Source organism: Phragmites australis, chromosome 15 (assembly GCF_958298935.1).
Source record: "Phragmites australis chromosome 15, lpPhrAust1.1, whole genome shotgun sequence".
In the NCBI taxonomy this organism is placed as follows: domain Eukaryota; kingdom Viridiplantae; phylum Streptophyta; class Magnoliopsida; order Poales; family Poaceae; genus Phragmites; species Phragmites australis.
This window is the reverse complement of record NC_084935.1, coordinates 21,730,907-21,875,085: the sequence shown is the minus strand read 5'-3', so window position 1 is coordinate 21,875,085 and position 144,179 is coordinate 21,730,907. Positions and strand designations below refer to the sequence as shown.

The 144,179-nt window shown below is 44.5% G+C and overlaps 4 protein-coding genes, 1 long non-coding RNA gene and 1 pseudogene across 5 annotated transcripts; 3 read left to right on the top strand and 3 right to left on the bottom strand.

The window, feature by feature from the left end:
- Positions 1-17,863: 17,863 nt before the first annotated feature.
- On the top strand, positions 17,864-22,019 carry LOC133892626 (calreticulin-like). Its single transcript, XM_062333514.1, has 14 exons — positions 17,864-18,060; positions 18,925-19,032; positions 19,111-19,303; positions 19,379-19,637; positions 19,725-19,781; positions 19,971-20,018; positions 20,354-20,440; positions 20,523-20,580; positions 20,669-20,736; positions 20,828-20,923; positions 21,002-21,049; positions 21,491-21,526; positions 21,605-21,685; positions 21,787-22,019. The coding sequence occupies exons 1-14, from the start codon at positions 17,958-17,960 to the stop codon at positions 21,796-21,798; spliced, it is 1,254 nt and encodes a 417-aa protein (XP_062189498.1). The 5' UTR covers positions 17,864-17,957; the 3' UTR covers positions 21,799-22,019.
- Positions 22,020-68,714: 46,695 nt separating this feature from the next.
- Positions 68,715-73,354, bottom strand: LOC133893639 (O-methyltransferase 1, chloroplastic). Its single transcript, XM_062334720.1, has 7 exons — positions 73,018-73,354; positions 71,453-71,625; positions 71,254-71,374; positions 70,655-70,779; positions 70,278-70,406; positions 70,026-70,196; positions 68,715-69,142 (listed from the first exon to the last, which is right to left on the bottom strand). The coding sequence occupies exons 1-7, from the start codon at positions 73,283-73,285 to the stop codon at positions 69,071-69,073; spliced, it is 1,059 nt and encodes a 352-aa protein (XP_062190704.1). The 5' UTR covers positions 73,286-73,354; the 3' UTR covers positions 68,715-69,070.
- A 3,687-nt stretch (positions 73,355-77,041) lies between these two features.
- Positions 77,042-78,464, bottom strand: LOC133893321 (uncharacterized). The gene is made up of 2 exons (XM_062334318.1): positions 77,726-78,464; positions 77,042-77,636 (listed from the first exon to the last, which is right to left on the bottom strand). Exons 1-2 carry the CDS (start codon positions 78,451-78,453, stop codon positions 77,390-77,392), a joined length of 975 nt encoding a protein of 324 aa, XP_062190302.1. The 5' UTR covers positions 78,454-78,464; the 3' UTR covers positions 77,042-77,389.
- Positions 78,465-87,758: 9,294 nt separating this feature from the next.
- On the top strand, positions 87,759-88,408 carry LOC133893134 (uncharacterized). The gene is made up of 3 exons (XR_009904451.1): positions 87,759-87,830; positions 87,897-88,011; positions 88,085-88,408. It is a non-coding gene; the product is annotated as an uncharacterized LOC133893134 (long non-coding RNA).
- Positions 88,409-93,475: 5,067 nt separating this feature from the next.
- On the bottom strand, positions 93,476-94,354 carry LOC133892202 (uncharacterized). Its single transcript, XM_062332909.1, has one exon. It carries the CDS (start codon positions 94,352-94,354, stop codon positions 93,476-93,478), a length of 879 nt encoding a protein of 292 aa, XP_062188893.1.
- Positions 94,355-99,779: 5,425 nt separating this feature from the next.
- LOC133892201 (uncharacterized) lies at positions 99,780-131,346 on the top strand (annotated as a pseudogene).
- The last annotated feature ends 12,833 nt before the right edge of the window (positions 131,347-144,179 follow it).

The window sequence follows — 144,179 nt, the reverse complement described above, 5'->3', positions numbered from 1 at the left end:
TAGAAGGAGATGAATACAAGCTCATGTGAGAAAATCAACTTCATTAAACACAGAGGTCAGCACTATTTTAGGCAGATTACAAAGTATATTCCTCTCACAAAAGCTCTAACTTATTACAAAGCTCTATCCTCTCCTCTACTCCAAAACCTATCACTAGGCTCTCAAATAATTGGCTCAAGGCTCCCCTACACCTCTACTTCTCTATTTATAGGCCTAGTGAGGTGCCTTAGCCCTTAAGTTTACTTGTTCCAAAAAACCTCTTGCTTACAATGGCCTCCTACCTACCACTGGAGCATTTTAGTCCATTTTCCACTCCGTTCATCGAACGATCGTGATACCTTTACGACTTAGCTTCGCCTTGACGCTTGCTTCATGATGATGCCACATGCACTCTATCCCTCCACAGTTTTGAGGCCAAACATGAAACCGCCTCGCACGCTTCTCAAAGTGTGACTCACTACTGCTTGCTTTGACCCCAAGCAAGTATCCTGATATCAACATGTCTACTCTGTCTTGCAATCTTTACCGTCAGTAAGTCTCTTCTGCTCTCAATCTCTCGGGCCACCTTGTCACTTGTACCGACATCCCTTTCGCTTGACTTTATCACCACATCTTCTTCCTTCCTTCCATTCTTTGCTTCACCTCCATGTACACAGCTAGAATGACCCTTTACTTCATCCGTCCTCCTTGATCATACCTTTCTAGAAAATACTCTGGTGTTCACATCCGCTGAACACCGGATCATCTGGTGCATAGTCTAAGTTTTACCTCTGTATAGAAAAAGCTCCGGTGTGCACTGCCTCTGATCACCGAACTATCCGGTGTATACAACTTCCTACACACATGATCATCCGGTGAGTACAATTTCCCCAGACTCAGAGACAAAACATAAACTCTATTTGCTTTTCACCTTTGGTCAGGCATGATTATATTTGCAATAAATAGACTTGCTCATACAACCCAAAATCATCAAACCAAGACTATCAACTTGTCAATCACTCATCACAAATAAATCAAAGCACATTCTCACTTGGTTTCTCATTAATTCACCCGAATCAAAAACTCAATTTAATCTCGTATTCAGTTCGGGACAATCTGCTATCACATTACTAAAAATGATGTATAGAAATATCCGTCATTCCGATTGCCCTTAAATTTTAACAATAGAAACTAGGCAGTGTTACGAAACTATCCTAATAAAAATCAAGTCAATCAGATCTATAGATCAAGAGTTACGACCTTTGCAAATAGACTATAATAGATGATGATAAAAATAGATTAAACTTTTCATAACTTTACCTTAATGCTTAGGAAGATTTTGTATAGATCAAATCAAGATAAATTGTGTTAACTGAAGAATCCACGAAAATCAACAACCAAGGACAAAACGAAAAGCACGAAGAAACAATGAAATTACTAACTCATCAAATTATAAAATTTAATCTTTATTATATGGATGAGTTTACCAGATACATCTTTGTAGCATCCCTAAAAAAATCTCCACGAAAATCTTACTCTATATGAGTTCTCTCCTTTTCTCTAAAAAGAAAAAATCTCGACTCTCGGTATTGTTCCTTTTTGTCTGGCGCACAATGCTTTTATCGGCACAGTAGCGATCTCGTCCGACAACCAATTCAATAAAAACGTCCCACTGGGCCACGACGTCCTGCGTCCGTCAGCCCACTCAGTCAAACAGCCACCAACACACTCCTCCCTGAGCTAGTGTCCCGTCTGGGCCGTCCAGATGCTGGGCCACCGAACGCAACTCCCACTCACATAGCTGGGATCGTGCCAAGCCGAATGGGCCGCACCTCACTGAGATCCCGAGCACACCGAGCCAAGCCTCCACACGTGCCACTGCCTGCCTGAGCTTGGGCTGCACTGCACCGAGTGCCCTCCGGTTGGGCCGACGCCAACAACCTCCTGTGGGCTGCCTACAATAGGACGCGCACCACTGAGCTTCCAACATGGGCCACCTTCATGCGACCACTTCTTGGACCAAGCACACAAAACCCTTCTTTTTATTTTTATTTTCTTTATTCTAATGCACACATCTGCATGCGTATAGAATAATTCTTTCGCAACATAAGCAACACGATCCTCCGCATCATAGGCCATACAACTCTTATGCACGCTCATGGTGCAATCCATCTTCATGTGCATCGTTCTCTAGTCTGAATGTCCCGTGTGACCTCAGTTCCTTCCTGAATCTAGTCCCGATTCCTGTCACCGATCATGTTCACCCTCAGGAAACATCTACATATGAATAAAGCCAACAACCAATTCTCAGCGCAAGTTACCACAAACTCAACTCACGTTAATCTGCACAACACAACTCGCATCTGTGTATTGTATATATCAAACCACACATGAACATCATCATATCATCAAAATGCCAAACATTTTGCTTTTGCCAATTTCACAATAAAGCCAATTTTTTAGCATTCATGATCTCACAAGATACTCAGTGTTTCATTCTAGTAGTAAAATCCTACCATGAAGCAGGGAATTTGGCAATAATGCCCTCTACCACAAACCTATTAGGCAAAGTGCAAACCAAACTTGCGGTCTCCCCAACCAGAAGATGCATCTCATGTGCATGTGCAAATATGGACAACATCTATGCTATAGTCATAGAACTGCTCACAGAACTAAAGCAAGCGACTAGATTTAGAAACCGCAAATTTGCACTCAAGGGCATCCCACAACTATGTAGGGTTTGTGTAGTTCAAGTAGACATCTTAGACTTGATCCGATAAAGCAGTTAAGATGCAATTGAGTGTAGTATCACATGCACCACCAAAGGCGACATTTTGATCAATCAGGAATGGCTGTTACGGATGGATCACCCACCACAGCCCCATAGACATGTGCCAAAACTAAACTCTTGTCTACCACCTACGGAAATTCTTCCCACCAGCAAATCTCTCAGGTTTCATTGCATCTGAAACACCAGCCATTGTTGAATTAGAATAAACTCAATAAGTTTTCAAGAATTTTGGAAATATATGCATTATTGTACTATCAGATTCTCCTAGGAGGAATATTACATTAATGATGTGTGGAACCGTCCAAACAGTATTCTAAATAATCACTAAGTCGATCACTGACACGATCATGACTTCAGCAATTAAACAGACTACCGCTCCAGTAGTCCCGGCACGTGTTTTGTGCCTAAGGATTGGAACACATGCATTCCAACATGTACATCACAACATAGCTTAATAAAGAGCGAGTAATAAATATTTATATTACAAGTATTAAGCATGCAACTAATTTTAATAATTTACAACAAAAGCGAGCTAGTAGGAGACAAAACCCCTCAACTCCTAACCACAAAAGAACTACCCAGCGGAAAGTTAAACTTATAACCCCAAAGAGAACAGCGCCACATGCTCGTAGGCACCGTCTCAACATGCTACCTTCAGAGTAAGATGCACTACTCTTTCTCGCCACTAAGATCGGAAGGCACGAAGTAGCCAAAAACAGTTTCTTCCCCAACAGCAGTAATACATGAAAGCGCAAGCATGAGTACAAAGGTACTCACAAGACTTAAACCATATAAAGCACATATACATAGCTTGACCCTAAGGATTATGCATTGATCATTAGCAAGGATGAGCCACAGGTTAGATAAACATATGCACTAAGAATCCTATACATATGTGTGAGCGACAGAAACTTAACCAAAAATATATGAAAACTACTCTGCAACTAACAACTAAACAAATGTAATTGTAACCAACATGTGTATCAATAAGTAACAAGAACCAACATCACCATCTCCCACATACCGAACCACAAACCATACTCGAAACTCTATGATAGATGCAGATGGAGAAAAGCATGCTCATGACCAGCACGAACTGAAGTAATCACCTTCGACATTATGGATGTACCTTACGCCTGCAATGTCATTCTAGGATGGGCAACTGTGAACAGATTTAGAGCTATACCCCATCACAATTACCTCTACTTGAAGATGCCCAGACCCCAGGGGTTGATAACCATCCACGATGACCCATACCTGGCAAGGTGCATCTAGTACGAGCACCCTACTCTGTTCCCTGGCCACCACATCCATGCTGTAACCCAACAGGGCTCTGAGGACCCTCCTTTAGCGCATCCCAGACACCATGGCCCTCCGAGGCCACAACCGGAGGGGGATATAAAGTATGTCCACAAACATCCAGACCAACCCGACCGGTCCTTCCAAATATGGACGGACCTTACCTCTAAGAAGGAAACCCAGCTTCTAGCCATCCTACAAGGTAACCTCGACACCTTGCATTGTCCCTGCAGGACCTCCGAGGAGTCGACTACTACATCATCGAACACTCTCTTCAAGTCAATCCGAAGGCCAAGCCTGTACGCCAGGGGTTTCGCAAGCTCTCCCCAGAGCGGGCAGAGGCTGCAAAGGAGGAGGTCTAGAAGCTACTAAAGGCTGGTGTTATCCGAGAGGTCATTCACTCCGATTGGCTCTCCAACACCGTCTTGGTCAAGAAACACAATGGGAAGTGGTGTATGTGCACCGATTTCACATCACTAAACAAAGTATGCCCTCGGAATCCATACCCCCTTCCTTGCATCGACCAGCTAGTGCACTCTACCGCCGGCTGCGAGTTGCTAAGCTTCCTGGACGCCTACTCTGGATGCCACCAAGTGTGGATGGCAAAATAGAGGATGAGAGCAAGTCCAGCTTCATTACCCCCTCCGGGGTATATTGATACGTCCGGATGCCCTTCGGTCTTTAGAATGCTAGGGCCACCTTCTCTTGCCTGGTAAACAAGGTACTAGAGCAACAACTAGGTCGCAATGTCGAAGCCTACGTGGATGATATCGTGGTAAAAAGCTAGCTCAAAACCAACCTACAAGAAACATTTGATAGTCTCTGGGCTACATGCATATGGCTCAACCCGGAGAAGTGCGTATTCGGCGCTAAGGCCGGAAAGATGCTGTGATATCTTGTCTCCCGAAGAGGCATTGAGGCCAACCCTAGCAAGATTTGTGCCATCACAGAGATGTCACTTCCCACCAATCCAAAGGAAGTACAACGCTTGGCTGGCCACCTCGCAGCCCTCAGCCGCTTTCTTGCCAAATCGGCTGAGCATAACCTTTCCTTCTTCAAAACACTGAGGGGCTCCAAACCATTCATCCGAGTTTGTAGCCATGGTCCTTGCATTCTCGGCTTCCGCATCGGGCCCTCTATGTCCGGGAAGCTATCCAAGTCGGCCATAGCTGTCATTGCAAGTACGACTACTCGGGTAGAAAAGGAAGAATCGAGAAGGTTTTTGTGGTACTTTCCGACATTATTCTTGCCTGAGCTTCGGGGTCCATCTCTAAGATGGGAGTCGGGACGTTCTTGTAGCTGGAAGAAGGGATGGCTTCAAAAAGAACCTTGACCTTCTTGTCGGCTGCCTCCAGTGAATACACTACGAGAAGGAATGATACAATGAGGGTAGATCTAATAGATTCCTTAAAATGTGGCTACTCGGGATCCGGAAGTATCTATCTCACCATTTTGGCCAAATCCAATCTTGCTGGAAATTGCCAAGCCCCAATAATCCTCAACTTCAGAGGACTAAGCCAATGCTTGATGAAATCCCTAGCGATATCATAATCCATCAGGTTCCTCTCCTTCAGGTGCAGGATCTCCCTAATAAGGTTCCAGCGAAGGGTGGTCATCACCGGCTCCTCGATCTAGGCAGGCCTTGACAATGGCAGCAAGCCCGATAAGGAAGCCCCTTCGGCCCAGGTTGGCAGTAGAACCAATGGTGCCAACCCGACCAGGGGGACTTGACGGTGAAGTCGATGTACTCCACTGTTTGCCTTCTCGAAGCTGGAATCTAGCACCACCAATGACCTTGTTTTGGAGCCTCTTCAGGACATAGAAGTACCTGAAGAGGTCAAGGCATGGACGAAACCGAGAAAGGCCTCACACAGGTGCACAAAGATGCTCAGCATGATGACTGAGTTGTGTTTCAGGTGGATGAGCTCCAGGCCATAGAAGGCCAGCACCTCGAGGAATAAGTTGGATGGAGTGAAGCCGAAGCCACAGTGGAAGAAGTCAAGGAAGACCACCGAGCTGTGGGTGTCCAGGCTTGGGATCGTCTGCCCAATTGCAGGTGTGTAGGGGATCTAAACCTAGGGTGGAATCAATTCCTCGCTCTTGTGTTTCTCCAAGGTCTCCTCCGTGATCTCGGATTCCTGCCATTCCAGGATCACGCTCGCCATCTCGTCAGTAGAGAAGTTCTATATCTCAATCTTCTTCGCGCCCATGGCCGTGGAGAGATTGGGAGAAGATGTTTTTTTGGGAGTTATTGGACCAGGAGCATAAGGAGAGCGAAGGGTGTGAGGAACAATGGACGTTGAAGCGAGTCTTCCATTTCCTTTATGCAAAGTGGTAGCATGGACGTTTGATTGATGATACGACTCGATGCCATGATCTCCCTCTTTACCATCACGCTGCATTTAATGCCAGACACATGCAGGACAATTGCTGCTGTACCCTGAGGAGTTTGGCTCCTTGTGCTACTACCATAATCATAACACTATGACACGAAAATATTCTCACCACAACCCAAAATCTTCACTGCGACATATCAATTTTCAAAATTCACCACTAACAAAAATTTTCCTTCCAAAGGGTAAAGCTAAAAAAACCTTACTCAAATGGAATACCTTTTCACAGACTCTCTTGAAGTCTCAGAGGTGCTCGAAAACCCGAGTAGAAGATCAAAAAACCCGGTTAGATGCTCCCCCCTAATCGAAGACCTGAGTCCTACTCAATAACATGGTGGGACAAAAACTTATCTTTGATGCTCACATACTTGTTCCGAAGAAGACTCATTTCATGTACTGATGGGGGGCTTGGCGATGAATAATTGATAGTTACCATACCTGGGTACGCCATGGTTTCCCGCAATTCTCGGGGCATATCTTCATCTCTGGGAAGGGGATCTCTACAAGAAAGGAAACTACTCGTAGATTCCCAAGGTGACCCGTTGTAATACCTTGATTTTCATAATTTATAAATTTTTAAATTTTTCAAGATTATCGAATAGCTTCACCAGTAGTATAGGTTTAAAACCTATTTTCTTAATCAATCAATCAATATAGATTATTATTTATTGTGCATTACATGCTGAGTTTTGCTAGGAGTCAGGTAAATGTATAAGAGTTCTTTTTCTTTTTCTTTCTCTTTGGTGTTTTGAGTGAAAAAGAGTTTGAAAAGGTTTTTACAAAACTCTGTAGTAAGCTAGTTAAGGATCTTAATGGTTGGAATTCAAAATCCTAGAATTCATCATCTATTCAATCATTGATTATACCTGATTCTTCTCTATTTCAAGTCAAATCTTATATAAATCCTTGTTTAAAGCCAATCTCTCCTCTTTGTCAAATTCTACCCAAATCTAAATTCAAATTCCTTATCTACTCCTATTCTTGTTCAACCTTATTTTTTGTTTCTCTTAAATTCAATCCAAGCTCAATTCAAATTCAAACTCTATTCAAATTTCTCTGCAAAATTTTCTTTTTCTAAACCCTAAATATACCTAAAATGTCTTTGGGCTCAATCTTGTTCAAGTCCAAACCCTTAGCCAAGTCTTCTAGATGGCCCAATAAAGGATCCATGAAATCTACAAATTTTCACGGAGTTCTGGGCAGTCTCATCTTCTCATGAAGTTTCGGAGTTCCAAACAGTCTCAAATGCAAATATTGACAATACCAAAGTTGTAGGTATCGTCGAGAGCTTCGATTTGAACCTATGGAAGTTCCCTTTTGGATAATGGAGCTAGGAGTTATGGCCACAAAATCAGTGCTACGCAGATAAGTCTAAGTTCAAATAGTTTATCTTGTGGTACATTTTTAAAAATCAAGATGTCATTTTCAGACATTCCAATGAATACCAAAGTTGTAGATGTTTCCGAGTACTACAATTTAGAGTCTAAAAATGTCCAATTTGAAGTCCGAACAATGGAGATATCATCCTTGGAATAGAGAGCTACGAAAAAAGAAACTGTAACCGACTCGAACTCGAATCCGATTCTTGTTCGGCTTAGAATCCACCTCAACCAGCCACCCCTAACCCTATAAATAAGAGTTTCATTCCCTCTCCTACCCTATTCCATACACCTAATTCCCAGACGTCACTGCTGCCCTGTCCGTGCACTGTCGTTCGCTGTTTACCGGAGCCGCCACCGCCGCTGCCCGTGATGCGCTAGCTTGTCGTCTTCTTCGCGAATCCTCCTTCCTCGACCATCAAAGCAAGATGAGGACTCCCTTATTCTCCTCTCTTACTACTATTTTATTATTATACTAAGTCCCTAGCCAAGCTCTAGCCCCGGCTAAAGCCCAATCTGCGTTGCCACGGTCGTTGTCGTCGCGGACAGCCCCGCTGTAGCCGATTGGCATCAACGTTCCCGGCCAACTAGTGCATTGTTCACCATGCCCTTTCACCAACGCATGTTCTGATGTTCCTCACACCCTCAACAACCAGGTCGGCCAGTAGAGCAGCCAAACCACCATAATCAAGGTCGACATACCCGCTGTCTGGTTTCTGGACACGTTCTGCATACGCATCGGATTTGCATTCGCATTCCCCGTTAATCCGAAAGTCATATGGATGCACAAACCATGTCATGGTGTGTCCCATCGAGTCTTCTAAGTGACCCTAGGAGCCCATCCTTGTTTGTGCAGCGACACGACCGGAACATGATTGCCAACCACAGCATGTCGCAACCGTCACCCATCTCATCTCCACTGATCATTCTTCCTCTTAATGGATGATCTACCAAAACCCATGCAGTAGCATTGTGTTCCCAGAATATATAAACGTCTATATTCAAATGGTTTCTCAAATTTCATAGACAATCTCCTGGAACGTGAGTTTCTTCATTGCTGCGTCTGTTCGCGATCACTACCAAACCTTGCAGCAGTCATCGTTGTTTTGCCGCTACCTCGGATAACCCCTTCCAAAACCAACCATACCTCTGAGTTATTGTTCCCATGTTCTACGCTTTGCTTCTCCCATTTCCCTAAAACACCATCAAAGCCCGACATCGATGTCAGTGGCCACGCGCCCAATCGCTGTCTTCGACGAAACCCAAACCACCACCGCTACATAGAGTCACCGATAGTATCTTTAACCTAGAAGCGTCACCTTTAGCCTTTTTGATCCATCATGGTGGTCAAGACTAGATCTTAGTGTATCCCTTCTTTAATCCAAGACGGTACTTGTATAGCATGCCAAGTCAGCGCTATATCATTCTCCTTAGCCTAGACAGCGAAGTTTGATCTACCCTACACTTCTTGAATCTTGCGCAATGATGTTGTTAAGCCTCACACAGTGATTGTGCAATAAAGCCTTTTCCTATAAGAAGATAGTTCCGGTAAATCAGCATTTCCTTTTCAGTCTAATCCATCTCCTGAGAGCTATTCTCCTTTCATCTTAACTTCAATTTAGGCGATTCTTGCGTCTAAATATTTCTAAAATCATACCTATCTAACTATAGGGTTTTTAAAATATTTTAATGATGTTTGGTATGTTGTTCTTAGTGTTTTTCTTTATGTTGTTTGTTGGTAGTTCTAGCAATTAGTCAATAACGTTCCCGAGTAGTTTGAGGGACTTCAAGATCAAGATTTCGCCAACACTGAGCAGCATTGTGTAAAAAGCAAGTGCCCTTGATCATCTTGAGCCTATGTTTTTAACTGTTTTGTTTTACAAAATTGCATTCAATGTCTGTCAATATGATGGATAGTTACCTATGTTAGGGTTTTCCCTAGATTTTCCCTTGTCATCCTTGTAACCTAGATGGTTTATGGTTAAATATCTTGGTGGGTAGATTGCTTAGCCATGCTTTTGGGATACTGGAAGTGTCATAATCTTGATTAATGAACTTATGCAACAATGGTCTTTAATGTGTTAACGGTCTAGCAACATGGAACCTTAGGCCTTGAGCAAAGTGGTTTTGGTGGTTGTTATGGTTATGTTGTCGGTTTAGTGTTTGCTTTAAGTCATCTAAGTAAGGACTGGTTCGTGGAGCGATAACCCAAGAAATATCGTACCAACCACGATACCTGGTATGGGACAGGTCTGGCCTATTAATTAGTGGATTCCAGTTTTGTACGTGCCAAACGGAAGAGTGGATATGTGGGGATGCAAAAGGCCAAAACTATTTGGTTAGTGGTATGAGATATGTAGTGGAAGGAAAGAATGGAATCTTTTTGGAGCTACAAGGCACAAAAGGGGGCTTCTGAGTGGTGTGGATACCACTTTGACGGTGGTGAAACCTAGAGGGCATGCACATACTGGATAAAACTTTGTAACAGCTTTGAAGTGACTTTTCGGGCGACACACCACTGGCGTGTAGTATAAAGCCACATACTTGATTTGACCTTGAAGTGGTGGATCACCCTCTTGAGGAGGATTGATCGGCGTAATGAGTCTGCGAGATGATAAACTTATTTTCATGTCCATTGCCCATGTTAGATAGTTTTTGCCATCTAACTTGAGTCTGTCGAACTCGATGGTGGACATTTTATCCTACAAATTAACCAATGATTGAATGAATTTACACTTTGGGTAAATTAAAGAATCATGGTAATATTGTAATAATGCAAAAATTGTAAAGTCAAGTTGAGATATGAATTACATAGTGTAGACCTCAAATTATGTTGCTAACATATTGAAGGTAGTCACCAAATGGTGTAGACCTATCAGTAGTGGGGGCATAATCTGTAACTAGCAGTAGATGCTTTGAATCTCACTACCTTGTGTTAACACTTTGAAGATAATCACCAAAGTGGTGTATACCTTTATTTAATTCATATTTAAATTGCGTACGCATGTTTAGGATAGTCACTATGTGCAAAACATAGTGTAGATCCCACAGTATTACTTAGATACTACCTTGTGTATGGCCAATATGCAAAGGTTTTGAACATTGTGTTATATCAAGTGGAAGAGGTAATCACTTAATTTACATTAATAAATATTTTTGCAAGAAATAGAATTTCAATTGCAAAAATAAAAGTTGTAAACATAATTGTATGTCATAGGGAATGCACAAGGGAAAACACATGGAACATAATAAATTTCCAGATAAAGACATGAAACAATATAGAACATAATTATAGTTAAAGACAAGGGCTAAAAGATAAATTGATAGTACTATAAATAGGTAATATTAGATATGGCTATAATTATGAAGAAACCTGAGGAGTTTTTCAAAAAATTAGACAGTACACAAGAGGTCTCGACCTGTGGGCGGAGGCAACTTGGGCTCTAGCCTTTGAGGCCTTTCGGCCCAAGGCCCAGCCGGGCATCATTCTCCCCACGCCATATAAAGGTGGTAGAGCTGGCGGTTAGGGTTCAACCCTAACTGCCCACCACTTTATAACCATTACCGCCGCCTGTGCCGGAGACAAGCTGGAGAGGGGGAGGGTTAATCCGAGCCAAGAAGGAGGGCGTGCCGCCGGAGAAGGGCCGGAACCGAGCTGATTGTCTGTGTGGTGGTCAGAGTGGTACACCATGGTGATGCCACCTCCGCAGATGGGCCGGAGCCGAGCCGGCGGGATGGAGGCCGCATCGCCGAAGATGGGCTGGAGCCGAGTCGCCTGTCAGCAGAGATGGACCGAAGCATGTTGGTCCGGTGCCGTGATGGTTACCATAGAGCCACTGGTTGATGGTTAATGGAGGGGCGGCGTCGCGCTAGAGATGAAGATGGCTGCACCGGGCTGTGCCACTGGAGCCAAGATGGCCGTGTGCATGGTGGTCACCATGGACTACCATGGTGCCGCCTGTGCCGCCATGGAACCGCTCGAAGCCGCTGGAGAGAGGCTAAACAAGGTGGAGGCCGAGGCAACCGAAGAGGGGCCAGATCCGATCCAGTCTAGATGGTGTCACGCCGGTGAGGATGGCGACATGTGGGTGTACCGCCCCTTCCCCCTCTCACACGCGCATGAAGGCCCGGATGACGATTGGCCACCGCCATGGCGAATCATCGAAGCATGTGGCGGGCCAAGGTAGCCACTGTTTATCCGACGATCGAGGTCGGGGAGCCGTGTCGTGTTGCCATCGAGCCTTTGGCTAAAGTGGATGGCACAGCGACCATGGAGGCAAATGTTGAAGACTCATCGAAAAACACCTTGTCAACCTCAAAGCTAGAGTCGATGAAGGCCGGTGCATGGAGGATGATTCAATCGGCGCGTTGAGGTCAATGCCTCGGGAAGAAGAGGTGGGACCGTAGTCCGCCATTACTCCAGGAAGACTCCTGCCACGGTGGACCCTAAAGATTCAGTTGCGGTGTGCGATCGTTGCATTGGAAGGCTCAGAAACCGGGTACGCCATTTCAGTGAAGGATCTAGTGGCTGGCACTGGATTGGAGCGAGCAGCATCGGCTATTCTAGGAGACAGCCAGTGTATTCAGAGGAGTACAACCAAATGTGCTCCCCTGGATCCTCCTCCTCCGAGGAAGACACCATCACCGCTGGAGCGTTGAAGAGAGGAGTAGCACCACAGTGTGCTGCCATCATTGACGGTGGTCCAGAGTCGATCATCGTCATGTTGGGAGCCACTGCCGTGAAGGGTCTTAAGCCGTTGGTTAGTGCTATAGACACCCGAACTCTAAAAGAGTAGGGCAGCATGGGCAGCGAGGCCAGTGGCGGTGAGAGTGGTGGCCAGAAGATAGGCGACGCTGTCGCATGTGTTGCGGCCCATGGAGGACTGCTGTGGCGGCCAAAACCACGAAGAGCAGCACCTCAGTGCGTATGATGGCATGGTCGAGGACGACGTGCGGAGATGTAGGTATGCCATGGATTGGGCCAAACGGATTCGCCATGGAGTGCTCACCATTTGGGAGAGGCCTTCGTGCCTCTCTATTGGTGTTTGTTGTCTGGCCAGATGGCCTCTTTCTTCTTGCGAATGCTCAGTGGTGAACTACGTGCTGATAATGTGTTTGAAATGATTGACAGTAGATCAAGAGAAATGTAATCCTTGTATTCATTGATAAATTGAGTTTACAATAATAGACATTGAACAGATGAGATTGCAACCGTTGGGATGTCGGTCACCCAATGGATGCCTTTCCAAGGTTAACTGCCTAATATAGTTATATCTCTAATTACATGATAATTGAGCATTTTATTTACAGCATTCATAAGCCTGCTCACTGCAAAAGCTAACGGAGACTACCAAAGGCCATCCAAAGCAGGAATTTGTGGGGTAATAGAGATTACTTTGCCACTCAAAAGATTGATATATTGATTATAATATTACTCATGTCAATATTGTAGTTTTCAAAAAACTAGAGTATTGAGAAACTACAGTTTTAAAAGCCAAAGCTATGCAATACCCCGGTTTAGAAAAAGATGCCTCGGGTGGAGTTTTTGAGACTCCAGAAAGACTACAATTTTAGCAATACTGTGGTTTCTGAAACTTAGATCCAAACACCTCATAGTTCTTTCAAAACCAAAGTATTTTGAAAAACGTAGTATTTCTCTAAAACTCAAAAAATACTTTGTATCAAATAGGGCCTTAGACTTACTATCAAAATCATGTAACCTAGGTAGCAAAATTGTTCTCTCATTTCGGTCCATCTCCTTTTCAATTGCCTGAGATATTACATTTGTCTTAATCAAAATTTTGGCACTATGGGATCTAGACCTAACCATCTAGATTGGCTCCTCCTTCTAACCTTATCCCATCCCCCACCTCTCTCTCTCTCTCCCATTCTCTCTTTCACTCGATTCTGGCCTGATGGCACCGCGACCATCGACTTCATTGCAAGTTGCCTCCAGCCACCTGCTATCGTCCCTTGGCACTAGCAAGGCCACCGAAGTCCTCATTCCTCTCCTAGCGTGCATCCTCTCTCTTTTTTCATAGGCACCCTATTCTTCTTCAACTATGGTGGGCCCTACTCCTATCTCTGGTGGCTCCTGCTGCCAAATCTACCACCATGTAGCTAACCACAGTGATGTGCAACTCACTCGCGACTTTCACCACCCACCGGCAGTCCTTCACCACCACGGCAAGAGGAAACCCCTCTCCCCTCGTCATCTCTCTTGCCACCACCGTCTACCGGCCTTCCTCCCCAGCAATCCCTCTAAAGTTGCCGACATGAAGTAAATCCCCACCCAAAACCCTAGCTAAATCCCTAACCTTAACCCCCAAATTTTTGTGAAATCCTATTCAAAATTTGGTGATTGAGATGTTTGCAAGAGAGAGCTAGCGAAATTGTTCTTATTTACCCCTGACAGTTCACTATTGCAGTTCTATTAATTCCCGTGTTGCCACGTCTTCAAATTGCAGAGGTTTCATCACCATCCCATGAAAAACCATCAACTGGTAGCATAATTGCACATTTGTGTTTTTTCAAGGGAATTTGTTCCATACTTTTGCAGTGCAAGGGCATATTTTTACAATTGCAGCTGAAGTTGAAATGAAATAGTTCAGTGGCTGCTTGCAGTGCAACTTTGCCATCTCATTAGATGTCATCAGGATCCTTATGTCCAGCCTGCCGGCATGAGGCAGCGTCTTGCAATGGCGTTGACAAGCACGAACCACCTTGATCGAAGACCAGCCACAACTCATGCTGATCCCCAGGGAGCAACTACCGTGATGCGACACGACCCGGAGCATCTCCTCCCGGGTAAGAAAGTTCAACAAGCCATAGTTGCGACGTTGAACCAAACAAACGTTTAAAAAATCGTGCCAAGGTTTGGCAAACAACCCAACCGACCCATACTCTTTTGGAACTGTATGACCGACCATGATGAACTCAGTTCTTTCTTCTTTGTTCCATTAGTCTACCCCAGACATATTATCTAACGCCTACACTCTAGCTAAATGGGGGTGACGAAAACATTGGACAAAGAAGATCCTTCCCTCCGGGAAGTAAATGAACCAAAAAATTAGGGGTCCTTAGCATAATTGACCTGGATAATTTGGTAGAGCTAGTGCTACACCTATATTGACCGCATTACAACATTTTTTGACAATAAGTTGTTTAACATTTTCACAAATAGTACGACTGGTATAGGGAAAATGGGCAAAGTTTTGGAACAATAGATGGCTTGAAGGAGACGCATGGAAACATTGTTTAAAAAATCGGCTGCCTAGGCACTACCATACCAACTAAACTTTTCGACAATTGGTATTTTAGTACTTATTACTATCATATATTTACAAAATAATCAAAAGACATGGAAAAGTAAAATGAAAAAGAGAGGCTGAGAGCTTGTCCAGTGAGGACGCTTAAGTTGTGACTAGTTGCTTGGCTAGACCCAGGACAGGCTTGTGCAATGCAGCCTCATGATGTTTGGATGTTTGGACAAGTCCCTAAGCCAGACCTGGCTAGTGCAAAAAGAAGCCCTAAAGCTGGCCACGCTACTACACCCAAATCCAAATCGAGTGTATTGGCTAGGCCAGGCTCTGTGGATGTGCCACCCCCCCCCCGGCACGTGAAAAGAAATCCCATCACCTCCCCGTGCTTTCCTCCCCTCGCAACACAAACCGCACCACATTGAGCATGCTCCTCCTCAGCGGCGCGCCGCGATAGACAGAAGCTACCGTTGTCACCACCGTAGCTCCCGCTGCTCGGCTGTTCCGAGAGGGAGGTGAGGAGGGAAGGATAGACGTCGCCTAGCCATAAAAAGGGAAGCTCAAGGGGGAGCACCAATCCCCCATAGCGACGATATGGGTCGGGTCCTGCCGCATGGCAGCGTCAAGACCAGTGTGCCTAAAAGTGAGCTTCAATGATCGCGGAGAAGAGCAGGTCGTCCCAAGAGTCGAAAGAGGAGGCACTACTACAAAAATTATTTTTAGAGGCGGGTGGTAACTCGTTTTTACAGGCGTTTAGTGTATCCGCCTGTGATCGAAGGCCTGTAGAAATGAATGATTTCTATAGGCGCAAAAGTGACCGCCTGTAAAAATCTATTATCACAGGCGGTTCACTTAAGAAACCACCTGTGAAAATAGGTTTCCACAGGCGGTTCCTTAAGCGGACCGCCTGCGATAGTCGGTCACTCAATCGATATTTTTTGAACCGAAAAAAGCAAAAAAAAAAAAAAATTGGACCGACCAGGAACCCCACGTGGTCGCGACGTCGCAAGTCACAAGTCACGCGTTTTTTCGCGTGAAATACGCACGCTACGCGGTTTTTGGCACTCAAACTCAAAATCATCGGGTCGCGCGATCCCTCCCCACCATCACACCAGAGAACGACAACTGAACAATGAGCATATGTAATTCTTTTGATATCTGCAATCCGAAACTTTAAATGATTATTTTGGCATCTAAATGACCTCAAATGAAAAACTTTTCAACTATAAAGTTGTAGATCTCGTCGAGGGCTACAATTTTTGTATAAACTTTATCCTCATCCGACTTCGTATGAAAAAATTATGAATTTTTGAAAATAAACTATCATCTATTTTCACAGTGATCATTTTTACATGCGGTTCACATAAGGAACCGCCTGTAAAAATATATGATAGTTTATTTTATAAAATTCATAACTTTTTTATACGAGATCGGATGAGGATAAAGTTTATACGAAAATTGTAGCCCTCGACGAGATCTACAACTTTCTAGTTGAAATTTTTTTTCATTTGAAGTCATTTAGATACCCAAATAATCATTTAAATTTGTCCTCCATTTGTGAGTAGTCATATGGTAGTGTGATGCTAGTTCAATTTTGGTCCCGTCAACGATCTTGGCCTTCAGGTTAGGCTTTCTGATGATGTTTAGCTCCCCGTTTCTATTCAATTCATAGGACTGCAGCTTTGTTATTAACGATCTTAGCTTTCAGAGATTAGAACATGCTTTTGGCGGTTTACTGCTGCTAGAAAGCAATCAGTTTGTGTCAAAGAATTTTGTGTTTAGTTCACACTTGCCTTTCACGTTTGTTAGGACTTAGCTAAAGTTTCAGCCCTATAAAGCAATCAGGTAACTCCACCTTTAACTAGAGAAGGTTAATATATCACGAGTATCCATCAACAAAATACCAACTTCGCATTACAAACTTAATCTAGTGTTACAACACATTTAGATGTTATTATGGTACTTGGGATGACAATAGACCTCATTCACTAGTGGAGAATTCCTCTATTAAATCACATCATACCAATATTATTAGGAATTTAAGTAATATCGAAATTATAGTAATATCAAAAACACACTTTACACAGATAAATCAAACACCATCGGATTGCATTGCACAAAACAGGCTTGGGTTGGCCTGGCTTAGCTGTAAGCCTGACTTGAACTATTCTACCCTTACATTAAAAACCTATTTATTTGTGACACGGCACATTAAAAACCGATTTATATGGAGCAAATGTGCTTGAGTTTGCTCCAAATGTTTAAGGTGTGCTGGGTAGTTGAACCTTTTTAATCACCCGTGAGAATAATTTTTTTACAAGTGCTTAATGACGTGACAATATCCACTTTTCTTAAGCACTCTGTCTAATCGCGTTGATGTACAGTAGTATATACAGCCTGTGGGTCGAGAGCAAAAACGGAAAAGATGCGAATGTAAAGATCCGCGAGAGCAAAAAAAAAAAAAAAAAGAACGTGACCCCCCTCCCCCTCCCCCTCACTTTACTATTTCCAGCACCGGACGCCACGCACGGGCGACCTACCCGCGCCTCCGAAAACCTCCCGAACACGTCGAAGCCTCCACGCGTCGCTCCCTTACTGGCTAACCCGCCAAATAGTTGCACCCCATTGGCTGGACGGCGTGGAACTCTCCCTTACGTTCACCTCTAACGGGCCCACGCGTCAGAGAGGTAAGCACGTGCGGTGAACCCACCGTGAGGGTGAGCGGAAACCCTAAACCCACCCGCTCCTGGCCGCGACTCCTATTAAGCAGCGCGCACGGCCGCTCCATTTCGCGCTTCGCTTGCGATCTCAGATCGAATCGGAAGCTTCTAGAAGTTTCCGGTGTTCGTCGCCGGAGATGGCGATCGGTAGGGGTTCTTCGTACGCCGTCGCGGCGGTGCTCGCGCTCGCCTCCGTCGCCACCGTCGCCGGCGAGGTCTTCTTCCAGGAGAAATTCGAAGGTGATTCCCTCGATCCCACCCCGTACCACGCGATCTGGTGTGTCGCGATGCGTCCCGTTGCTTGGCCTGGATCTAGTGGAGGAACGAACGGGTGGTGTGCGTGTGAAGCGGGTAGTGTTAGTTTGTTCGGATCTGTGGGGTTTTGGCGTTTTCGTGGGGGTTTAGCCGTATAGGAGTGTGGTGGTGTTTTGGGATCTGGTGGCATTTGCGTCGAATTATTTAGGGTTTATGATTTTCCTCGCCATTCGGGGATGATTGATACTGCGATCTAGGGGATCTGTTCGTGTTCTGTTGATCGGACCGCATTTGCTCGTTTGATCTAGTGGCGTCCACTGCCGGTGTTCAGTCACCTCTATATGCTTTATTACGTTATTTGCGGGTTTGGATTTCGTCTGGTCGTTGAATGTCATTGTAGTTGAGCTGGCACGGTTCGAAAATTTAGGGCTGTTTTGTTTACGACTGTGATGTTTAGGTGCGGACACTTGATCTCACGAATTTAGTTTTCGTATTTGGTTGTAAGTGGTGAATTTTTACAGCATTTCTGTTACCGGGGCTTATCAAATATACTGTTCCTCTGTTGGACCCAAACTTAGTTCGATTTTAGGACCTGCATATGGTAGTTTTTAGCGCATACAAGTAACAGTCTGGGCACCTTTCGTGGTTTACCAGTTTCAATTTCAATTATCAGGTGACCGTCAATAGGATGGGCTAGCGCATCCTTTGCTTTCTGTCAATGCTATAAACGTAAACGGATATCTCAGGACTGTTTAAGCAGCATCTGCTTGTCTTGATTTTACTGGTTCTGCACATCATACACTGTGCATGACATTGTGCGCTTTCTAAATGGATTCTGTGTATGCCCAGATGGTTGGGAAAATCGGTGGGTCAAGTCCGAGTGGAAGAAGGACGAGAACATGGCTGGTGAATGGAACCACACATCTGGGAAATGGAATGGAGATGCTGAGGACAAAGGTGAATTCAGTCCTTTGACACACGTCAGAGAGGAACCTTGGTGATTTATTATTTACCGAACCGTGTTACTTACTGCAGGTATTCAGACCTCTGAGGACTACAGGTTCTATGCCATTTCGGCAGAGTACCCTGAGTTCAGCAACAAGGATAAGACCCTGGTGCTGCAGTTCTCTGTGAAGCACGAGCAGAAGCTTGACTGTGGTGGTGGTTATGTCAAGTTGCTTGGTGGTGATGTTGAACAGAAGAAATTCGGTGGAGACACAGAATACAGGTAGCTTTTGACTAATATTCCTGCGCTGTTGCTCCTGTCTGATCATGTAGTTAACTTGGTACTTCTATGCTGCAGTATTATGTTTGGACCAGATATTTGTGGGTACAGCACCAAGAAGGTTCACACTATCCTGACTAAGAATGGCAAGAACCATTTGATCAAGAAGGATGTGCCTTGTGAGACTGATCAGCTTACTCATGTGTACACATTGATCATCCGCCCTGATGCTACCTACAGCATTTTAATTGACAACGAGGAGAAGCAAACTGGCAGCATCTATGAGCATTGGGATATTCTTCCTCCGAAGCAAATTAAGGACCCAGAAGCTAAGAAGGTGCAATTTAAATATTGTTTACTGTTTCCTTGAATTTCCTTGCTTAGGCTTGAAGCCTAAGCTGAGGTAATGTTTTCATGATTGCAGCCAGAAGACTGGGATGACAAGGAGTACATTCCCGACCCTGAGGATAAGAAGCCAGAGGTAGTATTTCATTTCTTTGTAACATGTTAATACTTCCATGTTTATGAGAGGTGGAAACCTTACCTGACTAGAATTAAGAGTTTTTAAAAATATTTTGCAAGCTGTTTGCTATTTTATCAACAAGCTATGGCTTTCCTTGAATTCTATCTCCTTAGTTGTGCAACATGACTCATAATTTGTTACTTCCAGGGCTATGATGATATTCCCAAGGAAATTCCTGATCCTGATGCTAAGAAGGTTTGTGATTTGATTATTCTGTATTTCATATGATGCATAAGAGTTTGGATTCTTAGGATAGCCCCAACAGCTTCCCTTCGGGACCAAAATCCCGTCGTGAAGGGATTTTCATTACCTTCAACGCTCCAACGGTTTTTCTTCACGACGGGATTTCCAGGATCATTCGCTTCAGGACGGGATTCTCTCTCCTTTCTCTTCGCGATTCCCCTCGAAGGGAAGCTATTGGAGATAAGAGAAAATAAAAGGAATGGGAACGGGAAGGGAATCGGGAAGGGAACGAAATGAAGGGAATATGGTTGGGGATGGTCTTACAATCTTAAATGTGCCTTTTGCAGCCAGAGGACTGGGATGATGAGGAAGATGGTGAATGGACTGCTCCGACCATTCCAAACCCAGAGTACAAGGGACCATGGAAGCAAAAGGTATGGCTGTTCTGTTGAACCTGTACAGGAACACAATCAGCTATGCATATTCTGATGCCTGACACCAAGTTTCAATTGTCAGAAAATCAAGAACCCCAACTACCAGGGTAAATGGAAGGCACCTATGATTGACAACCCAGGTATATTCCCCTCGAATTTGGGCCTGTTTTGCTCACTGTTCAGCTAGTGAAATATGACCACTGAATTTCATTCTGTTGTGCTTCACAGATTTCAAGGATGATCCATACATCTATGCTTTCGACAGATTGAAGTACATTGGCATTGAACTGTGGCAGGTAGGTGTTGAAAACTCATGAGCTCCTTGTCCTGTTTGGACTTTGGAATAACAAACACAGTTAGTTATGCCTACCTTTTTTCTCTCTACAGGTTAAATCAGGTACATTGTTTGACAACATTATCATCACCGATGACCCTGCGCTGGCCAAGACATTTGCTGAAGAGACCTGGGGCAAACAGAAGGAGGTATGTTTTCCTTGTCCTAACATTTATCACTAAATGATGGCTGATACAACATGTACTAATAATGACAAGTCTTAACAGGCTGAGAAGGCTGCTTTTGACGAGGCTGAGAAAAAGAAAGAAGAAGAGGTAACTTCCTAAACCATGTATGGTTGTTGCGTCGAGGGGCATCAAACCGTGCATGATTGTCTTTTTCATAGTACATTGGTTTTTGCTGCATGTTGTTGTCAGTGTCATGCATCCTAGTCTTTGTTCAAATGGGCACTAGTTTGCTGATGATTAGTTCACCTTTTCTGCTTTTCGTGGGTGTCAGTGCATCTGTCGTAGTTTCCTGAAGTCGAGCAGAATGACATGTGTAATTAAACCTAAACAAATGTTAGGAGGCCCTGTCACTACCATCATCCGAATGTCAACCTATAGCAAATTATACCACTATGTTAGCATATAAGTTTAACTGATTGTATCACCTGGATATGTTTTATGTATGTCTTCTGCATGTGCTTATTTTGGATGACTGAAGTCTCTTTTCTGAAGTTTACATGTCACTAATTATCAATCTCTTGGTAACAGGAAGTTGCCAAGGGTGATGAGGATGATGACCTAGACGTAAGCATCGCATCTATCTGTCCTTCGTTGGTCGTTTCAGTGGTCACTTGATCTGACTTATACATTTATTTTCATCAGGATGAGGAAGATGATAAGGCCGACGAAGATAAGGCTGACTCCGATGCAGAGGATGGCAAGGATTCTGATGATGAGAAGCACGTACGTTACACAATTCTTTTTTCTCGCATTTTCTCATATCCGATCAAGCATTCTTTTCCTTCTCCTGTGTCCTGATCCCTTGCTATGGATGACCTTTCTAGGATGAGCTCTAGATGGCGAGGATGAGGATGAGGCCAACGGGTTTCACGCCGTGGCCAGGATTTATCAGTTCTCCCATTATGTAGTTCCCTTTTCCTGATCAGAAACTTCTACAAGTACCGTGTAGAACATTGCTAAGAAGCTGAGCGACCCAATTTGGGTCTTTGTAGCGCTTTGTAGTGTCATTTCCCCCCAGAAAACTGATAGCATTGAAGAAGAAAAATCTTTTGGACGACCCATCATCCATTTACTGCTGATTCATCTGAATGCACTTTGCAAACCTGTGAAAGCAGCTTCTGTAGCGTAGGCACTCTGCTGAGATCATATACCGTGTGCGGTGTTGCAGGGATGTCTTCAGTTTCAACCGCCCCATTTCTCTTGACGACTCAGCCAGCCTGTGGCATCCGCATCCCCTTGTACGTTGTCCCAAAACTTATGTTGTCTGTCCTACAGCTGTCGTCGAATTCTCCAGGTCATCAAGCATATATCGAGGACTGATTTTGCCTCGTCGTCAACGATGTGTCGAATCGGGGCTCCGAATCAGCCCCAATCCATATCAGCTTATGAGCGCCACCAAATCAGGACCCCACTACCTTTGACCCTCTCCAGGCTCCACCCCTTTCCGCTGCTCCTCTCCTTCGGCTTCACTGCCAGAGAGGAAAGGAGATGCACAGGTCGGTGGATGAGGCTGGCCAGACACGACCATGGTTCAGCTTACATCGGAGTTCGGTTACTGAGCTTTGACGGTAACCGAAAATTCACGATTACCGTAGTAACTGGTCGAAATCTTGAGGTACACATGATCTCCAATTGCGAACTCGAGGTCTCGATGGCGACGATCCGCATAGCTCTTTTGCCGGGATTGAGCTATGAGAAGACTCTTGCGGATATTCAGAACATGATCTTCTGCCTCCTTGACCAAATCCGGACCTAGGAAAGCTCGTTCGCCGGATTCGGACCAATTTAGCGGCGTTCGGCACCTTCGGCCATATAGAGCTTCAAATGGTGACATCTCCATACTCGCTTGGAAGCTATTGTTGTATGAGAACTCTACGAAGGGCAAGCATATGTCTCACCTCTTCCCATAAGGGAGAACACAAGCTCGAAACATATCTTCCAAGATCTGATTTACCCTCTTGGTTTGGCCATCGGTCTGAGGATGGTATGCCGTGCTATGAAAGAGCTCGGTTTGCATAGCCTCTTGAAAGCTCCTCCAGAAATGAGAAGTGAATTGTGTGCCTCGATCAGAAATGATCTTCTTTGGAACCCCATGTAGCCACACAATCCATGTGAGATACAACTCCGCATACTGCTCTGCATTGTATTGGGTCTTCCAGGGAAGAAAATGTGCTGATTTCATGAGTCGGTCCACAATGACCCATATGGAGTTGTATCCATTCGAGTTCTTTGGCAAGCCAGTAATAAAATTCATTCCAATTTCCTTCCACTTCCAGGAAGGAATGGGCAAAGGCTAAAGTGTATCGGCTGGATTGAGGTGCTCGGCCTTCACTCTTCGGCAGACATCACACTCAGCTACATATCGAGCGATCTCTCGCTTCATGCGAGTCCACCAAAACCGTGACTTGAGGTCTTGATACATTTTCGTGCTCCCTGGATGAATGGACAGCAAAGAGTCATGAGCCTCATCAAGAATCTTCTTCCTCAGTGCTTCGACCCTTGGAACCACTAGTCGGTTCCCAAACCACAGAACGCCCTGATCATCTTCAGAAAAGCATATGGCCTTGCCGATCTTCATCTTCTCCCAGATTCGGGCCATGCCCCTATCATCCTTTTGAGCTGCTTTGATATCGTCCACGAGAGTGGATTTGATCTCCAAATTGGCAAGGAAACCATCCAGAACCATTTTGAGCCCAAGCCAGCGAAAATCATCACAAAGTGTGGCATTCCCGAGCTTGACTCTAAGGCAATGACAATGAGCCTTCTGGCTTAATGCATCAGCGACCACATTCTCTTTGCCTGGATGATAATAAACCTCAAGTTCGTAATCTTTGATCAACTTGAGCCATCTTCGCTGCCTCATGTTCAGATCGGCTTGAGTGAAAATGTACTTCAAACTCTTGTGATCCGTATAGATATGGCACAAGTTTCTCATCAGATAATGACACCAGATCTTCAGAGCGTGCACGACTGCAGCCAGCTCTAAGTCATGTGTTGGATAATTCTCCTCGTGGTGCTTCAACTGTCGTGAGGTATAAGTGACAACCTTGCCTTCTTGCATAAGGATACATCCGAGGCCCATGTGAGAAGCATCGCAATAGACATCGAAACCCTTGCTCATGTCTGGCTGAGCGAGAACTGGAGTGGTCGTGAGCAACTTCTTCAAAGTCTAGAAAGCGGACTCACACTCACTTGACCACTCAAACTTGTTGCCTTGCTTCACTAACTTGGTCATTGGCTTGGCAACCTTGGAGAAATTCTCAATGAACCGGTGGTAATATCTCGCAAGTCCGAGAAAACTCCGGATGGCCGTGACATTCTTAGGTTGTACCCATTTAAGCACATCTTGCACCTTGCTTGGGTCAACTGCAATACCGTTTTCTAATAGAATATGACCAGAAAGGCTACCTCCCTGAGCCAGAACCCACACTTGCCAAGAACAATACGGAGGTGCTCTACATGCTCTGCATTAGTCTTGGAGTATATGAGAATGTCATCGATGAAAACCACGACAAACTTATCCAATTCCTCCATTAACACTGTGTTCATCAAATACATGAAGAATGCCGGTGCATTTGTCAATCCGAAGGACATGACGGTGAATTCATATAGCCCGTAGCGGGTCAAGAAAGCCGTCTTTGGAATATCCTCCGGTCGGACCTTGATTTGATGATAGCCCAGTCTCAAGTCGATCTTCGAGAAGACTCGAGCTCCAGTCAGTTGATCAAACAGAATATCAATCCTAGGGAGAGGATATTTGTTCTTGATAGTGACCTCATTCAACGAACGGTAATCAACATACATCCACAAAGTGTTATCCTTCTTCTTCACAAAGAGTACCGAGCATCCCCAAAGTGAGGAGCTTCGGAGAATGAACCCCTTCTCTAGTAACTCCCTCAACTGCTTCTTCAGTTCTGCCAATTCATTTGGCAGCATCCTATAAGACCTTTTTGATATTGGGGCCGCTATGGGCATGAGATCAATAGAGAACTCCACTGCTCGGTCAGGTGGCATTCCTGGCTATTCATCCGGAAAGACATCCGAGAATTCCCACACCACAGGAATACTTAACAATTCTATGATGGGGACAGCCTTCACAGCAAAGAGACAAGACTCAACACCCTCAAGCTTCAATTGAGTACGGGTGTCGGACGGACCATTTAGAGTAACTGTCCGCTGAGCACAATCTAAGACCACCTTATTCTTGGTGAACTAGTTCATCCCTAATATGATGTATATCCCCTTTGAGTCCATCACTAACAAATTCACACCAAAAGACACCCCATTAATGATTACCGAGGCATTGGGCACGCATTGCTTAATAAGGACCTTGGCTCCAGGTGCATCTATAAGATAGGGCGTAGGGGTGGTGCTGACTGTCAACCCACGACACTGAGTATAACTTGCCGCTACGAAGCAGTGAGAAGCTCCAGAATCGAAAAGAACAACTTCTGGAGCTATGACAGAATATGAATGCACAAACAACATACCCATCAGAATGGTGTCACTCTCGTGAACGTCCTCAGCGGTGGTGTGGCGTGCTCGGACACGCTTAGGGATGTGGGTCGCCTGAGAGGACTGATGTGCAGACTGAGCCGGTGGTGGCCTTGGAGCGGTCACCATGGCTCTCGGCTTTGGATATGCGCAATCACGAGCATAGTGGCTGACATGGCCGCAGTTGTAGCACGGGCCGTCGGGGTCACTGGTCACGCTCACTTAAGAGCCAACGGGTTTTGTAAGCTGCCCTTGTGCGGAGAAAGACGAGCGCCGCACCATCCACATCGGTCATGGAGCTGTCGAAGCCGACAGGTGAGATGGTGGAGATGGATTCTCCGTGCGGGCACGTTGAGAACTCCTACCCACGAAAGGCAACGGACCCCTCTTGCGCTTCTTCTCCTCTTGGTGGTTCTTGAGCTTGAACTCCACCGTGAGGGATGTGCTCACCAACTTGTTGAAGTCGGTGAACTCGTGTGTGGATAGCCAGTCCCGCATCTTCAAGTTGAGGCCATTGACAAAGTGGTATTGCTTCCACTCATCGGTGTCGACCTCATCCTGAGCGTACGGCGCAAGGTGGTTCAACACCTGCACGTACTCCATGACGGTTCTGCCTCCATGCTTGAGGTCCATGAACTCTCGCCTCTTGATCTCCACGAGGCCCTTAGGAACCCTCAGGGAGATCTCCCAAACTGCTATGAGTTCTCATGCTGTTATGGCATGGAGAAGAAAGAGACATGAAAGGTTAAACTCCGAGATCGGTGAAAAATCAAACCCCAACTAATGCCACTTTACTATGTCAGACCTTGCTTACTTGGATCCATATAATATAAACTGATGAAAATGCATGTTCAAAGGCATGATGTAAAATGAGCAATGAAACATGAAGGCATACTCGCGTCTGGACTGCACGTATATTTCTCAAATGCATCTCACCCTAACAAGCCTCACAACTACAAACGTTATTCTTAGGGGCATAATATAGCAGTTTCATACATATTGATTATGCAAATGCATGAAGGAAATTTTAGTGAGTTGCTTAGTGAAGTTAACTACTTAACAACGTTTTAATTATGTTTAGGCTACTTCATTAAACCAAGCTTTGATACCACGCTATGAGTAACCATCCAAACAGTATTCTAATTAATCACTAAGTTGATCACTAACACGATCATGACTGCAGCGATTAAACAGAATACCGCTCCGGTAGTCCCGACACGTGTTTTGTGCCCAAGGATCGAAACACATGCCTTCCAACATGTACATCACAAAATAACTTAATAAAGAGCATGTAATAAACATTTATATTACAAGTATTAAGCATGCAACTGATTTCAATAATTTACAACAAAAGCGAACTTATAAACCCTAAAGAGAACGACGCCACATGACCTTAGGCACCGTCTCAACACGCCACCTTCAGAGTAGGATGCACTACTCTTGCCCGTCACCATGATTGGGAGGCACGAAGTAGCCAAAAATAGCCTCTTCCCCAGCAACAGGAGTACCTGAAAGCGCATGCATGAATACGAAGGTACTCGCAAGACTTAAACCATATAGAGCACATATACATAGCTCGACTCCAAGGACTATGCATTGATCATTAGCAAGGATGAGCCAAAGATTAGGCAAAACATATGCACTAAGCATCCTAGACATATGTGTGAGCGACAGAAACTTAAAGAAAAACATATGAAAACTACCATACAGCTAAGAACTGAACAAATGTAACTGTAACAACATGTGTATCAATAAGTAACAAGAACCAACATCACCATCTCCCACATACCGAACCATAAACTATACCCGAAACTCTACAACTGATGTAGATGGACTAGAGAATGTTCATGACTGAGAGCGCGGCAGTTCGAACTGTTTATACACCCTGCAGGGGGGATACTCATGGACCCACACGACACGATGACCATTCGGCTTGTGCCACTTGACAAAGTGCACACAAAGGGGTACTCGCGACAACCTTTCCCAACCAGCCCCAACCGTTTGAATCATGCATCGCTCGGCGCGGCGGTACTAGAATTACTCTCAGAGCAAACTAGTACCGCTACAAGCCCTCCTGCTCACACTGTCGATATTCACGCCCAAAAAGCCACAGCTACAAAGGTATTCGGTTCGCCTTGCCATTAGATCGGCATGTGGTGAGTAAAGTAAGTGCTAAAGCCAACAACACCGACGATCGGTGCTTAACCAACGCAAAGCGGTCTACGGTGTCCGGTTTCCTCTACCAACCTACCCAGGGGAACTCAACATCGGGGCAGGACAAAACACCTCCTAGCACCGCCCACATCTCATCTCATACTCACCACTCATATAACCATCTCAACCTCAACCAGTGTATGTAATCATAAGAAGGTCCTATGCTCGCGAACAACGGGATGCACCGTCTTTCAACTTCAACTGAATGACCTAAGCATGGCTAAGCATATAAGTCGAACTCATACCTAAACATTGACAATATCTCAAGGCTACAAGGAATGTAAATACACAAGTATTCAAAGTAGAAGAATGCAATCGGCATAGGTTCTACCCATTGGTACCCGACACTGACCCACTAAACATGCATACATACATAAGCATATTTCATCAATTTTAGACTTATCCAATTACACAAGATGTATGAATATGCTTAGTTGCTTGCCTTGATGCATTGGCTCAAATAGGTGGGGCACCTCGGGATTGCCCTCGGCCTTTGGGATCGATGGATCGGTGTTCTTTAAAAAGGATCAACACGTGAAATGGAATGAGTATGAATGAAGTGCAAAAAGGTATGCCACAAAGCATAACAACATGCTAGAAGTATAAGATATGCGAATCAACACAACACTGAACAATCCAAATGAAATCTGGAAAATAACAGCCATTCGGATTATCCGGATTGGTTCGGAGTATCCGGGTTTGGATCCTCTGGGTGAACTTCCGGAAGAGGCGCTCGGTTGCTATTTTTATTTGACTGGCCCGGAGTATCTAGGTGAATCCGGAATATCCGGGTTCCGGAGTATCTGGGCCATCCTCCAATGAAGGCTCTCGGTTAGCCACTACTCTAACTTAACCCAGAACCTCCGGGTTGGTCCGGACTATCTTGGATGTGCCGGACACTCCGAGTGAGACTCCTAACGAAGCTCTCGGCTACTCAATAACGTAACTACCTAGAGTCTCCAGGTTTGGCCGGATTATCCGAGTGATACAGACTTGGGTTCTTCACGATTTTTCCCTCGGGTGATTTGACTCACTTTACAAATCTGTGCTACACAAACGTGCATATGCCCCATCTAAAAGATTCTAAACCAATCCCGCACGCTAAACCCTAACCAATTTTGAACACAATTCAACGGACTATTTCTGCTGAACCCGGAGTCTCCGGGTGAGTCCGGAATATCCGGGTCAGCCCAGAAAAGCTGTTATCGAGTGGATTTTTGGTTGATTCGAGTTGTGATCTTTTCCAAGCCTAAAGGGAACATGTTAGGGGTATTCTAAGGGTCCTAGAACTTATTCATCAACTAGCTACCTAACTCTAGGGCTCATTTTTGACCAAAACTCCATTTTTGCTCCAAAAAGCTCAAGAACACCAAGAACTTCAAGAACTACTTGATTCCTCCACGAAAACGAAAATAGATTGGATAGATGAGTAGCTCATGAGCTAGAGAATGCAATGGTACCACATGTATACCTTGAATCCTCCACTTGAGCTCAAATTTTGGGAGAAAAGAGAGAGTGAGCTTGAGTGGGAGAGTGAGAGAGGGAGCTGCTCAGGTGGGGATGTGGGGAGTGAGGGGAGGAGAGAGAGAGAGAGGGCAGGTGGGGTGCTGCTCACTTGAGAGAGGGAGTGGGTGAGGTGTGAGGCCCACGTGTTAGAGAAAGCAGTTCGTTTAGACTGCGAATTCAACTCTTTTGTCTCCCGAATTTCCTTCTCTCATCCAAACGAAGTGCATTAGCATTCCGAATTACCATTACGCAAAATTAAATGTAATGCTTAATTGCGTGATTAAGGATTTAGGATGTGACAAATGATCGAGAATGCTATCAAACAAACACTAGTAATAGACAACCAATTTTAAACCATAAAGGCATCATGTAAACTATAGAAAATGCAGCAGATTCATTGTATACATAAACCATAGATGCTCTATGTAAATCAGAGCAGAAAACCACTTTACTGCTCCATACATGACTAGAACAAACAATATGTAATCCGTAGAAAAAGCTAGCAGATATGTAACCAGTCTAAGTGCTACATAAGTGGCACCAATGAGGCTACAAACACCCATCTATGGACTTACTGATTAGTGCTTCAAAGATGGCCGATGTCGCATAGATTCGATGTAGTGGGGACTCTCGGTCGTCTAGACCATTGAGGAAGTAGCGCAGAAACCTTATTGCTTCCACTCGTGCAGGCTTCACGATGGCAACGCTCAGAGATACCGCTCACCCTCTACCATGGTGTACGCCAAGGAGAAGGGCCACTGTAAGGATTAGTGACATCCTAAGAGGGGGTGAATTAGGGCACTTAAAAACCTAAACCAAATTGGTTCCAAAAACTTCATAAGATAAACCTATTTTAATTTTATCTACATGTGCTCTATGTTTATCTAGTGTGTCTACCGCTCAAGAGGATTGCAACCTACTCTTGCAAGGTAAATTGCAAGAATCTAAATGTGAAAATGTAAATAAGATAGAGAGACAAACTCAGCACAAGGGGTTTTTTATCCCGTGGTATTGATGACATGAATACCACCCCTAGTTCATGTTGGAGCTCTACCAAAGATATGCTCCTGGTCGCCACCCGGTCATGGCTCTTGAGCCACCAAGCCACCAAGGAAAGGCCTCAAGCCGGATGAGTCGCCAAGCCACAAATGCAAGGTCTCACCACTAGCCTCTATTCTGGTCATTTGCCGCCATGATCACTTCAAAGCTTGAGCCTACAAGGCAAGGGTCTCTACGTCCCTATACACGTGTCTTGTCGTTGCTCCATACCAAATCAGAGGGTCAACAAGCTTGAGAAACTTCGGCTCAAGTTGCCGACAAGTCGCCAAGACTCCAAGGCATCGGCATATCACTTGGTATAAGCTAGGATCACTGCTTGATCCACTCTCTAGGTAGCAATCACCTCAAGTTGCCGGCGAGTCACCGACTCCAAGGCACTGGTGTACCACTTGGTGCAAGCAAAGGAGGAGCACTGGATGGGTGGTGCCGAGGTGGGGAAAGAGGAGTTGTAAGAACTCATTCTCGAGATCTTCTATACCTCATATATCAGTCCATAGATCAAGTAGCTGATACGTATAGTATAACAATTGCGGCATCATAGTCATACAAAGTATATAAAAGTATTAAGGTTATAACAATACAAAGATCTTAAACCATAGAGTATTACAAGCCTGACCAACAAGCCAACAAAAGTACAGCGGAACAACAACCCAAAGCCATAGGCCGCTAGGGTACGAACGTGACTACTAAATCTACTTCTCATCTGCGCCTTCATCTCCAGTGAAGTTGGCATCCATGTCCTCATCTGAATGATAGCAAGAATGAGTACGGAAGGTACTCAACAAGTCTTAAACTATTGCAAAGGGTTGATAGATGCATAAAAGATGACTCAAGGACAAGGCTTTACGGTTTAGTTTTAAGCGCAAGACAGTATTCATGCAGATATCCAGTTATATTCTCTATTGTTAACTTTGAAATAGTGTAAACAAGGTAACAAACTATATCTGGGGGTTTTCGGTCCTGAGAAGGGCTACACCTCACTCCACAGTCACTATCATTGCATCTGGTGTACCTCTAGTACTACACAGCTCCTAGCAGATTAAGCCAATAATCTCATCACACAGATATATAGTCCACACACTCACTCATCAAAGATATACACACCCCTAAGTCTAATTAGTGAGGTCATTGTTTTGCATGTCTATAACTGTGGACACAGCTATTCGAATAGATTTATACTCTGCAATGGTTGTACAATGTACGCACACGATATGCTCAGTCTCAAACCATTGCAAGTAGAGGAGCGAATCATACTGAGATTTCGTATCTATCGAGCATGTTGCTACATGATCCACCCATGGGAAACACAGGGGTCTAGAGCATTGGATTAATCGCGGTTTGAGTCAACCATTGCAACGCCACCATCTAGCCCTCGTACTGCGCACAGTAACGAGTCTTTTTCTGAGTTCCCATTGTACCCCTACCTCTAGGGTGAGTACTGAGCTTAGCTAATGGGGTGTGAGATCAAGTCCTGCCCATACAGTATGCATGGTTGCATTGGGGTGGCTTAGCATGGCGGTGCAATGATTCAATACCTATACGGCTAGGGCAGGTATCTTTAGCTGGCAATGAATACCACAAAGGTAACTCAAGCCCCCAAGAACATCCTCCACCGGCGGACTACCTACTTGCGCCCACCAAAATAGTTTTCACCCATTTTACACATCACTCGTTTTATCTCACAATATATCAAGGATTCCACATTCACCAAAGATTTATGGCACATGAGTTGAATTGATTTAACAGTGAAACGACATCTCTGAAGAGTTGTATACCACTAGCGACATCTCCGAATAGATGTATTTCATCCTAAGCATGCTAGATATCATGGCGTCATCCCATGTTAATATAGATAACGAGAGGTAAATCTAGGGTGATATGTAATCTGGATAAGATATTTAAGGCATAGCAATTGTTTGACAAGATTTAACTACTGTAAGTAATTGAAAATATCACAATACATAGCACATGAGATAATAAGTTATGTTTTAAGTTGATCAATTTAGATTATTGAAAACATGGGTTCAAAATGATGAAGGAGATAGAACTTGCCTTCTTCAAATTCTTCTTCTAAACCTTGGTCGAAGTCGGGGTTCTCTGGTTCCTCAGTGAAATCCTCCGGTTATGCAAACGTGATTACAATCAACAATGACCTATACTAGAGAAGAAACAAATAAAAACAAATGAAGTACCAAATGATCCATAATGGATATCACACAGTGAAAGAAAGATAGATCTCGAATTTAGATGAATTTAAGCAAAAGAATCAACAAAATCAAAGTCAGAACGGAGAAGTTGTGACTCTCGAAAGATTTAATCTAACTACATCGAGAAATTATGAAATGACATTATTCATGGGTAAGGCCCATGGCTGGGACCTACTGAACAGTGATGTGGGGCCCACTGTACAATGCCCTATGGGACCACTACACAATGCTGGTGGGTCCCACTGGCTTAGGCTGGGCTAGGTTGGATTGGGCCTAGTTTGGGCTGGACATGGGCCTAGGCCCGCACAAAGGCTGGCCCATTGGACAACAGTCTAGCCTAGTTGTCACAGCGGCCCACGTGAGAGAGCAGGTCGGGGCTCAACTTGGGCCGAGAACACCAAGGAGCCCCATTGGGGAAAACAACAAGCCAAAGGCCCAGATGCGCGTGTGCTGGTGCATGGGCTCGTTGGTGGAGCATAGCAGTGAAGAGGAGATTGATGGTGAGAAATCGTGGTGGCTCCGCGCCGGAGTTGTGCTAGGGACTGTAGCTTGGGTCAAGGTTTAGGGGCAGATTGTCTACGTAGGCATGCGAACCCGTTTTGGAGGTCAAATACGGCAACCGGCGACTGGAGCGGGCCCAGATTGACACCGAAGAAAATGATGGCAGCGCAAAAGCTGGGCAGCAGCTCTGCGCTTTTCATGTGCAAGGGGGCCCTACAACCTACGGCCATGACTTGCTAGTTAGGACCACAGCACGAAGGCCGGCTCAACAGAGGGCAAGGCTATTGCTGACAGTGAACTAACATGAAGACGGGGATGAATCCCGCTGTCAAACATCGCCGCGCAAAGGGAGGACACCTGAGCCTCAAGGTGCTAGCTAGGATGTAGCAGGAGGTGATGGAGAAGCTCACCAAGCTTAGAGACGGTGAGGGAGAGGACGGCGGCTGATGACAAGAAGCTTTCGGCGGTAGCATCTGCTTGATCTCTAGCTCGCACACGCTCTCTTTGGGCACCTGGACGAGGAAGGGCGGCATAGGGAAGACGGCGATCTTTTGGTGGTTCTCAGTTGCTCCTGGGGAAGAGGTGGTCACGGCATTGCAACAATAATGGTGAAATGTGCAGCGATGGTGGAGATTATGGGGGGAAATGGGGAAAAAGGGGGTCGACTTCCCATTTTATAGGGTGAGGGAGAGCAAGAGGTGGCAGAGGTGAGGTGGCTTGGTGCGGATTCTTGGTGGCAACTCCTACTGGATTTTGAGCGGCAGCTACGGCTCTGTATCGACCAAGCGCGCATGCGGTCACCGAAGTTGAGAGCGGTGTCAGGGCTATCCTTGGGCGATGTGCACGCTAGCGATGAGAGAGGGAGAGAGCGAAGAGAGGAGTAGGCAGGCGAGAAAGTCACTAACACACTGAATGGACCGTCCGTGGCGGTGTTATGTGAATAGTGTGACAGCGTGGGCTAGAGGAAGCATGGGCTGGAGGGCGAGTGCGACGGTGGGGTCCGTGTGTCAGTGAGGATGAGGGTGAGCGAGCGGCTGCGGGCTGTCACATGCATGTGGGTGCTGGGCGGAGCGAGCGCAAGAGCTGGGCTGCGGGACGCATTGCGACCTGCGCACGCGGAGGGAGAATGGGCGCGCTGGGCCGCACAAGCGGGTCGCACATAGAGAAAAAGAGACAGGGCGTCCGGAGTAAAGTGATTTGGTTTTTTGATTGGGGGTAAAGTCAAATGAAATATTTGAATTTGGGGTTTTGATTTGGATTTGAGTTTGGCATAAATTCAAATAAAAGTATTTGAATTAGGGAGTTGGATTTGAAGCTCTGAATTCGGGAGGTGATTTGAATTCAATTTGAATTTCAGCTGAATTGAAACTAAGAATAGATTTGATTGGAGAGATATTCAAATTCAAATCTCCACTCAAAGAACCATAAAAACAAATAAACCAAAATGCGTATAATTCAAATTATTGCAGAGTTTAAATTAGAAATAAATTTATTGCTCTTTGAAATACTTAACCAAAATATTATATTTAAATATATACATACAAGAATATATATATATATACAAATATATATTTTTCTTGCTTTTATGTTATTTTGAATAATTAGTAATTTAAAAAAGTTGGTTAAAATCTAAATGCTAAAACTTGAGATGTTACATGAGCAACGGCCTCTTCTCCCACCGGCCACCGGCCTTTGCCTTTTCTCCCACCTGCCACCTCTAAAGAGCCAGCGTAGTCATAGGCGCCGCCACCCCTGACTTCTCCCCACCCACCGGGCGCCACCACCCCTGACTTCTCCCCACCCACCGAGCGCCGCTCCCCTCCCTCGACCTGTCGGCGGCCAAGCTTCCTCCCTTCACGCGTCATATCCCAGGGTTAAGAAACCGATGGTAACCGAGCAAAAATCGCGATAACCGGCCATCTCGGTCCGGCTCGGTTCCAGAAATCAAACGGTAACCGAATTTGAATTCAAAATTTCAAAAAAAAATAAAAAAATCAAAAAAAATCAAAAACAAAATATTATAAAAGACTAGACACAATTTTAAGACCTTCTGTGAAAAACATTTTCAAAAATAATATCGTTTGCATCATATTCTATAGGGAGGAAGTTTGAAAAAAATAAAAAAATTGAAGTGTGAGGCTCAGTTATTAACTCATGTCAAGAAAAAGTTTAACATGCAAACACATATTTTTCTTGTGTAGAACGTATCTTAAGAGGGTCTTTAAAATTGATTTCACTTTATTTAGAGTTTTATTAATTTCTCTATGATTTTTACAAAGTTCACAAGCATAAAGTGAATATGTTAAGAAAAAGCACTGTAATTAACTTTTTCATGTCTACTATTATTTTTCCTACGTAAATCATAGTATAAATAAACTAATAAAAGTAGTTTCACTAATTTTTGAGGTGTGATGGGTCAGTTATGAATTAATCTAGTCGCAACATATTTACATAATCCTGTATATGACAATAACTAATTCATGAGTTCATGTATTTTTAAAAGACATAGGATCATATAAGAAGACTAACAAAATTAGTTTCATGATTTTTGGATTAGCAAAGAGTAAACTATGCATTTAACTTGGTTTAACAAATACATTTTCTCACAGAAAATTTTGAACTTTTTTATGAGTATAAATAGTTTTACCATGTAGATCATGTTACAAGGAAACTAACAAAATTTGTTTCACTTTATGGAAGCTCAGATGAATTAGTTATTGATTTTACAAGATTGAGATAATTTTTGGATTTTTTGTTGAACTACACTGAAAATCGAGAAAACCGTTCGATAAATCAGAAAAACCGAGCGGTTATCGACAAAATCGAGCGGTTACGACAATACGGAAAATTCGAGAAAACCGCTCGATAAATTGCAAAAACCGAGCATCACAATTTTTTTCCTAAATTTCAAATTTTCCCAAATGAATTTTGTCCGATTTTTTGTGACAAGAGCGCGGCAGTTCGAATTGTTTATATACCCTGCAGGGGATACTCCTGGACCCACATGACACGAGGACCATTCGACTTGTGCTACTGACCAAAGTGCACACAAGGGGTACTCGTGACAACCTTTCCCAACCAGCCCCAACCGTTTGGATCATGCATCGCTCGACGTGGCGGTACTAGAACTACTCCCGGAGCAAACTAGTACCGCTACAAGCCCACCCGATCACATCGTCGATGTCCACGCCCAAAAAGCCACAGTTGCGAAGGTATTCGGCTCACCTTGCCATAAGATCGGCATGTGGGGAGTAAGGTAAGTGCTAAATCTAACAACACCGACGATCGGTGCTTAACTGGCGCAAAGCGGTCTATGGTGTCCAGTTTCCTCTAACGACCTTCCCAGGGGAACTTCACATCCGGGCAGGACAAAACACCTCCTAGCACCGCCCACATCTCATCTCATACTCACCACTCATACAACTATCTAAACCTCAACCAGTGTATGTAATCATAAGAAGGTCCTATGCTCATGAACAAAGGGATGTGCCACCGTTCGACTTCTACCGAATGACCTAAGCATGGCTAAGCATATAAGTCAAACTCATACCTAGACATTGACAACATCTCAAGGCTACAAGGAATGTAAATACGCAAGTATTCAAAGTGGAAGAATGCAATCGATATAGGTTCTACCCATTGGTACCTGACACTGACTCACTAAACATGCATAAATACATAAGCATATTTCATCAATTTTAGACTTATCCAATTACACAAGATGGATTAATATGCTTAGTTGCTTGCCTTGATGCACTGGCTCAAATAGGTGGGATGCCTCGGGATCGCCCTCGACCTCCGGGATCGACGGATCGGCGTTCTCTAAAAAGGATCAACGCGTGCAATGCAATGAGTATGAATGAAGTGGAAAAAGGTATGCCACAAAGCTTAACAACATGCTAGAAGTATAAGATATGTGAATCAACGCAATACTAAACGATCCGAACAAAATCCGGAAAATAACAGCCATCCGGAGTATCCGGATTGGTTCGGAGTATCCGGGTTCGGATCCTCTGGGTGAACTTCCGGAAGAGGCGCTCGGTTGCTGCTTTTTATTTGACTGGTCTGGAGTATCCGGGTGAATCCGGAATATCCGGGTTTCGGAGTATCCGGGCCATCCTCCGGTGAAGGCTCTCTGTTAGCCACTACTCTAACTTAACATGGAACCTCCGGGTTGGTCCGGACTATCCAGGATATGCCGAACACTCTGAGTGAGGCTTAGAACGAAGCTCTTGGCTACTCGATAATGTAATACCCGGAGTCTCCGAGTTTGACCGGATTATCCGAGTAATACAGTCTTGAGTTCTTCATGATTTTTTCCTCAGGTGATTTGACTCACTTTACAAATCTGTGCTACACAAACGTGCATATGCCCAATCTTAAAGATTCCAAACTAATCCCACACCCTAAACCCTAACCAATTTTGAACACAATTCAACAGACTATTTCTGCTAAACCTAGAGTCTCCGGGTGAGTCCAGAATATTTGGGTCAGCCCAGAAAAGCTGTTATCAAGTGGATTTTTGGTTGATTCGAGTTGCGATCTTTTCCAAGCCTAAAGGAAACATGTGAGGGGTAATCTAAGGGTCCTGGGACTTATTCATCAACTAGCTACATGACTCTAGAGCACATTTTCGACTAAAACTCTATTTTTGCTCCAAAAAGCTCAAGAATGCCAAGAACTTCAAGAACTACTCGATTCCTCCACAAAAATCAAAATGGATTGGATAGATGAGTAGCTTATGAGCTAGATAATGCAATGGTACCACATGCGTACCTTGAATCCACCACTTGAGCTCGGATTTTGGGAGAAAAGAGAGAGTGAACTTGAGTGGGAGAGTGAGAGAGGGAGCTGCTGCTACTGCAGCTCGGGTGGGGACGTGGGGAGTGAGGGAGGAGAGAGGGAGGGTAGGTGGGGTGCTACCCACTTGAGAGAGGGAGTGGGTGAGGTGTGGGGCCCACTTGTTAGAGAAAGGAGTCTGTTTAGACTACGAATTCAACTATTTTCTCTCCTGAATTTCCTTCTCTCATCCAATTGACTTTTAACGAAGTGCATTAGTGTTCTAAATTACCATTATGCAAAATTAAACATAATACTTAAGAAGCATGATTATGCTTAATTTCGTGATTAAGGATTTGGGATGTGACAAACCTCCCCCCCCCCCCCCCCTAAAAAGAATCTCGCGCTAAGATTCGGTACGAGTCGAGGAGAGGACGATGAGTCTAGGAACCACGCTGTGAGAGATATCCAGTGTGAAGTACGGAACCTAATGCAATGCTTTTATTCAATACAGTGATGAGCATAGACATGCAAGAGGTTCCAATTGTGCAAAATTTACACGATGTTTACATGCTCTCCAAAAGCTCAGGATACTCAGAGCGGATTTTATCCTTACTCTCCTAAGTTGCCTCATCCTCGGTGTGGTTGCTCCATTGGACTTCGATGAATTTTATGGAATGACGCTGAGTTTTGCATTCCGCTACATCCAATATTCGGATTGGTCGCTCACAATATGTAAGATCCGGCTGCAACTCTTGAGGTGCAACATCAATGACCTCGGTTGGAACTCGGAGGCATTTCCTCAGTTGTGACATGTGGAAGACGTTATGCACGGCGGAGAGAGACAGAGGCAAGTCCAGTTGATATGCCATCTCTCCACGTCGAGAAACAATCTAGAATGGTCCCACGTATCGAGGCGCTAATTTGCCTCAGGGCCCTCGCCGAAGATGGTTGGGAGTTATATGGCCTAGGGCCTCAAGAGGGCCTAATTGAACCCCTAGAGGGGTCTATGGCCGGGTGAGAGTCGGCTCTGCAGGATGCAAAGCTGGTCGAAGGCATGTACAAATAGGAGGTCTGCTGAGCTGCCTCTGTTGACCAATACTTTCTAGACCTCGAATTCGACGATGTTGGCTGAGATGACCAGGGCATCGGAGTGGGGAAACTTCACCCCATTGGAGTCATCAAAGGTAAATCTCAAGAGGGTGTTGGCCCATTCGGGGACCTACCGATGGATGCTAGTTGCTCTGATGTGATTTACCCCACGTGCGTAGTCTCACCGCCAGAGTTTCCTCCGCTGGTTATAGCGAGGACGACCTGTTTGCCCCAGGCCCTTTCACCGTTGTATCGCTCTGCAGGTGATTGAGTCGGAGGAGGTAAGGCCAGAGTTCTGTATGGCCAGATGATCAATTTGTCGGCCTGCTAATGGCCTGTGATCGTTGGATTGCTCGTTGATGGCCCCCTCAGCCATGGTGAAGGCTGCTTGCCTCCCAAGGTACTCCTCTCGGAAGGTTGTGAGGGCAGCAGTTGTCGGTGTTATGTCCTCGTCCCGCTCCATGGAGAGTGCACCAGGATTCCTCCTCGAGATATCAGCTCAGGGCGTGGTTTTGGTTCGTGAGAGCTCTAGAGCGTACTCGACCACACCCTCTGGGACGGTTTTGGTTCAAAGCCCCACGGCCTTGGTTGATGTTTTTGAAGTTTTGGCACTACTGTTGTCGCCCCGTTTTGGGCCCAGAGGTATGAGCCTCTTCAAAGCCCCTCTTCGCTGGGGGAGGGGATACATACAATGATCCCGCTTGCGAATGTGACTTCTCGGGGTTGATGTGGGAAGTATCGGTAGCTCGCGAGAGCCTCCGATGGAGTTTTTTCTCCTCTGCACATGCATATTCCTCGAACTTGCTCATGAGGACTTCCACAAGCGTATGGGATGCCGGTTCAGCCGATCATATAGGGGTCCTTCGGCCAGACCCTGGGTTGCGGCATCGCTAATCGAAGAGTCTGATATGCCCTAATCTAGGCCTTGGTTTGGGAAAACCTTTGGAAGTAATCCCATAGGGTTTCGTCTGGCTCCTTCCTGATAGTGAACAGGCTTTCGGAGGTCACCAGCTCGACAAAGGTGCCCTAGAAGTTGTTGCGGAAGAGGTCTCGGAGTTGGAACCAAGCGTGAATAGCACTAGGGTCCAATGCCTAGAACAACCGTATGACTACCCCTTCCAGGGTGAGAGGGAAGCATTTAGCCATGGTGGCCGATCCTTCTCTGCTGGCCTCTATGGCGAGGGCATAGGAATGGAAGAACTCATTAGGGTTCGAATCACACTTGAACTTAGGTAGCTTCAGGGTGCGAAAGCCCTCTGGGAAGGGTGTAGTCTGCAGGTCGGCTTGTAGGGGAGATTCATAATCTTGTAGAGGATCCTCGCAACGTCGGCTCTGGGACTCTGAAAGCTGAACATGATGGGTCCTAGTGTCAAAGAGGTCATCGGCCCTTAGGGCCAAGGCCGGAGCAGTGTCGATCATCACGGGGGCGGTTGTGGTCATGTGGGTAGCTTGCTGCTTGACTCGCAAGGCTGTTTGTAGCTCTTCCATATGGGCTAGGAGTGCTTCCAAGCATGATTGACGCTCGAGTGGAATGGTGTTTTCAGCGGTGGCACCGGCCGTAGCTCCTAGGGGCGCAGCGGGGGCCTTGCTATGCTGCTGGGTATCCGAGGAAGGGAGCCCTTTGGCACCGGCCATAGCTATGGTCGTAGCTAGGTCAGTGGTGACCGTAATGCCCTCGTTCCTCCCGAATGGGGGGCCACCGTCAGTACAGCCTGTGCTAAATCGCATAAACTTTCGCACTGGCATGATCGGGGGGTTGACCACCATCGTTGCAGCCGTGGTGGTCTTCTTCTTGGGTGGCATCCTGCCTCTCTTAGCACTTATGTGTCTGAGTCCCCATGGACGGCGCGCTGTTGGAGCAAGAGATCATCTTGCACGAACAAATGCTGTGAGAGTTTCTTGTAAGGAGGAGACTCAAGCTTGGAGATGAAATTTGAGAGGAAGGGACACCGATGATGTATTGATAGGAGAAAAGATTGGTCCTTGGCATGATGGCCATGGCCCTGTATTTATAGGGCTACTCCTGGTGTAGTGTACAAGTTATCGCTACTAACAAAGATCTAGGACAGGCTGAATTACATGGCGTAGGTCCAGGTAAAATTACTTTTTACCTTACTCAAGAGATAATATCTACCATGGTAAATAGAGGGGCTGAACCAACCTCGGGTCACTAAATGCGTCATCATGTCAGGATGGCATCCATTAGCCTTGGTACAGAATGCCGATCACATCCTTGGAGGGGAAGGATGACCTGCATTCCCCCTCTGGCAGATCTTTCTTGAGGCCTCATGACTCACCCCGCAGCCTTCGGGAAGCCTGCTCAAGCTCCAAAGGCTGGGACTCTAGGAGGTATGGCTCCGGGACGTTGAGACTTCTTCAAAGCCCGGAAGTCCGAAAGCGGCCTTCGGGGGCTTAGGTCCATAGGCATAGGCTAGCTGAGCCAAGGGGCTATGGGGTGTCCTTAACAACGACCCCCCAATAGTGTCTATTCACCCCCCTTTAGTCACCATTCTTGGTCCTACAATTGGTATCAGAGATGATTTGATGTCACACCCGGTTTTAACGAATAAAACTAAGTGTGGCTTATGTGTGCCTAGGAAGTTTAACACACATAAGGATGTCATAGGTAAAGTAACAAAAGCAATAATTAACTTATAATCATTCACTTCTTACAATAAAGACTTCACCTAAAAAACTTCAAAAGCTAAATGACAGCATCTAAACGACGGCAGCAGGATAAAAGCATTAGCGACTAAGCACTCCACAGGCACCAACCGAAAGACACGCTCCTAGAATGCCAGGTCGTCATCTTGAAAATCTCCAAAGTCTTCCACTGATGAGCATACATTTTGTAGGAGATAGCAAGGGTGAGCATATAAAGTACTCAACAAGTGTGGAAAAGTAATGATATGCAGGCTTGTATCAAGAATAGGCTAACTCATGGTTTATTTATGTAAATGCGAGTAACATAAACATATTTGAACTCAAAAGGTATTAAACAATTATTAAGTAAATGTAACCCATAAAGTCCAACATCCAGCATACAAGGCTCCCCACCTTGCATACCACAACCGTCTAGTACTCCCTGTACTATAACCAAAACCATGACCAAACCGGAACCACAACCCACTAATCATGTGAGGATCCAAGTCTCTCATAACCGTGAGCACGGTTGTTATAACAGCTTTACATTCTGCAAAGGTTGTCCAGCTTTCCCCACGAGTCAGTGAATTCCATGTTGCCGTGTTCGCGAAACACTTAACACACACCAGTGGTGTGCCGCCAAGAAATCACTGAATCACATTTTTCACTAACCAGAGACTAATCCAGTATGCGTCTGCCCACTTGGTTTCACCGCTAGGATTTATGCGAGTTAAACTCGTACCAAGAAGCCCCCTTTTGTGCTAACACAACACACACTGAATAGACTCTAACTAGTATGTCACGCCTTACCCATATCATCCTCGTGGTTGGTACGTTACTTCTTGGGTTGTCGCTCCACGAACAGGTCCTTACTTAGGTTACTTGAGCAAACACTAAACCAACATCATAACCATGAAAACCATCAAAACTACTTTGCTCAAGGCCTAAGGTTCCATGTTGATACACCATTAATAAGTTAACCACCATTGTTGCATATGTTCATTAGTCATGATTATGACACTACCCAGTATCCCAAAAGCATGGCTAAGCAATGTACCCAACAAAAATACCTAACCATAAACCCATCATATTGACAGACATTGCATGCAATTTTGTAAAATAAAACATTTAAAAACATAGGTTCAAGATGATCAAGGACACTTACCTTCACCTTACTGCTGCTCAGTGTATTCTTGCTCCTGGTCTTGATGTTCCTCAAATTGATCCGGGGTGTTGTCGACTAATTGCACAACTATCAACAAAGCACACAAACAAAATATACTAAGAACAAAATACAAAATAAAATAACAACAAGATAAAACCTATCTAGAAAGATAGAGCTCTGAAAAATGAATCTAACGACACAAGAATCGCTTAAAACGAAGCTACGACAAAAAAGATATGCTAAAAATAATATTAGAGTTTATCTTGAAAAAAAACTTATTTATAAATAAAAGAAAGTCTAGGGACCTTTTTATAAAATAGAAGGACCTATATGTAATTTTAAAAAAGTTTAGGGACCTAAGTGTAAAGAGATAGGGCTCTTTTGTAATTATAGAAAAGTACATGGGCTAGATTGCAAAGTTACCAATTTCTGGGAATTCTGGAATTATTTTTATACTAAAAAACCTTGAGTTAATGCGTAGGCGCTGATTGGGCTTGACTAGGCATGACACATCAACAATGAGGGCTAGGTGGCAGCTGAGGTGGCTAGGTGACATGGCGTGGCTGCTAACTGGTTTAAGGCAGACACGTGGCAACTCGCTATTGGCTACTAAAGGGGTATCCTCTAATCTAATCTGGGCCACTGGTTTCTAATTCGATGGCTCAGAGGAGATCGGGCGGCCAAAGGGGAACTTGTCAGCGACGCCTGGGGGAAACACAATGGCGCACGACCAGAGAACATGCCAGACAGTGTTCCAGCTAGTTGTCGGTGACGGTGAGCGGCGGATCTCGAAGAGGAGAACACAACAAGTCCGATTTGGGGCTTACCTTGAACAGGGCGGCACTAGAAGGGGCTCGGCGATGAAAGGGGCGGCGGTGAACTCAGGATCTCATCGGAAAGGGGTCTCTGGCGGCCGAGTAACCAAGGCGACGACGGGAGGAGCTTCGGCGGGTGGTGGTGGTTCTGTTAGGCGGTTGGGCGAAGCTCAATGACGCTAGGATGGCTCAGCGGCAAGGGCAACCGAGTAGCGGCGCTAATGGCGATGGGAAGCTCGAACTCGGCGAGATTGGAATCGGGACTCGATGGGTTGGCTTGATGAGGAAACCGAGGGGTGGAGCCATACCTATATAGGCAGGCGAAGGCACTCGGGACTCCGGGGCGACGCTGTCCAACTCGAATACGGTGGTGCGGTTCAGCTTGGAGTCAGAGAAGACGGCTCTAATGAGCAGGCCCCACACGGCTGTGATGCTCGGTGAAAACAGCAAAGCGTTGGGTGTCTTTGGAAGTGGGTGCGCTCGGCTGGGCTAGCTCGACGCGTGGGCGTGGCCCAACAGAGCGGTGGGAGCGGGAATGCGTGATGGCATAGGTGGGCTGGTGTAGGGAAATGGGCCGAAAGGGAGAGAGGGACAGCCCGAAGGGGTTTTAATCTTTTTCCTTTTTGATTTGATTTTCTAAATTCATTTGAAGTTTGGATTTGAAGCAAATTCAACTCAAACAAGGACTACACTACACAAAGAAAAACCCTAGATGCCTAAGGACAACATGGATGCACATATTCAAATATTTCCTATGTCAAAATTAGATTATCTTTTTATGAAAATAGCATTTTCTCTTTTGAAATCATGTAAGCTCAAAAGTAAATTCTAGCAAATTTATTAACTTGGCAAAATTGAAAAATTAGGGTGTTACATTTGATCACTTGTTAACCTTAACTGGCTTTGTGATCTGTAGGCGACAATGGAGAGACATGGAAAGGTTCTGCTCTTTGAAGGTTGTGACTTTTCTTATTGTAAGGTGTGCATGAAAGCTTATCTGTTGAGCCAAGGACGTCCAATGTGGGAGATTATGAAACATTGACTTGCGATGAACTCTTCAGCAAGCTCAAATCCACCGAGATAGCTAAGGTAGCTAGGATAAGCCTAGGAAACCTCCTATCTTAGAACATGGCGTTGGTTTCAGAACCTAGTGGTGGTATTCAAGCTGGAGTTGGCTTGTCTTGCGCTAACCTTTCACCCAGTTGCTTTGCTTTGTCCTCTTGGTTTCTATCATAGAGGAGCAAGTGGACACACTTGATGATGAGGATCTTGCCTTGATTATGAAGAAGTTCACCCACTTCTATAACAATAGAAGACACTGGAGGAGGTGGCTTCCGGGCTTGTTATGAGTGTGGTGATACCACCCATTTCAAGGTTGATTGCCCAAAGCTCTAGAAGAAGGAAGATCGAGGCCACGACCATGACAAGCACAAAAAGAACAAGAAGCCCTTCTTCAAAAACCGCGACAAGCTGGCCAAGAAGGTGGACAAGGAAGCATCTCGAGCTTTCATGTCGGTGCTCAGTGACGTCGACACTTCCTCAAGCTCGGAGGAGTGCTCGAAGGAGGAGGAGCTTCCCATGAAGAACAAGAAGAAGAACAAGGACTTCACGGGCCTCTGCTTCATGGTGGACGACAATGACAATGACCTCGAACTTGATTATTCTAAGGTATCACCTTACTACGACCAGCTTCCTATTTAGATCGATACCTTGATTGATGCGCTTGCTAGCCAGGATAGGTTGCTTAAGAAAGTGGTTCATGAAGTAAAGGAACTTAAGTATAGACTAGAATGTTCATCTTCTGAGCTCGAGTCAAGATTGGAGAATGCTGAGAGTTCTAAGGATGTGCAGCCAAACTGTTCCACGTGCATCATCCTGAAGGACAATCTCAACTAGGTTAGAGGGCAAGTTGAGAAGCTCATGGCCGAGAATGAGTATCTCCTTTCTCTCATGGAGAAATGCTTAGAAGGTAGGGGCAAAATGAAATTGATTTTGATCAAGACCAAAATGTACGCAGATAAGGTGATTTTAGCTTTGGGTTGGGTTTTGAGAGGGTGGCTTACAATGGGGTTGGTAAGACTGTCTTCACCTCACCTACTACCCTAGAAGTGGAGAAATCCAAAATCAATGGCACACTACAACCCATCAAGAAACCCACTCCACAACCCACAAAAAAGAAAGCCACACCACAATGAAAGAGAGCTCCATAGTCTATGATGACAACCCATGTGAGAGAGCCTAGAGTGACCGGTAGTCAATTTCTTGAGAGACGCTACCATTGCACCTACTACCAGAGAGAGGGTCACCTTGTTGGGTTTTGCTTTCGTTGTAGGAGAGATGAGTGGTGTGAGTGGGAGTGGAGTACTTAGGACATGTACCGCCCCTTGTTTGGTGCACATGAGCCTTTTTCTCATTCTCTCCCATGAGTTTATGATGCTCTTAAATTCTCCTCTAGAGGTGTTGCCTGGTAAAGAATTTATTATGATTCATATGGTTTTGGTTCACGTGTAAGAGGCTTTGAGTTGCAATGCTTTTGAGGATCACATTTTCCCTATCATGGCACTTGCCCTCAGCGCACTAGTGTTAATTTGCATGCACCTACCTTTACTGCTTCAGGGCAGATGACCCAGTACTGGATTCCGAAGAGGTTTTTGTCTAACCCCAATATTGAGCCATCGACTTATTCTTCTTCTCATATGTAGGTGGTAGGCGGAGACCTAAAGAACAAGTGGCTCATCGACTCTAGTTATTCAAACCATATGACCGAAGATGCACCATGGTTCTCCAGCTTCACCTCGACGAAGTGACATGAGTACATCACTTTCGGGGATGATCACAAAGGAAGGGTGAAAGTCAAAGGTATGATAGGGTAGGATTAGAGTATCACTCTCAAAGATGTGGCTTTGGTGGAGCATCTAAAATACAACTTGCTTTCTGTATCCCAGTTGCTAGATGAGAACTTGGAAGTGCGCTTCAAGCACGATACTTCGAGATTTCTTGATCCCTTGGGCACTTTGATTTGCTAAATTTCTCGAGTAGGAAGAGTATTTGGAGCTGATTTTTCTAAGTCTTTTGGTTCTTCTCGATGCTTAATTGTCAACCCTCTTCTGAGCTTTGGATGTGGCATCGGAGACTAGGGCACATGAGTTTTGATTTTCTTTCTCGTTTGAGTGCCCTAGGCTTGATCCAAGGATTGCCCAAGCTCAAATTTAAGAAAAACCTAGTTTGTGCTCCTTGTTGGCATGGCAAGACGGTTGTCGCTTCTCACCCACCAGTTAATCTAGTGATGACTGAACAACCAGGAGAACTTCTCCATGTGGACAAGCTATTCGTAGTGACAATGGCATCAAGTTCAAGCACTATCTCTTTGATGCTTTCTGCCTTGAACATGGCATTGAACATGAATTTTTTGGCCCACACGTTCCTCGGTAGAATGGTGTGGTTGAGAGGAAGAATTGCACTTTGGTGGAGATAGCTAGGACAATGCTCGATCAACATAGGACTCGTAGAAAGTTTTGGGCTGAGGCCATTAGCACCGCTTACTATATGTCCAATCAGATTTTCTTGTGCTTGATCTTGAATTTGACAACTTATGAGTTGCGTTTTGGGAGTAAGCCGAAGGTTTCTCACGTGAGAGTTTTTGGCTATCGGTGCTTCATCCTAAAGCATGATAATCTTGACAAGTTCAAGTCATGCTCTTATGATGGAATTTTCTTGGGGTATTCTCTTCATGGTCATTCTTACAAGGTTTACAATCTTGACACCAACACCATCATGGAATCATGTTATGTGACTTCTGATGAATCAACCCCATGTGTTAATTCTGCTTTCGAGTGTACAGTGACAAAGAGATTGGCGAAAGCATCTTCGTAGATGGCAATCTTTTAGCCCTCGGTGATGATGAGGATGATCCATTACTTCCTTCCATCATACCTACTCCCGAGCTTGCGGATGACATCATTTTTGGTGGCTCTTCTCATGCACTTGTGGCTAAGTTTACAGATACTATGAGCAGGAAATTTGAAATGTCGATGTTGGACGAGCTCAAATTCTTCTTTGGGTTGCAAATCAAGCAAAGCGAGCATGTACATTCGTCCACCAGATGAAGTACACCATGGATTTGCTGAAAGAAGTTTTACATGAGTGATGCAAAGCCTCTGGTGACACCAATGGCTACCTTGACCATTCTTGATCTGGATGAAGATGGCGAGGAGGTAGACCAGCAGGAGTATAGAAGCACAGTTGGCTCCCTTCTTTACCTGACGGCAACAAGACCCAACATCCACTTCACCGTCTGCTTGTGTGCCCACTTTCAAGCTTCACCAAGGACGTCTCACCACCAAGTGGTGAAGCGCATACTCAGGTACCTCAAGCACACCCTTGAGTACGGCCTTTGGTTTTCTGCATCTTCTTCTTCTTCTTCTTCTTCTCTCTCTCTCTCTCTCTCTCTTTGTGGTTTTTCGGATGTGGATTCTGCTAATTGTAGAATTGATAGGAAGATTACCTCCGATACCTATCATTTTTTGGGTACTTCTCTTATGTGTTGGTCTTCTCACAAATAGTCTAGTGTTGCATAATCAACTGCTGAAGTTGAATATGTTGCTACCACTAGCAGTTGTTCTTAGATTTTATGGATGGTTGCTACCTTGAGGGATTTTGGGTTGCACTATGAGTGCTCCCTTCAAGAGTGTGCCACTTTTGTATGACAACACCAGTGCCATCAGCTTAGCCAATAACCTAGCTCAATACTCCAGAACCAAACGCATAGATGTGAGATTTCACTTCTTGGGAGACCATAATGAGAAGGGAGATATTGACTTTATGATGAGCCCATGGCTCCTTCGGATACGATCAATACCGCCAATAATCCTCAAATCATACAAGATCCAATTACAAGAGCACATGCATAATAATTAGACCACACCAAGTGAACTCATTTCTCGTTATTCATACTTTCTTGGATGAATTACTACTAAATTCTTGTGATGTTTTATTCTTACCCAGACGTCACCCCTCAAAGGCCAAGTCTACTCGGACTCAAGACTGAGCTCTAGTCATGGTCGTGGTCGAAGTCATGGTTGTGGTCGAGTCTCGGAATAGCATGTCAGTAAAACAGGCATAACTCTCTCATACGAAGTCCGTTTTAGATGATCTTGGACATTCTGGAAAGCTTACGATAAGACCTTTCCATGGGTATGAGCTTGACAAAATATTCCTTATAGTTTAGTTAGAGTCAAAGAAATAAGGTGTTACACCACCATTTTGGACCTAGTTGGGTCTTGTAATCATGTTGGGATTGGAGTTCAAGTTGTGTATGCCTCTTTACATGGCTGCATAATCCTACATTGACCTCCTCATGTCTCCTTATAAATATAAAGTAGTCTTCTTAGTTCAGGCTCAAGTTTAGCTTAGATTATTCTGTTTTAGACAATTTTGCCATTTATCAGTTTATTGAACCCCAACTCGAGTACTTTATTGGTAATCAGCAATATTCAGATTGCATCTACCTGTTCTTGCATCTTTGCATGATTGATAACCACAAAGTAGTGTTGTAGTTGTTGCAAGGGTTCTTGATCTGTTCTGATCGGAGCCTTTAGATCATCAATGTCGAAGCTCTACCAAATCGACTTATCATATTACCTATGGAAGATCGAGCATTTCTGCATCACTTTAGATACATAGATACCTAGCACTAGCTTGCTGACATCTTTACCAAGCCACTAGATGCAACAAGATTTGCCTATTTGAGGGGAGAGCTTGGAGTATGCTGTCCCTATGGCATTGTGTGAGGGGAAGTTGCAGATGTGCATACTCTATCTTACTTTTGTTGCGTTTACATTGCATCTCATCTTGTAATATAATCTGTGTAGTTGAGCTTTGACCGGTATGTCTTTAGCATTTTTAGTTGCTAGACTTAAAATTGGACTAAGTTGAGTAGTTATGCGGAGCAATATTTTAAACTTAGGCTCCTCTTAATGCTTTGACATGAATAATTTCAAGCAAGCTAGCTTTCCTAAAGACAATACTTAGCAATTTTATGAATCATGTAGACTATAAAAGCTACATTCTTGATCACCATGTTCGAATTGCTTTGGCTTAATCAATGCTTGTCTTAAGGCTAGTTTGATAGATATCTAGTTCTAGACTTCTTGATTCAAGATAATGGATTGGGGAACATTACACTATATTTTTTATCTTTGTCAAATGTTTAGCTCATGATAGAATCTTACGGGAACATGTATTCCTTATATCGTAAAGACACTACTTGACTTGATCTAAGTGAAAACTTGATAACTTGAGTAATTTGAATATTTTTCACGAATCAAATCTCTTGTGCTAAAATATGATCCGATACAGTTGTCTTGATGCTTATGTGGTTTGCCAAAGAATTAAGCCCATGGTTGCTAAAGTCAACCTAAGGATAACATGAATCACAAAGAAATGTGCCCAAATGATGAATTTTGTTTTAATCACTTGATCCAACGAAGTTTTGGTTTCATATGTGAGTGTTTGTAAAGCCTACTGTCTTGAATACTTACTTGCCTAGTTTAGGATTGAAGTTTTCTAGTTCTTAATGCTTGTATTGCCTTGGAATGAGTGGATGCTTATGTGGTGGTCACTTTTAACATGATTCGGCTACTTGAACTTAAATGTGCCAATAATTCTTCAGGATTAGCTTGTAAAGCTTCATACTCTTATGTCAATATCTCTTTCTGAGCCTTTACGCGATTGTAGGCTCCATATTCTACTCTCCATAGCACTTTGATATTTCTAGCTTGTTAAAATGCTTTGTGGTATACTTCTGAAAGCTCATTAGGTTTGCATATTCATGCTCTTCATGGTGTTTTGTCCTTGATGTTTGCATTGCCAAAGGGGGAGAAAATATACACTAAGCCACAAAGAAGATTCTTGCATGATGAAAGGATAAAATATGAAAAATGTGCATTCATCAAGGGAGAGCTTTTGCATATTTGGCTTGTCTCTGCCTCTCTTTGAGCTTTTGTGATTCTTCTTATGCCAAGTGATATTTTCTACTCTTTCTTGTGTTTTTGCTCACTAGGATGAGCTTCTCTTGTTGGATTGCTTCAAACCAAAATATTTGTGCTTTAAGGGTTGTCAATGAACTCATCAAGGCAGAGATTGAGAAACCAAGTTGAAATGTACTTTTATTTATATGTGATGAGTGATTGACAAGGTTATGGATTTGGTTTGATGATTGTTGGATTGCATAAGCATGTATATGTACTGCAATTATGATCATAACTAACCAAAGTTGCAGAAGAAATGGAGTTGGTGTTTTTGTCTGTGAGTCCAAGAAAAATTGTATACGTCGGATGATCTGACGCTAGTAATTTTGTACATGCCGGATGATTCGGTGCCTAGGAAGACTACACGTTGGAGCATTTCAACTTAGAGAAGTACACGTCGGATAGTCCGGTGATGGGAACAGTGAACGCCAGAGCATTTCTTGCAGATATGTTACAAATCAGCTCTGGTGGAATTCCATGCGCCGGATGGTCTAGCGATGGAAGATGTGAACGTTAGAGAATACACCAGACCATTTGTTGCAGAGAGATTGCAAAATGGTTGTCTGGTGGAGATGAACTCGCCGAATGGTCCGGTGATGAGAAATTGTGTATGCCGGACTATTTCTTGCAAAGAGAATTTCAGATGGCAAGTCTAGGGAGTTGAACACGCCGGATGGTCCGGCGCTCAGGCGGTGTGGACGCCAGATTATCCAACATTTATGGTTTTTTCTAGGATGTTTCTTAAGTTGAGGATTTTGATTTGGAACTAACTGGAGATGGTTTGGAGATAAGTTTTTGCTTGTATTGTGTTGTGCAGGTGATGGATGCAACATGGCAGCTGATGGCGGGATGATCAGGGCCAAGCAAGGTGCTTGGTGTCGAATGATCAAGGAGACAGGGCAGAGTCAAGGGTGATCCTAGCTATGCATATCGAGGTCAAGCAAAGTATGAAAGGAAGGATAAAGATGGCGTGTTGACACAAGTGAATGGGATGTCGGTGCATGTGACAAGGTGGCCCGGAGGGATTGAGAGTGGGAGAGACTTGCTGGCGGTCAAGATCACAACACAGAGTACACACGTCGATATCAGGATGCTTGCTTGGGGTCAAAGCAAACGATAGTGGGTCACGCTTTGAGGAACATGCAAGGCGGTTCTGAGGTTTGGCCTTAAAACTGTGGAAGGATGAAGTGCACGTGGCATCATCACGAAGCTTGTGTCGAGGCAAAGCTAAGTCATGAAGAAGCCACGGCCGTTCGATGGATGGAGCAAAAAATGAACCAAAATACCCTAGTAGTAGGTAGGAGGCCATTGGAAGAGAGGGGTATTTTGAGAATAAGGAAGCTTAATGGTTAAGCTACCTCCCTGGGTCTATAAATGGAGGGGTAGGACTATGTGAGAGGTATGATCCAGACATTTAAGCTTTTGTAATAGTGAGAGCTTTTTTTTGAGAAAAACATCTTGTAATCTGCCGAAAAGAGGTCTATCCTCCACATGAAATGAAAAGATTTTTTGTTCTGATGCTTGTGTTCATCTCCTTCTAGTCTCTTTCTATTGGCTCCCTTGCTTTGTTGTAAGTTTTTCCTTTTTGGTTCTGATTTTCATTTTTGGTTGGAGGCTGAAATTTTTCCACCTTGAGAAGTTGTTCTTCTTGTTGGAAGAGGGTGAATCTTCTCATATGAGTTGATCTTGAACCATGCCAACCCTCTGAATCCATCAACTTGGAGAATCTCTTCTTCTTGTGACCAGTTCTCAAGAGTGTTTCTTCAAGTTGATTTCTTTCTTGCGATATGACTCTTGATATGGCCTTAAACGTAATCTATAGTTCTCATGCATCAAAGAGGAGCATTTGTTGTAGAAGTCTTGCAATCTATTTTTGTCTCTTTTTGCTTCTACATGTGGTTTTGAGGTGTGTTGGGTTCAAGAATAGGAGAATGTCATCAATTTCATAAGAAACTTGTTTAGATGCCTATTCACCCCCGCTCTAGTCACCATTCTCTGTCCTACATTTTGCTCTTTCTACTCCCACCAACCCAGTGCTGACCCCGACTATGGCCTTGACCTTGGTAAGTTGAGCATTTATCCGTATAGCCATGCATGTTCTTTAATCTATTAGGTATGTTTTAGCCTTTGACCTAAGAGCGCAGGAAGGTAGCAGTCTCTGTGAGTCCGTTCAAGCGGTGTTCCCTTAACCTAGCTGGCATCGGGAAGCAAGAGACTAGCGCCCCTTCTGGTCCTGGTCAAGCCTTCGATGACCAGGAAATGGCTCAGGTATGCTGAGAATTATTTCTTATGCTTGATGGAATGCATGATTTGAATTTCTCTCTCTCAAAGGCTAGTCAGAATACCGCCAATAGTACGCAAGCCCCGACTTCCCCAACCTCCAACCCCTTGCTCCTCTGAAGGAGATGGCAGCAATCCTGGCAAGCGCCCGGTATCAATAGCTCCTAGTTAGGAACTAGAGGTAGCAAGCACTGTGGTCGCCACTACCTTTCCACAGAAGAAGTATGGGATTCCGCTAGATGCCTCTTGGGGGAAAATGCTTGAAGTGTGGGTAGGCCATCAACACGATTCAGTGTTCAATGCCTTCTTCGTGTTAAGAATCTACCTGCAGGTTAGAAACCTGACTAGCAAAAATGATTGGTACTTACCTTATCGTTCTTTAAAGTTTGCCTTGCACCACTTGGACAAGACCCGCTGCGATGCCCAAAAGGCTATCATCCGAGTTGCTGAGCTTGAAAAGGAGGCTTTCGAGCTATGCCAATAGCTCATTCAGGTGATGGGCAAGAATGTGGATGTCGTGCTAGAGGACAAGATGAAGGGTGAGCCTCCAATATCCTAACAAGCTGCTTATTCTCTTCTATCTTCCTAATATATCACCCTGCAGGACTCTCCACAGCCCGTGAAGTTATCACCCAAGAAGGGGCCCAAATGTGAGTCGCCCGCCAACAACTTGTCGTAGCACTTGACATCTTCTAGGAAGCACTTGCCGGGGTTGGGATCCAGACAGAGGCTACTCATGAAGAGGATGGTCTCGGGCTCGCTCTCCGGGTCACCAAGCCTGCCGAGGCGTTCGGTGGGTTTCAAGAGACGATCACCAAACACCTCTTAAGCCAATCCCGACAGAGTGCTGAGCTGACACTCGCCTACACGATAACTATCCTGAAGACCCATCAACTGGAGTTGAACGCAAACATCCTCCTAGAAGGTTTGTTAGCTGACAAGGTTGACGTGGCAACTGGTGTAGCCAAGGTCTTCGAGGTTTTGCAATTCGAGGCTACACATGCTCATTAACATCAAGTTGGGCTAAACTGACAACAAATAAGGGCTTAATCAGCTTGATTTACATCAAGAGAGACATAAAAAATCAATTTGATGGCTAATCCGAGACAAATCAAGGGAATTTTATGCTTTAGTGGTTCAAGATTAGGCTAGGGTGGTGCAGAGGCCAAATGGTGATCTTAATTTGAACTAACCCAACAATAAACCTTAGCCTAATTGTATGAACACATCTATTAGAGCTGAATTAGATGAGCTAACCTTGATTTGGGGACACCATTAGTGATAATTTCAGCCACTTTGGGAGGAACAGCAATATGGATCAATACTTCAATGAAGCCAATGTAGATGTTGTCGGTGCTCGCTGGAGAGGTCAATGGTGCAGCCGCTGGCGATGTGTTTGCGTAATGGGCATATTCTGGCTATGTGCCGGTGTCGATGATAGCCTTCAGCCACTTGAGCGCTACTAAGTCGATCAGAATTGTTGGGGGGTTTTTTAAGCATGGGTAAGAAAGTCCCCAATCCACTAGCTCTACTCCTTTTATATAGTGATGGTGGACAGGACCGTAACCAATAGGTTGGTTAGGCCACCGATCATGGTGCATAGTTAGTTAGGTCTTGAGTAGGTTAATTAGTGCGTGATCGTCCTAAGATCAAAACCAACAGTTGAATTATAGATTCATCTCATATACCTTATTACAAGTCGAGCAATAACATAAGCTAGTTTTCCCGTAATGCATAACTTGAATCCAAATGTTACCTAAAGGGTTGATGAGATGCTAGGGGAGTTCTACTTATACATTTCTCGAGCTAAATAAACATATAAGGTCATAAAATTAATTCAAACTATTGGATAGAGTTTGATGTGAAATGTGATGTTTGATATTTTGATTGCACCAAGTGTCTTGAGATTGTAATTATGTTAAATAGCATGGCACACTGGATATACACTGAGATAGCATGGAGCTTTAATGTTTATTGTATCAATACTCTCCACTATTTTCTTTGGTGATAACTTTATGTAAGAGTATCCCATCAAGTTCATCTTTTATTTAAATGCAACTTTGTCCTGAAGCCACTTATAGATGTTTTGGGGATGGTGATTTAGAAGCTTTCTTACCAATAGCCAAAAGAATGCAATTTCAAAGTAGTAATAATTAAGTAAATAGCTGTAACTAAACAACCTCCTCAAGACTCCAACCATCTTGACTTAACCAATCTTTCAAAACCTCAACCAAGGTTCCCATCACCAAGGTTGACCAACACCTCAATCATAGTTCCCACCACCATGATTGATCAAACCATCAAGTTCTAATCATGTGAGCTTTCATTGCCACTTGTAACCATGAGTACGACTAATTAACCAGTTTTACACTCTGCAAAGGTCCTACACTTTACCCACAAGTCTTGATTATCCATTGTGCCCGTGTTCGCAAAATACTTACACACTTCCGAGGTGCGCGGTCAGGAAATCATTACAAAGCCTTTACAATGCCCCTCTCAACATGTGCATACCCACTAAGGTTTCACTGCCGCACGAATAAATCTCAACAACGGAAGCCTCCTCTTCAACACCCTGGAACTACACCCTTCTATTTCATAAAACTAGATGGTCTACACAATGCTGAGAGTATGCAAATTAATTAGATAGGTTCGTCCCATTCCAGGCTTGTGGTTGTACTATTTACATGAAAAGATCACTCTATGAACCGGTACTTAGTTTTGAGAAAGCTATCAGATCCCAACCGTACAACTTGTATCGGTCTCATTAACACTATTTCTCAAATCCATATACCATGGTGCTACAAAAATTATGCCACCATTTTTTATAATTGTTGCATATGACCATTATCAAGTTTCCAAGAGTAATTATCATGATCACCACCACAAAGCAAGGCTAATTATCATCTACCCTTCCATAATCAAAACCATAACCTTGGTGGTAAGGATGACAAGGGAAAACTAGGGTAAAGCCTAACTCTTTGGATTACTAACAAATTATTAGCATGAATGTTTATAAAATAAAACATCTTAAATTGGGATAAGTATGTTCAAGAACACAACTTACCTTCACTGTACTCAGTTGGGTCTTTGAAGTCTTGATCCTGTAGTCCTTCTAGTTCCTCCGAAATGTTGGCGTCTGCTCGAAAACATAAGTAAAAAGGCAACATATAAACACCAAGATCAAAAAGAACCAAACATCACATAACAAACATCATCACACACAAGATCACGTCTTTCAGGACAATCTAGTGAAAGAACAACTCAAATTGGAGATACTATTAACAAGTTACTCCTTATGAAAGATTAAAACAAGACAAAAAAGATTTTCAACAGATGAAATTATGTTGCTCGGAATTTTCTTTAATTTTTCCTAAGTTATTTCTGGTTTTATATGAGTTTTTGGAATTTTCTAGAATTTATTTTAAATATAAACTATATAAAAACATTAAGAAAAATTAAATAAAAGTATTAAAACATTATTAAATTATTTTTCGAATTATTCCTATTTTCAAAGTTATTTTTTATTGAAAAACTAATTATTACGTAATATTTATGATTTATGACGTCAGCAAAGCATAAAAATAATTAAAATAAAAATAAATGCTGACTGGACATACCACGTAGGCGCGGTTGGCTAACACGACACTACCACGCAAGCAAAAATGCTAAAGTCAGCTCCCCAATAGCGATGTCATCCTCATTAACTTCAAGCCATCCATCTTAGATCCAACGGCCCACATCTAAACTCACTGAACCGGTACACATGATCTAATCCTATGCTTCTAATCCAAATCGTACAACGGGGAGGTTACCTCTTCGATCTCTGGTGTGAGGACAGCAGCGAGGAGCTCTCCCACGATGGCGCCTCACTGGAAACCAACCGAAAAAAGGGTCATGAGCTCACGGCAATCTTTGTTTGCACCCACGTCATCGACAGTGAGTAGCACAGTGGCCTAGCGACAGCGAGGGGTTTCAGTTCTTCTCTGGTGAGGTTGCTAAGCTCCTAAGGCAATGGATTTGCTATATGCTTCGAGGGGAAAGCTTGCGGTTGTTGAGGAGAAGGTCTAGGTGCACATATATAGGCGCAGGCAAGGAAGAGACCGAGTGCTATACGATTTAGGGTTGGGTGGTATCTAGCGGTGGCTCCGAGTTCCATTTGAAATTCAACAGAGCTTGGGAGGAGATAGCGCGGGCAAAAGATGTCATGATGCTCATTGAGTCTGTGGGTTAAGGTTCTAGGGCACATCCGTGTCTATCTCGTTCCAAGTTTTCTTGATTTGAAATTGGCTGGCTGCGAATCCCCTTTTCCAAACTCGTAAACGTGGGGGCTCTGTGCAAACATGCTCGGGCTTTGTCGGATTAGAAACAGCATCCTCCTATTGTCACAGCCATGCCAGATGGGCAGCAGAGAGCGGAGAGAAGAGAGAGTGAGGAGGAGGAAGGAGTTAGGCTAGCTAGCTGGCTAACGAAGATTTTTATACCTTTTTCTTTTTCACTCTATACTCTCAGATATACATGTATTCTTGTATATAAACATGTGATGATGAATAATGGATAGTTACCATTTCCATGCATCACAGTGTTTCTTGTAGTTCTCGGAGCATATCTATACCTCCAGGAAGGGGATCACTCAATGAAAGAAAACTACCCGTTGGCATCCAAGGTGTCCCATAACCGGAAAGGTTAATCTCCAAGAACAGGAAGGAGGAGTCCAAAGGATATTATGACACCCCATATATATACGGAGCCAGGGGCTGCAACAGAGTACATGCCAAAACAAGTCAAATCAAGCAAGAGAAAGTCATTAGAAGCCAACAGAAACCAAGGACGAAGTCATCAACTAGGTTTAGATCCATCTAGGCTAACTAGAACTCCCTTGTAACAGGCTCGGATCAATACAAGGCAAACAAGATGTGGGGTTAATAATCTCAAGGAGGAACAAACCTGTCTAAAAACCCCTGTTCGTTCCCCTTATGATTTGTCTACTCAAATCATCCCCTAATTCTTCAACAAGTTCATTAGATCAGCGGTTCACAAATCGTCGACAGCTGGCACCGTCCATGGGGATCATGACAATAGGCGTTGAAGAATCTACACACAACATGTTGTTGACTTCACCCAAGAGAACTGGTATCTTAAATGAGGGGCTCACCCCTCCCACCGATGAATCGGCAATCAATTGGGTAAACTTTGACGATGAACTTTCTGGCAATAATTCTAGCAATAAGTTTCCGACAACATGGGGTTGCGAGATACCTACCCAAAGCAGTCTGATGATAATATGGACCTAGACTCCTGTAGTGGAGATTACCCCCGAGAAGTCTTCACCATTGGAGATGGGGATGATGGTCTAGGTAATCATGATGATGATCCCCTTATCGTGACCTTTCGCGACTTGGGGGCTGGATATTTTGGGGCCCTTCCTGCTAGCGCTTGGGGGCTTAAAGTTCCTTTTCATCTCCATCGGTACCTTTACCAAGAAGGGCTCAAGTGCTAATACGATCAGCCAAATATGAAATCCCTCTCGAGCTACTGCTACTAAGAAGTCCGATAACAAACCCTCCAAACCGGGAACCTAGTTCTATTGCTTGTTCAGAGCTAATGTAATGGCAACAATCTATCCCCGAAGTGGGAGGGTCTCTACACGGTGGTCAAGTCTACTCACCCTAAGTCTCTTAGCAATGGAGGATGGATGAGTCTTCAATAATTTTTGGAACGTCGACCAACTCCAAAAGTTCTCTGTGTAAGTACTAAGAGTAAGTTTACACTAGTAAATGTTCATATTTCCCATAAGGTCACTTGAATCTCTTTGTGTTCTTTTTTGTCTTCCCTAAACTAAATGTCTGACACCCAGAAGATAGGTACACCAGTGGTAAGCCACAATCTGGGTAACTTTACCTATCGTGTGCACTCGGATAAGCCTAGACAAGGTCGCGCGGGAATTGACTTTAGGAAACAAGAGTTTCTACGACCAAGGGGGAAGTACGAGCATTCAATTTTTTTCTCTTACCCCAATCGACTGATTCATAATGGTCAATCAGTAGTTTTTATGTTATTATATTTGACTGTCTATCTGAGTTTTATGTATAATCAGTCAGGGCTAGTTCAAAACAATATACCAAGAGCTAACAACAACATATTGTGTGTGTGCCAAAGTGATTTCCTTGGTGTGGGGATGATGTTCTAATTTAAGACGTCGCAGGATGTGATAAATTTTCCTTATCATGTCCCTCAGTGCATGGGGGCTATGATGCCTCCCACTCAAACCGGACATAGGGCTAACCCGCTCAAGCTCCCTGAATAGTGACATAGTCATCCTACCCTAGCTGGAGGAGGAGGCAAGTAACACTAAGCATGTTAGGTTGTCATTATCTCTTCGGCTTCGAATTCCTAAGAACCCCCACCGATTTCATTTACATTTTTTTTTGTTTTTTACTAATAAAAAAATAAGTTTCTATTCCCAAGAACTGGTTACAAAAGAAAGCATAAGTGGACTCAGCTATTCTCCAACTAGCCACCATGGCAGTTCAGAGTACTACTCGGAGCTATGACCTTTTGTCTCGCGGTCCCATCACAGTTCAGGATCACTTTTGGCACACACGAGGGTTGTTGGTATGAAATATTGAGAGAGCTGGCACACTATACCAACAAATGTGTTCATTTTCCAAACAGCATCATGATCTTTGCTAGAAAAGAAGAAAGAATCTCTTCATCACCACGTAAAACCTCCGCTGTGACGATGTCTGACAAAATTCTGTCGATGTGGTAATATAGTAATCTGTTTTTGGTCAAGTTAGAGTGAGATGTCACCTAAAACCATAAAAGCAAAGTTGTAGGAAATTTTTGGTAGATGGCTCGATTAGTGAGCAACTCAGTATATTGGTCATGTTTCTGGGAAAATGATAGAATCAGGGATTTTTGGGTTTAGATAGAAAGATTTGTTCACTACTACAGAGCAGGCTATCACTGCCAATCTAAAACTGGCATCACTGCCAATTTTGTAACCGATAGTGAATTAGCGGCAGTGATAATCTTGGATTATCACAGCCGGCTTATGAACCGGCCATGACAATCCAACTATCATTAGCAGTTCAAGCTGAGAACCAGCAGTGATAATCCATCCATATGTGCAAAACTACTCTACCATGAACTGTTCAATATGGGGATCTGCCTAAGCTTGATCTCAAACTTAGACATAGGTCACATATTGAAATATTCGTGGTAGAGTATTTTATATCTACATGAATGGTGAAATGTTCCCACTCAAGCTTGATCCTAATTTGAAACTACAATCTCATTTGAAACCACAATGATAAATAGGAATGGATGTTACAAAGCTGTGTACCAAGAGCTCTTAGGCTTGGGATCTAGGCTTGTAGTATTGCACCATACGTCAAAGAGCTCTTGGTACAGCTGTCTTGTGTCATCCATTTTACATCTTGTGATATTCGAGTGGCAATAGCATATCTAAATGAATAGTAAAAATATAATCATTTTGAAGCAAATGTATTTTCTGCCACTCATTTAGATCTACCTATTGTCACAATCTAGCAACTCAACTTTCCACTCATTTAGTTGGGGAGGCTGGGAGATGGAGAGACGGCCTCAGGAGATGTTGAGATGGGGCAATGTCGACGAGATGACAATGAGCTTAGAGGACATGGAAGATGAGCCCATGGGCTAGAGGTAGCCGCAGTGGCGACGGTGACCATCGCACCACTTTGACCACCACTACCCCTCGGGAGTGGCTTCTGGAGATTAGAAATGTAATGGGCTCCGTAGAAGGTGGTCGTGAGGTGGCTTGGGTGGTCACATGGTGGCTCGGGGAATCGAGGGCATTCACAAGGTGGCTCAGGCTTGGGATATGGTGACGAGCTCGGAGGACATGGAAGCCGAGCACAAGGGGTAGATGTGGTCATAGTGGCAACGGTGACCATCGCACCACTTCGACCACCACTACCCCTCAGGAGCGACTTCTAGAGATTGAAAGTGAAGTGAGATGGGGCGCAGACTGAGGGAGATAGGCTCAGGATTTATAGAAGAATTGTCACTATCGGTTTGGAATATGAAATGACAGAGATAATAATTAACATTGTTTGTTCATATTCACTCAATTATTTCTCCGTCAGTGAGCATATGAACCGACAGTGATAATCCTTATCACTGCTGATTTGGAATACGAGCCGACAGAGTTAAGGATTATCATTGTTGGTTTGTATTGGCTCAATTATTGCTATGTTGGTGAGCTTTTGAACCGGTAGTGATAATTGAGCCAATACGAACCAGCAATGATAATCCTTATCTCTGTTGGCTCGTATTCCAAACCGGAAGTGACAAGGATTATCATTGGGATTATCAATGTTGGTTCATATGCTCACCGATAGAGCAATAATTTCTTAAGGGTTCACGGTTAGATCTATCAGTTCAGCTTATGAACTGTCAGTGATACATTGTCACTACTAGTTATTTCCAAACCGGCAATGAAAAGGGGGTAGGGATGACCGTTTCTGCAGTAGAGGTTTCAGCACTCGTTTCATTTTTTTATTTCTTCATGTTTCATATATGTGAGATTTCTTATTCAAATTTCATGACATTGTCCCATATCATGATATATATTTCACGATGTTATTCATATCATTCATGTTCCAATAGAACCAGATCTATTGTTTGATTCTTATATTTATGTTCCTATAAGTAAGTCCTGACCTCACTTGCTTGGCTTTACCGGTTTTCCACCCTGCAAACCAAAACAATACCTTTCTCAGGAAGAAGTCATCGGCAGTGCCTCCTCCAGCAAGGAGCCTCCTTGTGCGGGCCACAACACCCATGAACGCGGCGGCACCAGCATCGAGCCATGGACAGGGGAGCAGGTGGTGCATGAGGCTCTCCCGGACACATATCTTATGCGTTGCGCCCTAGAATACGCTAAGCAGCAGCCATATGAATCCTAGCAGCATCAGCTCTACACCCATTACCTCAAGATTGTCATAAGCATATACACTTTTGAGAGAGAGAGAGAGAGAGAGAGAGAGAGAGAGAGAGAGAGAGATGGTGTTTAACCTTCTTTGATCTTGAGAAGGGCATCATACAGTGGCTTCTTACTGCCTTTCTTTTTCCTTATTGCATGAACGAGAAATGTTTTGGTATAAGTCGATGCATGAGACTCACTTTTTCGGTGTGTGGATGGTTATAGGCTAGGGCCAGAGTCTGAAAAATGCGGATATGATATTCTACATCATTATTCACTACTAGAAACTACAAGTTTCCCTAGAGTCAGACTTCCTAGGGAAAGGCCAAGAAACAGTTGGAAAATGTTGTCCCTTCGGATTTTCGTAGGGAACGATTTGTAGGGAAATATTCTACGGGAAAGACCTGATTCCCTACGGATTTTTTTTTTAGAATGTGAAGGGAAAGATTCTTTCCTTACGAAACAGGAACTATAGGGACACTGTGTGACATGGCAAAGCTGCTTATGTGGAAAGCATGTTTCCTTACAATTTATCTTTCCTAGGGAAACTAAGCCTCACTTTCCCTACAGTTTCCACCTTTAGGGAACATTTACATATGTTTGTCCACCCCTGTGACAGAAAAACATTTCCCTACGAATCTGTATAAAACACTAGGGATGTTTTGCTCTATTTTTGCACATTAATATTCAAAATTAGATCCAAACCAGAATAATATTAATTGCACAAAATATTCACAAACAAAAGGTCACCAAACATAGCATATATGATATTATCACAGTGGTCAACAAAGTCACCAATCATATAATATGTCTATAAAATATATTGTCACGAAGCATTACAATCATAGTGGGTTCAAAAGAGTATGTAGGCAACCGACATTAGCATTGAAAGAACATCTCAATAGATAATGACATTGATAATAAGTGAATTCAAAATAGTGGAAAGTCATCATCTATAGGAGGGGAGTAATTGTCATTTCCACTAGCGGTTGCATTCACAGGGCCACCATATACTCCATGAGCAATCCTATTGAGTGTCTCCTCCAAACTCTCTACACGAACGGTGGAGCCAATGGTACCAGCTTGTATAATATGTTATAGGTTAGATAAGTACAAAATTTCATAATGCAATGTACACTCTATCAAAGTAGCATGCTCCCATTGCATATTACCAAAATGCAAAATAAATTCTAAAGTTCTTAGAGTTATATCTTATCTCTCTCTCTCTCTTGAAAGTGCAGTGTCAGTCATAAGATTTTTGCAGTAACATACCACGCCTAGGTCAAAAAATTACTGCTAATCAACATCTCATAATTAGCAAACATTGGCATGGGCCTTAGTAAGATGGTTAAACATATACTCAACTTTCTCATGTTGATCCCCACTCAGCAAAATAACTAAAGCTATGAATGTGTGCAGCAACATATTTAGAGCACTTACTACATACTCATCCAATTCGCTCAAGTTTGTGAAGATATAAATAATTGTTGCCTTGTACTCTTCAACTGTTAGGAACCTAGACACTCCTCTACCAGTCTTCCATCCGCACACTTGAAACAAACTAAGGGTACATTCAGATGAAGGACCATCTTGATCACAATGATGTGGACAATTGTGGGAGCTAGGTATGAGATTGGGCAGGTATAGTGATGTTAAGTGCGAGATCTCCTCAACAAGCCATCCTTCTACTATTGAGGCTTCAACACGAGCTTTGTTACGAACTTTTTGTCTAAGTTTTTTCAATAACCTACAAGAATCATGTAATTAGTTCATTGCCTATGATAAGTAATAAGAAAACCATAAGAAATTTGAAGTTTATACCTCTCAACTCCGTACATCCAAATATACTTGACAGGGCCTCCTACCCTTACTGATACAGGAGGTGTACCATTAGATGCTCCATTGAATTGAAGAAACCCGGTGGAAAGATTTTCTCCAACTTGCAAATTATATATAGGTATATTTGCTTCCATTTGAAGCATATGTGCAGGATCGACCTCTTTTGCATACAACACTCTAAAAAAGTAACTCAGCTCAGCTAATACCTCCCATAATTCATTGTTGACAAATCCTCGAATCATCACAGGCAAGAGCCACTCCATGAAGATATGGTAGTCATGTCTCTTCATCCCATTTATCTCCAATTGTACCTACCAGGATGGTTGGGTCCAGGGATCACTAGAGTAAGAAACATGTTCTCCTTCATGCAAAGAGCTGGAGGTAAGTTCAAAGGTATCACAAACACTAGTCAACAAGAATATTGTGACACGACAAAGGAAAAAAGGATTAAAGCCATCAGTTGCAATAGTGACCCAAACATTTCTTACCTCCATTGCAAAATCTGGGCAAACCATACTAAAATGTTTCCATGCTTCAGCATCAGAGGCGTGCACTATAACATTTGGGTTAGCACGTGTCCCCTCCTTATGCCAACGCATGTGTTTTGCAGTTTTTGGCTCCATATACATCCACTGTAATCTTGGTAGGACTGGGAGGTAACGCAGGACCTTTTGTGGTATTGGCTTTCGTTTACGCCACTTCGCATACCGGTTCAACAACTACATACTGACTTTCCCCACAGATATCACATTTCTCTTTGTGCTCATCTTGTTTGTAGTATATCATACATTTGTTTATGCATGCATCTATCTTGACATAGTGCATTCTCAAACCGTTGAGAAGACACTTGCACTCATACAAGCTAGTCACATTTTATGGCCCTCAGGCAACACATCACCAAAGAGACTAAGTAAATTATCAATGCATTCAGAAGAGAGGTTGTTCTGTGATTTAATGCCCATCAAGCATGCCACTGTGGCTGATGCACGTTTGCCCGATCTTCCGAAACGTAATATGATAAGTTGATTGGTGGAGTTTTGGCGTTGATGATCCAAAGGCTCCGAACAGAATAGATCGAGAACCCTCGCAACCACTATACCACTACTCCATGGTTATCAACCGTGCCAAGACGTGTTGACCTCGCGAAGAAGGCTTTTTCTGCACGCGAATCGAGAACACAAGCAAGAACAGGTAAATACAATTTGAATATTGCTAATTACCAATGAAGTGCTCAAGTTGGGGTTCCACAAACTGAAAAAATGGTGAAACTGTATAAAATAGAATAATCTAAGAAAAACTCAAGCCTAAACTACAATGGCTACTGTGTATATATAGGAGGACATGAGGAGGTCGACCTAGGGTTGTGCAACCATGGAAAGAGGCGTACACAAACTGGACTCCGACCCCAACACGATTACAAGAACCAACTAGGTTCAAATGGTGGCGCAACACATTATTTCTTTGAATTTGACTAAACTATAAGGAATATTTCATCGAGCTCTTACCCATTGTAAAGGGCTCGTTGTAAGCTTTTCATAATATCCAAGGTTTCCTAAAACAGACTTTGTATGAGAGAGTTATACTCGTTTTATTGATGTGATATTCTGGGACTCGACCACGACCATGACCACGGTTTCGACCATGACCAGAGCTTAACTTTGAGTCCGAGTAGACTTGTCCTTCGAGAGATGTCGTACAGATGAAGTTGTTGTGCTTCTCCCAGGTTCCTAAGCAACAAAACAGCACAAAAACTTAGTAGTATTCTATTCTTTATGAAGAAAATATGAACAATGAGGAATGAATTCACCTTGTGTGTATCCAAGGGAGCCATGGGCTCATCAGTGGCTAGGTATGAAATACGAGTGAAGTTGTGTAGAAGCTCCTGTGAGGCAGACAACATGGCATAAAATACCTTAGCATCTATCGTAAGTTCCTCCTCTACATTATTTGTATGCATTGCATCACTAAAATATAACCCGACATTTCATCTAATCCGTCACCAGTGCTAGAGTTCTTCCAATGCAGGTGACCTATGTAGATGCTCTCTATGTTCAGTCCACCTACTGTACCTAGGCATAAAACCTCTTTTACAAAGATGCATGCTATTTACAGATATTCTCCTTCTAACTTTATTGCAACAATCTAAATAAGGACAAACTACTCTAGTTTTTTCAGCATTAGGGACACTGCTAAAAGCATGGTTTAGAAAAGCATGTGTGTTATGCACCCATTCTTAAGAATGGCAACCATTGTCATTCCAACCTTGGTACATCCAACTACGATCTTCCACTGACATGGCTAATATTGCAACAACAAACTGAAACCACAAAGTAGTGTCATTGATAAGTGCCAATGAACAGTGCTACCATTTATGCATGATTACTTAGATATTTAGTTGGGGCACACATATTATCGAGTAAGGAAAAATTCAGCGAAGGTTATAGTTAGGGAAGGATGAATGATCTAAATTCAGGTGTTCATTCTTTTATTAGTTTAATAAAAGGAGAACCCCAAAAGGTGTATACTGCACATTTGTCTGTACAGCACATATATATATATATATATATATATATATATATATATATATATATATATATATATATATATATATATATTAGTCGATGGAAGATGATTAATTTATAGCTAGCAAATTATTAGTACAGCTAACCTTGTTGGCCAAGTATGAATTGGCCGATTGCGAAATGTCATTAGCTGTTGAATTGAGTACTATTTTAGTGATTGAGGTACTAATTTGCAGCTATTTGAATTGAACAACCACCTTACCTAATTAATCCTCCTAATTAAGTGTAATGCACACAGCATGTCGTGTCTATATTTAGGTGTTTTGTGTCTTTCTATCATATGAACATAAGCCGTATTATTTCAATTTGATTGACAACAGTGAGTAGACTTAAATTAAAATTAAAGACACAACAAACTAGCACACAATACTAAAGAGGAATACAATTGAATCCATTATCACTGCATAAATTGTAGTACAAATTTGCTCCCACAAAATAAATAAATCATATGCACAAGGACAAATTTTAAGAGTGTGAGAGGCCGAACCGGCAGTAGGTGGTGAGTGGCTTGGTGAGCTTGCTGACAACAATGGTGTCAACCACCTTGTCCTCCTCCTTCCATATGGCTGGGTTTATCCCGTCACCAGTCACATGGCTACCTCTGCACGCATCATGACCAAGCCACGCCGGGGCCTAGGCGCCAGCGAGGCTGCTACGCAAAAACGAGGCAACTCTTCTCGGACGATAGTGGCGGCCTCCCTCCCAGACACCCTGATAGACGATGTGGTGCGGTAGCTATGCAGAACGGGGTGGCTCCTCGCTCCCAGACGTCAGCACAGGGCGCCTCCCTCCTGGACTGAAGGACTTCGATGCGGAAGGTACGGGGCACAGGATGTTGGCATGGGGCGCTGAGGATTGGTGGCGGCGAGTGGGTTTGAGTGGTGGCAGATGAAGGACTTGGGTGCGCTGAGAGAGGGGCTGGTGAAGGACTTGGGCACGACAGGGTTTTCAGCGTTGGCACCAGATGGAATTTTTTTGGCATTGTAGGGATTTTTTTGCGTTCCTTTCCCCATTAATCCATTTATACATAAGGATAGTTGTCCACATTGGTGCCAACATGGCACACCAAGACCGCCTCCTCCGATCTTCCCTACACAAGTAACCAATTTGTAGGGAGCAGTCTGTTTTCCCTATGGTGTCAGGTTCACATTCTAGGGAACTCAAAAGCTTCCTAGGGAAAATGAAAAATTGTAGGGAAACCGGTGATTTCCGGTAGTGATTCGGAAAGGAATATGACAAAGTAATGACTTTTCATTTAATTTAAAATAAAACCTTTTATGCCTTCGCACTATGCATCCAACACTTCCAACTCAACCAATGATAATATTTCAATAAATGTAAGTTGATTGCGACTAGGCAACCAAATAACCCTTGATTGCATCCTAAGGGAATGGCTTGAATGCGTCTGACTGAACTCTGGAACCAAGCTAGCAGCTGGATCTAAACAGCCAAATATATAGGCGTCGCCAATGAGCTCTTAGACTCTGTTTGTTTCAGTTCAGGATTATAATAAACTAGCTTATTTATCTTGAGTTGAAACAAACAGCTAGCTTATTTATCCAGATTATTATAAGCTGAAGTCTAGATTATAACAATCTCATAAGCTGTGAAAAAGAGCTTATTTTAACTTATTTCGGTCTTTTACTATACTACCCATCAAATTTAGGGAAAATTACTCGTCAATACCACTCCCCCCACACCCGAATTCTCATTCCCCTGTTGAGGACATTACAAACTTTTATCATATAAAAGCAACAATCCAAACTTGAATAATCCAAGTTACCAAATAGTTCATAGCTTATTTCTCTTCAGCGTATCATAATCCAGCTTATTATAATCCATCATTTATAAGCTATTTATTATAATCCTAAACTGTAACAAATCAGAATCTTAATTTTTAACATTCTACAAGTGATTTCCCCTTTTTTTGCGCTGGTAGTGAGAGCATGGAGACCCAACGAATACGATAGCAGTTCATTTGTATAAGCGTGTTCATTTGTAAATTCAATATCAAGAATGAAAGATAGTTTGTGGGCCGGTACCTAAAATGGTTGTCCCGGTACCAAATAAAAATTAAGTTGTGGATTGATATCAAATTTTAGAAGCACCGTAACACTTATTTAATTTTAGAAGCACCGTAACACTTATTTACTAAGTTGAAATCTACGATATTTAGGAGGTTCAATTCCGTTGTAGTCTAACTGGTTAGGATACTTGGCTCTCATCCGATGGACCCAGATTGGAGTCCCGGCACCGGAATATTTTAATTTTTATTCTGTTTGATTTTTCTACAAGGTTTTCTTACTTGTTCTGGAGCTGGACGCACAGATAAACAAACGGCACAACTTCTGCCACTTGTTTTGCAGCTGCTCTTCGTCATCCTAAAAGCTGCATTTTTATAAAGGACTCGTGCTTATGAATTGGAGTAAGATGCAAGAGCTAGCAGCATGTTTCCTCTCGTAGCATAGTGGCCACGCCAACCGTCGCTCACCACCGGCTGCGCTCCCGCCGCCGATCCACAGGGCTGGCAGCATGCGGAGGGTTCACGGAGGAACGAGAGAGAGAGGGGAAACAAGGACATGTTCAATCTTTCACATTGCTCTAAAGATACATACTTGCGAAAAAAAAAAAGTTTTCAAAAATAATTGTATACATACTTGCGAAAAAAAATAAGTTTTCAAAAATAATTGCAGTTTACAGCTCGAACTTCGAATGACGTGGTATTTTGCCGAGTACAACTTGTTACATTTGAAATGCTGGCCAAAAGATCGATTTGTGTCTGAAAAACTGATGATTCTTCCACACCAAACAGAAACTTGGCACGAATCAGTGAGCGTGATCTTGCTTTTACCAGCTCTCCTCTAGTCCATGGCAAAGTTTCCCCACAAGGCAAAACCACTATCAAGCCTCAATAGCATCAAACATCATATAATGAACTATAGCTCCTCAAATCCTTCTTCATCGGCATCCTCCTCCATTCTTTCAAAATGCATCCGGAAGCTCTCCATCTATCAAAGCCAGGAAAAAGAAAATCAAATGAATACTCAAATGTCGACAGCACAACATTACTAATCCTGAATTATACCACTTCTAATTTTGATTGCAAGCTATTGGCAAGGATACAAGGTAAGGTTCTACATTACGCCAAGTCAGAAACAAGATTTATTTATTCTTCTAACGTGAGCAGCAGCAATGCTGCTTTTCTTTCATGCCAGGCGCATGGCGAAAAGTTGGATCAGAATTACTTCTGAGCTGAGTCTCCTGGATATTCAACGATTTATTAAATAATTTTACCGTTCTAGCTAGGTTGCACATGTGAGTGAATTTTCTTTTTCTAGGGAATAAACCTCGTGTAAGTATCTGATTTCTTGGCTGTCCAACCGCACAAAATATTGCATTAGAATGACCAAGGATAAGATCCTGACGTTCAGAAGACCATTGGGAACTGGCTGGTAACTGGCTAGTTACCAGAAATCCCAGCTAGGGATCAGATATCCTAGCTGATATCTGAAACCGATGTATCATCAATTTACACCGATCATCGAGATATATACAGATGCATCTGTTTCTGATAATATATTTCATATAGAATCGGTGATGATAGTTGGAAATAGGCCTCTAACCCACCCTTTTTTTTGTTTGGCTGCTCCCTAAATTTTCAGATGGTTTTTGACAGATGTCAGGGCAACTTTTGGAAACACTTTGATTCAGATTTCATTCCAAGTGTACCAGGAACTGGCTAAAATTCAGTTACCACCTTCTAGTGGGAATCATTCTGGAAATGGATTTTGAAATTTTGGCCACGAAATTTATCTCAATTTTTTTTTTGAGTCGTGCTAACTTCAAAATTACGACAGTGAAAATTCATGTGGATGTTTATTCATTGGCTACCTGTGCATCTGAAAACCGCAGCTGTTCTGCAACAAAAAGCACTCTGCCACGTTGTTCCCCCGGAGGAGCTAGATTCAAGCCTACACCCTTTGCAATATTCTCATAATGCTCAAAGCTGACTTGAAAGCCCCGGGTAAAGAAAAGGTTTTCCAGCTTATCCTGCTCTGAGCCCTGCACGACGTAGGACAAGGGAACTATTATTGACAGCCCAATTTAAAACTACAGATGTGATTTGGTATATACTTAATCAACCATGTCCATTGGTGCCGTCCAATCTGAAAAATGGGGTACTTCTCCTATGAAGATACTTCCTTTCATAGCTAAATTGCTTATGACAAGCAAAAGGTTTTCCAAGCTCGTGGGTGTGAAAAGAGGTAAACCCTGCAATGCCATGACAAATTCATCACACAAACGCAGTCTCTGAAGCTATCTCTATCAAGCAAATGGCTATTAAGACCCAAAATAGTGACACAAATAGAAATATCGTGAGCAGCACTGAGCTAATGAGATCAAAGTTGATGCTACACTCCATGAAGCGTTTCAAGAGAAAAGGGGTGGCCAAAACGCTGTACAGGGACATCAGTCTGTGCTCAAGAACAACCAAAAAAAAAAAAGGAAAATGAAACTACCTGCAATACCCACAAGCTGAGCCTATTCCCGTTGAAGCCATTTTTGCACAAGCTGTCTTGTAAATCAGGAGATTCAAAAGGAGTATGAAGCAAGACACAATTTCGTGATACTTTTGCTCCAGTTCCTGTCATGCCACAAGGGAAAAAAAAAACATATGAGGTTTTCACAATCTTTTCTGAAGCTCTCATCAAATTTTCCTTTTAGAAATAGAATAGAAGAGTATCATGTAATCCTGTTGCATGCATATTGTTATAGCTACCTCTGCTTTCAAATAATTGACACTTTTGACCAAAAGCTTTGTTGAGAAATACTTGTCCTGGCACTACTTCTATTACTACATCTGGTATTTGGAGTAAAAGGAAGGGCTTGGTTAGACAAAATCGGATAGTTTGAGGGCTCAAATAAACAAACTAGTAGTACAGCGGCTCAATTGAACGAACTGGAATAGTTCAGGTACCAGTGGTGAAATTTTGCCAAAAATAAATAGCAGATATAGATGTTAGATAGAACTAACAGAATAAACGTGAGAAAACCCATCACAAATTCTTCAAAATGGGCGAAAAGAAGAAATGTGTGATTGTGTGAGACTAGATTGCACCTCTGAGCTGCTGAGTTGCTGCATTGAAGACTCCTCCAGGTGACACATTGTACACAACAGACAACCTTGGCCAGGTCAGCCTGTATGGACGAGTGTCCATTCCATCTGTCAGCAGAACAATCTATAAGGAATGAGCCAGCAAATTATCAAAAAGTTGGAAGGAAAGAGTTTAGCATAATATTTAGTTAAATTTCAGTACCTGTCTAATATTTTCTGAACTGTGTATCAAGTTCTGTAGTTTGTCATCAATATATCTGGTTGCTAGCCTATAATAGTCTGGACAAGGCACTGCCTGTGAAACTAGATCCATATCTTGATGTCCAACATCATATGAAAGAAGAACGGCAGCATATGGATCAATGAAAAGAGGATCTGCAAGCACAATGTCATTAAGAAACATTACATATAACATATCAAAACACATCTGTAGCCCTAATCCCTCTAAAAGAAAAGTCAATACTCTATAGAGATTATTATCTGAGCTTTGCCACGAAAGAGTATATCAGGATTCAAACAACTGCCAATAGATATCAGTGTTTGCCTTGCGCGAAACTGTAACATATTTCTCTTATGATTAGAAAATGAAACATCAAAGCGCAAAATGAAAAATGCACTAAGTCATCTGCACAATAAATATTTTGCAAATCAAGTTTGTATCTTAGTTGTTGTTAGGACCTTCTTAGCCCAAAACACATGAGAATGGGCTGTTTGTCCAGCCTCGCAGCACAGTAAACCAATACATTGTGTCGGAATGCCAACAATGTGATGATGGTAATTTGACAATAAACAAGAATTTCCCACAAAAGAAACAACAGAACAACAATTGAAGATAGCTGATATAAGCCAATTTGAAATTCTTGCCCCTTTAAGCAAAACTGCCATTGTTAGGGTAAACATCCACAGAGAGGATAGCCGGACAATGTCAGTTGGGAAGGGATTAGATCATAGATGGGGGAGACAGAATATTAGGGGAGACTTAGAAGAAGGGGACTCGGAACTAGATTGGTTTCTCTTGCTTGATTACAATAGGTGATGCGCCATCCTTTATGTAGGAGCCAGTCCTAACAATCTAAACTAACAAATCTTATCTCTAAGACTAACTAATAGACCTTATCTCTAACTAATCTAATATGATCACTAATCTAATCTTGTCACTACAGTACCACAGGTACGAGCGCGGTTGTACATGTCGCTATAGGATTAGTTGTTAGGGATTATATTAGATTAGTTAGAGATAAAATTTATTAGTTAGTCTTAGAGATAAAATTTGTTAGTTTAGATTGTTAGAGCCGACTCCGATATAAAGGAGGACGCAGCACCTATTGTAATCAAGCAATAGAAACCAATCTAGTTCCCAGTCCCCTACTTCTAAATCTCCCCCTATATTATGTCTCTCAATCTATGATCTAATCCCTCCCGTAGTAGCCGACACCGCCCGGCTATCCACCTGGTGGATGTTTACCCTAACAGCCACGTTTAATAATCATAATATCAACTGCATCCAGTATCCACATACCTGTGACTCTATGGTTTGCTTGTTAAATGAATTTATAATGAAGGGGAAAAAATGGTAATGCACCATATACCGATGTTGCGCCTTGCCCAAGTGAAAACGATTGCGACAGTAGGTAGTTCAAGATGAGCAATTATGGTTTTCTCTTCAATTCGTCGAACAGGTAGCGCGCAGTCCAGCAGTACTAGCCGAACCGACGACTCAAGCAAGCAACAACATGAGAAAACAATCGAAGGCCGGTTCAGGAATACCTGGCCGGCGGGACTCTTGGTCGCGGAGGCGGGCAGCGTGGAGGGCGGCGAGGAAGAACGGGTCGCGCTCCTCCGGCTCCGGGAGCGCGCCCCCGCGGGGGGCTTCGGCAGCGGTGGCCAAGGGTCCCCGCGGCGAGGGCCTCCGAATGTTCCAGGAGGAGGAGCAGTAGCCGGGTGGTGGGGGTGGGGGACGAGGAGGCGGCAAGCTCGGCGGCGCGCGGCGCACGGACGGGGCCGGCGGTGCGGCGAGCCTCGGCAGCACGGGCATGTGTTGGGTCTTGCGTGTCCCCGCGCCCGAGCTTGGTCTGTTCGCTCTATCTGGTCGGGTGAACAGTCCAGAAATTCTTTTATTCTTGGAACCTTTTTTAAAATTTGAAAAAGAAACCTTCAAAACTAAATTTTTAAAGTAACCATTTTGGCAACACAGCCCGGTCACGTCATTTACTGCACGAGGCTCCTGCTTGCTACGCTATGGTAGAGTGGCAGGTAGTTTGCAACGTCGTGTTTCTTCTCGGGCATCTTAATGGTGTCTTGCCAAGACATTTTATGCTGGTGTGGTCGAAAGGTACATTTTAAAGATTTAGTTACAACGAATTCATTTTTCAAATTTTAGTTAAAAAGGATCGAAAGTTAAAAAAATACCAGTCCTGTATGAACTTTTTTACTTTTTAAAACTTTTTAAATAAATATTAGAAATAAAAACCATGTTTTTTATTTTAAAATACTTCAGTCCATTCGAAAGCTTTTTTTTCCATAGCGTGGCTAAATAGGTTGGCGTATTTATAAAAATAAAATAATAAGTTTATCTTTAAATTTTCTTTAAAAAGCTTGAGAAAAATGAAAATCCGCTCGTTATATCTTTTCTATCCAATTTTTAGTAGTTTTATAAATATGTTTATAAAAAACAAATTTGTGACTCTCCATGTTCCTAAATAAATTTGATATAGAAAACTTTTATCGCTAATATGCATAACAAAAACTTTTAAACGGAAATACACTTTGATAATATCCATTAAAAAGTTTTTCAAGTGATATAATTTTACTATTATCAATGGATAGTTGGATAGAAAAAAAATCAAAGATAAGTACTTGGGACCATATTGATATGGAAAATTTGTAAATTTGCCACTACTTTGAACCCCATACTGTGGTTTGCCATTAAAAAATCACGAATTGCATATTTGCCACTGGAATGCATGTATATGTCGCCATTTGCCACTACTTTGAGTTCACGTTACTATTCCTTTGATTTAAGGCAAGGAAAAAATTCACAAAATAGAAATATGAAATTGAGGAGATGTTGAAACACCAAATAACCCCTCCCCAAATTGGTACACCTTTAGGCATCCCTCTCATCCAGGTCCGCCTGCCAAGTTCAATTTTCTCCTCCCGTTGGCCATGAACCCTAGCTTCCAAATCTCCCTTTCCTCTCCCAAATCCGCATCTCCCCTCTTAAATGCTCCTTGATCCCAGGCAAGAGCTTGATTGGCACAATTTGGGGAGCATCTCGTGGTCGTGGGGCGCTGTAGTGAGCCCAGTCGGGGGCACCTAAGTAGCTTGTATGGGAGGGCCGTGTCGCCTGGAGCAGGTCACCTGGGAGGGGGTGAGGTGAACACCTGGCCGCGCTGGCCTGGAGTAGCTCGCACGGAGGGCCACGCTTGCCTGGAGCAGAGGTCGCGCCTGGAGCTGAGGAGAAATGTTGTTGAGAATGTCATCTCATGTACTCCACTGAAGGACAGTCCTACTCTAGGATCAAGTGCTTTAAAGAATAACATTGAAAAGAAGTACAAGATAAAGATTGAGTTTGACAAAGTTTTCCAGGACAAAGAGAAGGCAATTGAGTAGCTATTTGGGAAGTGGGATGATAGCTATGCGCTGATCCCAACCTTTAAAGAGGACTTACTAAAGGCACAGCCAGCAAGTCTTGTCAAATTTGACACTGAGTTTTTTCAGGGTGAAGTGTGCTTCAGGAGGCTGTTCATAGCACTCAAACCATTCATAGATGGGTTTCTATAAGGTTGCAGACCTTACATTACAATGGACTCAACACACCTCACTAGGAAGCATAGAGGGCAGTTGGCAGCGGTTGTTGTAATAGATGGGAACAATTGGCTTTTTCCTGTTGCATATGGTGTGATAGAGGCCGAGTCCAAAGAGAGTTGGACATGGTTTGTGCAGAACTTGAAGATTGCAATTGGAACTCCTCATGGGCTAGTCATTAGCACAGATGTAGGGAAAGGCATAGTGGGGTCTATCATTGATGTTTATCCAGAAGTTGAGATGGAATAACTGCAAAAAGCAATATCGTGGCCCACTTTTTTCTAAGAACATGTGGCTGGCTGCAAAATGCTACACCATCACCCAGTACAACTACCACATGAATAAGATAGCTCAGAATTATCCTACAACTATTAGTTACTTAGAGAAAAATCACCCATATTTATGGAGTTGGAGCAATTTTTCTGAGATCTCAAAGGTGGACTACATCAATAATCTATCAGAGTCTTTCAATAGATGGGTGATGAAAATTAAGGAGCTACAGATTGTGGACTTGTGTGACAAGCTTAGGAAAATGTTGATGGCTAAGTGCATTTTGAGGAGGTGGCTTGCTGCAAAAATGGAAGGAAGAATGATTCCGTACCTCGTTAAAAGGCTGAACAAACAAAACAAGAAGCTCAAAGATTACACTGTGCTAAGGACCTCTGAAGATGATACCCCTGAAGTTAGTGTGGTATCTAGAAAAGGAACGGTATGGCGGCATGCGGTGAACTTGAAGGACATACATGCTCTTGCAGATGTTGGTAAGTTAATGAAAAGCCTTGCAACCATGCATTGACTTTCATTGGTTCACTTAGGGGAGCAGACATGAACAACTACTTGCATGAATACTTTTCAGTTCAGAAATTTAGGTAGTCATATGCTGCGATATGGGACCCAATGACTTCCAAGAACCAATAGGAAATTGTAGATCTTAGTTTCAAGTTGAAGAAGCCAAAGTTAAGTAGAAAGCTAGGAAAACCAAGGGCACAGGTACAAAGCTTCTGATGAGGCTGGTAGCATCAAGAGAAAAACATGTTCTGATTGTCATGAGAAAGGCCACTTTGTTAAGTCTTGCCAAGGAGGACCTATAGTTAGCAAAAGGTACCTTTCAGTCATTAATATAATGTTCCTTGTTGTTTTTCAATTGGCTACTTACTATCTTTTTTCCCATGTAAAAAAACATCATCAAGAACTTCATCCTTAGACCATGGCCAAGGGCTTCCCTTCGGGGACGAAAATCCCGTCATAAAGGGATTCCCGAGGTTATTCTCTTCAGGACGAGATTATCTCTCCTTTCCCTTCAGATTCCCCTCGAAAGGAAACTGTTGGAGATGAAAGAAAATAAAGGAAATAGGAACAGGGAAGGAAATCGGAAAAAGTACGAAATAAAGGGAATATGGTTGGAGATGGTCTTAGGCTAAGAGAGCAATAATACATCAAGGGGAAGGGGCAGAAGCAAGGGGACTAGCTAGTTATTTTGATGTATCCATGTGATGTGTCATGGAGCTACTTCTCATATTTTGTGGTGCAATATGTAGTCTTGTCCTTTTGAAAACTTGTCATTTGTAACTATGTGGTTGTGCCTTTAGATTGAACAAGATGACCCTTATGTGTTGTATTTGGGTTGCTTATGTGATCTTGTACTCCTAATTACATTATGAATATGTGAAACTTTAAATTCTAGTGTTGTCAACATGCTGAGAAATATGTAGTGCTTTGCTACATTTTTCCTTCCTCTTATTTGACATGACTAGAATGTTTTCAGCAGTTTATCTGTGGGCACGTGATACGAAGCGTGCTCGTGGTGTGCGTGAGTGATGGTGTATCGTGGTGTGCATCATCCATTTAATTGCAAAGAAAAAAACTGTAATAGTTTGGTTGCACATATTTATATATCAGTGCATGTTTTCTACCAGAGGGATTAGCATGAACCAAAATCAATCATATGATGAAAAAACATATGTTACTATTTTGTCTCGGCATTTAATCCAAACCATCCATAACCAACTAATAAATTGAAGGACAATCGGCGAACATATGCCGCCCCTTTTGCTATTTTTACATAACAGAGTCCTCTAGACTCTCGAACTCGTTCAACGGGGAACTGACAGAGCAGTCAGAACACAAGATTTGTAGTGCTATTACATTGATTTTACAAGAGAAAATTACGGAACACAAGATTTCTAGTGCTATTACACTGATTTTACAAGAGAAAATTACGAACCGTGCTCACTACAACTTCCTGATGAGCTACAGCAGTCCCATGATCCCATCAGAAGATGACACCAGATGGGCCAAATAATCGCCATGCTAGACCTGCCGTCCTGCACTGTCAAAAGTTTTTGATGAAGTCGCAGATGTGCTCGGTGACCTCCTCCGCCTTCTCGAGGTGGATGTAGTGCGCGGCGCCGGCGATCACCGCCACCTCCTCCAGCCGCGGCACGTCGCCCTTGAGCCCGCCCTTGTGTATGTACTCCTGCACACCCGTGTAGTTGTACGACATCGCCTCCTCCCCCGCCATGTACTTGGTCGGCACAGTCACCTTCGCCCCCGTCCACGGCGCCGTCAGCTCCCAGTTCCTCCACAACACGAAATACCACAGATTACTCAAAGATTAATCGGTGAGTCGATTCTCAAGAGAGATGCTGATCTCATCCTTGGTTCTTACAGGTCGAGGCAGCGGTAAAAGTTCATGGCTCCGGCAAAGCCCGTCTCGTCGAACTTGGCGGCGAGGCGGTCGACGTACTCCTCCGAGAGCCACGGCGGCAGGGGGATTTCCTGGTCCGACGAGCCCCACCACTCCGGGGACAGCGAGATGGCGCCGGTGTCGCGGGTCGTGAGGAGCTTCCTGAAGATGAACCGGGTGTCCATCCGCGCGAACTCTGCCTCCATGGCGCCGGGCTCCTGCAGCCGAAGAAGGTAGTAGCCGTCACCATAGAGCCGCCGGAACGCCTCGAGCGGCCGCACCGCAGGGTTGCGCGGCATGAAGGCGACGCTCATGTTGACGAGCGCGCGCACCCTGTCGGGCCGGAACGTGGCGAGGTGCCACGCCAGGAGGGCGCCCCAGCCTTGGCCTACCACGAACACCTGGCGGAGAGACAGCGCGTCGAGGAGGCCCACCACGTCGCCGACGAGGTGGAGGGCGGTGTAGGAGGATGGGGAGGGCGGGGCGGAGGAGTCGCCGTATCCCCGGAGGTCCGGGGCCAGGCAGCGGTAGCCGCGCGCCGGGAGGGACCGGAGCTGATGGTGCCACGACCACCAGAGCTCCAGGAAGCCGTGCAGGAAGAGGACCGTTCCGCCTGTGGAGCCGTCACCGGCCTCGGCCACGTGGATCTTGATGCCGTTCACGTCCAGTGTCCGGTGGGTGACGCCGTCCAATGCCATCGCCGTTGCCATGTCTCTCTCTCTCTCTCGTGCGTGTGTGTTTCGCAGTGTCACTGCTCAATGTGAGTACGTCATATGTAGCCGGGCGGCTGGTGCTGATTTGGCTGCTTGTGGTGCAGACTACAAGGGCATCTTCTATGTTTGATCTATGTGTGCCGTCACTTGGTAGAATAATGGTACATGTATCAGAAGAAGCATCTTTCTAGGACAGATTCCCACCATGACTTACAGCTTATCAATTCCCAAATTACAATAAGGCAAAGAGTATTAAGTTTTCTTTTGTAGTTTGCTATGTAGTGGTCATAGTTGTCACATTTTCAGCACTGCTGAACTAGCTTTTAAAACTTTTTTGGCCAAATTTCAGATATTTGTAAAACAAGTATTACAAAATTATTGCCAAGTTTTTAGAAATTGTTAAACTAGATTCCAAATTAAATTTCCATTTTTATGAAAAGTTTAGAGGGTTTCTCTACTGACTTCCTATTACCTTTATTGTGATGGCAGTTTTGCACTTCTGCACCGACCAGTCCTAGGTTTCCTTGAGTCTACAAGGCCACAGTGAACACACAAGCCAAGAGCGCCTCACTCCCAAGTCCAGGCTACCCAGCAGCATAGAGGAGTTTTTTTTATTTTTATATTTTTTCGAGTTTAAATTTAAATAAATAGATTCCCGGTGAAAAGATTTGCAAAAGTAGACGCCCACCGTCCTGTCAGAGGGCTGCAGCCCTCTCAGAGAGCGGGTACGGGTGCTAACCGCCCCCTGAGAGGGCGGTAGGCCTTCCCGCCCGGGCCCCACAGCTAACCGCCCCCTCGGGGGGCGGGTAGAGGTCCTTACCGCCCCCTGAGAGGGCGGTAAGAGCGCCTCCCGCCCGTAGCTGTCACACCCGGTTTAAAGACCAAAACCAGATGTAAACTATATGTATGCCAGGATCAGTTATTCATACATATAGCGACTTCATTAGTGTAACAGACACAGTGTTTCTTATTACAACGCTAGAATATTACAAAATGACCACCCACGGGTCTAAAGAAAAGAACACCACAGCGGAAAAAGGGAACGGCACAGCCCCAAACCAACAGGCAGCCGACCGAGAGGTCCCACAAGCCTAGAACTCGGCGCCATCCTCGGGGAAGTCATCCTCAGGAAAATCTTCAAATGCGTCACCTTCTGAAACAGCAAGGGTGAGTATTTCCAATACTCAACAAGTGGGGGAAAACAAATGAATCAAATATGGTGGCTTGAGACAAGGTTTTCCTAATCTAGGGTTTCATTTGCATAAAAGCTGGTTTTTAGCCCTGAACTACGGAAACAAATTTTTATTTTAACCGAGAAAAGATGTACCAAAGGTTTTCTTTAACCTCCGGGAATTCAACCCAATTCCCAGACCAAGAAAAACACCCACCCCGACTAATCATGCGAGGGTCCAGGCTGCTCATAACCGTGAGCACGGCTGAATATTCAGTTTGACACTCTGCAGAGTTTGTGCACTTTACCCATGAGTCGTGATCTTCTCTGTTGCCGGCACCTGATGGTACCTTACACACTTCCGAGGTGTGCGCCAAGAGATCACTACGAGGCTTTTCCAGAGAGTCTCCTAGTATGCACTTGCCCACTGAGGTTTCACCGCCGTACATAAGTGGAGTAACCCTCCACCCCAGAGGCCCCCTCTTGTGCCGGGTAGAATCGGGAAGTAACCCTTCCTTATCTACACATCCGATTGGCTCATACAACCCTGGGAGAACATCTAGTTACTAGGCCAAGCCGTACCATATTGGTCTCGTAGTTGCCTTGTTTGCCATGGGTGTTCGCTCCACGAACCGGTCCTTAAAATGGTCTGGGCAAGACCTCCAATAACCCCATAAGGGTATACTACCCAACAACCAAACAACCAACCATGTCGGGAAAAGTACCCTTTCTTGCCCAGAACCCCAATTATCACCGTTGTTAACTCCCTTAACAACATTAATTTTCCATGATATTCTTCCTATATCAATTCTTTTTTAGTTCATAACTCAAGATTTATCATTCTACACGCTACATGTTCATCTAAAGCATGGCTAAGCAAAAACATGATGATCCTGTATGGATAAAGCATCTATATCCAACACTAGTATTTGCTATTCTACCCATTTTTGTAAAGCATCATGCATATTTTGAGAAAGACTACTTGATGTAAAAGCTGGGTTTGCAACATGGTCAAGACACTTGCCTTCGTCGAAGTGTTGCACAGGTCCCTCAAAATCTTCCTCTTGAAAGTTGCCGAACTCCTGGACTGAATCGTCTACACGAGCACACAATCTAACATGAGAACAGTACACCAAACATTCCTAAAACTAGAGAAAAACCCTATAAACAGATTCTACACGTCGCTACGAGAATATGAGCGCAAAGATCGCCTAAATCGGAGCTACGAGCAAAAAGTTATGAGATTTTGAAGATTTAGGGGCTATTCTGCAAATTATTCTTATTACCAGAGATTAAAACCGATTATTTTTATACTGAAAACGGGTTTATTGCGCAATGCTGATGTCATAAACCGGACATCAATTATTTTGTGAAAAAAAGGGCGGTGGACCGAGTCCACCGGGCGGTGGACCACCCGAGATCCTTCGGTCCATGGTCCACCGAGGACCGATGGCTCTGGACGGCTACGGGCCGGCGGCGGGCGGCCGGGGGACGGCCGGAGTTGGCCGGGAACACGCGCCGGTGAGCGGGAGGCTCCGACGAGTGGCGGAAGAGAAGGAGGGAGGGGCGGCGAACTCACCCCGGGTGTCAAGGAGACCGGAGAGGCGCTGGAGTGGTCGGGCGACGACGAGTACTGCAACGGCGGTCGGCTAGGCGGCGGAAGGGGTGCTCCGGCGACCGAAAGACGACGGCAAACCGAGGAACCGACTCCGGAGGATCCTGCGAAGATGATGAACGGGTCAATTTGGCCGGAGGCTGTTCGGTCATGAAGAACGGTGTCGGCGGAGCTCCTCACCGGAGTTGGCAAAGAAGAGGACGGCGACGACGAATTCGGCGAGGAAAAAGAGTGGGAGCTAAAGCAAAATGCGAGGAACTTTGCCACGGAGAGAATAGGCGGCTTAAATAAAGGAGAGGAGGAGTAGGGTGGCCAGAATTGGAAGAGAAAGGGGGCGGCAGCCATGGATTAATGGCCGACGGTTTTCCTTGCTTTAACCGCGCAATGGAGAGGGGAAATGAGGGGGCAATGGCCGGGGAAACTTAATGGGGCTTTAGGGCTCGGATCCGGCAGTTGTTGGGAGAGGAGAGGTCGCGCGAGGAGGGAAAACGGCCGACGGCCGTTGGAGCTTGGGTGCGGCCGGAGGAAGGAGAAGAGGAGCCGGGGCGTGGGCGGGGCTCGGCTCGGCGCAGGCGGCTCGGCACGGGCGGCTCAGCGCGGGGGAAGGGGTCGGCGGAAGAGGCCGGCTGGGGCTGCTGCAGGCCGGCTCGGCCGATGGGCCGGCGCGGGGAAAGGGAAGACAGCCCACGAGAGAAAGAGAAGGGGAGGGAAAATGGGCCGAGGGAGAAAGAATCGGCCCGAGGGCATTTTCCTTTTAGAATTTCTTTTTCCAAATGAATTTCATCAAATTTTCCAATGGGGTTTTAAAGCGACGAAACCTAGCGAAATTTTGCAAACTTTTTCCACCAAAAAAAAAACCTTATTGCATCTACAACGGCATGAATGCATCAAACAATTATCCTAGGCCACATTAATTTTAGAAATTAATTTCCTAGTGAGCTAAGTTGCAACACCTGAGTTAATTCTAAGAAAGTTTTAAATTATTGCAAAAATTTGAATTTTGGGTGTTACAGTAGCCCCGCGCTGGCCCCCTGCGCCCTGAGTCTATATAAACCCTGAAAATTGGAGAAAGAACCAGAAAATTCAGAAAAAAAGAAAAATTGAGAAGAGAGAGGAGAAGAGAGGATAGGATAGGGGAGGAAGAGAGATCGGCGAAGCCCTGCTGCATTTGGGCTGCGGATTTGGAAAAAAATTTTAGGTCAATCTTTTTATCCTTTTTATTGTTGTTAATTAGTGCAGTAGTAGTATATGACATAGATTTTAGATAGTTAGATCTAGGGTTTAGAAAATTGTAAAATTTAGTTAGAAAATTAGTACATTATTTTCAATTTGTTACCTGTAGTATATTATTTGTAGTATATTATTTTCAGTATGTTGTTTGTAGTATATAGTTTATAGTATATTACTTGTACATGCAGACGTATGAGTCAATAGTAGATGATAATTTGCGAACTTAGGGTAGCATTTAAAAACTATTTTATCCGATAATCAGAAATATAGTTTGTTGTCTTAACATGTGTTATGTTTGCGGGTGTTTCCAGGAATGGGAGATAAATTAATTTTTCAGATATATTATGGTGAGGGTGAAATTATGTACGGTCCCAATGGTGTAGATCTCTCTGGATTTCGCCATGTTATGAAGGGGCTTAGTAAGGCTAATGAGAGGACTATTGTGGGGGTGTGCAAATGGCTCATGCGGTTTTTCCAATTGGATCCGCAGCAATATGAGCTGAAGTTGAAAGGTGTTCTGAGCCGTGCTAGTCATGGATACTTTGGTGAGCTTGTTCCCATCGAAGCCACATCAACTTGGAGGCAGTATGTAGATATATGCTGTGAACGTGGCATGCCGCTTGTTTTATTAGCTGTGGCGTACCTGAAAGATCAAAATGAGGTGAACTCTGAAGAAGCAGTAGCAGGACCAAGTGAGGCAGTGGAAGATGAGTCAGAGGTGGCTAATGTAGGGTCCAGAGAGGAGGTTGGTGATGTTCCAGACCTGGAGCCGATGGGTGTAGCTGATGAAGGGGAGCACATCCCTAGCATCATTGAAGATATGGATTTGGAGGATGAAGAGTTGGAGGAAGGCCTTGCCGATGGGGATTCTTCTGATGAGGAGGGTAATGCTGCAGTTCCTGCGGAGTGGCGGGATCAAGAATTTTTGAAGTTGGTGGTTAGCGAGGCTGACCAGACACCGTGGCCATACCATGAGAATGAGGTGTCACAGGGTGCTATGTACCCTAAAAAAGAGGCAGTTATTGATGCTGTGAAATTCTGGTCGTTGTCTCTTCGTAGGTAATTCAAGGTTGTTAAATCAAGTAAAAGAGAGTACGATGTGAAGTGCTTGGTTCCTGAGTGCCCTTGGCGGGTGCACACATTTAGAGGGAAATGGGCAGACTACTGGCAATGCTCAATAGTTAAGGAACATAATTGTCATATTGAGGAAATAGAGTTCGCCCATCGGAACCTGTCTTCTGCTTTCATTGCAAATGTTATGTACGGAGAGATTATGGATAACCTAAGGTATGAGCCACGATCAATAATCCATGCTATTGAGCAAAGGTTCCAGTACACAATAAATTATGCGAAGGCATGGAGGGCGAAACAAAAGGCTATTGAGATTAGGTTCGGTACATATGAAGATTCGTATCACAATCTACCTCGTCAATTAGCCACAATTTGTGCAAGAAATCCAGGCAGCTACTATGATATCAAGCATTACCCCTCTACTGATGTGGAGTACAACGGAAAAAGAGTGTTGCAGCGTGCTTTCTTTGCATTCGGTGCAACTATCAAAGCATTTAGATATTGCCGACCCATCATATGCCTAGATGGAACATTCCTAACTGGGAAGTACAAAGGGCAGATATTGTCTGCAATAGGGGTCGACGGTAACAACCAAGTGCTGCCACTAGGGTTTGCGTTCGTGGAGAGTGAGAATGGGGACAGCTGGTATTGGTTCCTAGAGCGGGTGAAGCATGCAATTGTTCTTGACCGACCAGCTGTGTGTCTCATTCATGATAGACATGCAGGATTGTTGCAGGCTTTGCTGGATATGCAACACGGTAGCGTGCGACGGGGTGTACCAGTACAGTGGCCAGATCTCAAAAGCAGGTGGTGCATGCGCCATATGGGTGCGAACTTCTACAGACAGTTTAAAAACAAAGAGTTAATGAAGCTCTTCAAGAAGTTGTGCAGTCAGAACCAACAATGTAAGTTCAATGCATTATGGGCAAGACTTGATGAACTGACTCTTAAACAAACTGCGGAGGCCGCACCTAACCGTGAGGAACCAATAGCTCTCGGTCGGCTCCCAACCGATACTCTGCAGATTGTACGGAGATCTGGCTCATCTATTAGGAGCTTTTCACAGTGGATACGCAATGAGCCCAATGAAAAATGGGCTCTGCTGTACGATAGTGGTGGTGCCAGGTATGGAGTGATGACTACAAACCTTGCAGAGGTTTATAACTGGGTTATGAGAGGAATGAGGTCCCTACCACTAGTTGGAATTGTAGAAGGCATTTTGCATGGCACCTGCAAGTACTTCATTGATCGGTTTGCAGCTGCTAAGGTTGTAATGGAGGACAATCGTATGCTTTATGGCCGGATGCTATGTGAGTACATGGAGAAGGCAAATAGGAAGGTCCACATGCATCGCGCAAATCAAGAGGGCACAGCAGAGCACAGGTTCAGTGTCCTGTGTCGGGATAAGGGTCGGAGGGGGGGTAGACGTGAGCGGCATGTTCAAGAGTGTGTGCTAAGGAGTGGGATATGCATATGTAGTTGTCAGAAGCCACAATTACTCCACAAACCTTGTACACATGTCATAGCTGCGTGCGCGGAGCACCATATGCTTCCAAGGCAATATGTGTCACAATATTTCATGAAAGATCAAGTACTGAACACCTGGAACCAGGAGCTGTATGGTTACGGCATTGTTGACACTTTTACAAGTAACCCAGGGCCTTCAAGAATATATGTGCCTGATTTGGGAAAGATGAAGAACGCACCGGGCCGAAGACAATCTCGGCGGATTCGTAACGATATGGATGAATCCGAGGCTAGCCCTAGGATGCAGCGATGCAGTCAGTGCAATGAAGTAGGTCATACTTACAAATATTGTCCCAAAAGTGCAGGCGGTGATGCACCTGTTGTGTAGGTCAGCTAGTTTTGTACTTTGTATTAATATGTGTTAATTTCGCGTACGGTTAATTTGCATTTGAAGTTTGTTGTTCTTGTATTTATTTCTCAATGTACTAATGTACATGTCTCTCAAATGCAGAGATGGCTCAGCCTTCGACCCCAGAGCTTTTGGACCCTACCGTGGACAAGAAGCATCGCAGCTTCTTACCCGCCGAGCACCAGACGGACCTAGGAGTGTTTCGCCCACGAGGCCCTGGAGAGCTGCTGACGGTAGACGAGCGCTGGACCCACAGGTACTTAGAAAAGCTGATGGTGTTACATATCATTTCGCTGTTGTTGTTACATATTATTGATGTACTGCAATACTTATAGGTTGGGAGCGGCCGGACTCCTACCGCTTTGCCGGTTGGTCGAGGCTCGAACGACGGAGGACCCCGAGGTTGCGGCCAGTCGTTTCTTCTTCGATCGGTCGCTGATAGCAGCACTGGTCGACCGTTGGAGGCCGGAGACACATACGTTCCACCTACCGTGCAGAGAGATGACCCCGACCCTGCAGGACGTCTCCTACCTCTTAGGCCTTCCTTGCGCGGGAGCTGCGGTTGGGGTGATCGATATGCAGGCTGACTGGATGAACGACATGCATCAGCGATTTGGGCCGGTGGAGCGAAAGGAGGATGCACCCCCGTACGTGCCTGAGTTCTTAGCCGATGCACGAGGGCCAACGAAGAAGTGGATCCTATAGTTCCAGGTATGGTAACATGCAACCTATCGATTCCTAACAAATTATGTCGTAATGATTATTTCTGACACCAGTCATATATGCAGCCGACGTACATCCACCCACAAGCCAACGCATACGCGGTCTCGAGACATTTGGAGGCCTACCTCCTTTGGTTGTTTGGGTGGGTGATGTTCACTAGTGGCCAAGGCCACCTGGTTACGAGGACCCTTGTGCCGTACGCCCGGTTGATAGCGGACGCGCATGCAGAGGATGTACCGCAGTTCAGCTGGGCATCAGCTGTTCTTGCTGCGACGTATCGGGCGCTCTGCGATGCATGCATGAAGAAGGAGGCGCTAGCCACTTTTGCCGGGTGTCCACTTCTTCTTCAGCTATGGTCGTACGAGCATTTCGCCATAGGTAGGCCGGTGGTGGATCGCTCCCCGTACCCAGAGGAGTGGTACGGCGAGATGGAAGAGGACGCGCCGACAATGGCCTCGCTGTGGTGTCGTCGACGGGTACGTAATTTACATTAACAGTTTCGTTCGTACTATGTTACTCTCTAAATATCTGTATTGATGTTTGTCACTCAGCCACACTGGGCCCACGAGCAGCCTCGCAGCGCGTACGAGCATTTTCGTACCCAGTTTGACAGGCTACGTCCTAACGATGTGGTATGGGAGCCATACAACGTTCGGGCCGTTCATACACGTGCAGGGTCGGGATTGTCACCCTTGTGCACCCGTGACGAGGAGTACTGGCTCACCAAGGCGCCCCTTGTCTTCGACATCTACGTCGAAGAGTACTCACCGCAGCGCGTCATGCGGCAGTTTGGCCGTCACCAGGCATTCCTGCTCGTCCCCATCCGTACAGTCCCCTTGCACGTCCACAGGTACATTTGATAAATTTTTGTTTGAGCAACCTTCGTTTTAGTTTGCCTTACATTTACCGTGGTTTCAATGCAGGTACACGTGGAAAGGCCAGCCAGCTGGCCACCTCTGGGCGGACCGCTTGGCCCCTTACGTGGCAACATGGGCCCAAGCGCTACAGGACGTCGTTGATGAGGCGCGTCCCCACACCGAGGGAAACTTTACGGAGTACCTACGGTGGTACGTACCTCGTACGCGGACTCGTGTCACCTACACCCCTGATGATGTCCGGGGCCACGTCGCATCGACAACGGAGACATACCCGGTGCATTGGGACGAGGACGCCGCTTTAGCAGTAAGTCATTTTCTGAAGTCCGTACTACATATTGAATGAACATAACCGTATACTTTAATTGTTTACTATTTTTCATATCCGCAGACAGATATCATTTATGATGTAAATAGGGATGCAGCTGCTGCCATGGACCGCGTCCGGCAAGGGCATCACCTAAGTGCGTCGGATGTTGCGAGCTTCATTAGACGGGTTTTCGATAAGACGATGCGCGCCCTGAAACTCACCTCCTGCCGATCTATCACAGATGCAGCAGGGCCGCCTCCCAGGACGAGTGGTGCACACGCCGAGTCGTCTCGGCCGTCAGACGTGCACCGACGTTCTTCAGTGTCGGCACCCACACGACCCCTCCTATCACGTCTTGGAGGGTCCGAGCAACATGGTACGAATTATACTTTTGAAAATTATTGATCAATATCCTTTACTTATTGTTATTAAACATTCATTAGGTCCGTCTCCACAAGTCTCGACGCAGCCTCGCAGATTGAGCCCTGTACGTCCACAGTCAGGTACTCCGGGAACCCTTCTTCCTAATTTCTAGTACTTTCAGCAAAATAAGTTAGAACTGTGCTCAGGTTACTTCGGTGACGAGGCCGGTCCGTCTTCGGCGGCCCCACACCCTACCCCCCCCCGCAACGTACTACGGCACGTCAGCGTGGCCTTCTTCTGCTGCACCGTCGTACCACGCAGGTACAATTATACATTTTTTACTACTACTTTCAATACCATATTGTTCGTATCTAACATGATTATTTGTTCACAGGCCCCTCCAGCCAGTACACATGGACGCCTGCCGAGCCTTCACAGTCCTCCTACCCTAGTCAGGAGAATGAGGCTGGCCCCGACACCGCATACGACATCGTCCGTGACTTCTTCGGGGGCACACCTCACTACGACGTCCTTCAGCGGTCCCAGGTTTCCAGTGCACCGCTTCGGACCCAGCCCACGCATGACGAGCCCTCGACACCGGTGGTTCCTACTAGGCCTAGCAGACACGTCGGCCCACCTAACCCCCTCACCTACTCCAGGGGTCACGTGAGGGTTAACCAGCGGCATCGGGACCACGATGGGGCGCACGGACGACGGCAACGAGGGAGGCATGAGTAGCATTTTACATTTTTTGTAACTAACATATGCATATTCGCTTCGTGATGTGCTCATATGTATTAAGACATGTTCACTTTGTTTGGTCGACTTAGCATTTCGTAAATGCATTTCATATTCAGACACGTTCAATGAACAAGTGACCACACCACTAAACTTTAACCATGACTTGACAACACAATGTGACAACACTACCCAGCTTTTTCAAATCAGTAAATGACAACACGGGTACCAATAAACGTGGAATCTCTGACCATGGGCAACGACAAAACTGTCCTATTCTTCAAGATGGAATCCGATGCTCCTCCCGCCAGCTACGCCCATGCCCTAATTCCTTTCTTTAAGAGCGAATCCAATGCTCCTGCCTCCCCCAACTATAAGTAGCCAAACCTCCTTACGGAGAAGCATCGCTCATTTCTCATATCTCTCAAATGCAATGTCTTCCTCAGCTCCATCGAGCCCACCAAAGAAACATTAGGGGACTACCGTACCTGAAGGTCTCGAACCACCAATATGCTTCTGTGGTGACCTTTGTAAGCTCCGCGAGTCGCAGGACATCTCATACACCTATGGACTACGCTTCTTCATGTATGCCAACTACGAGTATGAAAAGCCTCGCAATGCAACAACTGGTTATCGACCGGTACGGTAACAGATGTCCGCCTCATCTCTTCCGATTACGCGCCCTCTTTTACTAACCGCTCATCTTGTTCCATTTATTCAGTCCCCTCCACCGCTCTGTGATTTTATTCAGTGGCTCGACAATGAGCAAAATGACTCACAGAAGCTGTGGGTCGACATGAACATGAGGTGGAGAAGGGAAGCGTACGCACGTCGGGAGTACGAGCAACAGCAAGGGGAACTTCGTCTCAAGCGGGAGGAAGAAGAGCGCATGAGGAAGGCGGCGCACGACCGTACCGTGGCTCAGGCTCGAGAGGCTAAGAGGGAAAGGAAGCGGGAGAGAGCCCGCCGTGCTAAGACGGCAGGTCCCGATGCCCTCCGAAAGGGAAAGTATCCTAGATGCACGCAGTAGAGAGTACCTAATGTAACCCGACATACTTTCCTTCCCTAAGGCATGTTATGATTAGGATCGGCGCACTAATAAGGTTTTAGTGCGAACCGTACATGCCACCTTTGTTTCCTCATCGTGTCGTCGCGGTTACGGTGTATTGTAATGTTTTCACCATGTGTTCAATACTATGTTTGTCCTCGTTCGCACCCCATACCCACGTAAAATGCTGCAACTACTAATTACTGATTTTTTCCTCCCTTTATTACATAACCTACTCCAAATTTAATTTCTTAATTTCCTTACACCCCTTCTTTTTTTTCCTTCACTTAAAAAATAATATATTTTTATAGAAAAAAATGGAAAAAAATTAATTTTACATGAAAAAAATCCCCTAACCGCCCTCTCAGAGGACGGCTAGGGGCTAACCGCCCCCCCAGGGCCTAACCACCCCCTGAGAGGGCGGTTAGCCCCTCTTGCCACCCTCTGAGGGGGCGGTTAGGCCTACAGCCCTCTCAGGGGGCGGTTAGCACTCGTACCCGCCCTCTGAGAGGGCTGCAGCCCTCTGAGAGGGCGGTGGGCGTCTACTTTTGCAAATCTTTTCACCGGGAATCTATTTATTTAAATTTAAACTCAAAAAAATATAAAAATAAAAAAACTTCAACATGTAGATTGAGACTGCCTATGTCGTGGCCACAGGCCCAGCTCTGGGCCAGGGTGATAAGTGCGCCGGCCTAGGGCCCAGCCTAAGTAGGGGCCCAAACAGATCTATGTATGTATTCTGTATAGCAGGTCTACTGTATAGGTATTCAGGCATTCAGCCCAACATTTCTTCCTCAGGCCAATATGACAGCAGGTTTCCTACCAGGCCCAGGCTCAAGCCAATAGCAATAGAAGCTAGCAATCCTTCCACACGTAGGTTTTGCCTGGTTCTTTTTTCTCGATACACTGCGGCTGCTTGCTGCTCCTGTCGCTAGCTGCCAAATCCGCCTTCCCCTTTCCCAGAAATTTTCGCAATTAGGTCTTCAATCTCCTCATGTCCCACGGATCGCAATTCACAATTGATTTACTCCACAAACCTTGCCACTCCCGCATCCCGAAAGTTCTTACATGGTTGGCTGACTGCCCATTGGTTAGGGTTCAATTCAGCTCTCTTGCAGTCTTGCTCCTCACACAAAAATTGCAGTTCGTAAGATCCAAGGACCAAGACAAGGACTCAAGGTAAGTGGAGATTTAATTTTGTATGAGTAATTTCCTTGGCCCTTCGTTTATCTTCCTTTTCCCTTTCTAATTTCAGGTGTTCTTGTTGTTTTCTTGAATTCATCTTATTTTGCAGAAGGAATGTTGTCGAAGAAGCATTTGTCTGGTGCTACAAAAAGAAAGAAAAGGAAATGAGAAGATCAGTTTATTGAATCGCAAAAAGGTGCTATTCATAAGTTCTTTTCAAGTAATATTGTTCCCGAAGATAATCCTAGGGAGTTAGATGATTGTAGCATTGAAGAACAAGAGTAGCAACCTGATTGTAATTTAAATTAAAAAAATGATGAGAATGAAGATGCTAGAGAGCACGAAAATTTATAGGTACAACAATCATCTCATATTGAAAATCCAAATGTTGATGAACAAGAAGCTTTTCTTTTAGCTATATATGATCCTAGGACCTGGGATAGTCTTGACAACCGATCAAGAGATATCTTAGTTGAAAAGGAGCATGTGAGGGAATTCAATTTGCAGTTCCCTGAAGGCAGAAATTCTAGACATTTTTCATATGATTACTACTCTAGAAGGTTAAGTAATTATGAGGTGATTGATAGAAAATGGTTGGTTTACTCTAAACATGTGGACAAAGTTTACTGTTTTTGCTGCAAATTGTTCAAATCAAATCAAAACAAGTGTTTGTTAGCATCTGATGGATTGATGGACTGGAAGCATCTTAGTGGGAGACTCAAACAACATGAGAACAATGTTGAGCATATAACAAACATGAATACTTGGAATGAACTTAGGTTGAGGTTAAGAAATAATCAAACAATTGATGATGATTTGCAACTGGAAATTGCAATGAGAAAGAGCGTTGGAGACAAGTTTTAATAAGAATAGTTTCTGCTGTGAAGTTTCTTGGTAAACATAATTTGGCTTTTTGAGGATTAAATGAGAAACTTTATCAAGATAACAATGGTAACTTTTTGGGCACAACTGAAATAATTGCAGAATTTGACTCTGTGATGCAAGACCACATTAAGCGCATTCAAAATAATGAAATTCATCATCATTATCTTGGCCACAATATTCAGAATAAGTTAATTTCTCTTCTTGCTCATGCTGCGAGAAAATCTATCTTAAGGATAATTAAGGATGCCAAATATTTCTCTGTGATATTGGATTGTACCCTAGATGTGAGCCATGAGGAACAAATGACTCTAATTGTGCGTTGTGTCAATATGTCAAGCAGTACTACAAAAGTAGAGGAGTTTTTTCTAGAGTTTTTGAAGGTGGATGCCACATCAGGATTGGAGCTTTTTAATGCGTTGAATGCATTAGACTCTCTTGATTTGAATGTCGCTGATGTGAGAGGTCAAGGTTATGATAATGGTTCAAATATGGAAGGAAAACACCAAGATGTTCAGAAGCGTTTGCTTGAAATTAATCCAAGAGCATTATATTTGCCATGTGCCTATCATAATCTAAATCTTACTCTTTGTGATATGGTAAAATCTTGCAGCAAGGCTATTTCATTCTTTGGTATTGTACAACGAATATATGTATTGTTTTCATATTCTTCTAAAAGGTGGAAGATTTTTCCTGACAATGTTCCACACTTGATTGTCAAATCTTTGTCTAATACTCGCTGGGAGAGTCGAATAAAAAGTGTTCAAGCTATCAGATACCAAACTCTTCAAATTAGGTTAGCTTTGTTGGACCTAGAGAGATCTTCTACAGGTGACCCAAAAGCAGTAAGTGATGCTCAATCTTTGGTCACTGCACTTGAGAATTTTGAATTTTTAGTTGGTATGGTTATTTGGCATGATATTTTATTTTCTATAAATATGGTGAGTAAGAAGTTGCAGTCTAAGATTGTTTGCATGGATTCTGCTCTCAAGAAAATCAAAGGTGTCATCTCATATTTTAAGAGGTACAGAAATGAAGGCTTAACTTCTAGTATAGATATTGCAAAAGCTATTGCCTCTGACATGGAGATAGCGCCAAACTTTCCAACAAAACATCATGATGCTAGAAAAAAACATTTTGATGAAGAAAGAAACAAAAATGAAGAAGAACAATCAGTCGTGGAATCCTTCAAAGTTAATTATTTTCTAGTCGTGATTGATGTTGCAATTGCTTCATTGACTAGTCGATTTGAGCAACTGAAGGGCATTTGAAAATATGTTTGGTTTCTTGTTCAACTCAAAAAAAATTAAAGTCATTGGATGATAATGATCTACGAAAATGTTGCACTTGACAAACATATTAGTCTCATTAACTATGCTATTATTAATCACCAAAATCACAATTATGATCTAATAATGACATTTTCGCTACACATGATGCTAGTGATAAACACTCCCTCAATTTACTTTTGGAATGCACACATGTTTCAAATTATAACTTTGTAATATTTGACCAACAAATATCCTAAAACTAAGTAGATTTTATGGTAAAAATGGTACAACTGGATTCATGTTTGAAGTTCCTATGACAATAATTTTGTAGTTATGAACAATGTATTGTAAAAGTATCTTGTAGTTAAAGTTTAGTTTTGGTGACTAAACCAAATCAATATGTGCCTTGTATTTTGATGAAATGACTAACATAGATGTTACAATAAATCACCCAGCTCAGGCCTATGTGCCATGTGCTAGTGCTAGCTGGCATCTGATGTTTTGCCTTCGTTCTGCTCCAACATATGCCCAATTCTCAGCAGACAAACTCATCAATAAACATATGCCCAATTCTCAGCAGACAAACTCATCAATAAATGTGCGATCTTAAGAACAAAATCCTTTAGCATCGGAACCAAAGCCTGTGCCGACACCACGTCGCTCATGCAGTCGCGTCGGCGTCGAAAGCACTGGCGTCCGAGGATGGTGCTAATGAGCCGGGGGGGCCGTATGACGGCGCCGGAACATCAGCACCCGGCCCGCTGGTGCCGTACGACGGCATGGCGACAGGTGATGGTCCGCTGGCGCCGTACGATGGCATGGCGACAGGTGATGGCCCGCTGGCGCCGTACCCTGCTGGCGCGTCAGCGCCATAAGCAGGGGCGTCTGCGGACGAGCCGTAACCTCCGAACGGCGAGGGCGCCCCGTACGGCGCCCCATACGACGGGGCGTCGGCGCCCAACGCCGAGGGAGGCAGGGCGACCTCGGCGGACATGGATCCGGACGCCTCGGTGATGAGGTCGAGCGTGACGCGTAGCAACTTCTCGAACTCAAAGCTCTTGGTGACGGCAGCGTTCTTGACGTCGCTGATGGGCGCGTCCTTGCAGGCCTCCTCGCAGGTGGAGGTGCCGCCGAGTGTGGAGGAGAGCCAGGACTTGACCTCGAGAAACTTGGCGTCGGTGAGCTCCCGGGTGAGCGCGCTGAGGTGCGCCACGGTCTCCTCGATGTCGTCAGAGCAGCTGTCGAGGCACTTGAACAGGGCGTCGTCCTTGGCGGCGTTCAGCTCGTGGTTCGCGAACGCGGCCACGGCCGTGCCCACCTCGGCAGCCACGTACACGGACAGCTCGGCTAGCCGGCGCGGGCTCGCTGTCCGGCTCTCCGGGTTGGCCGCCAGCGACGAGATGCAGACCTTGGGGAACAGAGTCTTGTTGCACGTGTCCTGGAGATTGTCGGCGACGGGGACGGTTGTGCGCGCGGCGGGCGCGGTGGAGATGAGGAGGAAGAGGAAGAAGATAGGCGCGAGGGAGCGAGGCATGACCATGGCGATGATCGGTCGATCGGTGCTTCTTGGGAGGAAGGGTGGCACCTGCACGGGCTTATATAACGTGTGCCCGTGCAGGTTTACACGGCCAGGACTGTTCGCCCCCATGCATGCATGGCTCGCCTTCGTTTTAGGACAGCGGAACGTGCCTTCCGTGACACATGTCGCGACTTCAGAGGACAGGTGTCGTCGTTTCCTGTGGTTGCAGATCAGCGGCTGAAAATAGAAAGGCCAGGGTTTTACGTAGGCGTTGGCAAAATATTTGTGCTGCTGTAGCCAGGATTAAGGGGCAACATAAAAGTGAATAACAAACGGACGAAATGTATGGTTCTTAAATACTGAAACAAATAGATGATTTTGGGCATATAGCCAGAGACTTAAATTCATAAGTAAAAGTACTCGTTCAAGTCACAAACACGAGATTTTGGGGATACAAACAGGTTTACACGCAAGATCAGGACCAGCGTGCATGCACACATTCATCTTGAGTCAAAGCGTGCCGTGTGCATATCAAGAGGTATAAAAAATGACTAGCTTATTTAAATATATAGTTGTAAATAAAGTACTTCCTCTATTTTTTATAGGGCGTATTTGAATTTTAACAAGTCATTGAAAATATACTTTGACCATCAATTTTTCTTACAATCACTACTAAAGAACAGTCCTTCACTGTCGGTTCTAAACTAGCTTTAAATGTTGGTTTGAAACTGAAAGTACGCAAACGGCAATAATAGTCGGATTGCTATCACTGCCGGCTATTGTCCATCGGTAGTATTGGCATTTTCAAGAAAAAAATAAATGAGCCGACTCGGTTGCCACCGGCGCGCTCCGTCGCCCCTGTCATGCCAGCTCGGCCTTGCTTCACCCTATATAAGAAACACGGTAGTATGAAGGCCGCTACCACAAAACATGCCCTCTTGGTGATGCGGGCCTTGCCGCCTCCTCTTCTTCTACCCGAGGCTGCTGCCACCGCCCTGGCATGAAGATCGTCGCTCGGAGGCTGCATAAGCGCCACTCGGAGGCCAGGGCTTGTCCCTGCTGGGCTCCAGCTCCGCTGCACGCTGCTGGAGAGAGAGAGAGAGAGGAGGTGCCACCGCTAGCCTCACCTCACCTTGCCCCCTCATTGCATCAGCGCTGAGGAGCCGCCATTACCAACCTCACCTCACCCCCTCATCGCATCAACACTGAGGAGCCACCATCACTAGGCTTGACCCTATGGCTACCACCACACCAAGAAGCCGTCGGCCACCGCCGCCGCTAGTGAGATCCCACCGTGGATCTCCATCCCTAGCAATATCCATGGTTGGATCCTCTGGATCCTACCGTGGATCTCGCAAGGAGCAGAGTTGCTAATGGGGGAGAAGGTCGGTGGGGGGAGAGAGAGACGTCGGTGGGGTGAGGAAAGAGTGGCCGGTGGGGGAAGAGGAGGTCGGTGAGGGAGGAGAGAGAAGCCATTGGGGGAGGAGGTGGCCGGTGCTAGGACTTAGAGAATCGGAGGGTGTGCGACTGGCTGAAGAGATAAGAGAGAGAGAGAGAGATCGTTGAGCTGGACCTAAAGCCATGAGCCAAAACCAGAATGCATGCAAATTTTAGGTCCAGTCACATATTCATTGTCGGTTGTTTTCTAGAACTGACAATTTTTAATATGAGTCGATAGTGATAAGTTATTATTATTGTTGGTTGTTTTCTAGAACCAACAGTAATACTTTTTTTTTTTTTGAACTAGCAGTGATAAGATTATCACTGCCGGTTTTTGGTGATCCAGCAATGATGAGGTGACAAATATAACCATATCTGTAGTAGTGAATATATTATCAATTGCTACAAGATAAAGGGAGTAATATGTTTGATTTCATAGAGGCTCCTCGCAGGCCCCATGTGGAAGTATGTCCCCTTTCCCACCTCGCTAGCCTAATAGGAGATATCACTCGATAGGGTCCTATGGCGGTGTTTGCCATCCGTATAGTATACCCTTCAAACGAGCTTTGAATGGGTGGATTATAGTATGTAGTTGCTTCTCACATTTGATTACTCAACCAACATAAATGAATCCTCTTTTCTTTTCAAATGACACACAAATGAATCATGAAGCGTTTGATGTCTACACTTTTTATAGGAAAATGACAGTGTCGAGGATTTGTACACAACTTGCCTATTGTTTTGTGATATGGAAAATAGGTATACATACGAAGTTGATGAAGTATACTGCAAACAAAGACAATGAGTTATACAAATTCAGCTCCCTCGAGTCTGGTAATAGCCATATGTTCTACCTAGCCTTGATTATTCTTGGATCACACGGTACAGTACTGATGTGGATGACTCTAATCCAAGAACTACGCAAATTTTGGAGTGTCTAAGGCTTAAGATCTAGTCGACTAGGGGATTGATTCTGCTATGGATTTTTGATGGGTGTTGGTCTTCTACTCGACTAGTCTTGAGAGTTTCGCAACTTCGGAGATCTGAAGGCATGACTTGGTTGTGATTTGGGAATGTGGGTTGCTTTTGTTTGATTTCTTGTTCATTGCCTCGGATGTACCCCTCTCCCCATCTTATATAGTCGGGGAAACCTAGAACGTGATCCTACTCAGATATCTCTGGATGTATCCTACTCGGACTATTAGACTCCTGAAGATCTAGGAATCCTTCTCGAATAAGGGATAACTTTCATATCATATGAGTAGATTCCAGGTATATCATCTCCATACCTTACTCCATGACGGTCACGACTGACCCATATTGAGTAAGATGTAGTTGATCCTCATATACCTTTAATAGATATACAGAATATATACTATTAATTATATATCGTGTCAGACAGAGGATACAACTCTTTCAATAATCTTAATAACCGTTGTGTCAAAATGGCACCGCATACATATAGCCTAGCTTAAGTGAGTTTGCTCACTTATACTCACTACTACAAAAACAATTTTTCGAGACACCTAGGATGCCTTTTCACATGCGGATCATATGGCAAACCGTCTGAACGATTTTTAGAGGCGGTTGATAGAAGAAGCCGCCTGTAAAGGTCATTTTCACACGCTGTTCCTTAAGTTAACCGTTTGTGGAAATTTTACCATTTTCACAGATGGTTCACATAAGAATCCGTCTGAGGAAATACTTATTTTCACAAGCGATTCCTTATGTAATCCACCCCTGGAAATTGGTTGATTACCACAGGCAGTTCCTTATGTGAACCGTCTGTGGTAATGATCATTTTTACAAATGATTCCTTATATGAACTGCCTATGTAAATAGAGGGCCATTTTCAGAGGCGGTTCACATAAGGAACCACCTTTAAAGATGGATGACAACAAATCTTAAAAATTTATAACTTTTTCATACAAACTCAGACAGGGACAAACTTTATATGAAAATTGTAACCCTCGATGAGATCTACAACTTTGTAGTTGATTTTTTTTATTTGAAGTCATTTAGATATCCAAATAAACAATCTAATAGTTCAAATGATTATTTAGACATCTAAATGACTCCAAATGAAAATTATTTCAAGTATAAAGTTGGAGATCTCGTTGAGGGATACAATTTTCATATAAAGTTTGTTTCCATCTGATTTCATATAAAAAGTTATGATTTTTTAAGATAATCTAAAAATGATCATCTATTTCCACATGCGGTTCACAAAAGGAATCGTCTGTAGTAATAGATGATAGCCTATCTTAAAAAATTCATAAATTTTTCATACGAACTCATATGGGAACAAAATTTATATGAACATTATAGTCCTCGATGAGATCTACAACTTTGTAGTTGAAAATTTTTTCATTTAAAATCATTTAGATACCCAAATATTCAATTGCAGTTTCACACATAAATTTTGATCACACATATGCTATTGTTATGACAAGTCCTATTAATACAAGTAACTCAAAGAAAAAAAAAGAATACTACTAGCTTCAACATCTCTATCAAGATCAATAAGAAGAAGATCAAAGACCTCCACTATCAATAACAAGATTTAGCCTACAGGAGTACAAGTAATAATATCAATAGCAGATCAAGTGTCATCAAGTCTTAGCACGGTCACAAATATTTTTTTCATTTTTATTTTATTTTTATCTTATTTATTCTCACCTCAGCAATACTAGAATAGGAATCAGTCTAAATTTTTGCTCAAATTTGATGTAAGGAGTGGCGGCTATGGACACAAACGCGTGTTCCGAAAACAATACAGAAACTTCCAAGGTAAGAACTCAATCTTCCAAGCCGTTTTTGGCCTAAAAAAATTCATTGAACCTGATGAAGTGGGGGAGAAACGGATGCATCTTTTTCTATAGATATCCATGTAGTAAAAAAAAGTCCAAATCAGAGTCTGTATGCAAAAGTTATATCGGTTTTACCGAAGGCGGTTCATAGATGGACCAATTATCACAGGCGGTTCACTTAGGGAACTGCTTGTGAAAATCAGTTTCCATAGGCGATTCCTTAAGAGAACCGCGTGTGAAAACTTTCGGCATAAAAGGATAAAACTTCCTATTTCAATCATAACTACTTGATAGGTGAGGTGGTAAGGGAGTTCACGCGCGAGGGTAGAGGGGAGGGAGGTCGCATGTTTGATTCTCATGGAACACAAACACTGAAAACTGTGTGAAAAATATAGCATGGCTTGTGACTAGCAACGAAGCGTCCGTGGGGGTTCCTCGTGTAAAAATTTCTTTTTTGCTTTTTTTGGATAAAAAAATATTGATTCGGGGACCGATTATCACATGCGGTTTACTTTAGTAACCGCCTGTGTAAATTAGTTTCCACAGGTGGTTCATTAAGAGAACCGCTTGTGAAAACCATTTATGCAGGTGGTTCACTTAAGGAACCGCCTGTGGAAACCAATTTACACAGGTGGTTCCTTAAGTGAACCGTCTGTAGAAATGGACTTCCACAGGCGGTCTATTTTGCACCTGTGAAAATCATCCATTTCTACATGCCTTTAATCACACGCAAGCACACTAAATGCCTGTGAAAACGGGTTACAATCCATTTCTAAAAATAGTTTTTTACAGTGGCCAGGGCATATTGGCACCCAAGCAGACCTGAAGTGACGCAAAAATACAAAACAAGAACCACCTATTGCTTCAACAAACAAATCTATTCTATACCTATTAAAGCATTACCCTTTCTCAACATGTCGTTGAGCCATGTCACCGAGAAGATGAGGGCCATCGGATTGGAACCAAATGATCATAGCACTCATACAATGATACAACAGAGAGCTCACTCGAGGAGCTTCTGGAGAGTTGGGGGACTTCTCTAATGGCGTCGTCCCACATCATTCTGCCAAAGGACGATCAGGCCTCACCGGCACAGCGGTCATACTAGAAGGGGCCCGGGAAGGTGGCGCTGCCGTTCTCCACAATGTACCCATGACTCGCACCCCAACCTCCGCGCGCTTCGCAACCTTTCGGCCATGTGCCTTCACACCACCGCTGCCACCACCATCGTGAAGCTCAAGGAGGGCTACTATGGATACATGCTCGATGATGTCCCGCACCTCACAGACTACCTCCCTAACTTACAACTGAGCAACGCCGCCAACTTGTAGTGCAGCTCATCCGCTCTGCTTAGACTGACTGATGGAGACAACGCTGACGATGGCACAACACTAGGCAGCGGGGGCGCTACTTGCGCTCATGCTTCGCCAGGCACAGATCCACCAGTCCATCCCCCTTGGCGGCTCCCCTGATGATGGGGAGCGTGCCAGTGGCAGCTTCACCACCAGCAGGGGCTCGGACGCTACCTCGGACACCGACCTCTAGGCACACGAATCTCGTGGCCTCCTCCACCCCGTGTTGAGGTTAGCTCCCACTACTTGTGGACTCGAGATGAGTGCTTCCGTTTTACTTATGATCGGTGCCTACTAGGTTCCTGGAGATCGACCCCAAGGCATGGGTGGTGCTTGAGGAGACGGCCATGTCACTAGAGGCCAAGCATCATATAGGCGTCGTACGACCCTTCCCTTTCCACCCGATCATGTGCTTACCTAATTTTTTGGTTGTGAGTGTGGGGTCACTATCGTGTGGCTCAACTTGGGGGTTTCAGTGTTGCATTAGAGTAGTGGTTATAATTTAGGACTTCATGGATCGCCCCCAAGGCGGACGTACCGCTGCCAAATATTAGCCACTAGTAGATATTTTTAAGACCACAACCTCACCTCGTGATTCGGGTAGGACTCAGTCGACCAACCTCTTATCGCAGGATAAGACCCTACGATCAGCCCATGCTGGTCGCAGGTAAGTACTCACCTAACTAATCAAATCATATTTAATGTCGTTCACTCAATTTTTTTGCCTTCCTCAGGCACTCCATTTCGGCGAGCCAGGTCGTGGGTAGGTGTGGTGATGCAGCGACCCATCTTGTAGCATTTAATGCTACATGATGGCTTCACAGGCGAACATGATGGCGTTCAACAGATGGGATAGGGTATGCGGGATGACCAGGGCAGGTCGGGCATGCCTACCCCCATCATGATGAGCTAGGAGTAGTTGGCTTCATCAGGAGTAGGTTTTCTATAGAGTTTGGCACTGTCCGTTTGTATGTACTTCTTTTCTCATGTTCTATAAAGGGGGAGGACCCAGGTTGTAAATTGGAGGATATTTAGTAATAAGTTCATCCAATTTATAAGAAAATACATAGAGCATAGGGCTATTATCCCACGGGAGGCCTGGACCTAGATGAATTCTTGCGTTCTTCTATCCATCCGATCTAGCCACAAAGAAACACCGATCAACATGCCTATCGTTTGGTACACCCAGGATTCATTGTCACAGATCATGCCCTGACAGTTGGCACGCCAGGTAGGGGCACTTTTTTGCGTTTCTTCAAGTGTTCAAGCTATGGATGGGCTATTCATGTCCAAATCTGTTATGGCCACTAAGTCCCATTTCGAGGATCCCGGCCATCGTGAGGTTTTCATCATGGGGTATGACCTAGATGAGCCCGGTGTGCTCCAAGCATGGGACACCATAACGAAGTCTGAGGATTCAAAAAATGAATGTGAAGTTTGCATGATGAGCCATGCAATGGGGGGTAGTAGAGACGCTTGTGTCTCGAGAACCGGAGGTGAGCCCCTGGCCATTAGCCAAGAGGGAAACCAACCCAATGCTAGGCATGGAGGCAGTCCTATACTGCCCCTACGACTACAACGCCATCCGAAGGAGCTGCCGCTCGAGGTGGACCCCTTGGCGGTGTCATCTTCAAGGCCGTCACGCCACACCGTGGACTCACACCGTAAGCACAAAGCGAGCATTGGGGGCTCCCCCTCGTGATGTCTTGCTGCTCCATGGTCAGCAGCTCGACTATGAAGCCATGACCCCCACACAGAACCTGCAGACCGCACGAGTGCTTCTTAGCCACCACTAGTGGTAGTACCAGAGAGTTCACCGATAATGCCATGGCTGTGCAACCTCACCCTCTTGGTAAAGACCACTCAGCGTCATATCGTGGTAGTAGTCACCCCTTCTGTCACAAGGAGTGGTCGAGGTCATAGTCGATAGTGTTCACAGTGGACCCCGTCGGTAGGAGAGAACCCATGCTCCTTCAGTAATAGGGAGTACACGAAGACTCCAACCATGTCGGGACACTCCACTTACTGATCTGCGTCTCACTTTGCCACCGCAACCTCCGCGATGTAATCCTAGGCCAGAGGGTCACCCGAAAGCAGGATGACTGCGCTAGGTGAGACTAGGAAAAGGATAAGCGACCGTGTCATTTGCCTTCCCCTCGCAGAGAGACATCATACTCCTCCATCCCATCACCTAGGTTGTGAGACCGTTGGCTCTCTCCCCGAACGTGCAAAGCTGCCCATTGGTGAGCAGCTCCCCATTATGGGACGGGGTGCATTGTTTTCTCTTCTCGGGTACGGAAAGTGTGTTGGCCAAACAAGTTCTGACCAGTCTTAGCAGAAAAGTACAATGGCTCAACCAATCTGGAGGAGTTCCTATAGATCTACACCACCATGGTGCAAGCCACGAGTCACAGCGGGAAGGTTATAGCCAACTATTTCTCACGGATCAATCCATTCTTAGGAAGACTTGTGCGACAAGTTCGTCGCTAACTTCCAGGGAACCTACCTTGACCAGGGGTCGAGAATGACCTTTACCAGGTCAGGCAGCGGCATGGAGAGTCATTGCGAGATTACATTCGGTGTTTCATCGAATGCCAAAATACCATTCCAAAATCACAAGTGAGTCTGTGGTCCTCGCATTCTGGAGGGGGGGGGGGGTCAGGGACTAGAAGATGGTTGAAAAGCTTGCCACCAAAGAGGTCCGAAGCACCATCGAGCTCTTCGAGCTCACGGAAAAGTGTGCGCCGGCCACTGAGGCCCAAGAGCTCCAGATCAGCACGAGGTAATAGCTGACCTCCAACTAGCTCATCCCTTCCAAAGGGGCCGGCCAAAAGGAGAAAAAAAAGTACAAGCACAAAGCTTGAACTCCCAACATCATGGTGGTCGAGCAGGCCGACCAACTACGCTGACGCTTCAAGAAGAAGGATGGGAAAAGGGCAAAGGCTACTGTCCGATCTATCATACCGATGCATGCAACCTGACTGAATGCAAGGTCATGCGAGGCATCATCGATAAAGAGCTTGGGGGTCGCAAACCTGGGGACGATGATGATGGTGAAGATTGGGCCAATCCTAACTAGTCGGCTCTGGGTTTGCAGCAAGCCGAGCACATGGTCCATCATATCTTTGGGGGTGTTGTGATGTATTCCTCAAATAGAGAGTACAAGTCAATGGTCCGCGAGGTATGTGTGACCATGCTGGGCTTGAGTTCGTGACTGAAGTGGTCGGAGGTACCCCTCACCTATAGCCAGGAAGACCACCACACATGTATCAAGTTTCCCAGATGTTATCCCTTCGTGGTTGAGCCCACAACGCACAATATCCAAATGAGGCGTGTGCTAGTCGATGGAGGGAGTTTCATCAACCTCCTCTTTGCCGATGTGCTAGACGCCCTACTGATCCCAAGGAGTGTGTTGAAACCATCTCCTCCCTTCTTTGGGATCACCCCTAGCTCTTCAACCAAGCTGTTAGTTCAGATTGAGCTGCCCGCCACTTCCGGTTCGCTGAACAACTTTGGGACCGAGAGGGTCCTGTTCGATGTAGGAGACTTCGAGGCTACGTACAATGTGATCCTAGGGTGACCAGCGATGGATCAGTTCATGGCCATCACCCACTATACATACCAGGCAATCAAAATCCCTGGTCTCAATGGAGCCATCAACATTTTGGGCAACCAAAAGATAGCCTTGCACTGTGACAAGAGGAGCCTCAATATGGTTTAGCTGACTCTTGGCTCATAGCCTGAGAACACCAGGACAAGTGGTTATCCAGAGAAGGTCCATGTCATCACCAATTCCGATGATCGGCTCAAGGCAGTGCGCATAGACGACATCGACCTTGCAGAACGATCCAGATTAGGGCCAGCCTGGACCCAAAATAGGAACTCACGCTCATCACTTATCTCTGTGCAAACACAGATGCCCTTTCTTGGAGTCTGTCTGATATACCTGGGTCCCTAGGGAGGTGATCTAGCATAAGTTGCCGGTGCGACCCGACGCGTGACCTATAAAGCAAAATGTGCACCGGTTCGCACATGACCAAAAGTAAGCACTTTGTGAGGAGATCGACAAGCTCCTAGAAGAAGGCTTCATCTGAGAGGTACAGTACCCAGAGTGGCTGCCTAACCTTGTCATGGTTTGAAAACCCAATGGTAAGTGGAGGATGTGCGTCGACTTCACTGACCTCAACAAAGCATGCCCAAAGGATCTCTTCCCTCTAACCTGGATTGACCCTTGTTCACTTGATTGTTGGTATCGACTTTCTATGCTTCTTAGACACCTATTTAGGGTACCATTAGATTAGCATGTATGGGGTAGATGAGGAGAAAACCGCTTTTGTAACGTCTTTCGGGGTCTTTTGCTATGTAAAGATGCCTTTTGTCTTAAAAAGCGCCGATGCTACTTACTAATGATGCATTCAGCTCATCCTTCAACCACAACTCAGTAGAAATGTTGAGATCTATGTTGATGACATAGTTGTAAAAAGCAAGACCAAGGACGCCCTGATCGTGGACCTGCAAGAGATGTTGGACAACCTCCGAAAGTACTACATGAAGCTGAACCTGAAGAAGTGCGCGTTTGGAGTCCCATTAGGGAAGTTGCTTGGTTTCCTTGTGTCCAGCCAAGGGATAGAAGCAAACCCTAAAAAGATCAAAGCCATCGACTAGATGAGGTCCTCGACCAGGTTGTAGGAAGTCCAGAAGCTGACGAGATGCATGGTAGTGATGAGGAGGTTCATCTCAAATATGGGAGAGAAGGTTGCCACTTTTCAAGATATTCAAGAAAAATGATCATTTCATGTGGATACCAGAAGCGGAGGCAGCTTTCTGAGATTTCAAAAGGTACCTCTCTTCCCTTCCTATACTAATCGCTAATCGCTCCTCAACCAGATATGTTGTAGCTACCCCACATATCATGAGCCGTGCTAATGACCTCTCATAAGCTCAAGCATTACTTCTAGGCCCACAAAATGAAGGTAGTATCCTTGCTCCTGATTAGGGAGATCCTCCATAACAGGGATGCAGCAGGGATAACAACAAAGTGGGCAGTGGAGATTGGGGAGTTTGATATTTAGTTCATCCCCTGAATGGCTATCAGTCCTAGGTGTTGGTCAATTTTGTGGCTGAGTGGTCATCTATGGAGCCCGAGCAAAAACAACAGCCAGAGGCGAAACAGAACTGGACCATACACTTCGATGGCTTGTTCATGTTGAAGGGAGCAGGGGCTGGAGTGGTCTTGACCTCACCGACTGGCAACATCCTCCGGTACATAGTTCAATTATTGTTTTCTGCCACTAACAATATTGCAGAATATGAGGGCCTCTTGTCTAGAATGAGAGTAGCCTCCGCACTTGGTATAAAATGCTTGCTAGTAGAAGGGGACTCAAAAAGGAGTTTCAGTACTCAGGCTAGACAATTGTGGAGTATCTCGCTGAAGTGAGAAAGCTGGAGCGATGTTTTATTATTTCAAGGTTAAGAATGCCCTGTGCAGGGACAACTTCCTTGCTGATGAGCTGGAATGTCTAGCTTCTTCTCACGCACCTGTCCCAATCGTAGTCTTTGAATAAAGACTCACACGACCATCCACCACAGTCTTGGGCCAACGTGAAGGGGATGCTCCGCTCAGAAACAGAGTAACCGAGGCAACACCTTTATAGGCAATGCCTCCTTTGGTGCAGTCCTCAGGTGGCCATAATGTCATCGCCTAGCTTGATTCAGGTACGACCTGGATGGATCAGATCTTGGCATACCTTCATAATCGAGCGATCCCTGATGATGATGCATCAGCAGAAAAGGTCATACGACAAGCTCGCAGAAACTCCCTGGTAGAGAGATGCCTCTATCACAGGGAGCAATGGCCTTTTACTGAAACGCATCACTTAGGAAGAGGGGAGTACCTTGCTCTCTGATATCCATAGAGGCATATGTGGTGGCTACTCTTCATACCATATCTTGTCAGAAAAGCAATCTGGCAAGGATTCTATTGGCCCATGACCCTCTAGGATGCTTGCGAGCTGGTGAAATAGTGTGAGCTATGTCAGTACCATGGCTGATAGATCAACCTACCAGCTCAAGCACTACAAGCCATACCACTCTCTTGGCCTTCTGCTATTTGGGTGCTCCATATTGTGGGACTATTCCCTAAGACCCCTAGTGGTTTTGAACTCCTATTCGTAGCAGTTGACAAGTTCACTAAGTGGATTGAGACTGAGCTGGTCAGGAATATCATCACCATGGTAGCGATTAAGTTCATACATGGCCTGGTAGTGCGGTTTGGTATTCCAAACTGCATAATTATGGACAACAAGACTCAGTTCATCAATAGCGCTTTTAAAGACAACTACAAAGAGATCGGGACCAAAATATGCTACGCTTCGGTAGCACACCCCTAGAACATTGGTCAGGTCGAAAGGACAAATAGTATGATACTAAAAGTGGTCAAAACCTGAGCCTTCGATTGGCTTCAGAGCTATTTGAGACATTGGGTGGACGAAATCCCCACGGTACTCTAGTCGCTACGAATGACCCCTTGTAGATCCACAACCAAAACTCCATTATTCCTATTTTTGGCACTGAATAAATGCTCCCCTCCGAGAATGCCCTCCATTCTCCTAGAGTAACTAGCTACTCGGACAAAGACTAGGTGGCTCGACGGGAGGATGACATAAACCTGATTGAAGAGTTTCATGATTGTGCTCTAATTCGAGCAGCCCGATACCAGCAAAGCCTTATGCATTACCATGATCGCAGGGTATAGGAGCAAACCTTGGTTGTAGGCAACCTTGTCCTAAGGAAAATCTAGAATAAGTCAGGCCGAAACAAGCTCTCCCCCAAGTGGGAAGGACCCTACACATTGGTCATGGTTACCTGACCTGGTGTGGTCAAACTAGCCATGGAGGACGACCATGAATTACACAATTAATGGAACATAAACTAGTTGCATAAGTTCTGTGTGTAAGGTTGCTTGAGTAGGAGACCATTTTTTCTTTTTTGCAGGATCTCCTGGACAAGAGCAAACTACCCTTAGCTTGTAAGTTTTTCCGATTTGAAGATTAGGTCGCCTAGTCAGTAGCCCTCTTGCTGACCTGATGCTCTATTTTGAAGGATCTACCAAACAAAAGTGGACTGCCTTCGGCTTGTAAGTCTTTCCGATTCAAAGGCTAGACCACCTAGTCTGCAACCCTTCTGCCGACCAGATGGTCAGGGGTTAGAATAATGTTGGATTTGTGTTCCTTTTTATGCTCATAGATTTTTTTACACTCCTAGATTATTTTGCCTATTTGCGCATATTGTGCGTACCAAGTCGCTGTGGGGGGAAAGAAAATTGCTACTCGCACAATGTTAGGGATGTGGGCGGCTGAAGGAAAACAATCAAGAGGTCGCAAGTCCCAATTCAGGTTGAGCACTGGTCGCCACCGAAGGGCTAGTCGTGCTAAAAGCTATCCTGAGCACCAAAAACCTAACTAGCGAGTTGTACAGAAAACCATGGCCCTCTCTAGGAGTAACGAGCAATCAGAGCCTACTCACCACATGAGCACAAATCTATTTAGAAGCAAGACCATAGGTTACAAAATGACCACCTGGGTAACATCCATGGGTTGGTTCTAACAATCTGTTCAGTGTCCCCAGGATCCAAAGGTGCTTGTCAGTGGTTTGAACCAGACAATCCAAAGAAGAGAGCGAGCTACAAATAGAAATGAGTTGGAAAGATTGTGAAGCTCTGCCATGGTCTTTTGGGCATTGGGTACTGGTGAAGCCTTCGAAGAAGGCCAGAGCAAGGTCGAGATCGGAGAAATGCTCACTGACGTAGGCAAGAGCAAGGCAGGCGCCATAGACTCTGATCTCAAAAAGGTGGTTGCTAATGGTCTCACAAAGCCTCTGCTTGAGTTCACTTGCCTCCTCGGAGGCCACAAAGAGGCAGCCGCTATGACTAGTCACGGTGCTCCTGAGAGTTGGACGAACTTGAACTTCGGCGGATCAAAGCAACAAGTCAAAGGGAGAAAATATCCGAGTAAGGCAATCATAGACATACCCCCCGCTGCTGGTTGTTTTCCCTCGTCATCCTCCCCAGGTTCCTTTGTGCCGCTAGCAGCTCGTCCCGGCAAGCTGGTCGAAGAAACAGGTCACAAAACACATAGGAGTCAGTTGGTCGAGTCTTACTTGGCTAGCCTAAGACTACACGTGGCTTAGACTATGGCAAGATAGACACTCCTCAAAAATCACTCTATAGGGTCTCTCGTTCGACCACAAACATAAGTTCACACTTGGACACCGCTTCTCGACTATGATGGTCGATGGAGTCAACGCAAGAGCTCTACGACCACAGTAGCAACACAAGACCATCAAAGAAATGGAAAACTTCATTTAAATATGATACAAGCCTAAGTAACAGGGTAGCATTTACTCTTCGATGGTCACCACCCGGAAGAGAGGCCCTACATACTCCACCGGCCCTTGGCACTCTACCTGTAGCCTTGCCTCAACTTCAGGACCAGCAGTCACAAGCCCCCTCTCAAACAACCTCAAGGTTGAAGTTGGGGTCGTGGTAGTGGTAGCACTAGAGAACATACTCCACCGAGGCTTTCGCTGCCTTCACCACGTCCTCCGCGGTCCTTGTTGCCAGGATTCTCAGGAGCTGGGTGAATTTCTCTACCAAGACGTTGATGGCATAGGCCCAGCCCTGCGTGGTTTCTTCCTTTGGCTCGTGACTTCCGGGCCGATGCTCCTTAGGGGCCCCCACATTGCAAGGAAGGCATCCCATAGAAAATCGTGGGTCATCCATTTAGCCTCCAACTGCTTGATGCTTAGGTCGATGAGCACATCCTTCTCCTGCCAAAGTGCATGCCTCACTTTCTTCTCATCAGCCACAGCCTCTCCAGCTCGGTACATCTGTGGTCCGCCGCCTCTTTCTCACCGATCAGTGTGCTGATGGAGGCCGAGAGGCTCGTGACCAGGGAGAGTGGTTTAGAAGCAGGAGCAGGCACCACAGGAAATGTTGTGGATGGCTCTGTATCTACGGAGGCTATGACAAGTGATCCCCACATTATGGCTGCAGTTGTCCCAGGGGCTAGAGTATTCGGAGTTGTTGTAGGGGTCCAGGACCTGCAATGACATGCAACTTGTGAACCATGGTTGGAATGGTGAGCATAAATCTCTCCTCACGAAGCCACTAAGAATAGGCGAAGAGGAGGTCGTGGTTGCCATAGAGCCACCAGTGGTCTTATGTGCACGTTTGGAAATATTAGGGGAAGCCAGTTCCACCACCACTCTCTTCCTCCCTTGCCCAGAGGCTTGATTAGTAGTAGCTTAGGCGCCCCTGACTGCTTTGGTGTCAGGTTAGTTGTTCCTCTTCTAGCCAGCACTGCTCGCAGAACCTCCTCCCATGGTTGATTGTCGACTCCGAGTAGCCTGATCATCCCCAGTTGGTTCGATGTGGGGCTGGTCACCCCTCTGCTAGCCGGCACTCCTCACAGGATCTCCACCCATGGTAGATAATTGACTCTAAGTAGCCTGGTCATCATCGCGACCAGATGGGTGAGTATTATATAAGGTAGAGATAATTTGGGCGGCCAGATGGATGTATCGAATGACCTTCATGACCTCATTGATTATTGGGCACATGACATCGGCCTTAGGAAGACCCTACTTTAGCGCAAACCATGAAACCCTAACCCAAGAAATAGCATGGGGGGTGGGAATTTTGGAAATACCAAACTTACCCTCCTGATCCGTACTCTTTTCGATGAAGGAAGATTGCACAACAGAGGGGTGCCAATATGAGGACCATCTTTCCTCGGAGTAGCTGACATTAGGTTTCAGACCCACGAGCTGATGGTCTCATCAGTAAGATTTGGATAAAAGGGAAGATGTGAGAGGTCACACACCTATTGAAAAACACCAAGGAAACAGTTGTGGCATTACCTGAGCAGCTCTCCCAAGTGATGTCTTCTGGCTTAGCGTACTAGAATGCCTCTACAAGGGGCACAATTGGTAGTTGATGATGTCATGAATGATGTCTACCCTGTCAGCCCGGCCCCTTGGAGATAGCCAATCCATTTGCCGAGGGTTAGCATCTCCGAAGTTGTCATGGGGGTGCTCCCCTTTTTGTCGATGACCTATGCTGGTGCGCTTGGCACGTGAAGGTTGTCCAAGGAGTAGTCTTTCGTGAGGTCGAACCACTCCTCCCACTAGCCCAATTATGATAACTTGAGGCCCACCTGAATATAGGAGTCCACAGCACTATCACGAATACAGAATCCACAACTTTCGGTGGCCGGCCCGGTCACTAACCGGCATGTGTAGAAGAACCGAAAGAGCTCTAGGCATGGTACGACCCTGACAAATTTCTCACATAGATGAGCAAATATGCTCAGTAAGAGAATGTAATTAGGGTTGAGATGGAGGTGGCAGATGTTGTAGAAGGAGATGACGGTGGTGAAGAACTCGGAGAAGGGGGGCATGAGGCCAGCCAAGAAGAAACAGACAAACATTACAATCTCCCCTTAGTGGGAAGCGGGGGTGCTCTCCCCAAAACAATACCCAGAGGATAGGCGGCAAGTGAGTAGGACGGTGTCATGCCTTTGCTTCAGCCTTGCCGCATCGATCTTGGATTTAGGGAAGGCGGGTTCGTTGCTGGTGCGCGCCATTGGACTACGGAGGAAGATGCTTCAATGGCAAGAATAGAGGTGCAGATGAAGGGCTCTAGGCATGAATGCTTGGGGGCTAAGGGAGATGGAAAGAGTCATGAGGGACCTCGGTGCTCCAACTTAAAGGGCTGCTGAAATATCTCAAATGTTGCAGGGTCTAGTCCTTTCAAATTTCGAGAGGCCGCGCTTGGGGAATTGAAATTCCCTCGGGTCCGATGCCATTTTGTTGCTCCCTCCCACACACACTCTCTCTCCGTATGTTTAACCTCCCCTAGGGATGCTGTTTCCTAAGTTGACCATAAAAGCAGATGACATCGATGACCACTCCCAAGGTAAACATGCGCTCACCTAAGGCCCAAGTGACATGAACTGACCCGACCACTACCACCAGACGTACAACGACCACGGACAACTACAACGAACTACTCAGTCGACTACATCCGCTATGGTGCTTGGGGGCTACTATCGGTGTAATAGGTAAGGGGGTGCCCCACCAAGCGGGAGCCCTGCTACCGAATGTCAGCTTGTGGTAGATATTTTCAAGACTATGGCCTCACCTCGCGACTAGGGCAGGACTGAGTCGACTAGTCATCTTGTCGAAGGACAAGACCTTACGACCAGCCCATGCTGGTCGCATGATAGGTACTCACCTAACCAGTCAAATCACATTTAATGTCGTCCACTTCAGTTTTTTTCCTTCCCCAAACACTCCCTTTCGGTGAGCCAGGTTGTGGGCAGGTGTGGTGATGTAGTGACCCACCCAGTGGCATTTAATGCTACGGGATGGCTTCGCAAGCAAGCGTCACGACGTTTAGTGGATGGGACAGGGCATGCAGGACAATCAAGGCAGGTCGGACATACCTACCCTCATCATGATGAGATAGGAGTAGTTGGCTTTGTCAGGAGTAGGTCTGCTACAGAGTTTGGCATGGTCCATTTGTATGTACTCATTTCCCCTGTTATATAAAGGGGGAGGACCTGGGGGAGGACATTCAGTAACAAGTTCATCCAATTCATAAGAAAATACACAGGACATTGGGCTATTATTCCACAGGAGGCCTAAACCTAAATAAATTCCCGTGTTCATGCGTCCATCCAATACAACCACAAAGAAACACCGATCAACACGCTCATCATCCAGTACACCATGGATTCATTGTCAGAGATCATCTCTCGATATTGTGGGTTTGGGGTCACTGTCGCGTGGCTCAATTGGGGGTTTCGGTGTTCCGTTAGGAGTAGCGGTTATAATTTAGGACTTCACAGATCAAATTGTTCACAAATATCTCTGCTGTTCAGATGATGACTTCTATGTGTGCTTAAGCAAGTAGTCAATACTTGAGTCATATTGCACTTTGTATCTCATTTTTGACTTCCCATTTTTTAGTTTCTAAGGATAATCTTTGAAGAAGGCGTTGAGAGCTCTTCGGATAGATCCGAGCAGGAACTTGCCTAGGTAAAAGTAGTTGATGTAATGGTAACGAGCTTGGGTAATGATACTGCACTAGACGAGACAATTAAAGGGAGTACCAAGACGCCACTACTTGTAGCTCTGGAATAGCCGAATCCCCCCCCGCCCCAGACGCAGGCTCTTCTGAGAACTTGCTTGGAGTTGACGAGTTGTTCTTAGATGATGTTCCTGCTAACAATCACCGGAAGATGGCATTGTTATATGCGCTTCTCTCTGCCTTTATGGCTGATAAACCTGTATCACAAGAGGAAGAGGACATGAAATCTTCTCACTTCAGAAAGGGTTAAGATTCTTGGCATCGTGTTGCTCTTCGGTTGCTAGCGACATGGCTTGACGTGAAGTGGGTCAAAATGGTTTGTATAAGCTATTTCTTCTCAACGCAATAGTTTAATAATCGCTCAGGGTAGAATTTCAACAAAAAAACAATCTGTTGAGATCATCCAAGAGAGAAAAATCCGTTCATGTGCATATGCATGTATTTTCCCAATGTATTAGTTAATTTCATAACCATTCATCCTGGATGTAGATAGGAGAATGAGGGAGAAACACCACGTAACAGGGAGGCCAGGTGCGCTCTCCATATAAAGCCTCATGGGAAAAACCAAGGGTTACAAGATCCTCAATTAGAGGAGATATGCATGTAAGGTTACAACAGAAAAGTAAACACATAATAGTGCAATAATAATCTTCCTAATATCCGACCGCAGTCACAGCGGAACTCAAAGACTGGACCGGAACTTAGTGAAGAGCTGAACCGGAAGGCCTTTAGTCATGATGTCTGCAAACTGGTGCGAAGATGGCGTGTGGAGAACTTGAATGTGACCAAGAGACACCTTCTCGTGGACAAAGTGGATGTCAATCTCGATATGCTTCGTGTGCCTATGTTGTATGGGATTTGAGGACAAGTATATGGCACTAACATTGTCGTAGTAAAACATAGTGGCCGAAGCAAGAGGAACGTGTAGTTCTTGGAGGAGCGGGCGCAACCAATAACACTTGACAACAGCTTGTGCAATAGCGCGGTATTCAACCTCTGTGCTGGAGCAAGAAATGGTGGACTAGCGCTTCAAGGACCAAGAGATGAGGTTGTCACCAAGATATACACAATAGCCTGAGGTGGAACACTTGGAGTTCGGGCAACCGTCCCAGTTAGCATCAGAGTATGTTGTGAGAGATGACGTTGGGGAGGTGCCGATGTGCAGGCCAATGTCGAGAGTGCCCTTTATGTAGCACAGTATGCGTTTGATCAATGCAAGGTGTGGTTCTCGTGGATCATGCATAAAGAGGCATGCTTGCTGAACAGCATAGGCCAGGTCGAGCCGTGACAAGGTCAGGTACTGAAGGGCCCTAGCGATGCTCCTGTACTCTGAGGGATTAGACATGATAGCACCATCCGCAACATACAGCTTGGTGCGAGTCTCAACAGGTGTCGATGCAGAGTGACAGTCGGCCATACCCCCATGTTGTAGAAGATCCAAGGCGTATTGACGCTATGAGAGGAAAAGCCTGTACATGGAACGCTGAACTGAAATCCTGAGAATTCTGAGTGCAACACCGAGTCAGCTTCTGAAGGAGAGCATCAGATGATGCTGTTAGAATGATGTCATCAATGTAGAGTAGCAGATAGGCCATGTTGAGTCCATCTTTGAGAACAAAGAGGGACGTGTCGAAGGTGGAGGTGATGAAGACAATCTGACAAATGTAGTTGGCGAACCATTGGTACCAAGCACGAGGGGCACCTGTTTCAGACCATAGAGAGACTTATTGAGCATGCACACATAGTCAGGGACAGATGGATCATAAAACCTAGATGGCAGCTGGCAATAGACAGTCTCCTCAAGATTCTTGTGCAAGAATGCATTGTTGATATCAAGCTGGTGAATCGGCCAGGAACGGGAGGTAGCATTGCTTAGCACAACACAAATAGTGGATGGTTTGACCATTGGGCTGAAGGTCTCATCATAGTCGATGCCGTGTTGCTGAAAATATCCTCAGACAACCTAACATGCTTTGTGGCGAGCGAGAGTGCTACCAGAGTGCAACTTATGCTTGTAAATCCACTTGCCTGTTACCACATTGGCTCCAGCAGGTCGAGGAATGAGTTCCCATATTTTGTTGTCGACTAGGGCCTTGTACTCATCTACCATCGCTGCATGCCAAGTTAGATCGGCGATGGCGCTTCGATAATTCATCGGAATGGCTGAGATCGAAGTGTGGACGGTAGAGAGATTCATGCGTGTGACTGGTTTGATGATGCCGGAGGCAGCATGGGTCACCATCGGGTGATGACCGGGTGCTGGACACACCACACTCCTGGTAGGCGCGACCGGATGGTGTCACTAAGATGCAACAGGCTGACCATGAGCGGCAACCACATCAACACCTGGTTTAGTAGTGGTGCTGTCGTTGGCCCAGGGTGGCTTGCTCGTCATGCTAGTGTGCGGCCCAGTGGGTGGAGGTCGAGTAGCACCGGGCCCAGCTGCCCGGTGAAGAGGTGTGGCCCTCATGTGTGGCAGCCCAGTACGACTGCTGTCAGGTGGAGTACAAAGAGAGGTAGGCACCAGCACGCCTACGCTCGGCTAGAACATACTGGGACGGTATGCACTAGGCGAGCAGACTTGCATCACAGCATCCTCAGAGGTCAGGGGAGGCCACGATTGCTTGACATCTACAGGAGATGGAGCTACCGCAAGAACCGGACACACGTGCTCAACACCGGCAGTGCAAGGTACTAGCACGGTGGAGCTAGCATCGTCATCGAGGAGGAAGTCCGTGGTGTGATGGTGATGGGCGGCATGTTGTCCTGTAACAGAGTTAGCAAAGGGAAACAAGGTTTCATCAAAGACAACATGGCGTGATATGATGATCCGTCGGATGGAAAGATCAAGGTAGCGATACCCTTTGTGTGAACTAGGATATCCTAGGAAGACACACGTGGTGGAACAGGGAGCAAGTTTGTGAGGAGCAGTGGAGGACATGTTTGGATAACAAAGGCAGCCAAACACGTGGAGGTGACTATATGTGGGAGGAGAATGATATAGTGTTTCAAATGGAGTGGATTAGTGGATAGCAAAAGCGGGACATCTGTTGAGGAGGCAAGTCACTGTAGCAAGTGCCTTGGCCCAGTACAAAGGTGGCATGTGAGCCTGCAGCAGAAGAGTGCAAATGACATTATTAAGAGTGCACAGAGATCGTTCAGCCTTACCATTCTTGTATGAAGTGTATGTGCAAGAGAGACAAAGGAGAATGCCATGGTTGGAGAAGAATTGTGCAGAGGTGTTGTTTACAAATTCTATGCCATTGTCAACCTAGATAGCTTTCAATGGAAGGCCGAATTAGGTGTGAACATATTGCTGAAAATTTTGGAGTTGTTGATGAACCGGGACTTATGCTTAAGGGGGTAAGTCCAACAATAATGAGAAAAGTCATCAATAATCACCAAATAATATTTGTAACCAGAATTACTCATGACAGGGGATGTCCATACATCACAATGGATTAACTCAAAAGACATGATAGTTTGTGAACTGGAAGATGTAAATGGTAGGTGCACGTGTTCGCCGAGTTGACATGTGTGGCAAATAGCATGACCTACTTTATTGCATGAAATAGGAAATGATTTATGCTGAATGTTGACGGTGGCTGAACCGGGATGACCGAGACGTTGATGCTATAGTGAGGATGAAGTGGCAACGTGTTTGGGTTGCAATGGTGGGAGCAGCTGGGAAGGTGTAGAGGTCACCCAAACTATTGCAACAAAGAATTACGCGCCTGGTCTGAAGATCCTTGACACAAAAACCAAAGGGGTCAAACTCAATTGAGCAAAGATTGTCACAGGTAAATTGTTAGACTGAAACAAGATTATGAACAATAGATGGGACAATAAGAATGTTGCTCAATAAAAAGTTAGATGAAGGAGTATGAAGGATAGAATGACCACAACTAGCAATAGGAGAGAACCACCGGCAACCGTGATGGAAGATGGTGGTGAGTTAGGATGAAGGGAGTGGAGTATACCATCATGCGAAGACATGTTAGAGGTGGCGCTAGTGTCGAGGATCCAGTTGCCGGGTCCCTAAATGGCGAGCTAGTTCATGGCGTCAACGAGAGCTGCCTAATCCCATGATGGCACAGACGGTGGAGAGGCTTGTGATGGGGAAAATGTCGTGTGGGCTTGAGGTGCCCAGTGGTGTGCACTGAGCAACTTGGGCACATGACGCCAAGCTGCCGTGCCGAGCTGCATGCCCACGAATTCAAGCAAAACCATGGGCCCGCAGGTTGTGGCAGACGGGTTGAAGGGTTTTGCCTGGCACTGGCGTTCTGGTTGTTGCCCCGGTGCTAGCCCCCGTGTCTGCTGTACTGGCAGCCCTTTTCACCGTGCATGTTGTTGTGGCCCTCGTCCTGGGTAGCAACATGCTGGGGCCACCAAAGAGCGACACCTGCTAGAGCTACAGGTGAAAGACGTGGATGACGCTGCTAGGAGCGTTGATTCCTTTGTGATCTCACATTCATTCGCCAAGCGAAGTTCTTTTAGTACAAGGGTGGAATGTGCCTTGTTGAAAGACGAGAATGGCGTGTCGTTGGCGATGCTATCGGCCACGCTGGAAAAATGCGGGTTCAACCCGCGTAGCATGTTGAGGATTAGTTGTGACATGGAAATGGCATGCCCGACATCATGCAGGGAGTCAGCCAACATTTTGATGTTCTTGCAGTACTCGGAGATGGTGAGATCGCCTTGGACGAAGGAGTGGAACTGGTTGTTGAGGTAGATCACGCGCGGTTCTTTGTTATGGTTGAAGAGGTTCTCAATGGCGACCCAAAGATCACAGGCACGTTGGTTCTAGTCCATGGTGATGTTGAGGACGTTGTCATTGGCAGAGCCGTAGATCCATCTGAGGATGGAGTAGTCGGCCTGCACCCACAACAGATCGGAAGGGGCAGGAGGCGCTGATCCATCAATGTGGCGGAGGAGCACGAACTTGCCAGAGGGGATGTGAAGAAGGATGCTCACTTATTGTAGTTCGGGTTGTCGAGGTCAAGCACGACCGGGACATGCGTGCGAACGGAGATCGTGGCGTAGGAGCTGGCCATGGCCACCACAGTGGTGTTGGTGACGGTGCCTGAGGTCACAGAGGTTGAGTCGGAGGTTGTCGACATGGTGGCAGTGTCAGGATGCACACTCGCATAGAAGAGGTGGGGTGGGAAGGGGAAACTGACGCGCATTGGGAGAACAACGCGGTGATGCTGGGCTGCAGAAGGAGGATCGAAAGAGAAAAAAATCTGCTCTATACCATGTAAAGAGGAGGGGAACGAGGGAGAAACAGCACGTATCAGGGAGGCCAGGTGCGCTCTCCATATAATGCCTCATGGGCAGAACCAAGGGTTACAAGATCCTCAATTAGAGAAGATATACATGAAAGGTTACAACAGAAAAGTAAATACATAATTGTGCAATAATAATCTTCCTAATACTGGCATTGTAGGAAGCTATCGAGGTAATGGTCGCGTGCTCCTCCATGGCTGTGGTAAAAGAACAAGAACAAGCTCAAGAAAATGCATCACCCAAAAGTAAATGGGAAAAATGGAAGCGTGGAGGAATTATTGGTGCACCTGTTTTGACTGGAGGAGCATTGCTGGCTATTACTGCAGGGGGTAGGAATGAATTCCAGAAAAAATATATCTATTACATCTTGACAGTTCACTTGCAAACACTACACCAGGTGGTTGATATTGTCTTCTACCTTGCAAACACTACCCCAGGTGGTTGGTATTGTCTTCTACCTGACAGGTTTAGCTGCACCAGCTATTGCTGCAGGATTTGGCGCTCTAGCTCCAACACTCGGCGCACTTGTCCCTTTTATAGGAGCTAGTGGATTTGCTGATATGGCTGCTGAACCAGGATCTGTTACTGGTTCTGTGGCTATTGCTGCCTCATTTGGAGGTTGGTATAAATGTTTTTTCAAAGCTCTTCTGATGATGTTATTTTGAGCTTCTGTTTTTTTCATCCGATGACCTGTTCAGTCTAACAATAAAAAATTATTTGAAGTTAAGAACAACCTCTTTTCTGTTGTTCATGGTAGTTAAACTTATTGTCCAATGAACCTACACAAATAACGAATATGCACACCTCTTTATGGGCACCGGGCACATTTTACAATCGAAATGATCCCTTGATGAATTCCCTGTAGAAGTTGCAATGTATGATCCAAAATCGATAGAGTAGTGTGGAAATATTTGACTTAATTGTTCATATTCGTTGCAATGACCTTTGACAAATTAGCTGCTGGGGCTGGCTTGACGGGGAGCAAAATGGCAACACGAATTGGAAGTGTGAAAGAATTGGAGTTCAAACCTATTGATGATAACCATAATCAGGTTGTGAGTTCCTTTTCTCTCTGGCTTTCACATAGAATTCAAGTCACTAGAATGCCATCAACCATTCTGTAATCAAACTGATTCAATCTCTGTAAACGGCGTTCACTATTTCAGCGCCTTGAGGTTGGTATCTTGGTTTCAGGAGCTTTCGATGGTGACTTCTTGAGACCTTGGGAAGGATGGAAGGATAACCTTGAGAGGATGTGTTTTTACATGTATTCTATATGGCCAGAGCATTCTGACACTGTTGTGTAATATTTGGCAGGTACATCCTTCAATGGTGGTCTAAGCATATAATTGCAGTGTGGACAGCAATACAGGATTGGCTGACATCAAGTAATGTTTATGGTTCTGTACTTTAGTATACATTGTTTGCTTATACTTTTATAGTTAACATTGCATTATTGATCCAGGACTTGCAATGGAATTAATGAAACAAGTTGCAATTAGAACTGTCTTAAGTGGCATTTTTGGAGCATCTGCTTGGCCCGGTACATTGCTTGCAGCTACAGATTTTATTAATAGTAAAAGGTCCGTTGCTATTGACAGGTGCTTACAAACTGGGAAGTGGTGTGTGTTTTTTTTTTGTCTTGCAATATTGGTGTTTTTCCTGCTAACTGCCCAGTTACAATACTTTAGAATTGCTGTACTGTATGTACCATGCACTGGACGTAGACTATGGTCCTCGTTAAATACCGTAACAATTTATTCAGTTAACTAATCAAGTGTCACTACGTGGAAAAAAAAGCTTATTAGTGATGGGTGGTAACATTATTAGTGACGGGTTCCTCATCTGTCATCCCGAACGTGTTATTAATGAGAGTTTATTAGTGACGGGTTATAATAGTGATCCATCATTGAAGTATGTCTCCATGTGCTAGAGAGAAACACATCAGTGATGGGTTATAGGGTTACCCGTCACTTATGTGAGCATATCAATAACAGGTGACGAGGTTATCTTTCACTTATATATAGGTCATAAGTGACAGTTAATGGTGTTCACCCGTCACTGATGCATGTCTCCTATATGCTGGGGAGGTTACCTGGGTAGTGGTCTTCACCTATCACTATTGACCTCACTGCCTGTAGCTTTCTCCTGTTTATTAGTTGCATCATGTAGCATAGCTAGGATTTGAGAGCCATCTTCTCTCTACAAACAATAGCAATGCATCCATATCCATATCGACAAATACACTTATATAAGAACTCACTTCATCATAGAATCACAACATAGTTATATGAGTGCTTAATGCTTAACAACTTGGTACCATCCATAATATCTCTGCTTGTAGTTATAAAGTTCCAATCAATTCATCACAGAATCACAAGTTATAAAATTATATCTTTTATATTATATAAGGCTTTATGACCTAAGGTTTTTACAGTGGAACTCACCGTGTGGGTTGATAACTTCAGACATTATGAACTCGACGATTCATTGTCGAATCCTCAGGAATGCACCATCATCCAAAAAACAAGCCTCATAATCCTGTATAATTTGACTTGTAACCAATATAATATTATCATGGAATTAAACTAGTTACTGAAATTAGTTATGAATAATCTTGTATTGAACTTACATTGGGGGATTTGATAACCTTTGCTCGGATCGTGAGTAGGAGCATGTTGTACAAAACATAGAATCCGCAGACGTTGCGCTATGGTTATTGGTAGCACTGCGGAAAAGAAAAATTACTGTTAGATCAAAAGAAAAAACAATAATAGAGAGCATTTGGTAATATGTTTGGTAGCATTTACCGTGAACTCAGTCTTGTGTGTCAGTCTACGACTGTCTTTCACGTTGTTGTCAGATCAACTTGAAGGTACTTATCAAAAGCCCTGCATAAAGAGGGATATATTAGGGATATTTGAATGTTAGAAAAGTTAAATATGTAAACTAAGTCAGGAAGAACTTGCATGTCAAGGAGTCTTTTTACATCATTGTAATCATGTTTTCTAGGTTTGCCTTTTGGTCCTACTGGTCTTGATGAGTCGAGGCACCACACCAAGTCCCACTTGAGGCAAATGACTAGTAAGATCCAATAGCCACTGGTGTTGTGGGTGCCAACAAGTAGTCCATTTTTAGAATACTATTGCATTATCCTAGCCACATAGTCCACATAGTAGTCGCCATGCGCTTTGATGACCGAGACTAAAATAGCCTCACGGTTAAGAAATCTGATGGGCTCCTTCTTCTTTTCTTTGATCAAGCATCTATGGATAAGAAAATAGTTAGATTCATGACTTAGTGGTATTAATTAATGAATGTCTAGTTTCAAGGAACTTATAATGTGAAGATCCGTAATAATGATACGTCCATGGCATCAATGTTGAAGAGGTCATATAAGTCATTGAAATCCACAAGAAAGTAGTTGTTGTCAGTTAACAAGTGACGTCATTTGTACTGTACGACTATGGAATGAGCCTTGGTGTCTCTACAAGTCTACATGTAGTAATTATTCAGCTCGACACATGCTTGTCCCACCCTTGTTAGGTCATCTACCGTCATCAAGAGCTTCCCATATTGGAATTTCATGTGGGCACTAGTCTACGCTTCTCTAATGTCCATGGACTTCTTTGCTGATACAATGACCTTTGACTTCTTTGGTAGGTGTTCTTATATCTTTTCTTCCCGGCTCCTTTTTTCTTCTTCTTTGGGCTCTTTGGGGGAGAAGGAATTGGAGCTGGAAGCGAGTCTACCAGATGAAGAGGAGACAGTGAAGCTGGCTTCTCTGGAGGAGGAGAAGGTAGTGAAGACAGTTTCTTTAGAGGAGGAGAAGGCAATACGTATCGGGACCATATGTAAGATATAGACATTTGGAAGCAGCTTGCCCCTTGCAACCTCCATTTGATACCCATTAGACCAGATTACAAGGCTGCAGGGCATGGGCCCTTCTAGTAGATCCATCGTATCTAGCTTAGTCATGTCGACTACTGATTGATCGACCTCTTTGGAGGTACAGCTACTCTTCCATGTAATTTCGGGCTAGCTACCTATGGGATAGAAATCTCTATTCCCCGTGCTGTAAGCATTTTCATGATGTTTGCATAACCTTTCTAGGTGATATCCTGTGTCAATGTATCCACGTCCACTGCACCCGACCTCTTCCCCTTCTTGTACATTCTGAGGTCTTCGGGAAAGCCATATTTCGAGCCTTGAAAACTGGATACACCTTGCACTCGACCCGGGTGCTCCGGGGTTCCCAGCATCACTGAGAGAACATCATGTTCCCTGACTCTAGTGAAAGAACCTTGGCTAGCTTTGGCTGACTTTCCTTTTACTTTTTCTGCAATTGAATGGATTTCACTGATTCTAAATGTGATTTCTCAGCTTTTGGACAGCACACCCGTGCAAGCAAATATGACTGCAATCGTCTCGGGAATTGTAACCAAGGATTCTTACAGTCTTCTTTTGCTAACTTTTCATCCTCTGCCTGCCATTTTGCCTTTTTCCCCATGTACCCAGTTGGGCTGGTCCTGTGGTTGTGCTTGTTCCTAGCTCGAAGCTACTTCTTCTCCTCACTCTCCCTTTTGAACTGCTCTGAGTTCTTCATCTGCACAAAAGCTTCCCAATCTTTCACTTTCAAGTGCTTGTAGCTCTCGAAGGGTGTCACCCCTTTAGCCAAGTATTGATTAACAAGCTTGCTCTTAAAACTTAGGTGAAGTTTCGCGATCACTTTCATTACTGCCTTTTCATCATGGCATTCGTTTGATGCTCACTTATGTTTTCACGGTACTCCAGGTACTCCTTGACAACATTATCGAACAAGTCCCTCTTCGCTTTTTCATTGAGGTCATCAAACTTAATCGTTATTGGTACCCTCTCCCGAGCAATGAGCCCTACGACCCTCCAGAATCTATTCAAGGCCTTTTCATCCGTAGGCAGCCTGTCTATATCGATTCCAGTGACGGTAACCTTATCCGTCGGCTACTGTGTTTGTGTCTTTGGCTTTCGGGCTCGTGAACCACTACCAGGTGTCTGACTTGGAGAGTGGAAGTTGTGGTACCTGAGGAGCCCAAGAAGCTTGTTCATGGGTTGCCCAGTGAGATGCCCTGGAGGGATGTCATCAAGGGGACCCGAGTTCAGGGCTATCATGACCCGGAGGACTTCTTGGTCTCATTTTTTGTGGTAAGTACTACCCTACAAGACAATCATTTAGTTAATAGAATTATGTGTGCTAACCTGGGGCTTTGCGGCTAGCCATGGTGTAGATACACGCCCTCTGTAGGGAAGTCTAAGATATAAGGGCTCAGCTAGTCAGGCACAAAGGCCGAGAAGGAATGGAAACTCGCTGAGAAGGACCATCAGCTGGACAAGATGGGCCTCCAACTCTCCAAGGAGTCTTCCAAGAAGGAGGGGCTGTGCTTCGAGTTAGACAATAAGTCTAGGGGTAAGCTTCCTGATACCTTGGTCACACCATTCTTGTCTTTTTTGAACCAAATGTCTTCTCCTGTAGAACTATCTAAGACCCACGACGCCCTAGCCCAGGAGGGGCCCACATAAGCTCTGTCCAACAGCAACTAGCCATGGCCCTGCATATGTTCCAAGATGCTCTCAATGGAGTCGAGATCAAGGTTGCCAGCACCGCTGGGTTAGCCAACCGAGCGACCAGGCTTGCCGAAGCCTTCAGAGGTTTCTAGCCAATGGTGGCTAGCCACATCTCAAGCCAGGCGCATCAATGCACAGAGGAGGTGATCGCCTGGGTGCTAGCTATCAAGAAAGCACACTACCGAGAGATTAACACCATTGTCCTCCGTAAGGAGTTCTATGGGGAAGACGACGAGAAGGCGAACCGAATGGTAGAGGAGGTGTCTTGGTTGGCGAAGGGATATGTGAACATGATGACCTTCGCATCATCACGTTAGGACTTTTTATTTCATCCAGCCTGTAATATGAACTCAATATTTTGTTAAAAACTAAGATATTTATCTTAAATGTTTGTACTTGAAATAGGAGCTTCGTAGGTGTTAGGTACATAACGTGTTTGACAGCTTATTGTGTGTAGCTTTAGTCACTTCTCCCTTTGCTAATCGAGGCGCTTATTATGATAAGCCTTAGGTCCAACTTGAGTGAAAAGTGTCATAGCCTTCAACCTTTTCATAACTCCAAGGTTGTGACCTAAAACACCATCCCTTATAGTTGGAATTATTTTTGGTGCATGCGCAATACATCATTTTGAGCTTTCAGTACCGAGTACCGTTAAGCCCCCAACTATCTATCTGGGAAGAAATTTTTGGATAGGCTATCTAAAAGTAAAGAAGCAAATAATACAAAGAAGTAAAAGGAACTCATACTTCCCTTTACTTGTAGAAAAACTTTTCATAATCTCAGGAGCGTGAGTGGGTAGAGGTGCCCAGATAGTGACTCACCCTATTGCCAGGCATTAGGGTGCAAGGGATGATAGATAAGGTAGAAAAAAGGTATTCATGCAACTTTTCAGGCAATATGATTTTTACTGATATAAATGTACACTTAGGACTTATGTATAGAACTTACAGAGCTAATCGACATTCCAAGAATTATTGAGGACCCTAACACCTTATATTGCTAACCTATACGATAGAATATGATTTGATTTAACTGATGTACAAGGACCCTCCTACTTCAGAGATAGCTTACTGCTATTACATTGGTTCCAAACTAGTCGTGAAACTAGTTCCCTGGGTTGTCTGGTTTGCTTTCAGACGTTCTAGTCATGGTTACGATGAAGGCTTCTTGGCCACCATGGGCCTCGAGTTCTTGGTCTCCTAGTCAGCTTGGTGCTAAACCGCCATGTCAAGACTCAGCTTGTCGCAGAAAAACCTACCTTGAGGCATCCCTAGACAGTGATGATTCCCTTGGGCCCTAGAATCTTCATGCACTAGTAAGCATAGTGTGCAGCAACCATGAATTTGGCTAGTGTTGGTCATCCTAAGATGGCGTTGTACGTCATCTAGAAATCGACCATGTCAAATGGAATTTTCTCCATTTGGAAGTTGTTAGGCTTCCCAAAGGTGATAGAAAGCAATATCTGGCCACTAGGCACGATCAATGATCCGGGTACTATGTCATGGAAGGTGTGAGTAATTGGCTTGATGGCAGTTTGAGAGACGTATGCATCGCATGGAGTGCACCCGTGAAGAGGATGTTTAGAGAACTTCCTCCATCGATCAACACTTGGGTAACCTTGTAGTTGTTGATCATAGTCTCGACCACTATTGGAAAGTGGCCTAGCTATACTAAGTTCTCTAGGCTATCATATTGGCCGAAAGAGATTTTGACATTTGACCACTTGATAGCCTGACAACTTTTTAGGATAGCTGCAAGCACTTCTCGGGCCACCATCTCGTATTGGCTCTTGGACTTGTAGGACGCCAAGACACTGAACATGTGGTTAACGTTCCTGTCCCCCTCCTAGTAGGACATCGTGTTTGAATCATAGCTGAAGCTAGAGGCCCTACTCTAGGTTGTGACCTAGGTTTTCTTCCCCTTTGCCTTATCGACCTCAGTGCTGATAAGCTTTTAGTAAATGTGGCATTGCTAGAGGCTATGGCTGTCGAAGTCGCACCAGAGCTTGTTGGAGCATTTGCTAGTACCTGGCTGATTACCCTTGCCCTAGGATGAGCCGGGAAGCTTGTCGGTAAGATCTACCAAAGCTTCATCAGTTTAGTTTTCTTACCATTAACTCTCTTGGAGTTCTTCTTGAACTTTGTTGAGTTGTCATCTAGTTTGAGTTAGGAGTGATTGATGCCCTCATCCCTTTCTTTTATGAATAGGAGAACCTTCTCGGCATTGGCCATCTTGTCGATGATCTTCATTAGTTCTTTGACCGTCTTGGGCTCTTTCATAGTGATGTCCCCAATGCATTGGCGGCTCCTGACCCCTTAAAAAAAATGCCTTAATGATGTCATAGTCGGTTATCTTTAGGATGGTGTTCTGGGAATTGCTGAAGTGTCAGATAAATTTGTGCAAGGTTTCCTTCTTTGTCTGCATAACATGGAAAATGTCATTTTTCCTATTGGAGCAAACATTCGTGCCTTGGAAGTTGGTTAGAAACAAGCTGTAGAGTTGTCTCGTGAGTAGATCATCTCTGACGGTAGGTTGATTAGCCAGGTCCTGGTCGACCCCTCAAGGGTTGTGGGGAGGTAGTTGGCCATAACTTTTTCATCCCCACCAGCCGCTTAGATAGTTGTAGTGTAGATTTGAAGGAATTTATTGGGATTGGTGGTTCCATTGTACTTCTTGATTGACTTGGGTTGAAACCAAGCTGGCCAGTCAACCCTCTGTAAATCCGGAGAAAGCTTGGCACCCATTGATGGCATCTTGGTTGATCCAGGTGGCCAGTGGAACTCTTCCCATCGGGCTCAGAAATTGGTCATGGCTTCTACTAGAACGACATTGCGGTGACCTCTGGTTTGGTTGCCGAGGAGAAGTCAACTTATTCCTCAAGAGTCTTTGTGTGTCTTCATTCATTGTTGACTTTGCACATATCAGTAATGGCGTGGTTCCTAACCGGCAAAATTTAGCGGCGATGATGAGCTCGGTTATCTTCCCAACTTGTCTTGTTCCGGGGATTACTTCTTTCTAGATTTGAATCATCACGAGAAGGATCCGCAAGGGACTTACCTCGGTTGGAGCTGTTTGCGACCGCTACTTGATGAGAGTTCTTGGCCTAAGCCTGAGCTTCCTTAGATATATTGTGCATCAAATTGAGCCAGCTGTTGCCTTCAGGGCTAGTCAGATCTGTAGTAGGGGCTGTCTAAGGGCATCCTGTAGAAGTAGGAGCCTCTGAGCTGCTGCAGATCTGAAGCGTTGGGTTCCTTATTGATGATTGGGAGACGTGAGATCCGAGATCCGGCTGGGATTTTGGATCGGAGTCATTTTCGTTAGTGCGGTTTGATTGTTGTTTCCCACAACCAAATCAGTTAGATCCTGTGTATTTGTTGGATCATCATCATGATTGGATGTAACCATTGCCTTGTCTCTAATAGCAAAGACTTCACGAGGGTAAGCTCTAGTAGAGGAGGAGTCCAGATCCATCATGGACTTGTCATCGGGCACTACCTCAGAATGGGTTATTATAGACGAATTTTAAACCCTATCACAGACGGTTATAAGTTCCATCTCTGTAGAAGTGTCTGTGATATTAACCTTCTTACAAATGGATTTGCTATAAAATCGTCTGCACGTAATAAGAATCATAGATAGGTTTTGTTGAAACTTGTATGTGTGCACTTAGAGTCACAAACAAGTTTTATTTAAACTGTCTATGTTAATTGTCACAGATTGATTTTTTTTAAACCGTCTGTGTGACCATTTCACCCCTGTTGCAAATTTATTTATAGGGGTGAAATGGTCACACTGATACACACTTCATGATTCACAAATTAAACAACATATTAACACATTGTTCAGAAAATTGATCACACATTGTTTATAACATCGATCACACATTATTTAGAACACAAAATATAGGCATTTACATATGACAAATGTTAATAACTTCAAACAAATGCACATCACACATTGTTCAGATTTACGCGAGTTCAACTCCTACCCAGAAGCCCCCTTTTGGCTGACATAACACACAATGGATAGTCTCTAACTAGTATATCACACCTTACCCATATTAGCCTCGTAGTTGGTATGTTACTTCTTGGGTTGTTGTTCCACAAATAGGTCCTTACTTAGGTTACTTGAGCAAACACTAAACCAACACTATAACCATGACAACCATCAAAACCACTTTGCTCAAGGCCCAAGGTTCTATGTTGCTAGACCATTCACAAATTAACCACCGTTGTTGCATATGTTCATTAGTCAAGATTATGACACTTCCCAGTATCTCAAAAGTATCGCTAAGCAATCTACCCACCAAAAATACCTAACCATAAACCATCTAGATTTCAATGGATGATAAGGAAAAATCTAGGGAAAACTCTAACATAGGTGACTACCCATCATATTGACAGACATTGCATACAATTTTGTAAAACAAAACAGTTTAAATCATATTTTCAAGATGATTAAGGACACTTGCCTATTAACCAATGCTGCTCAGTGAATGAAGATGTTGAAGACTATCAAGACGAGGTTGTGACGTTCTAGGCGCCTGTCTCCTGGTCAGTTGCCTGCGGTATTGGGTACCAGTGCTTCTGTTCTGCTGCAGATATCTTCATAGAAGACAATATATGTCAATTGTTGTAAGAGTTTAACATTTATTTAATAAAAGTATTGCTTTTGTTACTTCACTTGTGACATCTTTATGTGCGTTGAACATCCTGGGTACACATAAGCCGCATCTGGTTTTGGCTGTTAAAACCAGGTGTGACACTCAGCCTCTTATGTTTTAGCATAGTGTCAACCCAAGCATCATCTTTAATGAACAGCTCGTAGTCATCCAGATATGGCTGCACCTTGACTATCTCACGCATGAGCCAAGCATCAGCACCATCGAAGCCGCCATAGGGACTACCCCATCCTGCCACCTCTTGATTGTCATGAGCTGCGCCATTGTAGATCTACAATGGAAACAAGGCTCAACCATTATTTACACAAATCAAAGCAATGAAAACCTAACAAACCCTAACTAAATCACAATGGGAACCATATGATGCTCACCTCGGTGCAATGAAAGGGATTCAACCTCCGCTGAGATCTCTCTTCTTTGATGCTGATGGCGAATGAGGATGATGCTTCTTATTGCAGTGGAACACTAGGATATGATGAGTGAGGAAGAAGAACACTCCTCCCCGCTTTATATTGAGAGGAGATGAGGGGTTGTGTTTGTGTGAAGCCAAAAGAGCCAAGTAAGATGAGCGGTTAAATATGAAAATGTTCACATGTCATTAAATATAGACAGGTTTTCAGAAATTTCGTATGTGTCTATCGTACAGACATAGACAGATCTTACAAGAAACCATCTGTAACTATATCACAGATAGGTTTTTCTAAATGCCGTCTCTGTCTGTATGATACAAACAGATAGATTTATAAAAACCATTTGTGAGTTCAGTTGCATCTAGATGGCTATCTTGTTACAGACACGTCTATCTTAGCAACCATTTGAGGATATTTTGTTAGTGACGGGTCCTAAGAAACCATCTGTGACACACCACCTGCTATCAATGATTATGTGGTAGTGGGGGGAGACCTATGGATAGGTTCTCCGACAATCCATGTTGTCAGAAGCCACGGGGGAAGATCTGGATTTGTGGCAAACATCGATTGCACGATCATCCTGGTGACCGGATGATTCAAGCTCGATGTTGTAGTCTGTGGCACATTTATTGATAAAATGTCTTACCTCATTGCCAGTAAGGTCATCGCCTAGATCCACCCGATCGGCAATCGGGTCCTTGTCAATCGAGAGGGTAAAGTTGTACTGTAGTTTTATACCATCAAACTCAATCACCATCTCATGCATGGGAGCACCACATCACCCAACTCTAATACCATGTTGATTTTGTGGTGGAATCCTCTCGATGCATTCCCATTCCCTTCTAGTGTTTCTTTTATCTTACAATATTTTACACTTTACTTCCTACACTACTTCATAATTACAGGACACACATATACATACACACCAACACTTATGCACTTCACTCCATAGCTTGCCTCATCCTCTCCACGCTTGTGCATCTCATCCTAGATGGTGACGGCACCACCTCTATGCTGACACCCCACCTTCTCGATATATGCCAATGCTAGCACATCCCTAGCCTCCATGACACGCAGAGCCACCACCTCCAGACCGTTGCTGCCTCTCCTACACCATTCCCTCCGCCATCATCTCTATGCTGACAGCACCACCTTTGCAATCTACACCGCCGTTGCCACCACAATGCGTACCCCACAAGTCTAAGATTTGCTGCCAAGCTCTTGACCCTCACCGCCACCCCCAACTTCCTCCACGCTAACACAAGCGTCCCTTCCTTGGTTCCTCTAGCGGTTGTTGTGGCAGTAACCATTTGCACATATCACATACGATTATTAGTTACGACCATCTGTGATACATCGAATAAATCAGACAGTTAATATAACGGAACCATCTATCTAACTTATCATGAACAGTGTTTGCTGGCACAGGTGACGTGGATAGAAGTCATTGTAAATGGTTCATTTGCAAGAGCCATTTATGATATCTATCATCACTGACAGTTTGATGAACCGTCTGCGATTAGGAGGGTCATCGCAGACAATTTTTGGCAGATAGAAGGTTAACTGTCTAGGTTATGGCTTAAAACCCATCTGCCATGAGAGCTTCTATAGTAGTGTTACTCAATATTTAACACATCAATTCTGGATGTATCACCACATATAGTCAACACAAAAATTACCAACGGATAAATCTAGCTTCAATTTTTCACATAGCAGATGACAGAGCAACCGGTAATGGAGCACATGAATGGAATCACAGCCAAATGTAGAAGAAGGCCACAACTTATTGAAGCTACACAATAGTTTTACAGCAACAACCAGGAGAAAATATGTCAAACATCACTGCCATTTGCATATAATGGAAACCTGGGTAATATAGAACTAACTGGATAGTATTTTAGCAAGAGCTGGTGAGCGAGTGGTATTTTGGCAAGTTGTAGATGTCATAATCGTGTTAAAGCAATTTTTGTTTCAAATATTGTATATATTGCATTGCACCCGAAGGCCTAAGGCATTAAGTTGCAACCAAGTCATGTGAGTAAGTGCATTGGAAAATCAGAAGTAGTCTGGTTTGAATCCCTGGAGATACATTTATCCTTAGTAATTGTAGGCACTATGGTCCTTTTCTATGAACAAAAGGATGGGTCTAGAATAACAAATATACTTACCTATATATGTTACTGCTTTTTTTAGACCTATATATGCGACTGATGCTGAGCTTGTGTAACACGGAAAGCCGGCCCAAGACATAAAAGATAACAAAATCATACCTACAATTCTACAAAAAAATTTTGTGTGAACTAGCTTCATGGCTACTCTAATGGGTTGGGTTTGCAACAACTAGTTTTTAAACCTAGGTCGAGTTAAGTGAGAACACTGTTTATGCATGGATTTCGCAAATAAGGTAAAATTTGGGCTGATAATAAAATTTAAACATTTGGAAAGGATCTCCACGCTATAATAAATATGAGCATATAGACAATAGCATTTGCGTTCACATTAATTAATTTTCTTGATACAATATGGGGATTTTCTAGCTTTAAAAGCTACGAAAAATGCCCCGCTCCCACCCCGCACGCAGATTCAAACAAAACAAACAGAGACAAGAGGTTTTGGCGATCTCGTATTCCTTCCCATGGCGGATGATCTCTCTTTCCAAAAGGTGAGTAAGATTAAATTCTCACTTGACTCTCTCTAGATTTGTTCTTCGTATGTTCTTATGAAACCTACTGATCTTCTTGATGTTCTTATCGGTCAAGGTTGGTGGCTCCTTTGATCTAAACAAGTCAAAGATCTGTACTCATTGCCACACCAGCAGAACGTCGCTATGGCGCAATGGCCCCTTTGGCTGCAAGGTAATACTTAGATCCAATACCAAATGTAATACCTAAGAGTCACTTGTCGATTGTATTGTCTTCTTGATTCATGGATAGTTTTCTTGATTTTATATGATGGATGCGCATGTAGTCTTTATGCAATGCTTGTGGGATCCGGTACCGAAGGAAGGGAATTGAGGCACTTGAGTTAGAAACAAATGGCAACAAGGGTAAGAATAGGAGGAGGGGTAATCAGCACCAAAGGAAGGTAATCAAGTTACAAAACAATGGCGACAATGGCAAGAAGAAGACAAACAAGGGGCCTGAGGAAGTTGAAATTAGGGATATGCTGACGACAACAGGCTGCTGGAAGGAGATGATGATGCCACAGATCCAACAGCATGGAGAGGAAGAGGTGAAGGCTGCCATCCAACTTATGAACCTTTCTGGTGCCAAATATAGTTAAGTAGTAATATCTGATTAAAGTTCTCATGTCTATGATATATTTCTAGTATTTATACTAGCAGTTTGAATCTAGTATTTCAATGTAAGTGATAACATGCACTATTGTGAGGACTAATCTCAAATTTTCCCCCAATGAGAATTGGTTATAATGTTGCCCAATGAATGTTTTAGTTTTTGACCAATCTACCAGGCCACTACTATACTACTCTGACTTGTTTCAGAAAATTTGCCTTTCTGTGATGACTACATAGATCATCTTCAATGTTTGAGTAAAAGCTTTCTTGTTTTCCTGTAAGCTCGAGGCTAAATGTAAGTTCATTGTTCTTTTCTTTTTTGTCACTATGTCTTATTATTTCTTTCTTTCTTTTGGGTCACTCTGTCTTTCATTTAGTGGTTCCAAAAAAATACACCACTAAATGTAAGTTCGAAAATCTTGTTGCTCCTTCTATTTATTTCTCTTTCTAAAGCTTACATTTTGGTTAAGTTTTGCCGCAATCATCTTGAGAAGAAGTTGTGCTATGTATGATTCTACGCTACTTTCCGTGTGCAACTTAAGCCGCACGTATGTATTGTCACTTATTAATAAAAAGACATTGCACAATAGCGCATCGCACAATAGCCGCATTTTGAGGTTGTTTTGCCACACGAACTTATTTCCTTCACTGACATTGAACACAACAACTAATTATGAAAGATAACATGCATGTGTGCATTATGCCTCTCTATTGCTTCTAAGCTCCTCCCTAAGATCTAAACAGGCCCACTAGACAAGGCAGGATCATCACTACCACTCTCATCGTCACCACCTGGACCCATCCCTAACTACAATTTTCCTTAGCTCTGATCCGGTATTATCATCTCAATTCATATACACACGGTTGTATGTCTTTCCTTCGTAGCTGCTGTCATTTCTAAGGTTTGAGACAGGGGATCCCCTGTCTCCTCTTTGATTTGATATTGCTGCGGATGACCTTGCCTTGCTGATTCCAATAGCACAGCAAAATGGGCTAATTAAAGGGCTAGTCCCAATCTGGTGGAAGGTAGTTTGGCTATATTGCAGTATGTTGATGATACTATTCTAATGATAGAGGATGACGTAGAGTGCAAAAAACCTTAAAGTTGTGTTGTGTGTTTTTGAACAACTCTCTGGTCTTAAAGTTATTTTTTACAAGAGTGAGCTGTTCTGGATGGGTGATGCTAAATCAAAGAGTGAGTAGTATCGGCAAATTTTTACTTGTCCTGAAGGGTCAACGCCTTTTGTCTATATGGGTATTCCAATAGATAAAAAAGGCTTTCTATAATGGACAGTAGAAACCAGCTGAGGAAAAGATGGAGAAGAAGCTAGCATGTAACTACTAACAATTGGTGGTAGGCTAACTCTGTTAACTTATAGTCTTACAAATGTATCATTATATATACTTTCCTTGTATAGGGTTCCTAAAGGTGTAATTACAAAGAAGAACCTTTATAGGGCTAGGCTATTGTGGCAAGAAAAAGAAGGGAAAAAGTATCACCTTGTAAATTGACCTGATATTTGCAGATCAAATGAACAAAGGTGTTTTGGGGTGCTTGATTTGGGTAGCATGAATTGTTGTGGAAATTGGAAAGTGAAAATGGTCTTTGGAAGGAGTTAATTTGGAAGAAATACTTAGCTTGGAAACCTTTGTCAAAAACAGTGGTTCATAATGGGGATTTTTCATTTCTGGAAAGGCTTGAGGGAGGTGAAAGATAATATTTTGTCGATGTGTCGAAGGAAAGTGGCTAATGGACTTTCTACTAGGCTTTGGGAGGACTTGTGGATTAGTGGTCTACCATTGTCCATTAGGTTTTCTAGACTTTACAATTTGACATTCACTGAGAATGTGACTATTTCTTATGTTTTTAGTGAAGGGTGGGATTGCATCAGTTTTCGAAGATCCCTCTTTGGGGAAGCTCTTGAGATGTGGAGACAGGTCATTCAGTTTTGTGAGTCTATCCAACTAAGTGAGGAACCTCATATTTTGTTGTGGAATGGTTCCTCTTGACCAAGCCTCTAGCCTATCTCCGCTCGGTGCACCGCTTGACCAGATTGATGTGGCCTCTTGACCAATCCTCTAGCCTATCTCCGCGTGTGCCATCGCCAGTACATCGTCAATGTCAGTACATCATCACCTCCACTACTCAGAACACCTCCACCACGATCACCTCACCTCGCACGCCCTCGGTCTGATCAGTTGACCACGTGCGGTTCCTCCTGGCCGATCGGGAGTGGCTCCCATCCGCGTGTCTTCCCTAGAACTGGAGCTGCTGCTGTGTTGCCTTTGGGCCACAGTGCTGCCGCCCATGGCTGTGCCTCCATAGTGCTGCCGCACACTCCCTGGTGCGATCCGGTCGAATGAAGGATCCCACTGTCGCTCTTTATCACCGTCCCATGTGCCATGATGCGTTGGCCGACCAACATCGCCTCTCTCGACGCGTCATCACCTCAGTCGCCAGCACCCTTTGTCTTCACCACGCTGTTTAGGTGTTCTTCACTGACTTCTTCGAGCACTGCCACCACGCTCTCTTGGACACCGATGTTGCCGCTCCATGCCGCTGGTTTAGTCTCCCTCTACCGCTTTCGTCCAGCACAACCTCATCACCAATGTCGCAGTCTCCTCCCTGCATACTTTGTCTACTCTAGGAACCACGAGCTGCTTTGGTCTCCTCCTCGCTGCTTTGCACACCGCAACCATCAAGGCCTTCTCTACTGGTCCCTCAGACATGGCGCATGGTTGGGCTCCCTACCTTCACGTGCCTAGTATTGGCAACACCAGTGCGTGCATTCATCTCCGACGTGTTCCTAGGCTTGGCAAACCCATTGCACACCTCGTCCTTGATGGCCTCGACCACATTGACTTCAGCATCGACCTCTTCTCAACAATCACCTCATGCACGTCATCATCTTCTTCCCTCGGGCCTCCCTGTGCCCGTCACCATGGTGCCTTCTTGTGCCTGTGGCTTCATGTGTGGCTCCCTCGACCACGGCAACCCCGACTATGGCTACCTCATGAATGGCATCCTCAACCATGGCTACTCGCCCCGTGCTCAGCTACCTTGACTTTGGCACAAAGGGCTACCATCTGCATGAGCTACTCGTCGGCCTCCACTCCGTTCGCAACACCTATAATGCGATGGCATTAGGATTGTGGGGGGATGTCAGTCCGTCGGCTTACTACCTTGGGTTTCTTCTCTAGTCTGATCATCTGCGATGCTCCCACTATGATTGCAGGGGGATGTTAGAGTATATTTGGTAGTTAAAATTTGTAATCCCGAAATGCCATATGTATCGGGGAGGCTTCTTGACCCCCAAGTCTCTGTGCTCTATTTACACACCCGAAAGGCTCAATAACAACAAACAACATTAAACTAATCCTAATACACTTTTAGATAGGTGTCAGTTTTGCAGCCAGAGTGTTGATCACCTCTTCTTTTAGTGCTCGTTGGCAAGATACCCGTGGCAAGTAGTTGTTTGTGCTTTTGCTTTGAACACAGAACTAGATAGTCTACATGACTATATTGGAACTGTTTGCACAGTTTTCCTAAAAAGATGCAAGAATTGGTGACTGTATGGGGTGTTGCAGTGATTTGGGCAATTTGTAGAATAAGGAATTATGCTTGTTTTAGAAATAAGCTACCTACTAACTATGAGATATCCAACCATGGCCACCATGCCAGATAAGTTCCTGGAGCAGGGGGACTTCCTCGCTGAGCCTAAGCCCTTCTCCCCTTTACTTCTTCCTCAACCTCCCCCAACGCCCCTCCTCGATGGTGAGGACCTGAACTCGTTGGACACCCTCATCCTCCCCTTCATCTCGTAGATGCTCATGGAGTAGGACATCAATGACAAGTTCTTTAACCAGTACCACGACGGCCCAACCACCTCGCACTCCCCACCACCCAGCAGCCCTTCGCATAGATCCTCTCTGACATCACCATGACTTTCTCTTCCGCCACCACCACCACCAACGGAAGCGGCACCTTCACCCTCTCACTGTCCTCCTCTGATGCCCTCGCATTCACCAACACCACCTAGCCCTATGATCTAGTTGAGGTCTCCCAGCGGCTCTTGTCCCCACCATATCGGGACATGGGAGTCGAACTCGACGACTTCACCGCCGATGATGTCAACCAGCTCTTCTTGCTCGAACAGGATGGCACCAGGGCAGGATTCCATCATAGCGCGGACGAGGCCAGTGCATTCCTGAATGGTGGTGATGTGGCCATCCAGTGCTCGATGTTCTTGGATGGCACAGAGGAAGAGACAATCACCACCTTGCTTGATGTAGATAGGGAACACGACGCGCTAGCCTCTTCCTTCTTCAGTGGCTAGCACAGGGTAAACATTGACATGCTCAACCTGGAGTTCCTCAAGGGCATGGAAGAGGCCAAGAAGTTCTTGCCCACCAAAAACAGCATCCTCATGACCTCAAGGACACTTCCGACGAGCACCTACTTGGAGACAGCAAGCCGTCGCGTGTCTTTGTGTAGGACCGAGAACGATGACTAGAGGGGGTGAATAGGTGCCTTACAAATTTCTTGTGAAATAGATGGTCTACTCCTTGTTCATCCAACGTCCATCAAAAACGCACAAATGGAAGTATAAACTTTAGAGAGACAAAGAGAGAAACAATGTTCCAAAGCAACATCACCACATTCTTTAGGGGCTAGCATAGGGTAAACATTGACATGCTCAACCTGGAGTTCCTCAAGGGCATGGAAGAGGCCAAGAAGTTCTTGCCCACCAAAAATAGCATCCTCATCAACCTCGAGGCCACCTCCAGCGAGCTCCTACCTGGAGACAGCAAGTCGTCGCATGTCTTTGCGTAGGACCGAGAACGCCAAGTAGAGGGGGTGAATAGGTGCCTTACAAATTTCTTGTGAAATAGATGGTCTACTCCTTGTTCACCCAATGCCCATCAAAAACACACAAATGGAAGCATAAACTTTAGAGAGACAAAGAGAGAAAGAAATTTCCAAGTGACATGGTAGTCGAACTCGACAACTTCACCGCCGATGATGTCAACCAACTCTTCTTGCTCGAACTAGACGGCACCAAGGCAGGATTCTATTAGAGCGCGGATGAGGCCAGTGCGTTCCTGAATGGCGACGATGTGGCCATCCAGAGCTCAGTGTTCTTGGATGGCACAGAGGAGGAGACAATCACCACCTTGCCTGCTATAGATAGGGAACATGGCACGCTGGCCTCTACCTTCTTTAGTGGCTAGCACAGGGTAAACATTGACATGCTCAGCCTAGAGTTCCTTAAGGGCATGGAAGAGGCCAAGAAGTTCTTGCCCACCAACAATAGCATCCTATCGACCTCGAGGCCACCTCCGGTGAGCACCTACCTGGAGACAGCAAGCCGTCGCGTGTCTTTGTGTAGGACTGAGAACATCGACTAGAGGGGGGGTGAATAGGTGCCTTACAAATTTCTTGTGAAATAGATGGTCTACTCCTTGTTCACCCAACGCCCATCAAAAACACACAAATGGAAGCACAAACTTTAGAGAGACAAAGAGAGAAAGAAAGTTCCAAAGCAACATGATTTCACGGATGGAATATGAACCATAGGCTCTATTCAAGACCATTCCATGTGTCTTTGTGCACAAAATCTTGAAACTTGAATGAATAACAAAGCAAAAAGACAGTTACCGAAAGAAGCAACTCTCCAAGTTGATGGTATGTAGTCAAGGGGATTTAAGATCCTCTTAAATACATGAGTATATGAATGTTTATGCCTCTAGCAATAAGAAGAACAACTTCCTAAGGTGGAAAAATTGCAGCTCAAAGGTAAAAACGAAAATGAACAAGAAAAACACAACCGAAAAAGGAAAACTTTCAAGGGAACAAATAGAGAGAGACTAAAAGAAGAGGAATTCAAGCATATGCAAAAACATAAACTTTATTACTCAAAGGTCAGCATTATTTTAGGTAGATTACAAGAATTTTTCTCTTAGAAACTATCACCTATTACAAAGGATAAGCACTCATCTTCCTCTCCTCTGAACCCTAGCACTAGGCTCTCAAATAGGTGAAACAAGGAGCTCAAGTGGCTTGTTCCAATCATCCCATAGCCATACTCCTCTATTTATAGGCCTAGGAAACTTGACCCATTAGTTTTCTAGCTTTTTCCCAAAATACTCATCTCTTGTAGTACACTCCTACCTACTATAGAGGGTATTTTAGTCCATTTTCTTCTCCATTCTCCAGCGGCCGCGGCACCTTCACGACTTAGTTTCGCCTCGACGCAAGCTTCACGATGGTGCCACATACTCCTCCAATCCTCCCATGATTTTGAGGCCAAACCGTGAAACCCTAGTATGCTTCTCAAAGCATGACTAGTCACCACTTGCTTCCACCTGAAGCAAGTGCTCTGATGATAACATGTGTCCTCTATCTTGCAATCTTGACCACCGGCAAGTCTCTCCCGCTCCCGATCCCTCGGGCCACCTTGTTACTTGCACCGGCATCCCTTTCGCTTGACTTTGTCAACATGCTACATTCATCCTTTGTTTCATGCTTTGCTTGACCTCCACGTGTACAGCTAGGATCACCCTTTACTTCGTCCGGCCCCTTTGATCGTTCGGCACCAAACCTCCAGCTTGACCCCAATCATCCTGCCATCGATTGCCAAGTTGCATCCATCACCTGCACACCATGAGATAAGCAAACATGTTTCTCCAACTCCAAACCAAGTTAGTTCAAAACCAAAATCACAAATCCTCACTTCAGAATACATTGTACTGAAAACGTGAACACTGAATGATCTGGCGTGTTTTGCCTTTGAACACTAGACTATCCGGTGAGTGGAGCACTATCTGTTCTAGGAAAATTTTGCTATCTGCAAGGAAATGTCCGATGGAAGCTTCTAGTGATCTCATGCCCATCACTGGGTAATCCGGCGTGTGCAAATCCACCGAACCACCCTTCTGCAACTTCTCTGCAATAAAAGGTCTAGCGATATCCTCCAATTCTCACATTGAAACATCAGACTATCCGGTGTTTGCTCCCATTTCTTCTTCAGCACTGAAAATGCTCCGGTGCTCACTTCACAGTACCACCGGACTATCTGGTGTGGTTAAGAACCCACACACCAGATGTTCCGATGAGGCATTTTTTTCTGGACTCTGGAACAGTCTGCTCCAATTCAAACTTTGGTTAGCCATAAATAAGAACATGCACAAACAAGCTCATGAAAACTAAAATCATCTCAAATCCAACGTTGTCAATGACTCATCATATGCAAACCAAGGCATATTTCAACTTAGTATCTCAATCTTCCCCTTTTTTAGTGCATTGACATCCCTCAAAACACAAATATTTTGGTTTGAAGACATGAAGCAGATCCAAGTGACAAAAACTCAAGAAAGAGCAAAACACATCACTTGTCATAAGAAGGATTGCAAAAAGGCAAAGAGAGTCAAAGACAAGCCAAAACATCAAAAGAGCAAGAAAAGCTCAAAAAATACAAAAACAAAAGCTCCCCCTTAATGAATGGACATTTTTCATTTCTCTTTGAGCTTTGTTGCAAATTTTCTCATTTCTCCCCCTTTGAAGCATATTTATGTATATTCTCATCTTTGTGCATATGCTCTTCCCCTTTGGCAATGCAAACATCAAGGACAATATATTATGCAATGCATAAACATGCAAACCTAATGAGCTTTCACAAGTATACCACAAAGCATTTGCAAAAGCTAGAAACATCAAAGCGCTATGGGAAGTAGAATGTGGAACTCACAAGTGCACAAAGGCTCAAAAAGATACAATGTCACAAGAACATGAAGCTATACAAGCTAAACTGAAGAATTATTAGCGCATTTAAGTTCACATAGCCGAATCATATTAAAAGTGACCACCACATAAGCATCCACTCGTGCCGAGGCAATACAAGCATTAAGAACTAGATAACTTCAATCTCAAACAAGGCAAACAAGTATTCAGGACATAAGGATTTGCAAATGCTCACATATGAAACGAAGACTTAGATTGATCAATGATTAAAAAGAATTAACATTTAGGCATGTTTCTATCATTTTCATCTTGTCCTGAAGTTTCCTCTTATCTAAGCAAAGTGTCGCGTGACTAGGTATGGCAAGCACCTTGAGGCTTCAAGACAATTGTATTGGATTTTATTTTGGCACAAAAGACTTGATTTCTTAAAAGAATTCAATTTGCACAAGTTATCAAGTTTTTCACAAGGTTCTATTATGGACTAAACATTTGACAGAGATAGAAAACATAGTGTAATGTTCCCCAATCCACTATTTTGAACCAAGAAATCCTAGAGCAAGATATTCATCAAACTAGCCTTAACACAAGCATTGAGTAAGCCAAAGCAATTACGAACATGGTGATTCACAAAATTGCCAAATTTCATGGCCTACATGATTCATAAAATTGCCAAATTTCATCTTAAGGAAAGCTAGCTTGCTTGAAATATTCCATGTCAAAGCATCAAGAAGAGACTAAGATTAAAAGATTGCTACGCACAACTACTCAATTCAGTCCAAATTCAAGTCTAGCAAGTGAAAATGCTAAAGACATAAAAGTCAAAGCTCAACTACCATGATCATCTTACATAATGAGATGCAATGAAAATACAATAAAGGTAAGATAGAGTATATGAAAAGGCAACTCCCCTCACACAATGCCATAGGGAAATCTAGTAGCATCTAGAGTCTGGGTGAAGATATCGGCTAGCTCTCCCCTCAAATAGGCAAATCTAGTAGCATTTAGAGTCTTGGTGAAGATATCGGCTAGCTGGTGTTGGGTATTAATGTATTTCAAGTCTATGTCCCCCCTTCTTATTGTGGTCTCTCAGAAAGTGAAATCTCACATCTATGTGTTTGATTCTAGAGTGCTAGACTGGATTATCAGCTAGGCTTATGGCACTGGTGTTGTCATACAAAAGTGGCACACTCTTCAAATCTAAACCAAAGTCCCTCAAGGTAGCAACCATCCACAAAATCTGTGAGCAATAGCTAGCAGCAGCTACATATTCAGCTTTAGCAGTAGACTGCGCAACATTGGATTTTGTGCGAGAAGACCAACACACAAGAGAAGTACCCAAGAAATGACAAGTACCAGAGGTACTCTTACTGTCAATTCTACAACTAGCAAAATACACATCGAAAAAACCTCAAAGAAAAAGTGAAGAGACAGCAGAAAAACAGAGTCCATACTCGAGAGTGTGCTTAAGGTACCTCAAAATGTGTTTCACCGCTTGGCGGTGAGACATCCTTGGTGAAGCTTGGAAGCATGTGCAGAGGCAGACAATGAAGTGGATGTCCGGTCTTGTCACCATCAGGTACAGGAGGGAGCCAATCATACTCTTGAACTCCCGTTGGTCCACCGCTTCACCATCTTCATCCAGATCAAGCACAGTCAAGGTAGCCATCATTGTCGCTAAGGGCTTCGCGACGCTCATATCAAACTTCTTCAGCAGCTCCTAGGTGGACTTCATCTGGTGGATGAATGTACCCTGCTTGCATTGCTTGATTTGAAGTCCAAGGAAGAAGTTGAGCTCACTCATCATCAACATCTGAAACTCCTTACTCATAGTTTCTACAAACTTAGCTACAAGTGCATGAGAAGAGCCACCAAAAAATGATATCATCCACAGAAATCTGACAAGTAGGAAATCTTTACCATGCCTGAGAGTGAATAAAGTTTTATCAATCGACCCCATGACATACCCATGCTCTAACAAGAAAGTCCTAAGCCTATTATACCAAGCCCTAGGTGCTTCCTTAAGCCCATACAAAGCTTTCTGAAGCTTGTATACTCTGTGAGGGTACTTAGGGTACTCAAAGCCTGGGGGTTGCTTGACATAGATCTCTTCCTGTATAAAGCCATTTAGGAAAGCACTCTTGAAATCCATTTGATATAGCTTGAAACCCTGGGATACCACAAATGCTAGGAGGATCCTAATAGCTTCTAGCCTAGCTACCTGTGCAAAGGTCTCTACAAAGCCTATCTCCTCAATTTGAGTGATACCCTGAGCCACTAGTCTAGCCTTGTTTCTCACTACAGACCCATCCTCCCCTTGTTTTATTTTGAAAATCCATTTTGTGCCTATAGTGCAAACATTAGGGGGTGGCTCTACAAGGACCCAAACTTGGTTTCTCTAAAAAATTTCAACCTCTTCATGCATGGCATTGACTCGATTTGAATCAGATAAAGCATGCCTAGCATCATGGGGCTCAAATGAAAATAACAAAGGCATAATTAGTAAAATAAGCACGAGAAGCATATTTGGACCTCGTTACCCTCTCATCGATATCTCCGATCATCATGTGTTGGGGATGTCGCCGCTGAATGTGTTGAGGGGCCTCACACCGTGAGAGAACCTCCCCCTCAAACACAGCTAGTACAGGCTTTAGAGCAGCTGAAGTGGATGTAGAGGCTGCAGGAACCTCTACTGGAGTAGAAGTAGGAGCCATATCTGGAGTAGGTGTGGTCGAGGGAAGTAGTGGATCTTCCTCATTATCACCAGAGCTAAAAGGTCACCATATATAAAGATGCTCTCATTCATCTCTTGATCTACTGCACACTCAAAGGCAGAACTAGCACATAAGGTTGTTTCATCAAAAGTTACATCACAGGATTCCATGATGGTGTTAGTGTCAAGATTCGTGAAAGAGAACTTCCCAGATCTAGGAAACCCTATAAGCTTGACTATAAATAGAATACCCTAAGAAAATACCATTAGAAGAACATGATTTGAACTTGTCGAGATTGCCATGCTTTAGGATGAAGCACCAAAAACCGAAAACTCTCAAATGTGAAACCTTCAGCTTCCTCCCAAAGCGCAACTCATAAGAAGAAAAATTCAAGATCAAGCGCAATAAAATATTATTGAAAATGTAGCACGATGTGCTTATGGCCTCTGCCTAAAACTTCCTAGGAGTCCTATTCTCATCGAACATCGTCCTAGCCATGTCCACCAAAGTGCGGTTCTTTCTTTCAACCACGCCATTCTGTTGAGAACGAGTGGGGTAGAAAATTGATGCTCAATGCCATGTTCAAGACAGAAAACATTAAAGAGATAGTTCTTGAACTTGGTGTCATTATCATTACGAATTGCTTTCAATCCACCTGTGAGTTCTTTGAACAATCTCAAAGATAATCTCTGAAAGTGTGAGAACACTTCATCCTTGCTTACAAGAAAGAAGACCTAAGAGTATCAAGAGTAATCATCAATAATAACAAGAACATACCAGTTCCCACCCACCGAATGAACCCGGGAATGACCAACAGTGTCCATATGGAGAAGTTCTCCTGGTCGTTCAGTCATCACTAGATTGACTGGTGGGTGAGGAGCGACAACCATCTTGCCATACGACAAGGAGCACAAACAAGGTTCTTCTCAAACTTAAGCTTAGGCGATCCTCGGATCAAGCCTAGGGCACTCAGAACGAGTAAGGGAATCAAAGCTCATGTGTCATAATCTCCTATGCCTCATCCAAAGCTTAGATGAAGGTTAAGCAATTAAACATTGAGAAGAACCAGAAAACTTAGAAAAATTGGCTCTAAAAGCTCTCCTAACTCAAGAGATCATGCAAATCAAAGCACCAAAAGAATCAATAACTTGAGAAGTATCATGCTTGAAGCGCACTTCCATATCCTCATCTAGCAACTGAGATATAGAAAGCAGGTAGTATCCGAGATGCTCAACCAAAGCCACATCTTTGGGAGTAAAACTCTCATTTACCTTTACCGTTCCTTTAGCCTTCACTCTACCTTTCCAATCATCCCCGAAAGTGATGTACTCGTGATGCTTTGTTGGGGTGAGGCTAGAGAACCATGATGAATCTCCAGTCATGTGGCACGAACAATCGGAGTCAATGAGCTACTTGTTCTCCAGGCCACCTATATAGAAGAAGAATAGAAGGTGGATGGCTTAGTACTTGGGTTAGTCAAAAACCTCCTGGAAATCTAGTACTGGATCATTCGCCTTGAAGCAAAAAATAGTAGGAGCATGCAACTCAACATCAACACGCTGGGGACGAGTATCACGATGGGGAACGCGTGGTCCACCAAAGCACTAGGACTCAAAGCCTCTTACAAGTGGACCAAAACCATATGAGTCATGGTAAAATCAACGTCGGGCAACACCTCTAGGAAGAGACTGAAAAGCGCTATAGACTTACGGGTAGGAGCGAGGAAAAGGCTCATGTACACCAACAGAGGGGTGGTACATGTCCCTAAAACTCCACTCCCACTCAAACCTCTCATCTCTCCTATGAAGCAAAACCCAACAAGATAACCCTTTCTCTAGCAGTAGGTGCAGTGATAGCGTCTCTCGGGAACTCAACTACCAGTCACTCTAGGCCCTCTCACAGGTGCCCTCATCTTAGGCTGTGGAGCTCTCTTGGGTGTGGGTTTCTTTTTTGTAGGTTGAGGTGTAGGCTTGCTCTTTTCTGGCATGGATTGTGAGGCATTGATCTTAGCTTTCTCCGATCTAGGGTAGTGGGTGGGTGAATACAGTCTTGCCAGAACTGGTGTAAGCAACTCTCTCAAATCCCAAATCCAAAGCTAACCTAGCCTTATCAGTACACATCTTAGTCTTGGCCAAGATTAAATCTATTTTTCCCTTGTCTTCTGAGAACTTCTCGACAAGAGAAAGGAGGTACTCATTCTCAGCCATGAGCTTTTTAACTTGCCCTTTAACCCAGCTGAGCTTGTACTTACGGATCATGCAGGTGGGACACTTAGGCTGCATATCCGTAGAACACTCAGCACTCTCTAATCTAAATTGTAGCTCCTTCATGCGCTTGTCTTTCACTTCAGCATCCTTTGAAAGCAAAG

Excerpts from the sequence above, each read along its gene's own strand:
- LOC133892202 (XM_062332909.1), bottom strand. The coding sequence starts at position 94,354 with ATGGTCATGCCTCGCTCCCTCGCGCCTATCTTCTTCCTCTTCCTCCTC.
- LOC133892626 (XM_062333514.1), top strand. The coding sequence starts at position 17,958 with ATGGCGATCGGTAGGGGTTCTTCGTACGCCGTCGCGGCGGTGCTCGCG. Across the intron at positions 19,638-19,724 it reads AGGACCCAGAAGCTAAGAAG|CCAGAAGACTGGGATGACAA; the intron begins GTGCAATTTAAA and ends TCATGATTGCAG. Across the intron at positions 20,924-21,001 it reads CCTGGGGCAAACAGAAGGAG|GCTGAGAAGGCTGCTTTTGA; the intron begins GTATGTTTTCCT and ends AAGTCTTAACAG.
- LOC133893639 (XM_062334720.1), bottom strand. The coding sequence starts at position 73,285 with ATGCCCGTGCTGCCGAGGCTCGCCGCACCGCCGGCCCCGTCCGTGCGC. Across the intron at positions 71,626-73,017 it reads CCAAGAGTCCCGCCGGCCAG|ATCCTCTTTTCATTGATCCA; the intron begins GTATTCCTGAAC and ends TTGTGCTTGCAG. Across the intron at positions 70,197-70,277 it reads GGACGGCACCAATGGACATG|GGCTCAGAGCAGGATAAGCT; the intron begins GTTGATTAAGTA and ends TACGTCGTGCAG.
- LOC133893321 (XM_062334318.1), bottom strand. The coding sequence starts at position 78,453 with ATGGCAACGGCGATGGCATTGGACGGCGTCACCCACCGGACACTGGAC. Across the intron at positions 77,637-77,725 it reads TTTTACCGCTGCCTCGACCT|GAACTGGGAGCTGACGGCGC; the intron begins GTAAGAACCAAG and ends CGTGTTGTGGAG.